Here is a 144,179-nt window from a genome sequence, read left to right on the forward strand (position 1 = left end):
GACCCTAATAATATCTGAGATAGACAAGGAAATTTGGATCAGACCCTAATAATATCAGAGATAGAAAAGGGGAGGGATCAGACCCTAATAACATCTGAGATAGACAAGGAAAGAGGGATCAGACCATAATAATATCTGAGATGGAAAAGGAAAGGGATCAGACTCTAATAATATATGAGATATAAAAGGAAAGAGGGATCAGACCCTTATAATATCTTAGATAGAAAAGGAAAGGGATCAGACCCTAATAATATCGGAGATAGAAAAGGTAGTAAGTATGTAGTATGAAAGTATAAAAGTATGTATGTATGTATGTATGTATGTATGAATGAATATATGAAAGAAATGTAGTAAGTAAAGTATTTAATATGTATCTTCGGATGCATATATGAAGGTAAGTGTATGTATTGTATGTTGCCTGATTAACTAGAACTCACTCAGCGTAGCTGACTTTTAGTATGCACGCAGGTGAATAGGTTGGGGCATCTCGCTTGAACGAAGACATATGGCATTGGACTGAAGACTCTGGCATCTTTAGAAGAATGTTATGATGCCATATATGGCTATGTTTATTTTAAAAGATAAATTTGAATGATGTTAAGACAACAGTTAAAATATTATGTAATATATGGTCGACTTATCATATTCCGTGAAAGGTTTTAATTCACTATGACATTTAGAACTGTGTTTATGAGTAAATCCAACACCAAAGTAGGGCACCCCGGGGCCTTACAAGTTGGTATTAGAGCATAAGTTCTAGAGGATTAAGCATCCTACATGCTTAGACACGAACAGAGAATGAGACTTAAGTAAGAAAAGAAAGAAGATGCCAGTTCAAGAAAGCCATGTGTCGCTCAAGCAAGCTTGAGAACAATAAAGTACATGATTAAGTTCATGTAAAGATTTAGAAATATATGTATATGTATGTTAATTGAAAGTGAAAGAATATATTATGTTAGCTTAATTGCCTAAGAAAGAATTTTGTATGCTATGTTAATTGCTAGGGATAAGAATGTATGTTATATGTATATTTACATGATTGTGTGAGAAGTAGAAACTAGCACAAGTGAAATCATGAAAGGAAGTATGTAGGACCTGAGGAGTAATGTAAAGAGTTAATTACACTTGGCCAATGTCATTAACTACTTACCTTACTGTGCTAAATAATTCCTAAAGTGATAACATTTGTGTTTCCTTAGAGATAAGATAGATGACTGCTACAAAAGGAACGAGCACGAGGAGGTCGTACTGGACACTGTGGTAAGACACGTGCCAACGAGACACCCTTTTTGAAGAAGATGTGAAAGAATGATATACGAAAGCAAGATGAATCCGACTCAAGAAAGTAATGAAGAAGGATCACGCTTGGAGCTTGTAGTAAAATACGCTAAGGGAGTTGCTCAATTATCACTGAAGCATCAAAGGCAGCCCAAACTGGGAAATCCAAGTGGAAGAACATGAGAGATGTTGAGATAAGCCAACTAGAATGATTAAAAAATGTAGTATGCCTGCAATAGTTAACTCCATAAGGGAACTTGCTGGGATCGTGAGTAACGAAGCGAATGATGATAAAAGCGGAGATGGTCGAGAAGTATGGGTGAATTTCGAGGCATCCTAATTGAAAGAATGAAAGGACGAGACTACATAGTATGGCAAATATGAAAGAATACACTATGAAGAAGGTAGTTGTGTACCTGAGACTATATGGAAGAGACCACTTGCGATACTTTCATTAAAGTATGAGAATGATAAAGAATTGTAAGGTAGAACTAGAGAAGACCATTCAAGAAGGCTAGCTACTAGCCATAAGTTTTAATCTATCTTTGATTTATCAATGACTTGATACGTGTTGTTTTATATTAAAGTTTAGTCTAGTGTGTGTCTTAATTAATTATGATATGAAATTGTCATGAATGGATTTTGGTAATGGTGATTATTTGTGTCATGATAGAGTGTCATCTAGGGCACTAGTGTTAAATAATATGAACCAATGAAAGACGATGAGACTTGCTGAATCAGAACAAGAAGCATTACATCGAGGCCTCATGGACAAGGTACCTTGAATAGCTAAAACCAATGAACATTACTCGGTGACTGCAAGGTCATGAGTAAGAAGGATAACCCAGAAAGCTAAATGGTCCAAGAAGGTGTGTGAATATAGGAAGCATTCCTTTTTCAAGGAATAAGTAGGTTTCGGGGACGAAACCTCTTTTAAGGAGGGTAGACTTGTAGCATCACAAAATTTCTAGAATAATATTTAAAATATTAATTACGTCGAAAGAATTAATTGAGTTAGTAGAATAGTAATAATAATAAAATAATAATAAAGATAAAAGATGGTAGGCCATAAAGATGGAATTAATTATGGACTAAAAAGGAAAGATGGGTCTAAGGTCTATGGGCTTAAGGGAGTATAAGTACCCCTTAAACCCTAATCCTTTCCATTTCCATCCATCTCTACACCATAGCCTACACCTTCAAAAACACACACTTAAGCCAAACACTCTAAAACAATAACCTGCTTATGTCCGAGATCCGATATCCAAAAACCGAGCCTAGATCTTGGTAGATTTTTAGCTATCCAAGCAAGAGCAAGTCCATAGCTATACGTTGAAGCTAATCGTAGCCAATAAAACGTAAAAAGGTATGTGCTTCACATTAAAGGTTGTGTTTTTAAGAACGGTTTGCCCTAAGGCTTGGTATTAAGGCAAATCGGGTATTTTTATACCATAAAAATAAAATTGATGTTAAAAGTGGACTTAATGAACCCGTGAGTAAGAACGGTTCATGAAGAAACCCTAGATCTAGCTTAAACGGGTTTGAAACCAATAACTGTGTAAACTTTATTGATAAGTAAGCTAGATCATGGGCTAGAATGGAAAGGAGTATGTTTAAAAGATAAAAGAACAAAAAAAAATGAGAATAGGTGTTATAATATGAAGTGAAAATGATAAATATGGTATTTAATACCCTACAGTGGGTATAATTGAATAGAATACTCCAGACTAAGAAATTAATTCAATTCAAATGGATTAACCCATTCGAATATAATACTTCAGACTTAGAAATTAATTTCATTCAAATGGAATACCCATTTGAATGGAATACCCCATTCGAATAGAATACTCCAGACTTAGAAATTAATTCCATTAAAATGGAATACCCCATTCGAATAGAATACTTCATACTTAGAAATTAATTCCATTCAAATGGAATATCCATACGAATGGAATACCCCATTCGTATAGAATACTTCTGACTTAGAAATTAATTCCATTCAAATGGAATACATATTCGAATAGAATGTCCATATGAATAGAATACTCCATTCAAATGGAATACCCATTCAAATGGAATACCAATTCGAATAGAATACTCCATACTTAGAAAAATGGAAAACCCATTCGAATGTAATGTCCATTAGAATAGAATACTCCATTCAAACGGAATACCCCATTCGAATAGAATACTCCAGACTTAGAAAAATGGAATACCAATTAGAATAGGATATTCATTAGAATAGAATACTCCATTCAAATGGAATACCCCATTCGAATAGAATACTCCAGACATAGAAACATGGAATACCCATTCGAATAGAATGTCCATTAGAATAGAATAATCCGGACTTAGAAGAATGGAATACTCATTCGAATAGAATATCAATTAGAATAGAATACTCCATTCAAGTGGAATACCCCATTCGAATAGAATACTCCGGACTTAGAAACATGGAATACCCATTCAAATCGAATGCCCATTAGAATAGAATAATACTTAAATGGAATACCCCATTCGAATAGAATACTCCAACTTAGAATAATGGAATACCCATTCGAATAGAATATCCATTAGAATAGAATACTCCATTCAAATGGAATACCCATTCGAATAGAATGCCCACTCGAATAGAATACTCCATTAGAATAGTATACTCCACTCAAATGGAATACCCCATTCGAATAGAATACTCCAGACTTAATAAAATGGAATACCCATTCGAATAGAATGTCCATTAGAATAGAATACTCCATTCAAATGGAATACCCATTCGAATAGAATACTCCATTAGGATAGAATACTCCATTCAAGTGGAATACCCCATTCGTATTGAATACTCCAGACTTATAAGTTTTAGGAGGAGACTTTAACGATGTCTAAAAGGTTAGTGATTGTTATCTGTAATTATCCTACAGTTAGCCTTGCTCAATTAAAGAAGGGGATTACTATAAACTCGGAAAGAAACAGGAGACAAGTGAGTTTCTAGCCCCATTTCCGTGTTTTGTTTTCGGGGCGGTGTGCATACTCAATATGGATAGTTAATACACTTACCTTAAGTGGTAAGTGTATGATATGTGAATGTTTATGAATGATCTATGTATGAAGTATATGATATGTGAATGTTTATGAATGATATATGTATGAAGTATATGATATGTGAATGTGTATGAATGATATATGTATGAAGGATATGATACGTGAATATGTATAAATGATATAAGAAGTATGTATGGAAGTATTCCATGAAAAGGGCATGTAAAGAGATGTATGTATGATTGAAGTGAAGGAAAGGGATCATACCCTAATAATATCTGAGATAGAGACGTAAGTAATCAGACCCTAATAATATCTGAGATAGAAAAGGAAAGAGGTATCGGACCCTAATAATATCTGAGATAGAAAAGGAGATGGATCAGACCCTAATAATATCTGAGATAGATAAGGAAAGAGAGATCAGACCCTAATAATATCTTAGATAGAAAAGGAGATGGATCAGACCCTAATAATATATGAGATAGGCAAGGAAAAAGGGATCAGACCCTAATTGTATTTGAGATAGAAAATGAAAGGGATCAGACCCTAATAATATCTGAGATAGACAAGGAAAGAGGGATCAGACCCTAATAATATATTAGATAAAAAAGGAAAGGGATCAGACCCTAATAATATATGAGATAGAAAAGGTAGTACGTATGTAGTATAAAAGTATAAAAGTATGTATGTATGTATGTATGTATGTATGTATGAAAGAAAGGTAGTAAGTAAAGTATTTAATATGCATCTTCGGATGCATATATGAAGGTAAGTGTATGTATTGTATGTTGCGTGATTAACTAGAACTCACTCAGCGTAGCTAACTTTTAGTATGCACGCATGTGAATAGGTTGAGGTATCTCGCTTGAACGAAGACGCATGGCATTGGACTGAAGACTCTGGCATCATTAGAAGATTGTTATGATGTCATATATGGCTATGTTTATTTTAAAAGATAAATTTGAATGATGTAAAGACAAGAGATAAAATGTTATGTAATATATGGTTGACTTATTATTTTTCACGAAAAGTTTTAATTCACTCTGATATTTAGAACTGTGTTTATGAGTAAATCCAACACCAAATTTGGGCACCGGGACCGGGGCCTTACACTAGCGGTTTCTACTTCAAAAGTTTCAGGCACACGACAACATTTCATTTTGGCTAACTTACTAAATGTCGTAGCTACAAAATCCTATTTGCACCTGAATCAAACAACACAAAAGCGGAAATACCGTTTACTAGAAATGTACCTGTCATAACATCAGGGATTTGTTTGGCCTGCTCTTGAGTCAGCATGTAGGCCTTGGTTCTTGGCCTCGACTGGGCGTCATCCTTCTTCCCGCTACCCCCAGCTTCACCATCAGTGAACTCTCTCTCCATATGGCTCGTCTTACCGCATTTGTAACACGCTGGCTTTGCATTGCATTCATTTGCATAGTTCCCCACTTTTCCACACTTGTAGCAAGCATTCGAACCAAGCTTGCACTCTCCACTATGACTCTTGCCACACTTGTAGCAAACGTCCGTACCCTTACTCCATGTCACACCCCAACCTACGGCGGAAATGTCGGGGCGTGAGCTGATTGTCACAGCTCTCAAGGTTACTATCATGCACATTATAAGTTTCAATATCTATTAAATAAATTTCAACGAAACAAAAATTCATACAATATCCAAACAAAACAACAGTACATCAACAATCAAAAGTCATAAATAATATTTTCTCGTTAATTTTCTCCTATCATAAAATCCTTAAGTGATCATGTACTTCAGTTACTTCACATCAAACGATAACCTGCATATACGTTGAAAATGGAATGGTTTTGTCAACACAAGGTTGTGTTAGCAACACACCAATTTAAATGTTCATATAGAAAATAAGTAATTGCAACAAGTCATATGAGGATAATAAATCAACAAATGAGCAAGTATAACTGAGATGTCGAGAAACACAAAGCTATAACGACTGGCTTATGATCATACTAGACTGAGATTATGTTGGACCTCTCCGAATGCGGAAACATATAATGCAAATAAGCACATAAACAAGTAAGGTATAAATTTTTTAACACATAAGACAATAGTTGCAGTTTTGAGTATAAGTATGTATGAGAAATATAATTTAGCATATGTCTCCAAAACGTGAAAAACAAGTAAATAGGGGAACGTGGTACTCACCTCGATGATTAATCAAGAGATAATGAATAGGTAAGAAGCGGTAAACGAAGCTCTTTGGGAATGATACTGACGAGAAGTCCTAAGTAACAATAATTGCGGGAAAATAAATATGGATTGCATACGAAGCTAAAATTAGATAGTTCGGAAATTAATGGTAGAGTGTGTTTTTGCGAGAGTTTATATATTACGTTAATTCGTTATTAGTTTTATTATCACTTTTATTTAACAAGGTTTATCATAATCAATATGATTTTAATTATATAAAATTATCATTATAAGTAGAATACTTGAATAATTAATATTTATAAAATAGTTTATATGAAGAGATTTATTTTCTTTTAAATTAAAAATGCATTTAATATATATATATATATATATATATTAATAAATATTTCTTTTATATTAATTTTTGTAAATAATAAATAATAGATAACAATATTTAAATAAATAAAATCGTTTATAAAATACTTCATCTTATAATCATATTTTGACATGTTAATTACGTGATAAATTTTAAATATATATATATTAAATTAAAACCCTTTTTAAACATTCAATACTAAACATTTAACAAATTTAATAACTATATATATGGCTTTAACCAAAGTTCGAAAAAGTGACAAGTTAATATGACGGTTTTTGTGAAAATATCCATTAGTTATAAGTTGTAATATTTACAATATAAATTAAACTATTAGTAATACACATGTTTTATTGAGTTTATTAAAAAATAAAAAATAAAGAAGCCAAAACGGGCTGGGAGGGATTCGAGCCCGCGCCTCCCAGCCACAACACCTTAATACGCACATATAACCAGCTGCGCTACCATGGCAGCTTGTAATAGCTTCAGAATATAAAGTTATAACAACAGACAGACAATGGAACCCATTTAGAACAAACCCTATAATCTCTAATTCATTAATAGGTTGAGTTTTGATTTAATCAACGTTAGGGTTACTGAGATGCGATCAAAAACGAACAACATGACATAATTAATTACCTCGTAGTATGCTTATACGATGGTCTAGTGGTTCGATAACCCGACGACAGAGAAGGTCCAAGAAGACGATACCAACAGCCATTAAAATTAAATTCACTTGGGGGGGGGGGGATATTGATGGCGATGGGTAGAGGATAGTTTATGTACGTTTAATTGATTTATGGTGTACATTATATGCTATATTGATAAACGGGTTTAGACGGCTTCGATAATATAGTAAATTGATATTGTTTTTGATCTTGTTTCTTAATTACATTAGTCTAAGAGGCCGCAAATGACAAGAATAACAATATCCACTGATCAATTCCAATTTTAAGATGAAAATTATGCTTCAAGTTACATAAACGGGTACGGGTTCAAGGTTACGTGTATATGGATTTGGGTTAAGGGTTATTGGATTATAATTATCAGATTTGCAAAATAGTCCTTGGAGATTAGGGTTGGGATCACTTTGAGGTTAAAGTTTGGTTTCGGGTTAAAAAAGTTATATTTCAAAGTAACTGTATATATATATTAATTAAATAGAATAAACAAATATTAATAAAATAATGTTAACTCGAATAACGCGATACTTTTATCGATAAAATTTCCCGAACATAAAACGAGTCGGGTAACAGTTTGTAAAATAATAGTTTAAAATCCGAGTTGTTACACTCCATCTGCTCTCACCACCGTGTATCTTACCACACGTCTTACATAACTTCTTCTCCCACACCCTCGGCTTCTTATCCTTAGGGTTCCACAACTGAGTATCGGGTTGTTTAGTAGGAACAACCCATTTCTTCTCCATCTTCTCTTCTACCACCACTTCATCCATAGACAAGTCGTCGTAAACCATCTCTGCAAGTTCAACAGCAGAGTCGAAAGTAGTAGGTTTACTTGTCTTGACCAATGTGTGGATGTTTTGTGGAAGTCCTCTTATGTAACACTTGATCCTTTTAGATTCAGTGTTATCCATGTCAGGCACCAACCTAGACATGCGTTTGAATTCAGTAGTGTACTCGCGGTGTGTCATCTTAGCAGCCTTCAGATTCAAAAACTTCGTCTCAGCCCTCTCAACCTCAGCATCAGCACAAAATCGCTTAACCACCAACTCCTTCAGGTCGTCCCACCTCATCGCCTTAATCTCTTCCCGAGTCTTCCTCTGTTCCACAGTCTCCCACCTGGTAATTGCCTCTTCACCAAACTATTGAGTGGTATAACCCACTGCTTGGTCGGGACGGCACTCGCTAATTCGGATAACCTTGTCCATTATGGTTATCAACTGGAGAGTATCGATTGCGTCTCCTAAACCAATCAGCTTTGGCGGGTCGCAACCTTTGAACGACATGTAGTTACGCCCACCCCGTCCTCTCTTCTTTTCATCAACCTTCACAGATCGAACTTCACTCAAGTCGCCTTCCACATTCTCATAAGCTTTCTTACCATCCTCCCCTGCCCTCTTAAAATTCTTGAATGGCTTTCAGCAGATTTGCCAGGATGTAATTCCTTCATTGCAGCAGCTACAGCTTGAGCAATGACGGATTGAACAACAGGATCCAGTTGATACCCTTCATTGTTGCTTGGTCCACGTAGAGTTTCACTCCTATCCACTCTTGTGTTAGTAACTGATTCTAAAGAAGGTTCCCGGGTAATGTGTGGTCTACCACAACGTCCTGTACGACCTCCTTGACCGACTACCTTTCTTGATCCAACCATTCTATAAGGAAACACAAACATCATCACTCAAGGAACTATTTAGTACAAGGATAGTAAAGCTAACAGGTAATAACAGTGGCCAGCTGTAATTAGCTGATCACGTTACTTTTCGTGTCCTATACACTTCCCTTCGTGAGTCTATTTGTACTAGTTCTACTTCTAAACAACATGCAATCATATATTCTTATCCCTAGCAATTAAGCTAACTTCCTTACACATTCTTACATAACACATGAAATTAGTCATACACTTTACCTTTACTTAGCTTGCTTGACCGACACATGACTTTCTTGAACTGGCATCTTCTTTCTTTTCTTACTTAAGTCCCATTTTCTGTTCGAGTCTAAGCATGTAGGATGCTTAATTCTCTCGATCTTATGCTCTGATACTAGCTTGTAAGGCCTCGTTCCCGGTGCCCTACTTTGGTGTTGGATTTACATATAAACAAAGTTCCAAATATCAAAGTTAGTAAAAACTTTCGTGGAATAATAAAACTTCAATCATTCGTTACAAAACATTCAACATGTCTTATAAACATAACATAAATTAGTTTATTAAAACATCATGACAAATATTCTCCGGATGCCAGTCCCTTATGATCATGCCATGTGTCTCCCTCTCAAGCCAACTGCTTCAATCAATTCACTTGCGTGCATACTAAAAGTCAGCTACGCTGAGTGAATTCTTAACCTGTTCATTCTTTCTTTCGTACATACATAAGTATATACCTTCATTCTTTCTTTCTTTCTTTCATACATTTATATTTAATCATACTTTACACACTTATACGTTTTAAAGAGCATTACGCCCTAATTCCTCTAGTATTATCAGGGCTCGGTCCCTTTCTTCTCGTGCATCCCTATCATACCTTTCTTCACACTTTCATACATACTCTTAATCATTTATATAACATACATATATAATTCATACATCATATATACAAAACTCACATTTCCTGGCGATACGTGCAATATCCGAAGATAATTCACGTACCGACAAGTTTTCATTCATATCCTCAATCACATAAATCACATAAGGCATACACTTACCACTTAAGGTAAGTGTATTAACTAATCACATAGAGTATGCACACAGTGCAGAAAACATAACAAGGGAATGGGCTAGAAACTCATATGTAAACGATTCCTCTATGAATTTACTACTATGCCCTTCTTGAGCTGTTCACGTGCAAACAGTGTATCAATTAACAAGCATCACTTAACTAGCCATATCAAATTTCTAAGTCATTTCCCGTTTTAAATGTTACCTTCCCTATTATTAATTACTTATCTTTAGTTCATTTATCATATAAGTCCATGTCTATTGTTTAAGTACGTATACGCTGTTTATCTTTCTTTTGTCTCGTTTGGCGTATAAGTTCCCTTGGCATATAAGTTCCCTTGGCGTATAAGTTGTCCTTAGCGTATAAGTTGTATCCATAGTATAAGTATCTATAACGTATAAGTTATACATATACGTTTATATACATACACGGTGCATTCATGCATATACTCTACATATATATATATGTATATGCTTATATACATACTCGATGCATGCATATACGAGCATACGTACTTACACGCTGCAACTTATACATATACGCCATACTTATGCGCTGCTATACTTATACGTTGCTTAAACTTATACGGCGTATAAGTGCAGTTCAGCTCCTTATTACGTGTTTTTAATGTTTTTCTTCAATTCTGGCGCCGTCAGCCACCGTTATTCACCACGGTTGGTCGGGGTTTGATCGTTTATGGTCTTGGTAGCTTTTGGGGTGTCCAGATCTGAGCTAAGGTGGTTCTTAAGCACGTTTTTGGTTGATTAAACACCCGAATAAATCTAGATCCAAACGGCTCATACGGTATCACGGGGTTGCGGTGTCGGGTTCTACTATGTTGGGTCAGCTGAGATAAATGATTTCTTACATTTGGTTGGTCTTGGATCGTTGAATATATTAGAGTAAAGAGTGTTTGGATTAAGTGTGTGTTTTTGATGGTGTAGGCTATGGTGTAAAATGGATGGAGATGGGAAGGATTACGGTTTAAGGGGTATTTATACTCCTTAAGCCCATGGACCATAGGCACATATTTTATTTTAATTCCATAATTAATTCCATCTATCCTTCTATCTTTATTATTATTATTATTATTATTATTATTATTATTATTCTACTAACTCAATTTAATTCTTCCAACGCAAATAATATATTAAATATTATTCTTAGAAATTTCGGGATGTTACAAGATTGGTATCAAAGTCATGACTATAAGATAGGTGGTTAGATGTAGCGACCCAGTATAGTTGTAATTTACTTTTAGAGCCCCAACTGCATGTATACCCTATGCGCCACGTACACACATTTTTTATTTTGTTCATATGCTTCAATTATATTCATAATATTTTGTAACGTCGCATGTACACATATCCGCACACAACTCTAAGGCTTATGCTTAATCGATTTTATAACCTTTTGGTTTTCAACGATTTTGTGTTGTTTAGTAAAGTAATTTTTGTCTTGATATTTCGATTTTTCGTTCACCTTAAAGATGGTTTTATGTGACAGGTATGTGATACCTCGAAGGTTTGGTGAGGGTGATGAAATCTATTAGGCCAAAACATACTACACCGAACGTCATACAAACCATCACTTTAAGCCGTTAACATAACCATTTTCCTTTGTGAATAGAAAATGGTTGCACTCTCACTCTTAAAAATTACATACAAGTCTTGGTGATTCATGAAACGTATGATTCCAAAAATGAAATGTTTATATTGTGGTGTTAATTGAAAACTCGAAAAGTCATGATAATACATGAACACTCGCTTTTTAAATCGATTGTTTTAATTTATATATTAAGTTTGTATTAGAATATGAAAATACATGGTGATTCATGAATATTCTAATTTCAATTTTAATATAGTATTCATGTGATTTCGATTGTTTTGACATTATTATATATTTTTTTATCTTGGTTGGTTAAAATATTCTATGTACTTTATACAATCTCCACTTGTTAACTCACTTTCATTTAATTTCTTGTGTCTAAACATGTCTGCTCATTTTCTCGTTGCCCTACAAGAAACTCGAATCGCAAGCTGATAGCCCAAATTACCAAACAACTGGGTGTTGAGTGGTAACCCATATTCACCAAAGCCTCAATGTTTATTCGAACTAGGTTTCGTACTCCAAAACCTGTAGCTTCATGACATTCACCAATGCCAAACCTCCTAGGTTTTACGGCTCGATCGGTGCCACTACTCTAATACAATGGCACAAAAGCAAGGAGAGTACCTCTGTCCATATAGAATGTCCCGAAGAGAAGAAGACACATTTTTTCTTCAAGCGTGTTTGGCAAAATAGCTTGGTGTGTTAAAGAGAATTTCGCTCGGCCTTGCCATAGGATGAGCTTAAAGAAATCATGACCAGATAGTTCTCTCATTATAACGAACTCATGTACCTCAAGCAAGAGAATGGTGCTAAGGTGGCATACACCGCTCGCTTCAACAAGCTTAGCATTCTTGTGTCGCATCTAGTCAAACCTCTTTCGTGTGAAATCAACAAGACATCAAGGGTCTTCCAAGACAAATTTAAGACTCAGTCCTGAGTAGTGCCCCCCCCCCCCCCAAAGCTCTTGGTGATGCCATTAACCTTGTTGCAACCCTATTAAATAGTCAAGGGCACCAAGAAGGTAACTGAGAAAATTAAGGCCGACACTTCCAAAGAGGTTAAGACCGAGACCTTATCCAAACCTAACCGCAACTTCAACTTTAAGAAGTGAAAGAAAAATCTTTCTTTAACCCAACAACACCCATCTCAACCTCAATACTACCAGCCCCAAGCTCCACCATCTAAGAAACCCTACATTGGCCCTCACCCCTACTACCAAACTTGTCGAAAGAAGCGTCCCACCAATCTACCATCTCATCAATGCACCCATTGTGGCCACTTAGGTCACCTCCTCATCACTTGTTTTGATCTCATTTGTGCTCAAATAAATCCCATAAATCTGTATCCATCAACCTTTTAACAAAAACCGTGGGATACCCAAGCTCAACCCGTAGCTCAAGTTTATCCTACCACCCGAGCATGTTTCAACTGTGGTGACCTCGTCCATTTCCCGCGTGTCCTAGACTCGCGTGTCAAGTGCAAGGTTTTGCATCAGATGTGTACCCTGATCAAGCTACTCCATCCATCCCAAATGCTTGTGGGAGGGCATATGTGATAAATGCAAATCAAGCTTAGCATAATAATGATGTGGTGAACGGTATGTTCCTTGTTAATAGCGTTTATGCATCCATTTTTTTCGATACCGGTGCCGATACAAGTTTCATAACTTTTAATTTCTAGTCAGGCTTTAGTTACCTCGGTTTAAACTTGTTAATTCTATTCCAGTTGAAGTCACAAGTGGTAAATCTGTTTAGATTAATTTGGTAATTCGCGGTTGCACTTTAAATTTAAATGAACATGACTTTTCTATTGATCGTGCAACTAGGTAGATTCGATATCATAGTAGGCATGGAATGGTTAGCCCAACACCATGCTGAGTTCATGTGTTTTGAGAAATATATTCGAATTCCGTTTGATCATAGGCATATTTTGCATATCTTTGGCGAAAATCTCTCCAAAGGGCTTAAGCTTATGACATGTACCCAAGCCCAAAAATATTTGTAAGAAGTATGTGGCTTACCTACCCAACGTCATGGAAAATAAACGGGAGGAAAACAAAATAAAAGGAATTCTGGTGATTCACGTTTATCCTGAAGTTTTTCCTTATAATGTTTATGGTTTGCCTCCTACTCGTGAAGTGGAGTTTTGACTTTAACTTGTGCTTGGTACAAATCTCATGTCTAAATCTCAGGTATTAGTAGGGTCTGGTCCCTTCTGTCTCAGATATTAGTAGGGTCTGGTCCCTTCTATCTCAAATATTATTACGGTCTGGTCCCTTACTTTTATATCTCAGATATTATTAGGGTCTGGTCCTTCTATCTCAGATATTGTTAGGGTCTGGTCCCTTCTATCTCAGATATTATTAGGGTTAGATCCCTACTTTCCGTTCCATACAACCATACATTTCATACTTGCATTATATATATATATATATATATATATATATATATATATATATATATATAAACATCTACATATATACTCCTAACCTTTTATACATATGTTCATCATTTCAATATCATTCATATATCTTTCATAAGACATTCATATAGCACACACTTACCACTTAAGGTAAGCGTATTAACTAACACATAGGAGTATGCATAAAGCCCCGAAAAACATAACAGAGAAAAGGGGCTAGAAACTCACCTGAGTCCTGCTTCTTTCGGAATTGATTGTAACACATTTCTTTAGTTGGGCACGGCTAACTATGTAATTGTAACATCCTACTTTCGGTAATAATAATAAAATAAATTTTGTTATTTTATAGTGGGTCGTTATCGGTTTAGATAAATAAAATACGAGTTGGGCTAGTGTTGGGTAAATGAATATGGGTTATGGACTTGGGTTAGGAAAGAAAGAAGGAAAAGACCATGGGCTTAAGCCCATGATCCATAAATATATAAACCATAATCACTCCTTAATCGTTCAATTTCACACATTTCATACACCACCAATACACACACTTAAGCTTCTCTCTAGTTCTCTCTTTTTTTCTCTAGCCGAACCAAGAAGGAAGAATCGATTCCGACCCGAGGTAATGATAGTATGATGTTGTTTTAGCTTAAACCCATTAGATATGGTCACGAAACGACGAGCTGACACCATTAAACCGTTTAAGTCACGAGATCCGGAGGGAATCGGGTATAAACCGAACCTAAGGAGTCAAAAACGGTGAAAAAAAGAGTCAAAACTCGTTTTTCAGGCGAATCCGCGGTTTTCCGGCCATGGCGGTGCTGGAAAAGTTAATACGAGGTTAGGGGTGTCAGGGAATGTTCTGACATTCCCTAACCTAATCCTAGTTCGCTATGGTAACTTAGCGAATTGAAAGGTGATTCGTTAGTTGAGAGCACAACGAACTAGCCCTAGTTCGCTGATGGGAATGTAACGAATTAAAGGTGATTCATTAACTGATTCGTTAAGGGAAAAGAGTAACGAATTACCCTTGATTCGTATAGCCAGTTCGTTAGAAGAAGATAACGAATTAGATGGAGCAATTCGTTCGCTATGGACTAATTCGTTATGAGTCCAGTTCGCTAAAAGATCTAATTCGTTATGAGAACTGGTTCGTTATAAGAGTTCAATTCGTCATAAGGTTCAACTCGTTAACCAGACCAAACGAATAAGGTCTGATTCGTTATAAAGTAACAAATGGGTTCATTCGTTATGAACCCCATTCGTTAAAGGACTGGGACGAATTAGAAGTTTAATAAAATGGCAGAATGGTCCCTGGACTTAGAAAGGAATGAATAAATTACAAATAAGCCCTTGAACTTTTAAGTTAGCAAATTTATAATGATTCAAAATTCTAATGGAAAATGTGTTAAGACGGTTAATGGAAATAAAATTTTTCCAAGCTGACCTGCCGCCCCTAAACCCCGCTGCCAGGGGCGCTGCCCCCGGACCCCCGTTCGTTGAGGGTAATAATTAAGACTAGGTAGACGATATAAGTAGGGATAGTTAATTGATACGTGTAGTTGTTATACAGTTAGTCGTGCACAGCTCAAGAAAGGAATTACCATAAACGGTGAACGTAACCGACTTCAGGTGAGTTTCTAGCCCCATTCCTTGTTATGTTTTCGGGACTGTGTGCATACTCGATGTGATTAGTCAATACACTTATCCTAAGTGATAAGTGTATGCCATATATGTATTACGTGAAATGTATGAATGATTTCTTGACGGTACATGAACGATCATCGGAATTGCATGTACTGCCAGGAAATGGTTGATGTTATATGTATGTTGTATGATGAAGAATGAATGATGTCTGTATGAAACTTACGATTATGTATATAGAAAAGTACGTTATAAAGGTATGGAAGAAAGGGTACCGGACCCTAATAATATCCGAGGATGAAGGGTACCAGACCCTAATAATATCCGAGGATGAAGGGTACCGGACCCTAATAATATCCTAGGATGAAGGCTACCGGACCCAAATAATATCCGAGGATGAAGGGTGACCGGACCCTAATAATATCCGAGGATGGAGGGTGCCGGACCCTAATAATATCCGAGGTATGTAGGGCGAATGCTCTTTATAATGTAAGGCTAGTTGTGAATGTATATGAAAGAACGATGGACAGGTTAAGTATGTAATGCGCACCTACGGGCACGTATATGTGTATGTAAAGTAAGTTATGTGATTAACTAGAACTCACTCAGCGTAACTGACTTTTAGTAGACACGCAGGCAAATAGGTTGAGGCAGTTCGCATGATTGAAGTCACATGGCATGGAATCGAAGATACTGGCATCTCGAAGAAATGTTATGATGTTTTAAAGACTATGTTTTATTTAATTGACTATGAATGTTTTATAAGACAAGATTTGAAGGTTATGTAACATATTATGGTTAAAGTTTTAATGTTCCGCAAATGTTTTAATTAACTCTGATTTAGAACTGTGTTTATGAGTAAATCCAACACCAAAGTAGGGCTACCGGTAACGGGGCCTTACAAGTTGGTATCAGAGCAAAGTTTGAGAGATTTAAGCATCCTATATGCTTAGACTCGAATAGAGAATGGGATTAAAGTAAGAAAAGAAAGAAGATGCCAATTCGAGAATGCCATGTGTCACTCAAGCAAGCTCAGTAACGGTAAAGAGTATGATTAAATACGTATGTTAATGTTAGCTTAACTGCTAAAGAAAGGATATGTGTATGTAGGGATAGGATTTCCTGATTGTTTGATTAATTAACTGTTTAAGAGTAGAACCAACACAAATAGACTCATGAAGGGAAGTGTATAGGACACGGAGAGTAACGTGATCAGCTAATCACAGCTGGCCACTGTTATTACCTGTTAGCTTTACTATCCTTGTACTAAATAGTTCCTTGAGTGATGACGTTTGTGTGTTCCTTCCAGAATACGATGGCTGGATCTAGGGCAGTTGATGGAGCAGGAGGCCACACTGGATGTCGTGGCAGGCCTCGCCGTGTCCAACAACCTTCAGTAGAAACTACTTCCCACACCGAGGAAGAAGGAAGCGCAGCTGGAGGAAACCTTAACAACAATGAAGGGGTTCAGCTAGATCCCTTATTCCAAGCAGCTATTGTCCAAGTAGTAGCCACTGCTGTGAAGAACCTGAATCCCGAGAGATCTGCTAGAAGCCGTGAAAGAACAGCTGAAGGAGTGGGAGGAGGTGGTAGGGAAGACGATGAAGGAGAAAGAGAGGCCTCGAGTGAGGTTAAGTCTGTGAAGGTCGATGACAGGAAAAGGGGCCGAGGTGGTTGCAACAATAAGTCCATTAAGGGTTGTGACCCGCCGAAGCTGACTGGTTTGGGAGACGCAATCGCTACCCTTCAATGGATAACCACCATGGATAAAATTATCCACATTAGCGAGTGTCGTCCCGATCAAGCTGTCGGTTATGCCACCCAATCGTTTGAAGATGAGGCGAAGTATTGGTGGGAATCGATTGAACAAAGAAAGAGCCGAGAGGAAATTAAGGCCATGAAGTGGGAGGATCTGAAGGAGTTAGTTATGAAGAAGTTCTGTGCTGACGCCGAAGTTGAGAGGGCGGAGATGAAGTTCCTGAACTTGAAAGCCGGGGCGATGACCCATCGTGAGTACACCACGGAGTTCAACAGAATGTCTAGGTTGGTACCCGATATGGTTAGCACTGAGGCTAAAAGAATCAAGTGTTATGTGAGGGGACTGCCACAAAAGGTTCGCATGCTAGTCAGGGCGAATAAACCTGCTACTTTTGACTCTGCTGTCGAACTCGCAGAGATGGTTTATGAGGATCTGGCTGCAGACAATGTTGTGGTGGGGGAAGAGAATAAGGATAAGAAATGGGTCGCTCCTGTCAAGCGACCGGGTACTCAGTTGTGGAACTCCAAGGACAAGAAGCAGATGGTGTGGGAGAGAAAGACGTGCAAGACGTGTGGGAAGGTGCACGGTGGAGAGTGCAAGTGGGGCACTGGTTCGGATGTGTGTCACAAATGTGAAAAGGCTCATAGTGGGGAGGGTAGACTTGGAACAAATTCCTGTTATAAGTGTGGGAAGGTGGGGCACTATGCTAATGAGTGTGATGTGAAACCCGCATGCTACAAGTGTGGTAAGACGGGTCATATGGCAAGGGAGTGTACTGATGGTGGAGCTGGAGGTAGTGGGAATAAGGATACCGATCAAGCTAGGCCAAGGACTAGAGCCTACATGCTGACCCAGGAGAAGGCTAAACAGATTCTGGATGTTGTGACTGGTACGTTTCTAGTAAACGGTTTTTCTACTTCAGTATTATTTGATTCGGTGCGAATAGAAGTTTCATAACTACACCGTTTAGTGAATTAGCTAAAATGAAATGTTGTCGAGTATCTGAAACTTTTATAGTAGAAACCACTAGTGACGCTTCTGTTAAAATAATGAAAATGGTTAAGGACTGCAAGATAGAGTTAGAGGGACACGAGTTCCCTGTTACCTTGTATGCTATGACCTTAGGAGGGTTTGATGTAGTTTTGGGAATGGATTGGTTGTCTGAGTACGAAGCTCAGATAATATGTAAGAGTAGGATAATAAGGTTAAAGTCTTTGGATGGTAGTGCGGTGACGGTTTATGGTGATAAGGAAAGTTCGGGGCTTAAAGTCATTTCGATGATAAAAGTCAAGGGATTGTTAAGACGAGGGTGCGGTGCCTACCTGGCGTATGCTGTCAACGCTGCGGCCGAGACAAAAGAAATGAAAGATGTTCCTATTGTGCGCGACTTCCCAGAAGTATTCCCAGAGGATCCTCCGGGGTTGCCACCGGAGCGAGAGATAGAATTCTAGATAGATTTAGTACCAGGAGCCCAGCCCGTCGCAAAAGCGCCTTACCGTCTAGCACCGTCCGAAATGAAAGAATTGATGTCCCAACTGCAAGAACTCCTCGACAAAGGTTTTATTAGACCAAGTGTTTCCCCGTGAGAGGCACCAGTGTTGTTCGTAAAGAAGAAGGATGGAAGTATGAGAATGTGCATAGATTATCACGAGTTGAATAAGCTTACGGTAAAGAATAGATATCCTTTGCCAAGGATTGATGATCTGTTTGACCAACTGCAAGGTTCAAGTTGGTTCTCACGAATAGATCTCAGATCAGGCTATCATCAGCTGAAGGTGAAGGAGGCAGACATCCCTAAGACAGCGTTCCGAACGCGGTATGGGAACTACGAGTTCCTCGTGATGTCATTCGGTCTAACAAATGCTCCTGCAGCATTTATGGACATTATGAATAGGGTGTGTCGGCCAATGTTGGATAAGTCAGTTATTGTCTTCATCGACGATATATTGATTTATTCAAGGAGCGAGTCTGATCATGCTGAGCATCTGAAGGAGGTATTGGAGACTCTGAAGAAAGGGAAGTTGTATGCTAAGTTTTTGAAATGCGCGTTCTGGTTGCGAGAAGTGTAATTTCTAGGTCACGTGATTAATCCTAAAGGGATTACCGTTGACCCAGCTAAGATTGAAGCGATAACAAATTGGAAGACTCCACAGAATCCGACTGATATACGAAGCTTCCTAAGGTTAGCTGGATACTATAGGAGATTCATCGAAGGTTTCTCCAAGATAGCTGCACCGTTGACCGGTATGACCCGAAAGTCGATAGTATTCATTTAGGGCAAGTTTCAAGAAGAGGCTTTTCAGGAGTTAAAGAAGAAACTCACGCAAGCTCCAATCCTTGCTTTACCCGATGGTGACGAGGATTTGGTTGTTTATATTGATGCTTCGCATCGTGGGTTAGGTTGCGTGTTGATGCAACGAGGAAAGGTGATAGCTTACGCGTCTAGACAGTTGAAAGTCCATGAGAGTACTTATCCGACGCATGATTTAGAGCTAGCAGCAGTAGTGCATGCCTTAAAGATATGGAGGCATTACCTGTATGGTACTAAGTGTACTATTTATACGGATCATAAAAGTTTAAAGTACTTCTTCGAGCAGAAAGAACTGAATATGAGACATAGGAGGTGGTTAGAATTGATAAAGGATTACGACTGTGACATTAAATACTATCCTGGTAAAGCTAATGTAGTCGCCGACGCGCTAAGTCGTAAGAACAAGGAAGTCATTGCAACAGTGAAGTCATACCAGTTGATTATGGATTCAAGTCTATTTGATGAAATCATCATTGCAACAGTGAAGTCATACCAGTTGTTATACAGTTAGTCGTGCACAGCTCAAGAAAGGAATTACCATAAACGGTGAACGTAACCGACTTCAGGTGAGTTTCTAGCCCCATTCCTTGTTATGTTTTCGGGACTGTGTGCATACTCGATGTGATTAGTCAATACACTTATCCTAAGTGATAAGTGTATGCCATATATGTATTACGTGAAATGTATGAATGATTTCTTGACGGTACATGAACGATCTTCGGAATTGCATGTACTGCCAGGAAATGGTTGATGTTATATGTATGTTGTATGATGAAGAATGAATGATGTCTGTATGAAACTTACGATTATGTATATAGAAAAGTACGTTATAAAGGTATGGAAGAAAGGGTACCGGACCCTAATAATATCCGAGGATGAAGGGTACCAGACCCTAATAATATCCGAGGATGAAGGGTACCAGACCCTAATAATATCCGAGGATGAAGGGTACCGGACCCAATAATATCCTAGGATGAAGGCTACCGGACCCAAATAATATCCGAGGATGAAGGGTGACCGGACCCTAATAATATCTGAGGATGGAGGGTGCCGGACCCTAATAATATCCGAGGTATGTAGGGCGAATGCTCTTTTTAACGTAAGGCTAGTTGTGAATGTATATGAAAGAACGATGGACAGGTTAAGTATGTAATGCGCACCTGCGGGCACGTATATGTGTATGTAAAGTAAGTTATGTGATTAACTAGAACTCACTCAGCGTAGCTGACTTTTAGTATGCACGATTGAAGACACATGGCATGGAATCGAAGATACTGGCATCTCGAAGAAATGTTATGATGTTTTAAAGACTATGTTTTATTTAATTGACTATGAATGTTTTATAAGACAAGATTTGAAGGTTATGTAACATATTATGGTTAAAGTTTTAATGTTCCGCGAATGTTTTAATTAACTCTGATTTAGAATTGTGTTTATGAGTAAATCCAGCACCAAAGTAGGGCTACCGGTAACGGGGCCTTACAATAATATTTATAAGTATCAATTAACTACCTCTAACTCTATCATCTAATCAAATCACCATTATAATCGAATCACAATTATAATCGAATCGCAATTCTAATTGAATGGCAGATTCTAATCGCATGACAGTTCTAATCGAATGACCATTCTAATCGAATGACACTTCTAATCGAATAACAGTTCTAATAGAATTACCATTTTAATCGAATGACAGTTTAATTGAATGACAAATTCTAATCGAATGGCATATTAATCGAATAGAATTCGATTCGATTATTTTGTCCATTCAATTCGATTACTTTGCCCACTCGATTCGATTACTTTGTTCATTCAATTTGATTACTTTCATTTGAATATGATTATATTCCAATCATTTTACATTCTTCTTTTCGATTTATTTTGCCCGTCTTGCATAATAAATGAGCCTTGGACTTTAACCATATTGTTTCTTTGCACTAACTTGGTTCAAACATTTCCCGGTTGTCTCGTTTCACTCGAAACATCTCCTTTACATTCAAGTTTACATTTTCATCACGCTCGTTGAGATGAATCAACGAGAAAACCCTATTATGATGTTGAATTGATGTTTAAATGTATCGGATTAGGGCCGGCACTATCGTGATCCAGAAAACACATTAGAAGGAGATGATAATCTAATTAAGGACGGGGGTTATGTTGGCGCTGGTAATAGCAATGTGCATACGAAAGTAATTATAATATGATGAACTGATTAGGTATATCCCGAAGATTCTATGGTTAGTTTGTTATATTAACTAATTCGTATCATAATGATCATCGTTTACTAATTAGTTCCATCGGTGAGGCCGATAATGGCAAGAGTAATACAACGCATGATTCAATTCCCTGATTGTGACGAGAATTGCGGTGCAAGATACGATCTGGGTAAACGGGTTCGTAAATCGGGTATGATATATGGGTTTGGGAGATGGGTAAACAGGTTAAATGGGATTAATATAATATATTAACATATTTGCATAATGGTCCTTGGTCTTTGGGCATGGGTACAAAATGGGGTTAAATTATGATTTAAGGTTAAAAATGCATATAAATGAAAGTTTATTTATATATATTTTGATATTAAATAAATATAATAAACATTAATAATAAAATAAAAATAATTCGATCGATCCGATATTTTCTTGATAAAATTTCCCGAACACCGTAACGGGTCGGGTAAATGATAATAATACTAATTTGAAAAAATCCAAGTTGTTACAGTTGGTAAGCAATAAAGTTGCAAATTGTGACTTAACTAATGTGATTATGATCAGATCAATCCAGATGATCTGGAGTAGATGGACTCGAAATGAAATATGCTTATGATTGTAAGAAAGATCAAAAAGTTTATGTGGAAGTGACTTACAAACCATGAGCAAGAGAATTGGGTTTGACAAGTTGAAGGTGAAATGTTACAATAGTGGTGATTTTAGGCATTTTTCTAAAGAATGTGATAAACCAAGGAAAGAGTATTCTCCAAACTTTATGACTCAAGATAAACCAAAGAATGTGGTTTTGGGTTATGGTACCCCAAGGAGAATAGTTTCGAGCTTACTGCCTATACAAATTCATTCTACGGGGGTTGCAATATCAATTTCAAGTTTAGCACAACGTGTTGTCATTCTTAAGGAAACCGACTTGTTTTCTGGCAGTGTAACAAGCAAACAACGGTCTCTACTTCAACCTTTGAAGCCCAATATGTGGCGGTATTCACATGTTTTATGGATCCAACAACATTTGCAAGATTACGGTTTGAAGTTTCTTACTACTCTCATCTTTATTGATAATTATGTTGCAAGCTATACTACCAAATACCCCGTACATCATTTTAAAACTAAAAACATTGAAATCCGATATCACTTTATACGGGATTTTTTTGAAAAGAAGTTGATTTCTTTAGAGTATTCATACTGATTTTTAAAAAGCTGACCTTTTTACGAAGGCTTTTGATAAAAACAAGTTTCATCTACTTGCTTGTTTTAAATGGTTTATAAACATTTTCACAAATTCAATCGCTTGGTTAATCAATTTTATTTCTTTATATAGTTTTTGTTCGTTTTTTTTCTTTGGGGGGGAATATATGAGAAAAAATACAAAAAGAGTGTGATTTTGCTTTGATATATTAAAATGCATAAACATTGAAAAGTATAAAAATTTGAAAAATTTGATCCAAACTTGTGAGAAGTGATGGTACATTGACATAACGTATCTAGCACATGGACACATTAGACTAAAAATTGTCGTAAGCTCAAATATATGATGTGTATGATAAGCTTGATAAATCATATAGGTGCAGATAATTTATAAACCTAAATGCTTGTCAAATCTAGTGGTACAACTTTTTGATGCATAGTTAATATATGTTTTTAAAGTTCCAAAAAGTTTAATGATTTATGTGTGTACATGTGTTCATTTCGCAAATAAATTCAGCTTATTTTTGTTTTCATTTTGCAAAGAAATTTAACTTTATTTTTTCTTTACTTTTATTCAAATCTTGTATTCTATTTGCATGATAATACTATCCGACCTGAGGTATGCTTTATTTTCTTTGGTGTTTTGTATAAATCCTTAGAATTTTTGCGCGATTATACACTTCAACTTATTTTTATCTTTTTATTTTGTTAAAATGGAACCTTATCTGTCAGGTCCCTCGATTTCAGCTGGATCTTACTTAATCATGTCATAACTCACATAGATTGATGTGTTAACAAGGGAGTTAATGACGGGTTGCTATATTTAGAAAGATATCCATTTGTTAAAGGCGGAATCAATAACAAACATACGGTTGCTTAATAAGTATTCAATGATAGATAACACAAACAAGATTCACTCAAAAGATTTCCATTTATATAATATCAATCATACATAGTGGATAATCGATTTAGGGTTTCTTGAAGGTTATCCGTACTAAGACAGCCGTCACACATAATATTCTCTCTTAATAAATGCCTTTTTCCGTGTGTTGTGTGTGTCTGTTCTTAGGCCTCTTTTCGGCGTGCCCTAAAACATTCTATTTATAGGCCTGCCAACCTAGGACAAATGTCATTCCTTCTAAAAACCCCAAACGTACATACATATTCAAATTACATAATCAGAAAATATTCTAAGTGTAAAACAAGTCTTCCGGGTAGTAAACTTCTCCGAGTAGACTATGTGCTCTGCCTGCCTTAGACTTGGTAACATAGAAGTGTGCTCGGGATCAGTTTCCGGGTAGACTTTACTTGAAGAGTATTTTACCAAGTAAAATACTCACCGGGTAGACTTCAGTCTTCTTGACTTTGCCAGACTTTGCCCGACAAACCCTTACAAGCAACCTTGTTCTTCGATGGTCCAATCAACTCCTTGCTATACATAACTTATTAGCAAAGTGTACTCGGGAGTACTGTTCCTTGCTTGAGTTGAACCTTGCCCCATGTTACTTAGAGATATTCCATTTATACATCAAGCTTTCTCGGACCATAATTATTAAAGAATACCTTGCCCGGTCTTCTAATAACTTGTCCTCATAGACTTGGTTAGCCAAAAGCTTACTCGGAAGAGAACCTTACTTGACTATGAAGAACAGACTTGCTTGATAAAGTGAACCTTGCTCGGATTTACATAAACTAGTGAACCTTGCCCGACAATGCACTAATTTGCAAACATTGCTCGGATATCCACTAAAGAAGACTACTTGAAGTAAACCTTGCCCGATAGACAAAATATCGTACCCGGCTAAGTAAAAGCTTGCTCGGAAGTCTAAGGTGTACCCAGATCCATACTTAGCGAATTATGAGGAGGTTGAGAATATTCCAATCTTCCATGTACTTCATTTTGGTCAAATCTTTAACTCAACAATCTCCCCCTTAGGTCAGTTTCTTGACCCAACAATCTCCCCCTAGATTGGAACACCTCAGCTGACCCAAAACATTTCTACAGTTACTCACACTTAGTCAAAATACACATCAAATCAAAAGTCAAATTACATATTCAAATAACATAAACAAATTACATATTCAAAAACAGTCCATAGACATTACATAAGAAAGCCTATTCTAGGAATTTTGTCTTTTCCATTCATTGTAGGCAGCTTGTCTTCTCATTGCTATTACAGATGCAGCTCTTTTCCTAAAGATATTGAGAATTTGGTAGTGAATGTGCCCTTCTGGAATCACCAAATCTCTTATATCCATCAAGTCTTCATTATGCAAGTAGGTCAAATCTGCATCTTTCTTGATTATGGCCAGAACTTTTCCATCAGAATTTTTCAGTACATAGTGACCGGCATTTTCTTTGTATTCTAGTTCAGCAATGATACCATTCCTTTGCACAGTGTAGTTGGGCCGTGTCATTCTTCTTTCAAGACTAATGCATGTGTTCATATTTGATAGGGGATTCCTATCTTTGACATTCATCACAAAGTCTCTTTCAGCAATGTCCATTCTCTTCAATTTTTCTGTCCTCTTTAACTTGTGAAGCTGAATCATTCTCCAGCTTCTCTTTTCTTTTAAGAATGGGAACCCTTTGTCAGCTTCTTCATACAAGAATTTTGACAGATCATTCATCTGTTTACCTGCCAATTTGTTTTTGTTCCGATAATCATACAATCTAAGAGTCACCATCCTTTTCAGTTGTTCTTCATTGTATTCACGGAAGTCACTCCTAACAATAATCTCTCTCAATTGTCTGCTTTCCATAATCACCTTCAATGACTCAGTAACAGAATCAAAGTACAGTTCTCTTGGTAGATCCACATCAGATTGTGGTCTGGTTCTTTGTTGTGCAGAACTGCTTGATTCACCTCTTCCTCCTTGACCTCTTCCACCTTGTGGAAATCTTCTTTAAATTGGAGGCCTGAAAGGAATAGACTTCTTTGGTTTCCCAGGCCTTAAGTTGAAAAACTTAATGTAGATGGCCTCTACCATTTCAGTTGGAAGATTGGTAAGTTCAACAACATCTACTCCATGTTCTTTAAGTTCTAGTAACATTTTTGTCATTCCAAGAGTTTTTTCCAACCCAGCAAGGACAAATCTTCCATCTGCATAGTATCTTGGGTTCTCACCTTCTCTTAAAGCTTTTTCCCATTCAGTCTTTTGAAGATAGAAAAGGTTTTTCATATCCTCCTTTTCCAAGACTTTAAATTCTGCTTCACTCATTCCTCTTTGATTGATCATTATGTTCCTCATAATGTTGATCATCTATTCATTCTCCTAAGGAACAAATGGTTCATCTTCAGGTTCAGGCTTTACTTCTTGAGGAGTAGGGGTTTCAACTGATCTGACTTGTTCTTTTGTCTTCACCCTCAAGGTTTGAATTCTTCTTTTCTTAGCATGAGGTTCATCAGTTTCTTCAGCCTGTTTGGTAGACCTTTCAGTTTGAGCTCTTTTCAGCTTTTCTTTTCTCTTCAATTTATTATACTGGTCTACCACTGATTCTCTTGACAGATGCTCAACAATTTTAGGCTTCATACCTCTCTCCAGCAGGTATCCACACATTCCTCCAAACTTTTTCTTCAAAGCTTCTGTCTTTTCAAGTTTCTCATTATCTTTTATACATTTTTCAATGACCTTTTCTCTCTCACTGTTGTATAAATCTTGAAGTTGGTCAAAGTTAAAATGAGACAGATCTTTTTCAGAATAGTTGTGCCTTCTGAGAAATCCCTGAATTTTTGACTCTCTCTGTTTTTCTCTTCCATCTTTTTCTTCAGGGCATCTCTCTCTTTATCAAGTCTTTTCTGCAATTGATCATCATCAAGATCAGCCAATGAGTCAAAACTTATTCCATATTTTCTCAATTTTACAACCAAAGGATGACTCTTCTTAGCCTCTCTCATACTCAACTCAATGTTTGCCCTCTGTTCATCAGTCATCACAATTTGTGGGGACACAACATTAGCAGCTTTGACAGTTTTTCCTTGATTATTCTTAGGGTCATCATCATTATCATCTGAATCCTCAGACTCATCCTCTCCTTCAGTTAAATCATTCACTACATCAATCTTTGGTTCGTCAGAAGGTGGATGATCTGGTTAACTTCTGTTTGGCACATCAGGGACACCTTGAACTCTTTCACCTGGTTGCAAGGTTTGTAGTGGGACAGCCCTTATAAGACTAGCTTCATCTTCTGGTGTTTCAACAAAATACTTGTTCTTATCATCCCACTTGCCCCTCTTAGCAGCTTTTTCATGCTCAGGCTGCTCATATGTCCTCTTTCTCCACATGTAGGTCTTGAAAAACCTATTGACTTTTTTAGCAAATTCTTCATGAAGTTTAGAAAGTCTTTCTCTTTTCTGGTTAAGTGTTTCATGAGGCTCAGGAACATTCACCCTTTCTGAACAGCTGTTAGTAGGATTCTTTTTCAGATCTTCTTTTACTTGCTCAGTCCATTTCTTGGCAGCCATTGAAGCAATTGACTCACCAATTTCTTCTTCGATAATCAGACCAGTAATCAGATTGGCTGGTTCACCAGTTTCTGATTGTTGACTTTCATATTGAAACTTGCTAACCACCATAGCCAATGATTTTTTAGCCTCCTCTTGCTCTCTCAACTTAATCAAGGCTTCAATTACTTCTTGATCAGCCACATCATCAGAAATTTCTTTTGCAAGTTTGGCTTGTTTGATCAAGATCTCCTGTTCTGCAATTTCTTCAGGAGTCATGGACTGGGCTAGAATTTCCCTATCCCTTGTTTCTCTTAAGATGTTCTCTTGTTCTCTCAGAGCATTAGCATCAGCAGTATCATCATCTGTAAACAACACATCTTTTTCTTGATATGCCTCAACAGGCTCTTCTACACTGATTTTTGCCTTACCTTTCTCAATCCTCCTCCTTACATCCTCTGACTGTACATAGTCATCAATCTCCTTTTCTAATGCTTCTAGCTCAGGATCATACTCTGCCCTCTTGGAGCTTTCTGGTTGTTCAGTTTGAGTGATGGGCTCCTCAACAACAGTATCTCCTTCATTTAACACTTCAGTTGTCTCAACTCCAATCATGTCAGTTAAAACATCAATTGCCATATCAGTTGCAGCTACATTCTCTACACTCTTTTCAACATTCTCCTTATCAATTCTTTCTTCATTGTTATTATAATCTTGTTCACCACCATCTGATATGTCACCATCATATTCATCATCATCAATCCTCCTCTCTTCACTACTTTCCTCTCCATCATCATAATCAATCATAATTAACTTCAAACTATCAGCAGTCTCCACAACTGTTGCAGTATCTTTAATATTCACACCTGAGACAGTTGGCATAGATTCATTCTCCCCCAGTTTTGGGGCAGCTGAGGTCTTCTCAAACTCTTGCACCAGGGCTTGAATTCCCAAGTCTGCTTGTACCAACTTCTCTAACAGCATCACATTTTCATTTGTCACCTCCACATTTCTTCTTCTCAACTCAGCATTCTCTAACATTAAGTCCAAATTTCTCTGGAACAGGTCTGTGTTAGTGAGTGGTGTTGTGGGTGGTGATGTAGAAAAAGGTTCAAACTCATATTGTTCTTTGGTGTGAGTTTGGAAAATGGATGGTGGTGGTGATTGTGTATGAGGTGGGCTAGAAATTAATGGATCAGAATTACTTGGGCTAAATTGTGGTGGTGTTTGTTTTGTTGGGGATGTATGTGTTGATACTTCTGGTTGGCTTATGGTTAGGGCTTGAGGTGGTGTGTGAGTGATTTGGTGTGGTGGATTTTGTGGTGGTGATGGAACAATGGGTTGGTCAATGTGTGGTGGGGACTGTGGTGGTGTTGGAATAGGTTGTTCTGTATGCTCAAGTTGTTCCCCCTGATCAGGTGCAACAATATCCATAGCTACCCCAGCTCCTCCATCATCTCCATTCACATCATGATCTTCGTCATCAGAGTCTCCATCATCACTCTCATCATCATCAACTCCTTCCTCCTCTGAGCTTAACTCATGCACTGGCATTATCTCCAAGTCATGGTTTAACAACCATGGCAGAATCTCAAAAGGAACTCCTGAGTCAAATCAATTGGCTACACCTAGATTTCTGATCCTTTTGTAAGTGTCCGGGTTCTGGAGTAGGTGGGTTATGCCAATAGTGGGTAGATCTTGCAATTCTTGATTAAAAATTATCTGTAGAAACCTTGGATACTGCAAAAATCTATCTACCTCAGCCTTCTTTAAATTTCCCACCATGCCTTCAAATATCATCTTTGAAAAGTTAAAAGGCAGATCATATACAATACCGATAGTGGCATTAGCTAGATCACGACTCATTAAAGTCCATGACCCCTTCCGTGGAGCAAACCCTTGTATCACATGGTGTATCAAAAATCTGTACAACATAGGGAACATTCCCTTTTGAAATTGCCCCTCATGTACTGTTCCCTGATATCCCATCGTCTATTCAAAAATTCTCATCAGGTGATCAGTATTAAAGTTTATATGGTTATGATCATCATCGCGTAACTGCAAGCAGCGTCTAATCATTCTTTCAGTGACTTGTATCTCTTGTCTTGCAACTGTTGCTTCAATTCTCCGACCATTAACATCATCAACTAGTCTTGCAGATCTCCAGAAATCCAATGAATGATTTCTGTAGATAACAGGACTTTCAGTGAAAGCAAAGCTGACATTTGATCGAGCCATCCAGGTTATCATTGGTGCCACTGGCTCGTTGTCAGGTGTGACTTGTAAAAGTACACACATATTGTGTTTCTTCTCAAAAGCATACTTAGGTTGAACTTCTTCTTCTTCTGCCATATCTGAACAATACAATCAAACATATTCAAAATGAAATTAGTCATAAAGTTCAGTTTTTTAGATAATTTCAATGTATAAAACTGAAGAAGAAAGTGAGAAATTTCATCAAGAACCTGTTCTTCGACAAATTTATAACCTAAACACAAAAACAGAGTATTAGTAATCAAATACATAATCAAAGCCCATAATAGTCTAATAGTGGTCGGAAAACATATTAATGTTGCTTACCGAGTCAAAATTAGAGGGCTGATACAAGTTAGGGTTTGGATTGAAGCAAAATGCGATAAGTCGGTTAGGTTTCTTTGCGAGTAAGCAGTTTGCAGTGGAAGGAGAGAGAGGGAAAAGTAATGTTGAAAATTTTGCCTAACTCCCTCTTATATACCTTTTGAAAGTGTGTTTTAAATGCTCTTTGTCTTTTTGTGAATTATTAGCTGTCATACATTAACATTATCCACTTGATATATTAAAAACAATATTTATCTTTTGAGTTAATAAACCTTACTTGAAAAATTTAATATATCCAAAGTCTACACGGTATACATCCACTTACAAAGCTTACCCGGTCAAACTTTGCTTGGAAAATTTTCATTTTTGAATATACAAGTTTGCCCAAATCCTTCTATTTATAAACCTTGCTCGATCAAGCTAATTAATTTAAAGTTAAGACATAATGAAGAAAGCTTACCCGAAATATTAGATTTCTTGAGAACTTAATCACAAGATAAATAATCAAGTATAAACATCAAATAAACATCCTTACTAGGAATCAATCAAGACACCCATATAGATTTCTCAATTTCAAATTAAAACTTATCTAGCATAAATCCTAATAAGAATCATATCAATTTTATTATACTAAATAACATATTCAATCAAGCATACTTGAAAACATAGTGTGCCGGAGCAACCATTCAAGAGTATAGTGTGCCCGAACACCTTTCTAATGCAATGTATACCAGAATAACCTTCATATAGTACAAAGTGTGCCCGGAAAAGGATTTCTAGCAGACAGTGTACTCGGAAAGTTAAGTTTTAAAATTACCAACTATATTGAGGGAACAAAAGTCTACCCGAAATATAAAGTGTGCCCGGAAAACAAAGTTTGCCCGAAAACACTTGTAATTTCAAAGAAATCATAAACACACATATCACAGAGCATGATCGGAATGAAATTAAAACACATAAACATTTAAGTGTGCTATAGTCTAAAATTTCAAAGAGCTTGCCCGAAAATCTTATGTTAGCACTAAGCTTGCTAGGATAAACACATTCAATCATCAGGTATGCCCTTACTCGAGAGAATTTCAACATGTCAAACCATACCCGAAAATGACAAACTTAAATAATAATATCTAAGTGTGCCTGGAAAGATTAACAAACCTTTCCTAACAGCATATTCACATAAATCACAAAGCTTACTCAGTGTACTAACTTAAGTTCACAAAGTTTGCTTGAACTCACAATCAGCATATAAAATGCAAAGCTTTCCCGAAACAAGAATATCTTGTTAAAAGCTAGCTATACCACATAATCATCTCAAGACTTCAAGCTTGCTCGGGAAATGAGTACAACAGTGTACTCTACCCTGAAAATGTAAACACTTCAAAGCATGCCCGAAAATCATAAACTTAGTCCAAAATGACTAAGCTTGCCCGGAAAGGTCATAAATCATTAAACCTTACCCGAAGTAACATATTCAAACATATTCATCTGTTTTGTGCCCGGAAAGGTCATAAAACATCAAACCTTACCCGAACTTACATATTCAGCCAATTAAAGGCAAAATGCAACACTTTTTGACTTAAACCACTTGTCAAAATATATTTTTCGTTAAAGATCATAGTTTAAGAGCAAATGGTGCATTTAGAGATCAAATTTCAGTTATATTTCTATTCAAAACAGTTTCTTCAATTTTCTGAAAATATCTCAAGAATGGGATCATATTGACTAAGTAGCTTTCTCAATACTTCATTCTCAGCATTATTATGACAACATAGATAGGTTAACTGTAGGTATAAACTTAGCATGAATTTCATTTCTTTGGTGATATGATTAAGGTTCAATTTAAGCATAATGCATTAATGGTCAACACTGTGCTCTGATGCCTCATATATCTTCTCAAAGCTTATTTGGCTTTCCCCAGATCATCCCAATTTGACTCCAACCTCCTATATTTGGTCAAAAATTGGTTTTGTATGACAGAACTTATTGGATCTTTTTGTATTTTTTTTTATTTTGAGATTCAAACATATATAGAGGTTGAACGTTGGACTTACTGTTAACAACATGCCTTTCATTCAAGATGAGACTGATTTTGTCAACATCTTTGTAGTTCTTAGTTGTAACCCTCTTTTTTGATAAAATATTTAAAACACTTATCAACTTTTGGTTGATTTATTCATACTTCCCCTTGTTTTTGATATTTTCTCAAATTTTCTTAAACTTTGTTCTTTGTCATATTTAAAGATGCTTCATTTTTGGTTGACCAAATAACAACAGGCTCGTGTATGACTGGGTAATCACTTTTCTGCCTATCATTCGGAGAGATTTATCTTGAGACATGCAAAGACAACTATGTATCTCCACATAAAGATTAGCATATTCATTATTTTTATATCACCTTAGATTTTACATCATCATGAGGAAGCAACCATACATGTTAATGACTATACTATGGTCCTTTTAGCCTATTAAATCCATATGATTGGCTAAGCACTCAATGTACTATCATTTCCCAAATAAACACAGTTTAATATTCAATCACCCCAATATCTCTTCATTGTCAGGTTAATGGTTATCATGCTTGACCAACAGTGGTTAACAGGACCAAACATACATGTGAATATATGTCCTTTCAAAGTCAGAGCTATTGACATAGTTTTAAGTGAAGGAATAAGAAACAAGTCATAATTGCCCCAAATGCATTCAGTTTTCAGGTCAATGGCTATCCTTTGAATCTGTAGAGATTTAAGGACCAAACATACACAAGTGCATGTCCTTCCAACTAGGAAAATGACATAATTTTCAGCAAAAACAACTTCTTGAGACTTCTCTTTAAAAATCCTTCTTTTAAGCTTCTTTTAAAGCTTGAACTGAATAATCTTATCATATCTCTTCACCATTAACAACATGCTCATGTTTTGATCAAAATAGAGTATTTATGTAAAATTCATTGGAAAATCTTCATTTCATCATTTAATTTTGACATAAAACACATTTTGACACAAACAGTTGTAACATATTCAAACCTTAATCAAACATGAAACATCAAGACAAGTAGACAGTACTAACAATCAAATTCTAACTTATCTTAATAACATCAAAAGATCAGATAAAGCACATATTCAAGCAATTAAGCAATGATATCAGATAAGCTTACATCAACAAGTAATTCATAACAAGAACACTTATCCCGACATCACAAATGCACATTAACTGATAAACATGCAAACATATAAATCCATTCAATCATGTCAAATTTTTCACACATAATCAGTCAAAGCACATAACAGTTAACATATTTAGTAGCATACTCAAGTAACATAATTAAGCAACATAATCAAGCATATTCACTAAACATTCAATATATGCAATCTCTAATAACATAATCAGTTAACACAGAGAGACACACAGCTAGGCACACATCCTTAATCAGATTTCATCAGAGTTGATCATTCCCAGGGCTTTCAGAAGAAAGTTAAACCTGGTTCTATCAAGTGGTTTGGTGCATAGGTCAGCCAAATTGTCACTTGTATCAACTCTTTGCATTTCAATCAAACCTTTTTCACTGCAATCTCTGATGAAGTGATGTCTGATTTCAATGTGCTTAGTTTTAGAATGTTGAACTGGATTCTTAACAGTAAAATATGCAGCAGTATTGTCAATAAGAATAGGGGTGTTCAGAAAATTCAAACCATAGTCCAGCAACTGATTTTAAATCCATAGAACTTGTGCACAGCAGGCAGATGCAGCAACATATTCAGCTTCAGCAGTAGAGATTGAGACTGTAGTCTGCTTTTTGCATTGCCATGACACTAGCCTTTCACCCAAAAATTGACATCCTCCTGACGTTGACTTTCTGCTCATGTTGCAGCCATCATAGTCACTTTCAGTGTAGGCAATTAGATCAAAAGATTGGTTCTTTGGGTACCAAATCCCTAAGTCTGGTCTTCCTTTCAAATATCTGAATATTCTTTTAACAGCATTCATGTGGGAGACTTTTGGACTTGATTGGAATCTTGCACACACACATACAGCAAACATGACATCTGGTCTTGTTGCATTCAGATACATCAAAGATCCAAGTTGGCTCTATATTCATGTTCATCTACAGGCTCCCCCTTTTCATCTGCAATCATCTTTTCTTTGGTGTCCATTGGAGTTGAAGCAGTCTTGTACTCATGACAATTGAACTTGTTCAAGATGTCCTGCACATATTTGTTTTGGTGAATGAAGATCCCTTCAGCTTTCTGTTGAACTTGCAATCCAAGAAAGAAGTTCATTTCTCCCATAGAACTCATGCTGTATTTGGACTTCATTACCCCTTCAAAATCCATGCACATTTGTTCATTTGTAGATCCAAAGATGATGTCATCCACATACACTTGTAACAGAAGCAAATCTAATCCCTTTCTTTTATAGAAGAGTGTCTTATCAATGGCTCCTCTTTTGAAACCATTTTCAAGAAGATGATTTGACATCTCATCATACCATGCTCTAGGGGCCTGATGAAATCCATTAAGGGCTTTGTTTAGCTTATACACCCTGTTTGGATACATCGGATCCTCAAAACCTGGAGGTTGAGCTACATACACCTCTTCATCAATCTTTCCATTAAGAAATGCAGACTTAACATCAAGCTGGAACACTCTAATGTTTTTTGAAGCAGCATATGCAAGAAAATCTTGATAGCTTCAAGTCTTGCAACAGGAGCAAAGACTTCCTCAACTTCTATTCCTTCTTCTTGAAGACATCCCAGTGCTACAAGTCTAGCTTTGTTCTTAATCACCAAACCCCTTTCATCCCCTTTGTTTCTAAAAACCCATTTGGTTCCTATTGCATATCTGTCGATTGGCCTATCAACAAGATCCCACACATGTAGGTTTCTGAACTGTGCCAGTTCCTCTTGCATTGCTTCTACCCAACTATTGTCTTTTAGTGCTTGAGCAATGTTCTTTAGCTCTATTTGGGATAGAAAGCAGGAGTAAAGACAGATGTTTGCAATTTCAGAATGACTTCTTGTAACTCTTTCATGCAAATCACCAATGATGTTTTCAGAAGGATGACTCTTTTCCAAAGAAGGAGTTTGTATAATCATATTTGTAGACAAATTTGTGTCAAGATTTGTTTCATTGAGCTCTGGTTCTTCAATGATCAAATCAGCTTCTACATCATGAAATTCTGGTGCTTCATCATTATGTTGTCCTGAAGTAGATGTACCATTGTTTTCTAAGTTCAATCTTTGAAATAGATCTTGAAATCTTACTGTAGATGCAGCTTCTTCTCCACTTGCTTGGTTGCTTATGTCACCCTTATTCTGAACTTGATCATTTTGTGCATCTTGATTGTCTTGATTGTTCTCAGTATGATCATGTTCAACATTGTGATTGTTTTCTTGATCAGGTTCACCAATATCACATGAGGAATTCTTCACAAAAGTATACTCCTTTTCTTTTCTAGCAACCTTTTTCCATAATTCTTCCAAGTCCAATGATTTCTTCTTTTTCTCTTCAATTTCACTGGTCTTGTAGAAAGATTCATCAAAGTCTTCAGGATAAATCTTGAAAGACCTTATTAACTTTTCATGATCAAACAGCCATGATGCACCATCAACTGTATTGAATTGATTCTCATTAAAGATAATATCAGATGATTTTATAACACTCAAGTGGTTTTTCACATAAACTCTGTAAGCCTTTGAGTGTGTAGAATATCCAACAAAGAAACAATCCAGGGACTTTGTTTGAAACTTGTTCAAATAGTCTCTTGTGTTCAGTAGAAAACATTTGCATCCAAAGGGCTTGAAAAACTTAATGTAAGGCTTTCTGTTGTGAAATATTTCATATGGAGTTTTGTTATGCCTTTTGTTGACAAGTACCCTGTTCTGAACATAGCAGACTGTATTTATGGCTTCAGCCTAAAAAGTGACAGGCAAATTTGCATCAGCTAACATGGTTCTTGCAGCTTCAATCAAGGTTCTATTTCTTCTTTCTGCTACACCATTTTGTTCAGGAGTTCTAGGAGCTGAGAATTGTTGTAGTATACCTTTTTCTGCACAGAATTCTTGCATAACTCCATTCTTGAACTCAGTGCCATTGTCACTTCTCATCATCTTGACTTTCTTATTCAACTTGTTCTCAATCATTGTTACACAGCATTTAATCAACTCTGCAGTCTCATCCTTGCTACTTAGGAAATAAACCCAAGTGTATCTTGAATAGTCATCAATGATCACAAGACAATATATTTTCTTCCCTATACTTGGTACACTTACAGGACCAAAAAGATCCATGTGAAGTAATTCAAGTACTTGATCAATTGAGTTGATGAGCTTTGGCTTATGAGTAGATTTGTGTTATTTTCCTTTTTGGCATGAACTACAGTGATCTTCCAATTTGAATTCTCTTGTGGGTAAGCCTATGACATGCTCACCTTTAACAAGTCTGTTCATGTTCTTCAAGTTCACATGACACGGTTTCCTATGCCACAATTTTGACTCATTTTCAGTGGCTTTGGAAACAAAACATGCACCTCCTCTTGAAATCGCTTCTTTCATATTCAATTCATACAAGTTACCATTTCTTGGTGCCATCATCATAATCATTTCAAGTGGAATCACAAACTCAGGTTTTAGAATGAAACAGTGTGAATCATCAAAACTGACTTTGTATCCCTTATCACACATTTGTGATATACTCAGCAGATTGTACTGAAGACCTTCAACATGAAATACATTATCAAATGAGACTTTCCCATTTGTTAAGATTCCTTTTCCAACAATCTTTCCACCATTCTCATCACTCCCAAAAGCTACTGGACCTTCATACTTTTCTTCATAATTGACAAGAGATCTCTTGTCACATGTCATGTGCCTAGAACATCCACTATCCATGTACCATATGTCATTCAGAGGAGTGGACTGTTCCTGCACATACAAAGAAAGTTTGATTAGTTGAGTGATGAAGTGCAAGCCTTATCAACTTGCAGCTCATCAGATTCAGTTTCAGACACAGCTTGGGAAGTGAGTGTAGTTGGTTCCGGATCTTCATCAGTGATTTCTAGATTGTCTGAATTGTCTGTTTCATAACCACACTCTCTTGGAGTTTTAACTAGTGATGTTGAGTTCTGGTACTCAGCTGAGTCAGTGTTACACTCTTTTATCACATAGTCCTTCTTTTCAGAGTAGTCTCTCACATCAGCAACTATCTCAACCTTAATCTCAGGCTTAGGTTTCCAAAGAAAACCTTGTGGTTCATATCCATACTTTAACAGAAACTTCTCATCACCAGTGAGTTCTGTTGATTTCTTCCTAGATACCACATGTCTTTTTGTATTCTCACTGCTTGATGATCTTTGAGAACTATCAGATTTGATAGACTGATTATCCCTTTTTGGGATTGTTCTCAATGGATGAGAGTCCTTCTTAATAGTTTTCACATGCTTCACTGGAGATTTATCCTTGTTAACAGGTTTGATCACATGCTTCTTGACTTTTAGTGAATGCCTTTGGCTCTCTTTTTCCAGAATTTCCTCTGCACAATCTTTTCCCATACCCAAATATTTTTCATACTTCATTTTATAGGCCACAAAGTCTTGTCCATATTTTGTTTCATCTGGGACATGAAAAGGCTTGAATTTAAGTCTTTCATTACAGGAGTCTGTATGATGACCATATTCATCACACTTCTTGCACCAAACCTTTCCTTTGAATACTTCATGTTCTTTTGGTTTCTTGAACCTTTCACTTGGTCTTGGTGAATCAACTCCAATTGTCTTTTTAGATTTTAAACTGTCAAAATCAATTGAGAAGGGAACAAATTCAGCTATCCTTATGTCACTTCTTTCCACTTTCCCTTTAACAAAAACAATTTCTCTTATACTTAAGGGTTCTTCCTCTATGCTTTCCCTTTGTCTTGATTTCCTCTTTTCATATTCCTCCATTGTTTCTACTTCTCCAATGTCAAAGTCTTCAACACTTGAGAAAATAGGGTAAACAGGAATAAAATTTTCACATGCAACTATTTCAATTTTTTATTCTGTTTAATTCTTTCCAATAGAGCTGTGCTTGGAGGTATCACTGCATTATAACTTGGTTTTGATCCTTCACAGATATCAAATGACACATGTCCTCTCTTGGTTATTTCATTTTGTTTCTTCATTCTTGATGTGACAGGTGGATACTTTGGAAGTTTGTCAATGGATTCTGGTTTCTTGAATCTTCTTCCTCTTTCAGCAGCTTTAATTTTCTCCTCAGTAATTTGATCACTTAAATCACTCAAGTCATCTTGATTCAAGTCAATTGACTCAAGGTCATCTTCAGAGACTTGAACTCCAGTTGACTTTTCTTCTTTCAGTTCTTTCTTCACAACAAACTCTCCTTCTTCACTCACCTCAACATTCTTATACAAATCCACAAGTTCTTCTTTATCTTGAAAGACATCTTTGAATTGTTGTAGATATGCATTTTTTTTCTCTTTATCAACTTTTGGCATAAAGTTGTTGTTGAATGGTGGTGGTACTTCTTTGTATTTGTCTTCTTTCTTGGCTTGATTCAGAATTCCACAGATGTTTCTAGTGGATACCAAGTTCTTCAAGAATTCATTTTCAGTTTGCAGTTTTGTGTTCAGTACCTTTTCTTCTATAATCATTTTCTTCAACCCATCAATCTCAATTGTAAATCTTTTCTGAGCTCTGTAACTGTTCATGCAGTCATCTTCCAAACTTTTAATCCTTTCTTCACTTATCGGTTCACTAGCTTCATATGCATTGATGATACTTTGTTTCTTAAAACACTCACTTTCCAGCTTGCCTACCTTCGTTTTCAAATCATTGATAAGTTCATTTAAATCAATAGTAGGAGCAGAGTGTACCTGAGAAGTTGATCCAGTTTCTTTCTCTATTATGGCCATGAATGCTACATTTTCCCTCTTGATATCATCTGCAATGTCTTCTTCATGATTGCTCCAATCAAATTTACCTTCATGTTGTGTAGTCACTACCACATTTCCTTGATTTCTTGGTTGATTTTGGTTGACTGGAACAGTTTTGTTTGGAACATTTTGAACTGCTTGAAGGTTTTGATTGTTGTTCATTTGAAAACCTTGATTCTGTTGCATACTTTGATTAAGATTATTCATTTGAGGCTGAAAGTTGTTGAAGTTGGGATTGTAGTTGTTGTTGGGATTGAAGTTGTTGTTGGGATTGAAGTTGTTGTTGAAGTTTTGGTTGTTATTTCTTTGCTGATTTTGCTGGTATTGCTGCTGACCTCTTGGTTGTTGATTCTGGAATTGATTCATCTGATAGTTCCTTGGCATGTTGCATTCTCTTGCAAAATGTCCTGGCTGTTGGCAATTGTAGCAGATTGCCTTTGACTTGTCAAATCTAGTCCTTTCATTAGGACCAGAAACCAGAGATCTACCAGTTCTATTATACAACCTCTTACTTCTCAATGCTAACATGGCGGCTTGCCACTTCAAATCCATGTCTTCCAAATCATCAGCATCTATCTGCTCAAGATCATCTTTCACTACACTTGTGTGGATTAAATTCTTTGCAACAAATGCATTATATGACTCAGTGAACATTGAAAGCAAAGCCAGTGTATCACTGCTTTGACCATGTCCACCACCAGTGTGAGGAACATTCCCACTTGCCATAGAGGCAGGATCAGTGTCATCAATCAGCTGCACATTGAATCTTTGCTGATTTCCTTGATTACTTGTGCTAACACCAACAAATGATTTTAGAGTATCAGAATTGAGGTCAACAGGTTCTTCAATGATAGGAATCTTCTGTTGATTCTTGGTAGTCAAATTACCCATAGGTGCAATCACTGCATTTGAAACATTGAAGCAGGGTCTTTCCTCCTTAATCATTTCATTTTCTATCATCTCTATTTCTGCAGCTTGAAGAAAACACACTACATCATCTACTTTTAGCTCATTGAAGTTGTGCTTTGTAAGAATGAACTTGCATGCAGTATACCATTCCTTTGGCATAGAGTTCAGCAGCTTGGTGTTGAGATCAAAATCAGTCATGACATAGTCTGTGGTTCTGAGCTCATTCACAATATCCCAGAAACCTCTCTAGAATTGATTTCAACCTTTCTCCTTTATACTTGAATCTTTCTAACTGTTGCTTCAATCTCTGCTTCTTGATGTTCTTGAGTTCAACATTTCCCTCAAACATTTCAAGTATTGCATCATACATTGCCTTGGCATTGGGATGATGTGCAACCTTGGTGAGTATTTCCCAAGACAGACCTAGCTTCAACATAGCTAAAGCCTTGTCATCAACCTTTCTCATTCTTTCTCTTACAGCAGCAGTTGCAGCTGCATTTGCACCTTCTCCAACTTCTCCTTGTGGACCATTCTTGATGGAGTTCCACATATCAACATCATTGTAGCAAACGGCTGCTTTAAACAAAACCTTCCATTTTGTGAAATTTTCCTGTCCATACAATCTAGGAATCCTGTTAGTAGACACCTCTTGTGCCTCGTAACCAGACATTTTTTTGAAAACAAAAGTAATTTCTTAATAAAAACAGAGTTTCAAAAATATTCAGATCTGAGACTCGATTGTTCAGATCTGAGGTGTCTGATTTGATAAGAACAAGATATAAATATAAAGATTAAAACTTTAAATTAAACAAGGAAGAGAAAACACCAAATGATTGTAGATCTGGAAGAAAAATGAAGAACAGAGCTGCTGACGTCACAAATCAATGGAACAGTGGTCTGCTTACGTCATTCTTCTTTAAATCTTCAATCAGCAACAATCTTTCTAAAATAGCAGTAATCAGCTCTGATACCACTTTGTCAGCTTATATTTTAGACTGATGCATCGAATTTATATGTGGGTGAAAAATATATTATTTTGGTCTCAACCAAGGGTGGATGGCTTGAAGACCAAGTCATGCTAGACTAGTATAAATAGATGTTTTTATTCATTTGTCTAGTATGAGTGACTGTATTGTGTATGTGTGAGATTTAGGTTTTTATCCCTTTGAGAGAGTCTCCGCCTCCAGGATGAGCTCTCCTAGTGGCGGCTGATATTTCTTAATCGATTTTATGTATGAATGTATGTATGTATGAGTGTTTCATCTTAATGAGAATCATTCGGCTAATATTTCATACTACCATTTCTATCTCTTGTGTTTTGATTACAATTGTTCATCCTACTTTACTGTTGATTGTTAATCAAATCAGGCTCTCTCTCAATACACCTCATCCGTCCAAACATCTTTCAAGAGTGAATACGAGTAAGATTCGATCCTAACCCTAGACCCGAGCTCCACACCGTTAATACCGACTATATTCACGCTTTCGCACCGAGGCTCGGTTATGTCAATTGGTATCAGAGCATGGGTTACCGAATCGTTCAGACTAACCGCTGAACAGATTCATTTCGCTCTTGAATCCACCATGGACGTTAAACGATGAAGTTCGTTGAAATTATTTTTGGGGGTTCTGAAATTATTTGATGATTTGGAGAAAAGTATATGGATTGATGTTTGGGTTGATGACTCGTTTGGAGATCCAACATCAATTTCATGTTTATTTGGTCAGAACGGTCCAGATCTGATGTAACAGTGTTATTTGGCTCGTTTTGGGGCAACACTGTTCATCTGATTATTTCTAGATCTGAAAAGGTTGATTATGATATGAAGATAGGTTTCTTTGATTTCGAGATGACTTCGATGGTGCTACAATGATTTATTTTAGATGCCGAAACTTGTTTTTGGATTTGAAAAATTAGGGTTTTGTGTGCTCGTGCTGCACAAATAGTAGATGTGAGTTGAAAAAATATTGCTGATGGTACAAACTAATAAGGAGAATGTACAAGTCAAGAATGAACAAGTACTAAAGGCAATTTCATCATTGTTTGTTGCAGCAGATGCAAAGAGAATATTCAAGCAGGTTCTGCAAGGGCAAATCAGTAACTGATTATGCAGAAATGAAGTTTTGGTGTCTCGAGCATACTATGAATAAATAAGATTGGACTCGAGTATGGAAAATGACTAAGTGTTGCTTCGAGCAAAGGAGGTGTTTTGCCCAAGCACATCTTTGTTTGGCTCAAGCACAGGTTATTTCGAGCACATTTTATATCGAGCACACTTTGTGAAACCCAGAGCATATCCTTTGTCTTCTCAAGAAAACTATCTTCTTTAAGTCTCGAGCACACTTTGTTATTTATTCGAGCAGACTTTTTTTTCGAGCATACTTTGTTTTGTCTTAAACAAATATGCTTGTGAAGAGAAAACTCAAGTTTGTGTCGAGCACACCCTTACTCCCGAGCATACTTTTGCTTCCGAGCATGTTTGGTGGAAAATGAAAAAGCACTAAGTAATCCGAGCACACTTTTGTTTCCGAGCACTAAGTAATCCGAGCACACTTGTGCTTCCGAGCACACTTTGTGCTAGTTGAAAATTAAAAAAAAATCACAAGTGTTTTGATTTCCGGGTACACTTTATGCTAGGAAAGTGCTTCCGGGTACACTTTGTGCTAGTGCTAAAATTGAAAAATCACAAGTGTTTTGCTTTCCGGGTACACTTTGTGCTAGGAAAGTTACTCCGAGTACACTTTGTGCTAGGAAAGTGCTCCCGGCACACTCTGTGCTAGGAAAATGCTCCCAAGCACACTTTGTGCTAGGAAACAGAGTTTGTGAAATATTTCAAAGTTTTGAAGAAACTTTTGAGATTTTTGATACCGTTGACCGTTTGACCAAGCTGTTCTCTACGGAAGATATATACCAGGGGTATTTTGGCAATTTTTCTCCAATCATCAACAAGCTTATGGAATTCAAACCTCATCCAATTTCACGACTTCATCAAAAGCTTTACAAGAACAAGTGTTGACCAAGCTTAAGGATTTAATCACTTTTAGTGTCAACCAACTTTTGAATATGTTTATCTGAGATTTTCACAATCTTGATGAGGATGATCAAGATTGTTTCACCCACACTTGATTTGAAGACACATTTATTAAAGACAATTGCAACGAAATTGGGGGAGTAAAAATCTTTGAATTTCATTGCAAATGGCATGCTTCAAATCAAGTAAAAGACTCGAGTTAAGGAAAAGTTGATCAAGATTAATAACCCAAGGTTTTTCAAAGATGTTTCATCGTTTGTCAGTTTTCAGATTTCCTAGTACGGATGAGAAGATAGAGTCATATCAAGCAAAAATGTTGAAAGGATGATCAGTAGAGTTCAACCTCCTATGAAATAGTCACTTGAACATTCAAGAACGGGTTATGGTTGAACTTGAATGCTATCTTAATTCAGGGAATGGTTTGAAGATAATTTACAGGGGAAGAAACAGATTTGAAGAATGGAAGTATTTGATGATCACAATGAGTTTATTTCTTTTTGTGATAACCTTGTTACTTGAAGTTGATCTATGAAGTTCAAAGCCTCGTTCATATGCCCATACAACTATATCCAAAAGTGGTATAAGAGTGATAATTCGAAATGAACAATGGGAGAAGCTTAACGTGAGTGAAGAATTTCAATGAAAGACAACGAGTTATGAGGTGATCATGGAAGAAATTCGATGGCATCGTTCTAAGGGGGAGATTGTTGGGACTTATATTTTAGACCGACGCATCGAATTTATATGTGGGTGAAAAATATATTATTTTGGTCTCAACCAAGAGTGGATGGCTTGAAGACCAAGTCATTCTAGACTAGTATAAATAGATGTTTTTATTCGTTTGTCTAGTATGAGTGACTGATTGTGTATGTGTGAGATTTAGGGTTTTATCCCTTTGAGAGAGTCTCCGCCTCCAGGATGAGCTCTCCTGGTGGCGGCTGATATTTCTTAATCGATTGTATGTATGAATGTATGTATGAGTGGTTCTTCTTTGTGAGAATCATTCGGCTAATATTATCATACTACCATTTCTATCTTTTGTGTTTTGATTACAATTTTTCATCCTACTTTATTGTTGATTGTTAATCAAATCAGGCTCTCTCCAATACACCTCATCCGTCCAGACATCTTTCAAGAGTGAATATGAGTGAGATTCGATCCTAACCCTAGGTCCGAGCTCCACACCGTTAATACCGACTATATTCACGCTTCCGCACCAGGGCTCGGTTCTGTCATTATCTACATGTAGTAATACCGATCTTAATGGAAAATTTCAACCTTTATTTTCCTCTAGTTTTTTTTGCATGGGGCACATCTAATCATATTAAATCTGTGGAAAATAATACATGTGACAATTCACAATATAGGATAAAATTGTGTCTGATAGGTGGGGTCTACATAAGATATGTGCTTAATTGAACCTTAAAAGTATTATAAGGCTACTGAAAGATTTGAGTAAAGTTTAAAGTGGGACATTATATCTTCAATCATCATTGGACTATGTGCATAATAATGTCGAAATCGAAGTGTAGCTTAGAACGTTACTAGTCAATATGATCTCATGTTGCGATATTTCCGGCAAAAATATGTACTGCTTATCGTTTTTTATTATTTTTTATTTTATTATTTAAAAATAAAAAATAAAGTAAAATTACAAAATGATTTTGGTGTGTTCTGATAAATTTTAGAAAAATGTTAAGATTTTAGGTATGTTTTAGCTTAAAAAAAATTTATATCGAAAATGATTTTATCTTCTGCTTTTATTTCGATTTCCAAGTTAAGCGAATTTAAATTGATAAAATCTTGGATTTACCATCTTGTTCAACATTTTTATCCATAATTTTAGGTTAGTTTTGTTGGTTTTACTTCAAAATTCTTGTTTTAAAGAGTAAATTATAAATTTTACATGGTCATTTGGGTCATTTCCATCAATTCGCTATTTTAAGTCTTCATTCGCTAGGAGTTTACAGCCAATGGAACCCATTCGCTAGATTTGTTAGTGAATGGTGTCTCCTTCATTGTGTATCTCATTCGCTGAGGTGTCATACGCTATATCTTTAATGAATGATGCCCATTCTTTAAATGTTGTAGCGAATGAATGGATATTCGTTAAGTACTTAACAAATGAGCCCATTTGTTGCATTGGGTTTTGTGCCTTATTTTATACGGTGTGTATTATACCTAGGGTTACCGAATGAGAATTCATCCGTTGACCATGGTGCACCTCAATATTCCCTCTCCTAAATGATACTCTGCTGAATTTTTTTCGGAGTATATTTGAGTGTTTGATTACCATTTTTCAATCTCAAGATCATTGTTAGGTAGTTCCTAAGATTCATGACTGTTTTATTGATTGTTTAGGGACTGATTTCAGACTATTTTGACATTTAACCCTCAACGAACCAAAACATAATCAATTGACAACTAAAGCTAAATTCATAACCGCTCAGCAAACACTGCATTCGAGTACTTAGAAACTACCAATCAATATACACAAGACCATTCCCCACGTGAGTATAACTTGGACCCGGGCCGTCGTGGAGGAGGAGGAGGAATGGCCAAGTGTGGTGTGGTGTGACCATCGACTGACCACATATGTAAGAATCTAGACAAACATATACGATAGCCTGAGTGCCCGCGACAACCTTTGTTTATAAAGTTTTAGGGATACTTGGTCCATGCAAACTATTAATGACTTGATTCAAAGACACGTAAAAGTTTAAGAGTATTCACCTTTGTTATGATCAGTGTGGCTCACTGATTTATGTTTTGTCCACGGTACCTTGAACCTGTAGTTATGAGAATAACTTGTATAAATATTTAGATCAAATGATCTAGCTTTAGACCTTTAGTCTAATTTGCATAGTCTTAAACCTTGATTAATCATTTGTTTGAATAAAACATTTAAACATTTCGTCTTCCTTTTATTTACTATTTATGTGTTATGTTTCTCCTTCACGAAGAAACATCTATTTATGTTTATTCTTCAAGAAGAAAAGTCAATTTAACCATAACCTTTGTACTTAAAACTTTATGCTTTCTTAGTTATGAAGAAACATTATTTTGACAATAATCTTTAATTATGAAAGCTAAAATATATATATAACATTTTCAAGATTTAGGTTATACCCCCGGGCCTCGACTATGGTCTAAACCATATATTGAAATAATTTAAGCGTAGCCCATACCTTAACACGGGTACTTGGAGTATAAACTTAAGATCGATTGGATAGCAGTTCTACTATTCGCCGACCGTCGGGGAAACAGGTCATCGGAACTTCAGGACTCGGCTCATTGGGACGCTTTTCGATGTAAAGCGTGTGTGTTTAAAGGTTTGTTTGGGATGCAGCTCCCCATTTGTAGGTGGAATTTGTGATCTGTCGCGTATTGCGACAGGATGAAAAACAGGTCGTCACGTCGCATAGCGCGACGTCTTTAAAGTTCACGACCTGCCACGTGGCTTGATGACTTGCCACGTGTTGACACGTGTCCCTCGGTTGCTTAAAGTGGTCTTCGCGTATCGCGATCGTCAGATGGATAGAGCCATCGCGTAGCTCGACACTGCCAAAATGTCAATTATTTTCAAGTATGTCGTGTATTGCGGCGAACTAGAGTTTCTCCCGTCACGGTGCGCGACAGACTTTTGGATTTTGATTTTCTCGTTTTTCGTGTTGGTTTTCGTCATAAGTATTAGGGGTGTTGGTTCCTAATTATTTTGAGAGCATCTTTGATCCTTCAATTTTTAAAATTTGACAAACTTTACTCAAAAGTTTTGTAGTGTTACAAAGTTTTAACTGTCGTAGATAGTTCCATTTACAATCAATAGAATCAACCAAAATTGTATAGTGTCTTCTCATCACTACGATTTTTTCCGGTTTATAAAGGGTTAGTGTTTCTTAATGTATCTCTTAAATTATCCGGCGTGAATCTTTTATTTTTAATTTAACATGTATTGATTAAAAATAATAATAAAAGGATTGAATAATGATAAGGATTGACAAATTTCATCATTTTCATAAACTAGTAATACTAAGCAACGTGGAGTGCTTAAATTGCCAACTAAATTCAATAAAATGATTAAATTTAATTGACCATCATTTATGAGTTTAACAACATACTTACGACACTTGTGTGGATATATTAAAAGCAAAGGATTTAAGCTATGTCTCATGAGGTTGTTAATTCGGTTTCTAAGCTTACCCGAGTATTACACTGTGTTCCCGAGTCTCTTTAAAGAGGGGAGGGGAAGGAAATGAGAAGAAAGTGTGAATTGTTCCAGAGATTTTTTAAGGTGTGAGCGGAGAGGAAGGGGGAGAAAATGCTAGAAAATTTAAATCAATATTCATCCTTCCAAATTGAAAAGATTAGTTGAGAAAATGTGTGTTTATAACATTAACTATCTATTAACTCCTAAATTTTCTTTACTTTCCTTTCACTTTCATTAAAACCGGGAACATGAAAAGAAGTGACACATTTTCCTTCCCCTCTCTTTCTTTTCTCTTTTAGTTCTCCTCCCTTTCATTTCTCACCATGTGCTATGTCAGAAAGTTTCACTCTTGTAGTGACACAACGACTGTCAAGTGACAACCGGCAATATGGTTTCCCGAGGAACACCCAAGCCAAACTCTAGAGCCAGCGTAGACCTTGTTAAGACAACATAGTCTGGATGAAGTAGGGCGACTTCAAATTGAAACGTACGATGGCTTAACAAACAAAAAAGTCATCGATAAAGAAGAATCTTTTTGAACGGTACTAAATACTGCAAATGATTAAGTTAACATCAAAAGCTAGAAAGATATAGCGTATGTTATTGTAATCCAATTTTAATACACCTCAATGTAATCAATGAAATAAATATCAATTTTTTTTAACTACAAATATTACGTGTACTCTACTTTATATCAATAAATCTAACTTACTCATTCGATCTGGTTTTAATACGAGATCTCTTCTAATATGTCTCTACCAGGTGATTTAACCTAACGTGACGTAACAAATATCATCTAATACCATAAGACCCTACGTAATGGATGAACTTTAACTCGCAAAAGTACTTTCATGCCATAGCCACATAGGCGTGTGAGCAATCACTAACATTTCACTAAAAAACACGTAATGATTTAACTGAAAAAAATGAATTATGATTTAATCATTTTTTAATATAAAAATATGAGTCGAGTATTTTTGATTGGTTGAAATTTAATATGACCCATTCGGCTATTCATCCCCCGACTCTTACCGCCCAGCAGGGGCAATGGCGCTTCCTTCCATAGACATCCTCATCTCCGAATAGTGTTTCACGCCCGGTTTAGATGATGTGGTCGTGGGTTAACGCCTACTTCCTTTAAAATAACTCGGGTCGGGTGTAATGTGATGAAAGAAACCCAACAAGAAGGTTGCTTCCTTTGCAGCCACATTTATGAAATGTTTTGTAATGGCGTAGGAGAGAGAATCATATCCACACACATCTTGTTCTGTTCTGTATTTGTATTTTGAAAAGTAAACAATGAAGTGAAGCAGCCGCACGCATGTCAATCATCAATCAGTCTCACCATCCAATCCTTTCTTCTCTTGCTGTTATTATTATTTATAAATTGGCCACAACCTGTTTGTTAAAATGCCTCAATCAAACCAACAATCTTTTCTTTCTTCTTCTTCTTCACTTTTATAAAAATAAATTTCTGCTGTATTTGAACCACCAATCACTTCAAACTCCATTCTTCTCTTCTTACCCATCAAGATTCAACCTAATTCTTTATTTATTTTAGTTGCATTTATTCTTTCTATTTCTGTTGTTGGTTTTCACCTACCTGCAACTTGGTGTTTGTTACTTCCATGATTTCTTTCTTGAGAATCTAATCTCATCTCATCCACTTGCCCACTGCTTTTGTTTGGTGTCAGATATTAGATCTGAATCTCTTTCTATTTCACACACCTCCATTGAAGAAGCAAAATCAAGATTTTATCCACTGAGATGAGGCCCATGGTCGGTTTTGGTGGGCTTCGTCATTAAAATGGAAAAAAAATAGAAAGCTTGAATCTTTATCATCAGAAAGAAAGTGAAGAATTTGTCTGTTTTTAGAAAGAAAATGCTTTTGATCTTTGTTACTTGCTTCTCATTCATCCTGTTTTTCAAATACTCTTTGCCCATAAAACCACTTCCACCATGGGCTTCTGAGATGAGATTACTGTCTTTCTATTTTTGGAAAGATTTCTCAGTCTTGTTCCCTTTTGCTAAAATCTTCAACAACACCCTCTTCAGTATCATGTCACCAAAGCCTGCTAAAAAGAATATTATTAATACTTATGCTCTTTCGACCTCGAAGAAGAATACCGAAAGTAGTACAGTAATTGAAGGGATGTCTGTGTTGGATTTGCCTAATCTGGCATTGGAATGCATTCTTGAAAAGCTTGAACCTTCTGGTCTTTGTAACATGGCTTGTGTCTGCACTTATTTAAAGGATATTTGTTTAAGTGATCATCTTTGGGAAAATCATATGAAGAAAAGATGGGGTGGGATTATTGGTCATGCTGCTTATCAAGAATGGCACTTATATGTTTCCACTAAAAAGGACTCAAATTACTTTCTTGATGGTGGTAAAAAAAGGGGTCTTTTAATGGGTTATTTGTGTAAACTCTGGCCTACTTATAATGATGATCATCATCATCATGATAATAAGAAGATGCAGATTTCATCTCAGCCATCCGTTGATTCGATTGTGTCTTGCTATAGAGCACTCGAGACTGGAAAGTTTTGGTTCCCGGCTCAGGTCTTCAACCGTGAGGTAAAACGGCAGTGTCTTGACTATTTTTCATAACGTTTAAACCTGTAAACAAATCGAACATTCGATGAAACGTTCGGTGGGAAGTTCGTTTGGTTAATAAACGAACTGACAAAGAAATTATTTTGTTTATTTAGATGAGTGCACAAAGATTAGCACATGTCCTGTTCGTTCGTTAGGTTCGTCTGTGTATTCATTTAATTTTTTTGGGCTCATTTCAATTTAGTGTAGTTTAGTGAAATTAGAATATCACACATAACACTCATTTTGTAAATGAACGAACAGGAACAAGAAAACCACGTTCGTTTAATTGTTCGTGCTCGATCATTTGTTCAGTTAAAGTTAAACGACGTTCGCTTTGTTTACAAGCCTTACAACACTTTCTTGATTTTTACAGAATGGGCATGTGGGATTTATGTTATCTTGTTATGATGCTGATCTTAGTTATGATTCACATACCGACACATTTCAGGCTAGGTAAAAATTTATGAAGATTCCAAAAGTTTTATACTTTAAGAAGTTTTGTGATCTTTAATGTTTTATTTGTGTCAATAGGTATCCGCCTCACGGGAGAAGGGCTGCAGCAATAGAAACAGGGGTGAGTTGGGATAGATTAAGGGGCCCACCTGTTGACACGGCACCTCATGATCTTCATGTTTCAGATTGTTTGAACGATTTACGCCCAAAAGATCACATTGAGATTCAATGGAGAAGAAACAAACAATTTCCATACGGTTTGTTCTTCTAACCAAGATTTGTTTTTTATAGTTCCCTTTCGAGATCTAGGGGGGGGGGGGGGGTAACGAGTTAAAAGTGCCTACGGTTGAAATGGGTCATCTTCTATTACCTCTCATAACAGGTTGGGTCAAGATGACCCGCAAACACCTTTTGTCCGTAATATCTTATAAATTACTTAACATCCAAAATTAAAAATGAAAATCCATAAATATGGTTTGGTTTGGGTTTTTTCAGCTGTAGTTCTTTATTGACATGCAAAACTGAACCGTATATTCAATTTTTAGAAAAACATAAAACCAAACTGACTCATGGATTTGGGGCCCATTTGGCCCGAATCGACCCATTCAAAAGTAAATTGGGTCCAAATTGCCAACACAACTCGATTTCTTATCGAGAATGATGACATCATCTAGCATAGTATGAAATCTTTTTTAATTTAATAAACGCAAAAACAAACGGCCTTTACAACATGACGCATTCATATGTTTAGTTGGCTGCAAGTAGTAACATAATTTAAGGGGCACACGGAATCCATTTCTTCTTGTCTTGCTCTAAAGTTATAACCAATAATTCAAACCACTTTACTTTTAAAAAGTTTTTCCTTTATCCTAGGATGGCCAACAATTCAAAAACTAACAGAAAGTAGCATGAAAATTGACAATTTGTTCTATAAAATAAGAAGCTTTTGTATAATTATCCTAAAAAAGATCTTTTAGTTTAATAATATTTTTAAATTTGTGTTCTTGCAGGTTGGTGGTATGGTGTTGTAGGCCACTTAGAAACATGTGATGGTAACAACAGTTACTGCCATTGCCATGAAAGTGGTAAGTTCTTAGCAATTATAATATACAGAAATATAGTTATAATAATTATTAATGGTGAAATCTGATCATATAAATGCGTATAAACATATGTGAGCCTAAGTGTTAGTATTAAATATATTTGTTTCTTTGATTGGCTTCAAGAAGGCCTGTATCTTTATTAGCATTTATAAATCTACAGCTGATGTCATCTTTCAAAAATGGTCCCGTAAGATGAGTTGTTATCAGTTTGTCATATTCATATTGAAACATTGCATCTTACCATGTTCCCTTCAAATCTATGATGTGAAACTATAATGATGATTCAACTTAAAGCTATAATTATGTTGTCGGTTTTATTTTCTTTAATATATCTGTCCGTGGAGCCGAGAAGCTGACATAAAATTCAGGACGATTGGCTGTGTGCTAACTGCTAACCCTTTGTATAAAGTTAACAAGTTTTATAAAATTTGCATGTTTAACCCGTTGGCTAATTTCAGTTGACCCAATTTGACCTGTTGAGTGTTGACTAATTTGCGGTGACCCATTGGCATTTAAGATTACCCAAATGAACTCATATACATGTTAGTTCTGCCCAAATTAACCCATTATCTGAACAATTAGCCATTAAAGCAAATATATTAGCTGGTGAAATTACTGGATACTTTTTTTCTAAAATGACCATTTCCAAGACTAACCCATTTCAGTCAAAAGTTATTTTGCCCCGAACCAAATTGACACTTTATAAAAAAATGACCCGTTTGACCCGAACCTGTTTTGGTCTGTTACCTGTTTGACTAAACATTGAAAAGTCTACTGTTTATTTTATTTTTTTCTAAATGACTAATTCAAGGGGGAGCCGATTACAGTCAAAACCAATTTTGACCCGAACTAAATTGACATTTTTTAAAAACGACCCGTTTGACCAAACATTGACAATTTATTATTGTGATTTCAAACCATAATAACTAATAGATCAATTCCAAAAATGTATCCAGACGCTTCCTTAAATATATATGTAGCAATGATAAAAATTTGTTACGTTAATTGTTTACCCAGTTTATTATTTTGGCTGATGCAATATTTCTATTTATATGTGTTAATAGATACTGTGGTGCTGGAGTTTAACCAATATACTCCTGGCTCAAGATGGAGACATAAAATAATCAACCGAAAATACCATCATGAGGAAGGAAACGAGGCCGATGGGTTTTATGGCGGCATCAGAAAATTATATCATAAAGATGAGATATCCACATGGCAACAATTTTGGCCTACCGAAATCTTGGAATAACAGAGGTCAATTCTATGATTATTGATATTTTACCACAATTATTATTAGAAGAAAGCAGAAAGAATCTTAGGTTCTCATTACACGATTTCCGGCCTGTATTGTAGGATTATATATATTATGTTAATGGCTAGTTGAAGATTAGAATGGCCATATATTGTTGTTATTATTCAATCATTCAAATATGAAAATATTTCATACAGATTCTCTTGTGTACTGATCTTCTTCTTGACTTTCAACATTGAATGAATGATAATATGATATTCTTTTTTCCACATTTCCAAAAATGTTACTACGCAACAGAACGACTAACGAGCGTGAATTTTTTTCACTTGACATGAAATTTGTGGGTTTTTTTTTTTTTTCAAACAAGCTGATCGAACCATTAAACAGTTTAGCTAAACGGATCATGTATCGGGCGAACAGATGTGTTTGCGGGTTGATTCTTTTATTTAAAAAAAAATATGTAAATATTTTATGGTGTAACATAAACTAATAGCGTTATTTTATACCAGAAGTTTTAAAAAGTGTTTTATGTCATAGATGATTAAACGAATTAATATAAAAAAAATAATAATCGTCATATTTTATAGTTTAAGTGTAATGGTTATATATACATCTGTATTTTTTTGGTTGTAGTTTGTAATTTTAGAGCATTGATATGCAAAAACAGTTAAAAATAAAATAAATTGGGTTAAGCGGGTGGCGTTCGTGTCAAACAGCAAATACGTGTGTTGTGTTCGGGTTTATGTGTCTAACAACGTTATCAGGTTTCGTGTCACATTCGACCCGTCAACCCACGTCCCGTCACACTCTCACAACAATCAATGTTTGTAATTAGGGTAATTCTGTTCATACTTAAGATAAAGTGTTTATAACTTTAGAAATTATGAATGACAAGAAATCTGTAATAATGATGTGGCGGGTTACATGGCGCTGATGTGTTGAGAATTAACTCGTCATCATAACCGAAAGAATCTCTGTATTGAATTCAAGTAAACTATAGCCATATTGGACTACCCTTAGCATAAACTTGAGGCAGCTTCGGGTCATGTTTTACAATACACATTTTGTGGTCTATCGGTTCCTTTTTCCGCATGTTCGTCTTAAATGAATGGCTCAAACGTTTGATGTAACTTACTTTCGTTATTGCCATCACGTCTCTCTGCTTGCTTTCACTGGTTTCCTTCTTTAGAGACGCATAGCGAAGCAAAACCGACTTAAGTTTCTTCATCTTTGATTCTTTACAGTTCGGTTCGGGCTTCACGGGCCCATTATGGCCTAGGCATAACCTTTTGATCAATGTTCGGGCTGTCGGGTCCGACCTTTTCTTGACCAAGGCTTGACTCCTGACACATTTTGAATACATGGAGCCTTTGCGGTCCCCCATCGCGGTCAAGGTTGGTTCCTTTTCTTCACCTTGGTCAAAGTCCTTGGTGCAGTTGACCCGACGGGAAATACTCCGGGCTCTAAACGGTGAGTATGAGCGTGACCGTCTATGAACACTCACCTGCCCTTCGGTTTCTTCACTCACCTTCTCCAATGCAATCATGAAAGGGTCAAAACCATCATTCCACTTGCATCGTGGTGAAAACGGGTTCCTGACCCGTGAACTAAATGTCCTCGGTGAGGTGGGGACTGAGCTTTGTAGCCGTGGAGGCGGTTTCAAAGGCAAAACTTGACCGTTAGAGAAGAGTTCATCCGCAAACGATATGGTTGAGAATGAGTTGGCTCGAGCTGGGAGCCTATACTTGTGGTCCCATCGGTCTGTCTTGAATTCAAACTGGAACCCATCATTGGTTTTATCGGGACCGGACTCATAGCCAAACAAGCCCGGGCCATTTTGGTGGCCTGGGCTCGACCGGGTGCTATTGAATTGAGCTGTTTCGGGATAACTTGGGCTTGTTGGTGCACTAAGGTAGAAGGAAGGAAATGAAGCACACTCCATTTGTGATTTCATTTGATAGTAAATGAAGAATGTGAATGAATTGAAATTAAGGATTTAATAATTTATGTAGTTAGTGGCTAATTAGAATCCTGAATTTAAGGTTGAAGAATTTCACATGTGTTGACCACTTTGGGTTATAAACTAATATTCAATCAGTGAAATGCTTGTAAATGTCCTTTATCACCAAATTGTAGGCAATAAAAACAAAAGAGGTATATGTTTGAAGGGTGATAAAGATATAATTATTTGAATATTTAAGTCATTTTGAATAATACACTTGTAACTCAGAGATTAGATATAATTATTTGAATTTTGAATAGTAATCTGGCTGTAGGATGACTAACGTAACTTCTTTATCAAATGAGTCGATGTGCATACGAAGTAAATGGGTTAACGTCAACATAGCTGGTTCAATGAACAAGTGGCATATTTAAGTTTCAGGGTACTTGTAAAAAGTTCTATTTGGATTTTAGAAAGTTTTATTTAAAACTTACAAAGTGTTGGAAATCTAATTTGTTTTTTAGTCTTTGCTTTGATGACTTGTACAGTTATAGAGAGTTTTGTTAAAACTTAAAATATGTTAGAAATCTAATTTGTTTTTTAAGTCTTTGCTTTGATGACTCGTCCAGTTATTTTCATCTTGTTCCTCCAATATAAAGTGAAATAAGTATGCTCAAATTTGTTAATTGAAAATGAGAGATAAGGAACAAAAACATATAATAAAAAACATCAATTAAAAAAAACTTTTGAGATAGTGCTACATGTAGTTAAAAATGTTAGTAAATCATCAGCTATTACTCGTAGTGAATTTACATTAAACAAGTCGAATAAAAACGTGATACGAGCATGTCATGATTTTTAGTGTCCCCAAGTTAGAGTCGATGACGTTAACACGCACGAGTAACTATGTGGGCAGTGTTAGCGTTTTTTTATTCAACCCAAAATTTTTCAACATGTCAACCCATCATCAAGACTTGATCAACACCTAATTTAATGAGACTACAATGGTTTGAGGAAAAACCATAGTCACATGGAACGCGGTACGTTCCGATACACGGTACGAAACGTGGTACGCGGTTCGTGCATTTCTAAAATGTGGTACGAGGAGGATAGGTTCATTCGGAACGCCAATTCGGTACGCGGTACGGTGCACCATATAGTCAGGTACGCCATACCATATACAAAACCGAATATTCATAATCATAAGTGTAATTTCATAATCATATTCATAACTAAAAAGTTATTAACGAAACAATAACATTCATAATCATAGATTCATAATTCTTTACCCAAAATTCATAATCAAAAGTTATGACTCAGAAGTCAGAAGTGATAACAGTAGCATTTTATAACCATAATTGCTAAATAGAAAATTCAAAAAACTAATCGATCTTTGGTCTTTAAAATATTTAACTATCCATATATATTAACAACACAATCTCATATTTTTGGAGATAATATTGAGTTAATGACAGTTAATAATTGAGAAAAATAAGAAGATCTAACTGTTTTTTTTTAATTCAAACTGTCTTTTGGAATTCCGGTACGTGAATTCTACTATCTGATACGCCGTTTTCTTCAATCGGGATCGCGATTTTGTAGGCAAAAGTTCAATTTTCAATCAAACAGGTACACTTCTATTTTCCGATCCGGATCGCGTGCCATTGGCGATCGGCACGCTTTTGTACCGCGATCCGGTACGAAACGCTCTGGTACGCGGATCGTGGGTGGTGTAGCGTTTCCTGTGACTATGGGAAAAACCATGGTAACCTGCATCATTTTGCCACCTTCAGTTATGGTATCTAGAAAACTATTAGGTTTGAGGAATGGTATAATTCCGGGAAGAATGTGAACTTAAGTAGATTAGGGATGTGGTTTTCATACACCACCCTCATGGTCCTATACGGCTTGTATATGGCTATACGAGTCGGATATGTCACACATAACTGACAAGTGTACGAAGAGGGCAACTTTTTGCAGCCTATACGACCCCGTAAAGCCCTATACGAGCCGTATAAGTCCTCAACTCTCGTATAAACTTGATGCAAACTGACACGACTGAGGGCCTATGCGACTCGTATAGACCTATACGAGCCATATAGACAAAAAGTGGTGTGAAGATCCAAGGTTATGTATGAAGATCTCATGTCATAGAGCGTCCACAACAACAAAACTTCACAAACATCATATTAGCTCAATATCAAATTTCAAACTTTTCTTGAAAACATAATTTTTTTCCACAACGACATCCATCCACAAACCTATTAAAAATATTAAAATAACATAATATATATACATATCTATACTATATATAATATAGGAGTTAGGGACCTCTTAAATTTTAAGAGGTCCAATCTATATTGCAACATGTACAAGTTTCAGATGCATAAAATTTAAATAAATAAGGGCATTTTTGACTTTACACCAATCACTAACCGTAACTTCTAATTGTGATTCTGTATTTACAATATATACCCCATAAAACTTACACTATATACCCTTAAACTTTTGTTAAGTTTTGTAATATCTAGAATTGTTTACACATACTACCCCTCATTTTTATAAAAAAAATGACAAACTTACATTTTTTTTTTTGCTTTCGTCTATATTTTTAAATATATAATGTTCTTAAAAAAACCGAACCAACCTTATGACATGTTTATATTTGTCGACGTTTCGATATAAAAAATTGCAAAACCGATTTGTAGATTATAATGTACAAGTCAATGAAGCATTAAAGTACAACTTAGTTATGCAACTAGAAACCTATAAAATGTTTATAAACACCCTTGTTTTATTTCACATTATCAGCTATGAAATTTCAAAACCAACCCACCCAAATATATAATTCAATTACAAAACCATTAGAATAAAATAAACTCAATCTACACATAAACTTCTATTTAGTTGTGGAATCACAAAATTATCCACGTATCAATATATACCAAAAATTTATTAATATCAAATGATCGACAATTTTTAAGTTAAAGAAAGGTTTATTATAGTTTCTACGAAGTTGAGGGCGATAACCTCAACTTTTATCCGACCGAGTTCCTAAACTAACTAAATGTTAGTGGTTTCCGCCTCATAAACTTCGATTGAAGATTGGATGTCCAATGATTACAACATTGTAAATTGTCGCCGCCATCGCATCGCGCGGATACACTACTAGTTATATATGTGTACGTGTGTTTATGAGAGAAGGGTCTCACCATGAGTCTGAATACAAACATGTCCTATGAACTTCTCCAACAAATTACACCCACACAAATAAGTTTGTGAATCCCATGTCTGTCTGATGTCATCTAAATTCGCTTTTAATTACATGTTAAGTTAATCAAGCTTGAAAAGTGTTTTTTTACATTTTATAAAAGAAATTAGATTTACACATAATTAAAGTTGCATATTCAATTATATATATATATATATATATATATATATATATTAATAATTTGAAAGTAAGAGGTCTCTCACATTTTGTTAATGTGCTACTAATAGCATGTTTTATGCATAGGGTACAAGTCTTATATACAACACAATTCATCCACGTTTGCGATGCGTGTCTATGCATTTCTTCCAAGTTTTTGACGTCTATTTACTTTATGATATTTGTTCTTATTCAATGTGACTTTCTCTCTTTAAGTCTGTCTTGTCTTCATCTCTCACATAGTCACATCTCTTTCTTTCTCTTAAAGCATCGTCTTCATCTCTCACCATTTTCATGATTTTAGCTTTAGGCCATGCATACTGGACGAGAAATGGAGGTGAATTGGAGCGATTTTTGTGGAGCACACCGCCCCTGGGCGAATTTGGGGCGAAATGGACGGGGGCTTGGGGTATTTGTCACTGGAGAGGAGATGATTTTATGTATTAATAAAAATGTTTATTTATTTTTCATAGTAAAAAAAAGATAGTGTAATAATATGATTTAATTTGCGATGAAACAAAAAAGATATTGTCTAACCCATTCAAGGAGACTTTTGTATGGACATGTGACCAAACAATTGTCCTTGGCAATGTTCATATCATTTAAGTTCACGTGATTTCATCATACCACGACCACAATAACGTTTTATAATGTTTGTTTATTAATTAAAAATGAGTATCACTATTACACTTGTTTGCTTGCAATGCATTTGTGGTGCAAAAATACATTTATCCTAATCACTTAATGAATCTATTGCAATTCTTATCAAATTCACAATATCTAGAACTATAAAACAACCAATGCCTCGAAACTTGAAGCACGATTAAGATCGACTTGGTAAGTAGCGAGCATAGATTAAAAGTTGATATTGAAACGTGTTAAAAGAAAGTTGAAGGATTAAGTGCAAATTTAGTTTGATTAATTAGTATTTTTAATGTTTAGAGTTATCTAGTTTGATTTAGTCAACGAAGATAGTGTTAGTATTAGATTATAACTCTAGAGAAGTATTAGATCGAGATGGAGGAAGAGCTTGTAGATGACATTGGAGCAATTTATATGGATCAAGACTGCAACTTGTAGCAATGTTTCTAGTTGTTTTGAATTGTTTAACGTTTTTGAGTGATACTTTTATTGTATTGTGACATGATGAAACATTAGTCTTTTTAATGTTATGGTTGTTTTCGGACTAGTTATCATGTTAAAGGTTTGAAACATTAATCTTTAATCATTAACCTGATCTTGAAGCAATGCTTTTCAAGTAATGAAAGTTAGTTGAACTAATTCGTTTCTTTTAAATCAAACTTTGATGAAACTAAGCATAGCTCCTTCCCAACAAGAATATATATATATATATATATATATATATGCTAAGTTATTTACCCGTGTAGCACACGGGTTAGAATAAGTAATTTTTTTTAAAAAATAATAACATAATGTGAAATACATAAAAAATATATATCACATATATAAAGATATGTTATACGGTAAAAAAATTATACATTACGCAGTTTGGAAATAAAAAGTTGTTAGAAAATTCATAAATCATAAATTATTTCTTTGTTACTTTTATATATCAAAACTTAGTTGTAAATGGTTATGTTTTTAAACAAACCGTGGACCAAAACTCATTCTAATCTTAAACTGTTTTGACATTAACAATGTTTGATACTTTAACCGGTTAAAGAAATTCACCCGTTTCGTATTGGTTACTTATAAAAATCTAATATTAATAACTAATGCAATATATTTTATATTTAACAAATTAACACATTTGTGATGGTATTAATTTTTTTTTTAAATTATGAAGGAATTATTAAAAATTGAAAATGAAATATTAAAAAGAAAAATGTATTTAATATGAGAGAGAGGTGGGAAAATTTTGTAAGGTTCAATATAGTGATGACATGTCGCATTTAGAATGCTTTATTTATTAAATAGTGTATATATATATATACATATATATATATAAGGTTAAGTTATAATAAGAAGATTAGTTTTCCTAAGAATGATAGAAAATAATCTTGTCAATTCATTTTAAAATTGAATGGTTGAGATTAGATTAGAGAGATCAGAAAATGTAAAACAAGGGTAATGGCATAATAGGGATAACACATTTGTTGACTTTCTCTCTCTACATGCAAAACACATGTCAAATACCCCATCATTTTAAAACGCTCATAACTTTTTTATACAACATTTTTTTTCAAAACAATTTCAACATAATAACGAATGTTTTTTAATCTTTTATATGAGTACCATATTGCTATATAAAAATAAAAAAAAAAATTGTGGGTTTTTTACAAAGTGTGTTTTACCAAAATTGTGTTTTACAAAATTGTGTTATACAAGTGTTTTTTTATTTTTCATAGTGTTTTTTGCATTGTGATTTTTACATTGTGTAATTTAATTGTGTTTTTCATTGTGTTTTTGTCATTATGTTTTTATTTTCGTAGTGTTATCCATTGTGTGTTATACATTGTGTCTTTTTCATTGTGTTTTTCGTAGTGTTTTATTTTCCGACGAAATTTCCCAAGACTTTTCCGGCAAGGTGGTGGCGGTGAGTGGCTGTGGGCGGTGGTTGTTGTAGGAGATAGGTGAAAATTTAAGTGGGTTTTAATTATGTGTGTTTTTGAAATTAAATTAAGTGTGTTTTTAATATTAAGGTATTAGAGAAAAATACAATCCTTCCTAGCCTTTTTAGGATAATTAAACTTCTTATTTGATCTTTTCTCTCTATATATATATTAAAAGAAAATTTGTCATTATCTCATAAAGGGTGTGTTTGGGATTCCTTATTTAAGTTGAAAAGGCTTTTTTGTGGTAAGTTGAAAAGGAGTTATGACTTTTTAAGAAGGAATTTTCAAAAAAGTGTTTGGATTAACTTAAAGCCAATAAGTTAATAAGTTACTTTTTTAAAAGTGTTTGGTTTAGCTTATTGATGTAAGGGTGTAATGGTTAAAGAGAGATGGGTGGAATGAAAGGGTGGAATGGAAATTCCAAACCTATAAGTTGATAAGTTACCAAATCTCAACTTATTGAAACCCCCCTTTTTAGCCTTTTTGATAAGGAGACAAGTTAAAGTCCTTATGTGTTCCCAAACACTTTATAAACATAAAAGGACTTATTAAACATTTATAAGTCATAAGAAGGGGAAAATAAGGAATCCCAAACACACCCAAAGTATTGTTCATCGGAGGAGCCAACTATTTTTAACATTGTCACACCCCCATCTAAGACCTAGGAGTGTGATCCAACATTTGGTACCATAATTGTAAATAAATCAGAGTTGCGTTAATTTGCGGAAGACTTATAAAAACTTTAAGGATCAAAAGTGTAACATTTATATATACATTCAAAAGACGGGATTATAAACACCCGTTTAAGTTAACAAAATATTTACTTGTTTATAATTACAAACCACCATGATATGTTAAGTTTACAAAAGAAATCCGAGCCATCATATATATATAAGTAGCACTTCGATACTTCAAGCGCTAAACTTGTTCACCTGCAAAATGTAAGAAAATACGTCAGCAACGAATGCTGGTGAACACGCTGACGCAAAATATTTTATTTTACTTTATTACCCCCGAGACTACGCCTGCCTCCGCCCGTAGTGGCTTAGGAATAACAAAGTTAAATAACACATTATAAATTCGAGCCTCTACTCTAGGTCACCTCAGCAAACACCGCAGCGTTCGACTTAGTTAAGTACCCGTAAATATACACAACGGTCGTACTCCCTGCAGGAGAGCATTCTACGACCAAGGGTGGTGCGATGTGCCCATTCATCGTGTAGTACCACCTATGTAAGGATCCAGACATACGTATACCACAGCTTGAAGGGTAGGTTTATACTCTTATCTATAACGGTTTTAGGAACACGTAGTTCCTTGTAAACAATTTCACATAACATGTTTGATTTATTTGAAAACAAGTTTATAAAATTTTGGGGACGTATTCACCTTTTTGTTTTAGGATTGGCTACTCACCGTCAAAGGGTCTTTCCTTTCTTTATCTCGCACCTATAGTACGAGTATAAGCATTTGTTAGTCGGGTACACGATCCGGCTTAAGACATTTAGTCTTATTTTATATCTCAACCTCGATGAACCTTTAGTTCATTTTCTTTTACTTGAAAACCTTTAGTTTAAAAGTAATTAACCTTTAGTTTATATAAAAACCCGACGTTTCTTCTTCTCCAAGAAACGTATTCATTTTCTTTTATTATTTAAGAATACTCATTATTCATTAAATAATATTTTTCATAACAAGGAACATACATATATACTTACACACATATATACATATCAATATTCATATCTTATCTTTTGTTCATTTCTTTGTTATGTTTTTTTTCTCTTTTATCGAGGTATCAAGTATAACCTCGACTTAAGGCTTAAACCTTTAATATAATATTATATTATATTTTGAATTTTCGTTACGCCTAACCTTATTGGCGTAATAGAAACCCTACAAAATCGAGCAGCACTCCGACGCCGCCTTACTTCTTGATATGCAAATCAACAAATGCCAAATATTCAACACTTGTTGGCACGTTTCTCGAGACTCATTGTCATGATAACAACGCCTTCTTGATTGAGTGTGGGAGGAGGGTGGTACGTACTTCAAGGAAACATCAACACGGAAATCAAGGATCGGGACACGTTTTACGAGGAAATATGGCACGCTTATTGAGGTATGGCTAGAGAGATGTTAGAGAGAAGTAAGAGCAAATTTGGTGTGCAGAAATGAGCTGCCTTTGGCCGCTATTTATAGGCAAAAATTTGGATCCCATCGCGGTACACGATGGTACCCTGGGCTGACCTATCGCGTACCGCGATACAGGTCAGCTGAGTCACTGCGTAGGTCTGCCACGTGGCGGCAGTGTTGCCACGTGGCAGCAGGTGATGCCACCGTGTGCCACGTGGCACACGTGTCACAACGTGTCAGACTCCCCATCGCGTATCGCGATGGGTTTCCTTTCTGATCCATCGCGTAGCGCGATGGGTCGAGAAATCAGATTTTTCAATTTTAACCCTCAATTTTGGAATTTGGCAATTTTAGTCCCTTAACTTTGGAAAGTTTATATTTTGAACTCGAAAATTTCACGATGTTACATCCTCCCCACCTTGAAACAAATCTCGTACTCGAGATTGCTTTACAAGAACAAATGGGGGTACTTCTTTTTCATTTCCGATTCGTGTTCCCAAGTATATTCGGGCCTCTACGCGAGTCCCATTTTACTTTCACAATTTTTAAAGTTCGTATTTTTAATTTCTTTGTTTTCGAATCTTCAATTTGAATTGGACGTTCTACAAATTTTAAGTTCTCATTTATTTCAACGTCTTTTAATGGCATAGCCAAAGATTCATCGGTCAAGCATTTACGTAGATTTGAAATATGGAATACATCATGTATCCCTTGCATATCCTCGGGCAGTCGCAAACGATATGCAACATTGCCGATTCGTTCAAGTACCTCGAAAGGTCCAACGAATCGAGGACTTAATTTTCCTTTCTTACCGAAGCGAACAACGCATTTCCAATACGAGACTTTCAATAATACTTTGTCACCAACTTGAAATTCTAACGGCTTACGACGGACATCGGCGTAACTCTTTTGGCGATCACGTGTCATCTTAAGTCGTTCTCGGATTTGGAGAATCTTGTCGGTGGTTTCTTGGACTATCTCGGGTCCAGATAATTGATTGTCTCCGGTTTCAGACCAACACACGGGCGTTCTACACTTACGACCATATAGCGCCTCGAATGGTGCGACTTGAATACTTGTGTGATAGCTATTATTGTACGAGAATTCCATTAGGGGTAAGTGGTCGTCCCAACTTCCACCTAAGTCGATCATACAAGCTCGGAGCATGTCTTCCAACGTTTGAATCGTCCTTTCGCTTTGCCCATCGGTTTGCGGATGATAGGCAGTGCTAAGGTTAAGTTTCGTACCAAGAGCTTGTTGGAAGCTTTTCCAAAAGTGAGACGTGAAACGATTTTCTCGATCAGAAATTATAGACAGTGGTACTCCATGCAAAGAAACGATGTTTTTCACATAAATACACGCTAATCTATCCATTGAATACGACTCATTGATGGGTATAAAGTGTGCGGACTTCGTTAAACGATCCACAATTACCCATATTGCATTGTGTTGTCGAGTCGTCTTCGGGAGTTTGGTAATGAAATCCATAGTAATTAACTCCCACTTTCATACGGGAAGTTTGGGTTGCTGAAGCAATCCCGAAGGCTTTTGGTGTTCAGCCTTGACTTTTAAACAAGTTAAACATTTCGCAACATGCGAAGCGACATCCCTTTTCATCCCATTCCACCAATAGTTCGCTTTGAGGTTATGGTACATTTTGTCGCTTCCGGGATGCATCATGTACTTAGATTTGTGAACTTCATTTAAAATCTTTTCACGCAAGTCCCCAATGATTGGTACCCAAATTCGGCTTCTCATTCTAAGGATACCATTGTCACCTTTGACTAATGAGTCAATAGTGTCATTACGTTTTTCATCGGAGATCTTGTTTTCATTGATCGCTTGAGTTTGAGCGGATTTGATTTGTTTGATAAGATCAATTTGGAGTTCTAGACGCAACGCTCGGACTCTTTTGGGTTTCTCATGTTCCTTGCGACTTAAGGCATCAGCCACAACGCTGGCTTTGCCTTCATGATAAACAATCTCTCAATCATAGTCATTGAGCGTTTCCATCCATCGCCGTTGGCGCATATTAAGCTCTTTTTGTTCGAAAATGTGTTTCAAGCTTTTATGATCAGTGTACACGGTAAATCTTACTCCATAGAGATAGTGCCTCCATATCTTAAGTGCAAATTTTATGGAGCCCAACTCTATATCATGAGTCGTATAATTCTTTTCGTGTACTTTAAGTTGACGAGAGGCGTAAGCGATTACTTTCTTGCGTTGCATTAGTAGGCATCCCAAACCCGAGTGAGATGCGTCACTAAAGCTACAAAATCTTCAGTACCTTCTGGCAAGGCCAGTATAGGTGCTTGGGTGAGCTTTTGTTTAAGTATATCGAACGCCTCTTGTTGCTTCGTTCTCCATTCATACTTGATGTTCTTACGAGTTAAGGAAGTTAGGGGAACGGCGATACGAGAGAAATTTTCAATGAACCTTCGGTAATAGCCGGCCAAACCTAAGAAACTTCAGATCTCGGTTGGCGACTTAGGGACATCCCACTTAGAGATAGCTTTAATCTTAGCGGGGTCCACTTGAATACCGTTAACGTTTATGATGTGACCAAGAAATTGCACCTTGTGCAACCAGAACTCGCATTTTGAGAACTTGGCGTACAACTTCTCGGTTCTAAAAATTTCAAGCAAAGTTCGGAGGTGGATTTCATGATCGGTCTTTGACTTAGAGTAAATAAGTATGTCGTCGATGAATACGATAACAAATTTGTCTAAGTATGGCTTACAAATACGATTCATCATATCCATGAACGCGGCTGGAGCATTAGTAAGTCCAAACGGCATGACCGTGAACTCATAATGCCCATACCTTGTTCGAAAAGCAGTCTTTGGAATATCTTCGGATTGAAATTTGAGTTGGTGATAGCCGGAACGAAGATCGATTTTAGAAAAGAAGCTAGCACCTTGAAGTTGGTCAAAAAGATCATCGATACGAGGAAGTGGATAACGTTTTTTGATGGTGACTTTGTTTAACGCGCGATAATCGATACACATACGCATGGAACCATCCTTTTTTTTTTGACGAAAAGAATTGGCGCTCCCCAAGGTGATGAACTCGGTCGAATGAAACCCTTTTCTAGTAGCTCATCGAGTTGTTTCTTTAATTCCTTCATTTTGGTTGGCGCTAAGCGATACGGAGCTTTGGCGATTGGGGCAGTACCTGGAATGAGATCGATCCTAAACTCTACTTCATGATCGGGAGGAATTCCGGGGAGTTCATCAGGAAAGACATCAGAAAAGTCAGAAAAGATAGGAACGTCTTTTGATTTCTTTTGGCTTTGACTCTTCAGTGACATAGGCCATGAATGCGAGGCATCCTTGATTTAAACATTTGTTAGCCCTAATCATAGAAATTATGCTAACTTGGCCAGTGTCCTTGTCCCTTTCAATTCGAATTGTTCGTTTATCGGGGGCTTGAAGTTCAACGGTTTTGCTATTGCAGATGATACGGGCATGGTTATCGGATAACCAATCCATACCAAGTACAATATCAAAACCAGCCAGACTCATGGGCAACAAACAAATAGGCAGAATGTAACCAGCTAGAAGGAGTTTTCCGTTTTCAAGGGCTTCGGAGATCTTAACGATTTTGCCAATAGCAGTCTCGACGCTTAGAGTTTTATCTAATTTTGTTAATGGTTCGTTTAATAGACTACAAAAACTATAATCTATAAAACTCAAATTGGCACCCGAATCAAATAAAACTCTAGCATAGGTGTCGTTGACTAGAAACATACCGGTAATGGTTTCCGGCATGTCAGCGGCTTTCTTTGTGTCGAGTACGAAGACTCGAGCATATCCTTTCTTGTCCTTGCCACTTCCACCCGCACCACCAGCAGCAGGTTTGTTCTTCGGGCACTCGAAACTCAAATGGCCCATCTCCTTGCAGTTGTAACATGTAATTTTCTTTTTCCAACAATCAGCAGCCGCATGACCCGTACGGTTGCATGATTCACATACTTTAGGAGGTGGGGCGAAGTTGCATCTACCCTTATGATACCTCCTACAAGTCTTGCTAGGCGTAGCATTTGAATTAAATCGGTTTTGATTCACGCCTTTGCCTTTGAAGTTGGCACCTCCTCCAGTTCTCCCTTGTGCGGTGGTTGTTGTCATCGTTTTATCTTTCCTCCTTGTTGCGGACCATGCCGACCATCAAATAACCAGCTAACTCCATCGCGGAGTCGGCGGTTTGAGGTAAATGAGACCTCACCATGTCGCGGATTTCCCGCGACAATCCCCAAATATACCTGGTGACTTTGTTGGACTCAAGGTTAACCAGCTGGGGAACTAACCGACAATACTCAAGGAATTTAGTATTGTACTCACGAAGATTTGTCCCTACGACCTTATGATTTAGAAATTTCGTTTGAATTTGGTCGGTTTCATGCATAGGACAAAACTTTCCCATCAACAATGCTTTAAACTCTTCCCAGCTTAAACCATACATCATCTCTCTCCCTTGCTCATCAATAGAGCATTCCACCACTCAAGCGCCTCTCCCTTAAACATTAAGGCGGAGTACTAAATCTTCTCTTCATCGGTACACTTACTAGTAATCACTATTGTCTCCATCTCCTCAAGCCACCTCACGGTTGAAATGGCTCCTTTGTCACCATGGAACTCTTTCGGTCCATAGTATTTGAAGTCCTTAAATGAACACCCACTAATCTTGAGTTTCTTGAACTCACGTCTAACTCCACCATCGGCGTTAGACTCATGCACACTCTCCTCGATATGAGACGGGTTTGGACGAGATTTTTCAGATTTTCGAGAGGGATGAACGGAAGGATTAACAGATTTGGAATGTTTGGATTGTCTAGATTGAGATCTAAACTCGGATTCTTCCCTAACAGTTTTCTTAATCATCATTTGAATTTTATTCATGTATTTTTCGGGAATTTCTTCCTCTCGTTCATCCTCGGGGTTTTTCCCCTTGTCTTTTATTTCTTTCTCTTTACGAGCATTCTCGTTATTGCTTTGTTCAGACATTTTTCTTTTTCTTTTTCAACTAAGTCTGAAAATTTTAACAATATTTCTTTTATTAAACACTTATTTTATTACACACATATATATATATATATATATCACAAGATATATATATATATATTTTATATTACACATACGTATATATATATCGTTCCAACGATATATATATATATATATATATATATATATATATTGATCACCCTATCATTACATAAGAACGTTTCATACGTTCTTTTATTCATCACATAACACAGATAATTTACATTATACACATAACTTCACATGACCACCATCTTCAGTCCTTCATGAACTTCTTCACAACCTTCGTTAGTTGTTGCACTTACGAAGGAGTGTTTCTCCCACCTTCTTCTTCTTCTTTCCTTCCTCGTCCACCTCCTTCCTCCAATCGTCGATTTCGTGTAGAGCACGATCCAAATGTTCTTCATAAGACTGCGGGACTACGTTGAGGTATCCATACTGTGGAGGTGGGTCGCGGTAACCCAATGTCACCATTTCATAGTGATTCCTTGGTTCTGGATATGGAACGTAAGTCTTGTCGGATGCAAGGTAGAGATAGGTATTGGCAGCTCGGTTCTGCTCTCGAATTTCATCAGCTTGTTCTTCAATTGATGGAATCCTTCCTTGAAATGGTGGGAAACTTGACGAAACTTGGCTCTTGAGTTTCTCAAGGTATTGAACATAAGGATCAACAGAACCATAGCTTGGGTTTTGGGAAGTGAGTGATCCCTCCATGGATGTTGATATCTCATTGGGGTTATCGGGATGCTCTTCTTCCGGGTTGGATTCCTCAGATTCTTCCTCAGGGTCCTCCTCTTCTTCAGGATCCTCCTCTTCTTCAGGATCCTCCTCTTCTTCGGGTTCCTCTTCTTCTGGTTCATCTTCTTCCATGGGTTGTGTAGTCTCAATGTTTATTGGGGACATCTGAAAACTCTCGAAAGGCATCATTATCCTCATCTTGGGTTTGTGGGACAGCCCTTCATTATTGTTTGATTGAGAGCTGACTTCATTAAAAGTAGAGCTTCCAGTATACCATCGGCATGGATCGGAGTGACATTTCATCCAGTCGGAAGATGGGGATCTTGGTTCTTCCTTGATAGGTATGCTGGAAAGGAAAGCATATGACGGATGAGTATTTGGTAAGTATCCAGTCGGGTAGTATTGCGGTATCTCTGAGGGTTGGTAAGTGGGAATCTCCATTGGGTGATACTTCGGTACTTCGGAAGGACTATACATCGGTATGGTTGGTGGATGATAGCTTGAATGCCTTGGTGGTTCCATTTGTTGTTTTGAGGGACTATCAGGAACGTCTATTGGGTAGTGTTTGCTTCTAGGGTAATACACGGGTTTGGTCAGGTCATGTTCCACATCTTGGTCAAAGTATGCTTCATAATACCCACCACTCATGTTGTCCTCGGGGTAAGGTTCGGCAATTTGGGCCTCTTTTGCCTTGCGCACAAAGTCTTCTATATCAGCTTTGAATGACATATAATATTATGGGTGGTTTAAAATGTAAAGAGGGAAAGAAAGGTTACCAGCCTATCTTATCCCTAAAACACATAATCAATTATCTCCTATACTTGGATCGAAGCTTGGGTATTGTTTTATGATACCCAATTCGCTAAGTTCGATGGCTTTGAAACCAGCCTGTCACACCCCCATCTAAGTCCAAGGAGTGTGATCCAACAGTTGATATCATAATTGTAAATAAATCATAGTTGCGTTAATTTGCGGAAGACTTATAAAAACTTTAAGGATCAAAAGTGTAACATTTATATATACATTCAAAAGACGGGATTATAAACACCCGTTTAAGTTAACAAAATATTTACTTGTTTATAATTACAAACCACCATAATATGTTAAGTTTACAAAAGAAATCCGAGCCATCGGATATATATAAGTAGCACTTCAAAACTCCAAGCACTAAACTTGTTCACCTGCAAAATGTAAGAAAATACGTCAGCAACGAATGCTGGTGAACACGCTGACGCAAAATATTTTCTTTTACTTTATTACCCCTCGAGGCTACGCCTGCCTCGGCCCATCGTGGCTTAGGAATAACAAAGTTAAATAACACATAATAAATTCGAGCCTCTACTCTAGGTCACCTCAGCAAACACCGCAGCGTTCGACTTAGTTAAGTACCCGTAAATATACACAACGGTCGTACTCCCTGCAGGAGAGCATCCTACGACCAAGGGTGGTGCGATGTGCCCATTCATCACGTAGTACCACCTATGTAAGGATCCAGACATACGTATACGACAACCTGAGGGCTAGGTTTATACTCTTATCTATAACGGTTTTAGGAACACGTAGTTCCTTGTAAACAATTTCACATAACATGTTTGATTTATTTGAAAACAAGTCTATAAAAGTTTGGGGATGTATTCACCTTTTTGCTTTAGGATCGGCTTCACTCACCATCCAAGGGTCTTTCCCTTCTTTATCTCGCACCTATAGTACGAGTATAAACATTTGTTAGTCGGATACACGATCCGACTTACGAGCTTTAGTGTTATTTTATATCTCAACCTCGATGAACCTTTAGTTCATTTTCTTTTACTTGAAAACCTTTATTTTAAAAGTAATTATAAACCTTTAGTTTATATAAAAACTCGACGTTTCTTCTTCTCCAAGAAACGTATTCATTTTCTTTTATTATTTAAGAATACTCATTATTCATTAAATAATATTTTCATAACAAAGAACATACATATATACTTACACACATATATACGTATCAATATTCAATATCTTAATCTTTGTTCATTTCTTTGTTATGTTTTCTTTTCTCTTTTATTGAGGTATCGAGTATAACCTCGACTTAAGGCTTAAGCCTTTAATATACTATTATATTATATTTTGAATTGTCGTTACGCCTAACCTTATTGGCGTAATAGAAACCCTACGAAATCTAGCAGCACTCCGACGCCGCTTTACTTCTTGATATGCAAATCAACGAATTCCAAATCTTCAACACTCGTTGGCACGTTTCTCGAGACTCATCGTCATGATAACAACGCCTTCTTGATTGAGTGTGGGTGGAGGGCGGTACGTACTTCGAGGAAACATCGACATGGAAATCGAGGATCGGGACACGTTTTATGAGGAAATATGGCACGCTTATTGAGGTATGGCTAGAGAGATGTTAGAGATAAGTAAGAGCAAATTTGGTGTGCAGAAATGAGCTGCCCTTGGCCACTATTTAAAGGCAAAAATTTGGACCCCATCGCGGTATGCGATGGGTCCCTAGGCTGACCTATCGCATACCGCGATATAGGTCAGCTGAGTCACTACGTAGGTCTGCCACGTGGCGACACGTGGCAGCCATTGCGCCACGTGGCGACACGTGGCGGCAGTGTTGCCACGTGGCAGCAGGTGATGCCACCGTGTGCCACATGGCACACGTGTCAGACTCCCCATCGCGTATCACGATAGGTTTCCTTTCTGATCCATCGCATAGCGCGATGGGTCGAGAAATCAGATTTTTCAATTTTAACCCAAAAGTTTGGAATTTGGCAATTTAGTCCCTTAACTTTGGAAAGTTTATATTTTGAACTCGAAATTTTCACGATGTTACAAACACGTTGCAAGAGGATACTAATTTCAACGATGGTAGTTGCTATCTCACAACTATTGACAGCTCAAATGCTACAGTAACATATTTTATTTTTTCAGCTTTGTCATCGTTCTTCGCAGCCATTGTTACGTTACTCTTCTACTAATTCCATGTATTTTCAAGGTTCGTTTTCATCCAATTAATTAGGTTTTCTATTTGATTTGGACTCGTCATTTCTATTGTTAAAAGCTTTGGATTTGATTTGATTGGATTCGTTGCTTTCAAGTTTAATGTGCAATAGATGCTTATATGATTAGCTGGTTCATGTGCTTGCTCTGCTTTCATTCTGTGTCCTTCATTAGGGCTTTTATTTGGTCCATCTATTTGATTAGGGCTTCAATTTGTATATGTGGGTTTGAACTCGAACTTCGTTTGTTAGTATACTGTGACATTTGTCAATTTCAGGTCTCGATTGTATTCGTATTTGTATTGTTTTATGTTGTAAACCGACCCGTTTTGTAAGCCGAAACTCATGATATATAAAATATTATATTTTTATGTTACCAAATCATTTCCATTTGTTTAATTTGAAAAACCCCTTTTATGGATTCAAAAACGACTTTAAAAGGTCAAAATACATCATAAATGAACTTCCAGACGCTTAACGAACCACACTAGACGAGCTGGACCAGCCCCTCTTGAACACGCCGCGCCGCGCCGCCAGGGCAAGGGAGGCGGTCGCGTGGCGCCTAGGGTGATTAGAACATATTTACAGATTTTCTTGTTGTTTTGTGCTTTGCTTGTTTGTTTAACCAATCTATTTTCATGCAAACATAAAAGAGAACCTTGCAAAGAATCCTTGACCCTTACCCTATATATACACACCGATCTCCTTCACTTTACACTTGCTCTCACTCCAAATTCTCTCTCAATTCTCCATAGATTCAAGGTTGTTATTTATGTGTTCTTGAAGGTTTGACTTCCAAAAGTCAAACTGAGTTTAATCTTTCATTCTAATTAGCTTATGTAGTCTTATTAATACTTGTTTATGGTGGCACAACATATATATATATATAATATAATACCTCTTGTTACCTTTGGTAGTTACTTCTCTGATTCCGGTCGGTGAGGTTTTGGATCTTGTAAGGCAAGGCTTCATGGAGGACTTCGTGTCCTTGATATATATATACTTATATAACTTGTTTATACATATTATTTATGCTTAACTTCTGCTCATTTTAGTTTATTTACAAGTTTCATGGTTATGAGTTCTAAGAGTCTATGCTTCGGTTTAACCGTAAATAGCTCTAGACTGTAAACTGAACTTTTGTTAAAGACTTTGTTGTTAACTTTTTGGTTGTAAAACTTAAGTATAATTTTCATTTGTACATTATTATACAAGTTCTTGGCTATTTGGGCATGTGGAGACCATCAAGGAACGTATTGTAGATGGAAACCGAACCAATCCAATTTTAACTCGCTTAAGACACACAAGTGTGTTTTTAGCTATCAAGACTTGTATATTTCTTTAAAAATAGTTTACAAACTGATTTTAATTATTTTCTTAAGTACTTGGAATTGTTGGGTCCAACTTGATCTCATAACATAGTTTGGACCGACAAAACCAAACACTCGTTTAACGTGCGTTGTTAGTTCTATTTAACATTTTCAAAAGGTCATTTTGAGTTTTATTTTTATTTTTTTTAGAGAGGATGAAATGACTAATTACCCTTATGTGTAAAGTATATGATCAAAGTTGTTAACTGGGAAAATCTAATCTCGTTATTGAAATGGGAAAATCATCCAAGAATATTTGAACATAAAGGATGTTTGTTGACATTTAAGAATATTTGTACATAAAGGATGTTTGTTGACATTTACTTTTGTAAAGGATAGCAAACCTTTAACTCGTAAAGTGTCGGTATCTAAAATGGAAAATCTTGATGATACTTGTTCTTCTAGACTTTTTCCGTCCACCGACTGACCAAGGAAGGCAAGCCGTTATTGTGTCGTCTATGGATGATGAAAGGAAAGAAAAACGTGTTGGTTTCATCAAAATGCCTTCACATTCAATCATCGATCCACAACTATAACTACAACTACAAATCAGTTCCCAAACCCAAAGATCTCCTCCTCTTCAAATACAAGCGAAAACAAAACAAACTACATATATATCCAAGCATCCATCCTTATGCTATGTTAGGTTAGGTATGAATGACGCCGACCTACTACTTTCTCTCTTTAATTTATTATTATACCTAACTTACATATTATTATTATTATTATTATTATTATTATTATTATTATTATTATTATTATACAGGCACAGCTGACTCCTCATTTGTGAAAATCAGTTTTCTATCAGGTGTTAGAATTTCAGGGACTGATTTGGTTAATTCCAAAGTTTTAGGGACTTAATGTGTATATTTCATATTGTTTGTTAATGACAGTTAGGGCTTGTTATATAAAAGTTCTAATCGTTCAGATTTGTATCCATTCACTTTTCAATTTTCTGTTAATCAATAAAAACTCCTTTCATCTTTAATTCTTTAAATTCATAATCTTGTTCTTGATTGTATGTTCTTGGTACCTGCTTGAATTGGTATCAAAGCATAGGAGATTGCTCAATCAGTTTTATCCGACGGACTGGATATTGATACACGATTCGCGAAGAAATACAATCAAAGATTGAATATGGGAACAACTGCTCCTCTACCCATAGAGAATTACACACTGATTCCCCTTCAATGTCCGATTATTACTCCATCAAACTACACAATATGGGCTATGAAATTGAAGGCGATCCTCAATGTTCATGGTCTCTGGGAAGTGATTGAACCGACTGAAGGAGCGGTTTTAGACGTCAAGAAGAATAGTGTGGCAATTGCATACCTTTTTCAAGCCATGCCGGAATCAATGGTTCTTCAAGTGGCGAATCTGACAACGGCGAGTCAAATCTGGAGTACTCATTGGGGCTGATAGAGTCAAGAAAGCTCGACTCGCAACCCTAAAGAATGAATTCCAGGCTATGACGATGAAAGACAGGGATAGCATAGATGAGTTTGTGGGGAAGATAACCGCAATTTCATCTAGGGCTTGTGATTTGGGGGAACCATACGAAGAGAAGGTATTGGTTCAGAAATTACTCAATTCCGTTCCTGAAAGATTCATCCAAATTGTGGCTTCAATTGAACAATTTGTGGATCTTGATACAATGTTGTTTCAAGAATCAATTGGTCGCTTAAAGACTTTTGAGGAAAGAACCGATTTAAAGAAGAGACAGTCATCTGCAAGTTTTTCTGCAAGTTCTTCTAATGTGAAGGAAGATCAATTGTTGCTGACCTATTCTAAATAGCAAGATAGAAAGAAGGAGTTAAAGAGTAAGAACAATAATTGGGGAAGGGTGATCAAAGTATGAAGTCTAATTTAAAAAGGAAGGAAGAGAAATCCAAGACTCAGAAATTTGGTAGTCGAAAGAGAATTGACAAATCCAAAGTAAAATGTTTCAAGTGTGACAATCTTGGACACTATGCAAGTGATTGTACTGGTGTGCAACCAATCAAGAGGCAAATTTAACTCAGGATCAAGAGACTCAAAAGCAAGAGAATGAAGGACCAGCCCTGTTGATGGTGAAGTTGGTTCAAATTGAAGACAAAAAGGAAATTGTCTTTCTGAATGAAAAACAGGTGGTACCTTCAAGATATGAGTCAAGAGATGATGCAGAAACTGAGTGGTATCTTGATAATGGGGCTTCCAACCATATGACTGGTAGTATTTCTATGTTTTCATATCTTGATAAAAATGTAAGTGGAAATGTAAAGTTTGAAGATGGTTCTTGTGTTAAGATAGAAAGGAGAACTCACAGATGTGTATTAAATACCACATTTGAGAAGCATTATATTAAGTCTTGATCAAGCAACTGAAGGGGGTTGTGAGATTAGAATGAAGGATGATTTTCTATGGATCTATGAGGGTAGTGTTAAGCTGCTTATGAATGTCCCAAGATCCTCAAACAGGTTATACAAAATAAACTTGAGAATAGGTTCACCTAGGTGTTTACTTGGAAGACTGGACAGTTCACCATGGTTGTGGCATGGGAGACTGGGCCATGTCAATTTTGAATCGTTGAGGGTAATGACAAGTAAACAGATGGTGAAAGGAGTGCCCCTAATCAAACATCTAGCACAAGTGTGTGAGGCTTGTTTGGCTGGAAAGCATGCAAGGAAAGTATTCCCAGTTCGGTCTCAGTACATATCAGAGGTACCTATGAAGCTTATATCTGTTGATTTGTGTGGTCCCATAATGCCAACAACTCAAGCATGTTATAAGTACTTTATGTTGTTACTTGATGATTGTACTAGATCCATGCGGGTTTACATGCTTAAGAGAAAGGATCAGGCATTTGATACTCTTAAGAAGTTTAAGGCCCAAGTTGAAAATGAATATGGTTTTAAGATCAAACAGGTGAGATCTGATCATGGGGGGGGGGGGATTTACTTCCTATGAGTTTAATGAATTTTGTGCCAAAGAAGGTGTTTTAAGGCAGTTGACAGCACCTTATTCTCCTCAACAAAATGGAGCTGTAGAGAGGAGAAATAGGTCAATTCTTAATATGACCGGAAGTATTTTAAAGGCAATGAATATGCCACAGGATTTTTGGGCTGAAGAGGTAAGACATTCAGTCTATGTAGTTAACAGATTGCATACCTGTACTCCCTATGAAGCTTTAAAGAGAAGAAAAACAAATCTGCAACATATAATAATTTTTGGTTGTGTTGGTCATGTAAAAGTCAATCAGCCTGGATTAAAGAAATTGGATTACAGAAGTAGTCCAATGGTTTATCTAGGTGTAGAGGTTGGTTCAAAAGCTAACAGAATGTATGATGTTGAAAGGAATAAGATTGTGGTTAGTAGAGATGTTTATTTTGAAGAAACAAGAAAATGAGATTGGTCAAAGTATTTGCAGGGTGTTAGTACTAGTTATCCATGTTGGGTAGAGTTCTATGTGCCTACTGAGTTTGGTCAAATAGTAAGTCCTGATCAGGAGGGAGAAGGAAATGGTGCTAATGATCAGGAAGATTCAGGTCAAATACAACAACATGCTCGGAATAGTTTGGAGTTGATTCCAGATCATATGAATGAAGAGGGTCAATCTTCAATCGTCAATGATTCTGAACCTGTGGTAAGGAGATCAAGCAGAGTTCACACTTTGCCATCAAAACTTAATGATTATGATTTGAGTGGTGGAATGAACTTGGCTGGTAGAGTTGAAGAAAGTAACACAATTGAGTTGTTACTAGCTCAGTAAGGAAAGCCAATTTCCTTTAAGAAAGCTGTTAAAGAAAAGGTTTTGAGGGAGGCTATGAATGAGTAGATTCTAGCTATCATTAAAAACAAGACCTGGGTATCGATTGATCCTCCACTCAAGTGTAATCCCATAGGGTTAAAATGGGTATACAAGTTGAAAAGAGATGAAACTGGTAAAGTGACTAAACATAAAGCTAGACTTGTTGCAAAAGGATATGTGCAAAAGGTAGGGGTTGATTTTGAGGAGGCTTTTGCTCTGGTGGCCTGAATAGAAACAATTAGATTGATTCTAGCCATGTCAGCTAAGATGGGATGGAAAGTGTTTCATATGGATGTTAAATCAGCTTTCTTACATGGGGAGCTAAGGAAAAATGTCTATGTAAAGCAGCCTGAGGGATATGAGCAAAAGGGAGCCGAGGTCAAGGTGTACAAATTGTCAAAAGCTCTTTATGGGCTGAGGCAGACACCTAAAGCATGGAATCTCAGGTTAGACACTATATTAAAGGAATTAGGCATTAAAAGGTGTCAACATGAGCAAGCGGTATATGTAAAATCCAAGGAAAATTCACTTCTGATTATAGGGGTGTATGTGGATGACTTGCTTGTGACTGGAAGTGATCAGTTAGAGATTGAAAGTTTTAAAAGCCAAATGAAGTCTAGGTTTGAGATGACAGATTTGGGTCTTTTATGCTATTATCTGGGAATAGAAGTGGCTCAAAGTAAAGATGGAATCTTGATTAAACAATTTGCTTATGCTAAAAAGATAGTGCAAATGGCTGGATTAGAAGAATGTAATGAGTGCAAAGTACCAATGGAGCCCGGATTAAAGTTGTATAAGACAGAAGGAGGTGAAGACATTAATCCAACAGATTATAGAAAATTGGTGGGCTCGTTAAGATACCTAACACAGACAAGACTAGACATATGCTATGCAGTAAGATATCTTAGCAGATTTATGCAAGTTCCTAAAGAAGCTCATTTAAAAGTTGTGAAGCATTTGATAAGGTATATTAAAGGTACATTGCATTATGGCATAAGGTACAATAGAATTGAAGGTGGAAGTCTGATTGGATATAGTGATAGTAATCACTTGTCAGATAGTGATGATGGTAAAAGTACTTCAGGAAATGTTTTTTACTACAATGGTTCAATCATTTCATGGCATTCACAAAAGCAACAAACAGTGGCCTTATCTTCTTGTGAGGCTGAATTTATGGCTGCGTTTCAGCTGCATGTTAAGCTATCTGGTTGCAGGGTCTGCTAGAAGAAATTAGTGGCAAAAGACAAGAAACTGTGGCATTGTTAGTGGATAACAAATCTGCAATAGCCTTAATGAAAATCCAGTTTTTCATGGCAGAAGTAAACACATAAACACGAGGTATCATTTCATTAGAGAGAACATTGAGAATGGTCAAATTAAAGTTGACTTTGTATGTGGAAATTTACAGAAGGCTGATGTGCTAACTAAAGCATTGCCTAGAGTAAAGTTCTTGGAAATAAGGTATTTGTTAGGTGTAGAGAATCTGCAGGGAAAGATTTGGAATTAAGGGGGAGTATGTTAGAAGTTCAGGGATTGATTTGGTTAATTCCAAAGTTTTAGGGACTTAATGTGTATATGTATATTGTTTGTTAATGACAGTTAGGGCTTGTTATATAAAAGTCCTAATCGTTCATATATGTGTTCATTCACTTTTCAATTTTCTGTTAATCAATAAAAACTCCTTTCATCTCTAATTCTTTCAATTCATAATCTTGTTCTTGATTGTATGTTCTTGGTACCTGCTTGATCAGGTACGTCCCAGTTGAATTTTGGAATGACATTGCTATTTACGGGATATTTCAGAGTTTTTATCTTAGGAATTAGCTTTTCAGCAATGTCGAGTTTGGAGGAGCCTCTTGGTATTGACAAGTTAGTAAGCCTACGTACCATTTATCTTTTTAATAGATTCTCTTCCAACGGCTGCAGTACCAGTGGAGGGGACTCTAGAATTGACGGAATTACTTCCACCTCATCAAATGATGACGAGTATGCATCTTTGCAGTTAGCAGGCCTCTAAACTAATTGAACGAATACGAATGGAGCATGTTCGTGCTTGTTCATTTAACTTTAACCGAACAGCCGAAAGGTTCGAACACGAACACGATCATTTGTTTTCGATGATCATTCGTGTTCGTTCATTTGTAATCTGCCTGAAAATTCTAAATGAGTATATTAAGAAATTTAAAAATGAACTAACGAACAAAAGTTAACGTAAACGAGCGGACATAAACGAATTTAGATGAACGAACAAGAAATGTGTTCATGTTCATTCATTTACTAAATGAACCACAAGTCTGTTCATGTTTGTCCGTTTATTGATAAGAGAACATTAACAAGTTTGTCAAGTCGGGTTTTGCAACAAACATTTTGACAATTTTGTTAATAGTTAATGTATTGATTCATTACATATGATTACAAAAGCTATAGTTAATGTATTAATTACCTTAAATATGATTAAAAACTATGTAGTTAGCACTAATAATCCATGTTTTCTATATAAAACTATTTGAGGCTCCATGTTTACAAACTGTAGTTAGTTTATTGCATTAGTTCATCAAATTTTTGTGTTATAAAGAAACAGCTGTTCATGAAACACTAATGCACAAGTGCTTGAAGCACATTTGCACAAGTGATTTAAGTAGAGGTGAGCATAAAACTGAATTAACCGAACCGAAACCGAATAACCGAAAAAACCGAACTGAAAAAAACCGAACCGAAGCATTAACCGACGGTTAATTGTTTAGTTTTTCAAAAAACCGATTTTTGGGTTTAGGTTAGGTTATCCATTTTAAAAAAAATCGAAAAAAACCAATTAATCGAATCTATGTTTTCTACATGTTTTTTATGATGTTATGACCAGAAACAAAACACCACAAGAATTTACCATTGACGGTGATGAAGATTATAAACATCATCAAGATTGTGTATAAAATTTGAAGATGAATAAGACAATGAATGAAGATTCGGGAAACCTTTAGTTTTTTTTTTATTAAAAACGTTGCTGAATTTTAAACTATACTACTCAAACAACTTTGTATTTGTTTGGTTCTAAATAACGCGTGCCTATTTTTGTATTTTAAATTCAATATGTATGAGGTACTCTATTTTTTTGAATTCTTTTTTTTTTGTAATGTCTACACACAATAAAAAAACCGAAAATAATCTAAACCGAAACCGAAAATAATCGAATAACCGAATAATCGAAAACCGATTGGTTGGTATTCTAAAATAACCGATAGCTTAGGTTTAGGTTTGGGTTTTACCCAATAACCGAACCGAACCAAACCTCACCCCTAAATTTAAGCATGGTTAAATAAATATAAATTTAAAGTTACATTATGACCCCGTTAAGTTTAAGTACACTTACGTGTTGTATCATGTACTTCTCACTTTATTTTTCCTTTTCTTTTCGTTGCCCAACCACCTTTTGACTCATGCCCCTCACTCACAATTTTTCTCTTATAACTTTTAGAATATGAAATTTTACATAATTCCGAATATAGCTTTATAACACTTGGTTTTAAATTGCGTAATGCGCTCGAATGCGTTTGATCCCAAAATCTGATGCGTGATGCGAGCGCATCACGTATATGATGCGTTCTTTATTAGAAATATCCTAAAAGTTTATTATACCTAATATTTTAACTTTTAAATCCGAAACAAAGTTTAAAATATAAATAAAGACAAGAAGAACAAATGAAAGAAGGAAAATATATAAAATACAAAGGGTCAGTTGCAAATATGAGATTTATTAGGGAGAGTTTTTAGGATTGGAAGAATATATTAGGGTTTTTGACTTTTTATAACCGCCGTCACCATTCACCAACCTGCAAACATTTTCCATGACTCTCCAACGGGTTCTCATCATCTCTAGGTAAGTAAAATCTTCCATAATATAAAGATCTATCTGACTCAGATTAATAGTCTATGTTTGTAACTTCTTGCTTATTATGCATCCTTTAGTATGTAATTCTTATTTTTTTTATAAAGCTGGCTGATGCAAGGGAGGTTATTGAAGCATTAAATAACTTGAAGCTGCTGTTGCATAGGAAATAGCTGTTTTTGCATCTGTTATCGGGCTGCTGTTCATGCTGCTACAAAGCTCAATATCCGTGTTCGTGGGTATTTTCTTTATTCTATATAATTGGTTATTTTTTATTAACGTTTAACACCAACCAAACTACGTCTGGATAATGGGTAAGCGAGCAACAAGCTGCACCGCTATCCCCTTTTAGATCGCAAAGCCTATTCTACTAAATATAAATCCTTGGTTCCTCGGGCTCTGCGAGTCACTGTGGACCTCCTTCTGCACCCGTTCCAAGAAGCGAGCCGCCTCGGGAGCTAGAGATCCAAATGTGTCGAAGGCAAATGGAATGAACACGTGCTGATTCTCCAAACACGCTACCTCATGCTTAGCAACCTTCCTAGATTCCGCCCTCAAAACCGCCTGTCTCGGAACGAAACCACTGTCTCTCAGCCCCACCAATGGGGACACCCCGGTGAGGTCGACACATATGGTCAATCTCTTCCAAACATTTTAGTATCCATCCAAGTAAGCTACTTTCTCCATTAATCTACTATATCATCACTTACTTTGCTGGTTGCACGAATCAGATCATTCAGTTCATCATAGATAGATTTTAACAAACAGAGGTCATTTCAATACATAAATCATTCTAAGTAGAGAATCATGAGAACCGCATAAACATTTCTACATAAGCTAGTTATGCGGATGGATCTCTACTTATAATTGGTTATGTATTATACAACTTTCTCTCAATATGTATGGATGATCTAGAGCTGCCAAAACGGATCGTGATGTGTTAAACGGGCCGAACACGACACGGTCTGTTTAACACGACTGGTGAACCTGAACACAACACGTTTAACTTGTCGTTTTCTCAAACACGGGAACACGACCCGTTGAACACGATTACTGAACCCGGACACGATGCGTTTAACTTGTCATCTTCTGACTAGTGAACCCGAAAACGACATGTTACTTGTCTTTTTCTCAAACAGTAACATGGACATGTTTAATAAGCGGGTTACACGACACAATCGTTTTAACACGACAACCAACGGTTAGACGTGTCGTGTTAAATAAGACAAGGCACATTTAACACGATTCACTAAACACAAATATTTAGTAAGGCATAATTATCATGATACAATAAAAATTACCCAAACTTACAATTTATGTTCAGTTATTGAGGTAACCGTCGGAGAGGGCCCACCATTGCGTCTTCTTCGTCGTCCGTCTGCACAAACTGATCAAGCTGGACCATACTCCACATCGCTTGAGTCTGTTGCCGCTGAAATCCGTCTGCGCCACGTCCGCCTGGACCTCAGAATGTGGCACGCGTTGTGGGTGCTTGTATCCCTCTCTACTTTCCCACTCTGTCACAACCAGACCACAACCACCACCATGCCTTGTTGTTGTCACCCACTAGCGGCATCACCACCACCGGTTTTTGTGGGATCTGGCAATTTTTCTATGGTAAAATCTGTGTTGGTGGTGAAATCTGTCAGATGGGGGTTAGAATTATTCCACCTCTGTGATTTATCGTTGGTAAATTTGAAAATTAGGGAAACGGCCTTTCTTGATAACCTATTTTCAAACCATCAGTGCTCGACAGTCTTTCAGTCAATCGCCAATTTCGTTTCCGATCCATTATTCATCAAAATATTCAATTTCTGTGTCCACATTTCTTTATTTTATCTTTGTTTTTATCAATTTGTTACTTTGTTCTTAAGTTTTAAAGATTTCGCTACAAACTGAGGCGATGAAGATAGAAACATTTCTCGAATCTGATTGTAAAGCACTTGGAATTTGATCTTTGGTGAGTTATATCATCCAATTTTCTTTTTACCAACTGTAATCTGATGACCGAATTTGTGCGTGTCTGAGCCTCTTGAATTGGATGTTTGTTTATAGTTAATCGAGGATTAAATCTTGATGGAAATGATTTAGGGGTTGTGATGATAAAACATAAATTCCTTTTTGAATGCGTATGCACATTTTGACTTTGAGCAAAACCTATGCACATTTTGACTTTTTTTTGGTCAAACTCGAAGCTTCAACGGTATTTTATTTTCTTTATTGAGATTCAATGTATTTTGTTTTCAAGTTTAAAGGGTGTTTTAGTTAAAGGGTGGAAGTTACCTTTACGCCCACACACGCGTCATGACTTTACTGAGTTTGTGGACGATGCTAGTGTAAAGGACAAAACCGAGGCGAAAATCCAAAATCTAAATAAAGGATAGAAAGTGAGTCATTTCTGGAAAGGACTCAGTTCATTATTCGGGATATTCAAAAGGACAAAATTGTAATTTAGTATTGTAAATATTATGCGCATACTTGTTGACAGATGGGAATCAGCACAGTGGATTCTTCAATTGCGGGTCTAGGAGGGTGCCGATATGCCAAAGGGGCTTCAGGAAATGTTGCTACTGAGGATGTGGTTTACATGCGTGAGGGTCTTGGTATCCAAACCAATGTAGATCTTGGAAAGCTCTTGCAAACTGGTGACTTCATCTGTAAGCATCTAAACCGTCCATCTGGGTCAAAATCCGCCATTGCCTTTATATAGCCATGTTATAAGAAATCGAGACTAATATGATAATCACATCTTAAAGGAGTGTTATTGGTGTTATGCCATAGTTAAAAACAAAAATGGTTTAAATATACTCTTGTACTGGTGATGAGCAACTTGCTTAATTTACTCCTTGGGTTGTTAGCATTCATGTAGCATTGATCTTCTTGCATTATTAATTTATTATAATACAAAGAGAGGCATGCTAAATTTTAATTAGCAGTTTATATTTTTGTTAAAAGAGAAAACAATGTATCTTGTCCCCTTATGCATGTGTAATGAATTTGATCTGCGTTCCAAAACCAGAATACATTAGTGAATTTGTTTATGGTAACCTTACCAAAATGATCATAGTTGTGCTAAAAAAAATAAGTGTATATATATCCAGTTTTAAAACTTCATATTAAGTTGCAAAACCTTTTATACAAACCTATCACCTAAGGCCACCCGGGGCACCGCGTGAGGAAGGCCCATCACGCTTGATGGCTTCACCCCACACCGCCGCCGGTGGTTTATCATGCAAGTGATGGGTGGGTTGAGTGATGGCAATCACGCAAGTTATGGTTGTTTTTCAAGAAAAATGACCGTTGGGGGAAGGAGCCACACCACCATCACACACCACACCGCCACCCCTAGTAAAAATCCATCACATGTGATGGATTTGGGGTTGGTGATGTGGCACCATTTGATTGAGTGGGGTGTGATGAGAAATTTCATCACATCCACCACCCCTCCCCCCCCTAAGATAATGATTTTAACATCTAAACCTTGATTTGCGGAATTCAGCAGGAGGACACATTAAAATTACTCATTAACAAACAAAAGAATCTACCTTAAAATACTCGTTTTGTGACTGGGTAGTGTTTGAACTTTGAAGATAAATGACTAAACCTAACAAAAATAACTAGTTTTCTTGTTTTTGATGTCTTTGGGAATTCTTGAACTTCTCATGTGTCGATTGATCTTCTTGGTGTGTGAGAGAGAAAGAGAGAGAGAAGGGCTTAATACGGAATTGTATTGTACAATTAAGCTATATTTATCTTACGCTACATAAAACTTGAAATCAAACATTTTAAGTTCTATTTGGTTCATGCAACTTTTTTTATCCATTTTAGTTGATATAATATGTCTCTCTAGCTCAAATGAAACAAACAAAAGTACCAATGACCTTGTTCTTGTAGGGTCTAGCTGACATCAGTATGAGCGTAGCGCGAAACCAGGCCCAGGACGAGTGAAACGCGTTAACAGGCCCAGCTGCGCAAGTAATGGAAGACATTTTTTTTTCTTAATGTACATTTAAGAAAATTATTTTTGTGCTACCCCTAAATTATGTTCTAGTAGATTTCAGTAACTGAATAGAGACTTTTGGTTTCTCTTTTTAAATCAATATATGAAGTTATGGTTTATGTCACATATAGGTGGCAATGTGAGTGGGTTGGGTTGGGTTGGGTTGGGTTGGATTTGAGTGATGACTCAGGATAGGTATGGGTCAGGATGAGTATGACCATATGAGATCAGGATGAATTTTTAAAATAGAGGGTTATGATAGATATAGGTCAAGATGGGTGAAGCTAACCCATCTTGACCCAAGTTAAGTTTGACATACAAAAGGTTTTAAAAACCCTTCAAAAAAATATTCATAAAAAACTATTAAAAAAATAATAACTCAAAATATAAATAAAAAATGCAAAATGTAAAATAACTAAAATGTTTCTCCCATCATCCTCGTTCATTAAAAAAAAAAACCGTTTTGTACCGGTTCAGGTTCAAGTTTTTCGGGTTTTTTTCGGTTCGGTTTTGTTTTTTTCATTTCGGCCGGTTTCGGTATTTGCTCGGTTTCAACGATTTCGGCTTCGATTTCTCAGTTTTTTCGCTTTCAGTGTTGTTTTGTTTTAGTCAGGTTTTTCGGTTTCATTTAGTTTTTCTTTTGTTTCGTTTCGATTCATTTTGTTTTATTTTAGTCGGTTACGTTTCAGTTTTTGTTTCGTTTTGGTAAGCTTTTTGATTGCATTTCGCTTTTCTTTGTTTCGTTTTGGTCAGTTTTTCGGTGTCATATCGGTTTTTTGTATCGTTTTGGTCGTTCTTCTATTTCGGTTGAGTTTCATTTCAGTTTTTTTGTTTCGTTTTGGTCTGTTCGGTGTTTTTGATTCGTTTGATCCGGTTTTAAATTGCATTTTGTTTTTTTATGTTACCTTTTGGTCAGTTTTTCAGTTTCAATTCAGTTTTTGGTTTCGTTTCGGTCGTTTTTCTATTTCAATTCAGTTTCGTTTCGCTCGTTTTTCTATTTCAGTTCAGTTTCGTTTTGGTTTTTTTGTTTCGTTTTGGTTGGTTCAGTGTTTTTGTATTGTTTTGGTCAGCTTTTCAGTTGCATTTCATTTTTTTTTGTTTCGTTTTGGTCATTTTCTATCCCAATTCAGTTTCGTTTTGGTTTTTTTTGTTTCGTTTTGGTCGTTTTTCTATTTCAGTTCAGTTTCGTTTCGGTTTTTTTGTTTCGTTTTGGTTGATTCGGTGTTTTTGTTTTGTTTTGGTCAACTTTTCATTTCCATTTCGCTTTTTTTTTGGTTTCGTTTTGGTCAACTTTTCGGTTTCATATCGGTTTTTTTGTTCCGTTTTGTTCGTTTTTCTATTTCGATTCAATTTTGTTTCGGTTCGGTCGATTCGGTGTTTTTGTTTAGTTTTGGTTAGCTTTTCGGTTGTATTTCGCTTTTTTGTTTCGTTTTGGTCAGTTTTTCGGTTTCATTCCGGTTTTTTGTGTTTCGTTTTAGTCATTTTTCTATTTCGGTTCAGTTATTTTGTTTCGTTTTAGTCAGCTCGGGGTTTTTGTTTCGTTTTGATCGATTTTTGGGTTTGAATTAGATAAATTTTGGATAACTTGGATATTTTGTTTTGACCAATTCTAATCTATAAATGAAACTCACTTGTATATTTCCAACCCATCTTGACCCACTTGAATAATTATTATGATCCATCTTAACCCATTTTACTTTTAAAGTTTATCTATCTTGACCCAAGACAATTTATTTAGGTTGGGTTTACCACCCTTAATCTCACACATTAGAAAGAGAGGAAAACCAGAGAAATCTTGTTAACAAGTTTCATAGACTTTAAAGATGAACAATCTCATCCTTCCACCATCACAAATTTCAACTTTTTCTACCATTCCTAAATATATAGCTTACATGGGTGATACTCCGGGTGCGTGGACATCTTAGACTATACACATGTGGTTCGTTTCGGTTGTTGTACACCGTAGGAGTCCAACTTAGAGAAGGCACGAAATTTGTTATAAGAGACCCTTGTTGAACACAAATCCTTAATCATTACTAAAGATTAATTCATTCTTTACACCTGAAAACTCAAATTTGTTGAAGACTGCGGTTAGATTTGTATAAATTTTATACTTTTGTTTTACGCGGTGTTTCAAAAAACCGGTTCACAAACCGGATTTCGCACAGTAGGCCGGTATTTCGAGTTCAGTATGTTTCACCGGGTTTGCTAGAATATCATACCTGCGGTTTTGTTGTCTAAACTACCGTTTTATCCGACAAACCGGTTTTAAGTCCGACAAAATTTTTGATTTTTGCGGCTCATATTTTTTCAAAATTACTTTTAACCCAACAATTAATATTTAAACGTGTAAACTTTATGACCATTTTTTTAAAATTGAGTGTTTTTTCATTATATTTTAATATGAATTAAATTTTGAATTATTTTTTGTATGGAATCATTTACTTTTAGGTTATTTTTGGACTGAAGTTAATTTATAGAAAATTATAAGGTAAATTATTCAACTGGTTGAATCTCCCGATATAACCCGGTTCAACTGGTTGTACCATTTTTTAGCCTAATCCGGTACAAGTAAAATACCGTTTTTTAAAACATACTTTTACGTTTATCATTTGGTTTTGTACTCGCGTATGTATTTATCTTGTATAATATGAGTACCTTTATTTAATTTTAAAAGTGATCCGTATTCCTACAATAATTAGTACGGACTACTAGTTCATGAGTTTAATTATGTGCTCACAGGAAGAAAACATTATGAGAAGATGCAAATTAAAAGATAACATGCTAAAGATGCTAAGTCTCCATATCGTAATGTATCTACCTAAATGCTAAATGATTAGATGTTCAAAGAATGATATGTGTTGGGTTTCATAGGCCTTTTGGTGTAGGCCCGGTTTATTATATGAAGTCAAAGAGGAGACAGATGTAAGCGGTCATGTCCAAGCCCAGCCCAGTTTAGAAATCGTGTTTAATAAATTATAAACCATAGTTCAGTCTCTATATAAACCACATTATGTACTTGTAATTATTTGTCACGGTGTTGTTAAACGTACCCCCTCTACACCATTTTTACCAAATGTACACCTCTTTAAACTTAATAAACCAATTACTGTTAGCTCTAAACATTATGTATGTATATATTAACTCCCTACAACATTTTTGTATAACATTTTTTTCATTTACAAATCTTAACAACAAATATCAACTTAAAAACAAGGGATGTTGGTTTTTAATACTCATAACTTTCACCCGTTGGATGATAACACTCCCAACTTTCGATTTGTTACCCACCACTCCCAACTTTCACCCTATTTTCTTGTACCACTCCCCGTCAAACGAAACACTAACCTCATTAGTGTTTTGGACAACAAATGTCATTAAAATTAGTTGAATGGGTGAAAATGAAATTTATTTTGTTTAACATCAAAATTTGCCTTCACTCCACACTAACCAAATCAAGCACCACCACTCCACCAGACTCAAGTATGCTAGCTCAGCCGCTCCTCCAGCAACTCCGACACTGTCTCCCTCATCAGAATCAATAGTTCCTTCATCACCCTTCGACTACTGAAGACGAAACCGAAGAGTCACCACTAGAAGAAACCAAACCAGATCTGGGAACAGAAAAAACTCACCGAAGACGTGTGGATCTGGCAACGGAAGCCCTATAGGATCTGAATCAAAACCCGAAAACCCATATGTAGAATTTGAGCCTCCGACCGACGGCGTAAAAGCTCTCGCTCTGCCTTTTATCATTTTTGTTACTGATAATCGAAGTGTCTTTTAAACCCTTGTCTTGATTCCGGTGGTGATCTTTGTTCTTGGTCGATGAGTTCTTTCCCCACCAAGCAGCCATGTTTAACAACAGTAGAAAAAGAAATGAAAATTGAGATTATCATGACCTGAATTAGAAGAGTAGCCGAAGGATGATGAGGAAGCTGTTGATCCTGGTGTGGGAGACAGCGGAGGAGGAGTAGCTGTCAAAGGTGAATTGGAAGCAGGAGGTGGAGTGGCGGTGCTGGATCTAGTGTGTGGTGGAGGCAAATTGGGTTATATGTTAAAGAATATAAATTTCTTTTTCAACCCATAAACTAATTTGAATGACGTTTGTTGTCCAAAACACTAACGAGGTTAGTGTTTCATTAGACGTGGAGTTGTACAAGAAAATAGGGTGAAAGTTGGGAGTGGTGGGTAACAAATCGAAAGTTGGGAGTGTTATCATCCAACGAGTGAAAGTTGAGAATATTAAAAATCAATATCCCTAAAAACAATTACATTATTGTTATTAATTTATTTTTATTAGTATTATAAGATTGTAAATATTTATAATCTTTTTTTTAGTTTTAGTAGTATCAATATATAAACATATATATGGATGAGCTTGGTACCGTACCGGTACCAAAAATACCAATCCCGAAAATAACAAATTCTTAGTATCGGTATTGAAAGTAAAAATTTAGGAAATACCGATACCGTATCGATTTGGTACCTTACCGGTACCGAATTTGTTCATCCCTACACACACACACACACACACATATATATATGTGTGTGTGTGTGTGTGTTGTTTCATAAATATAATTATGCATCGACACTGATAATAATAAATAGTATTATTATGATCAAAGACAATAAACACAAAAAGAGGAAAAAAAATAAAAAAAACATTATAGTTTTTAATTTAATATTTTAAATTAAGACCATAAAATGTAAAAAAAATGTTACAGAGGAGTAATATCGAGGAGTAATATCTTAAATAAAATTCTTAAAGGAAATAAAAGTTTATGGAAAAAAATATACTTTTTAATTTAATATTTTAAAGGAAGACCATAATTGTTACAGGGGAATAATATGCCAAATAATATTTTTAAAGGAAATGAAAGTTCAGGAGAGAGGGTATGACATGTAGATGAGAGGGTACATTTAGTTTATCCCTAAAAAAATATCTAGTTGCCACCCGTGTACTCGTTAAAAAATCATCGTGTTCGTTTATTGCTTTCGTGTGTCGTGTTCGGTTCGTGTGTGCGTTTAATCCTAACAAGTGGTATCAAGAGCTTAGGCTTGTTACACACGAAAAACACGTTGAAGCAGTTCCGCTTGTCTTCGTCGCACCAGAAGTCGGAGCTAGGGTTCCGTTGGTTTTCTGCTTGTGGCCGTCACAGTTGGTTAGGGATTGTTCCCAACCACCGACGTTCTTTTTGTGGAGGTTCTGTTTGAAAGCATGTCCACCGCATCATCACCATTATACCCGCACCAGCATCATTGTTAAGAAACGCCGTGAACCGGGTTTCAAGTTCAAGTTGAAGTGGAAGATAGTGTGTTCGATTAAAGTCGTCAAATTGAAGGAAAGGAGGTCTAAATTTTAAAGTAGGAAGAAGACAAATCAAAGGACTTTCAATTCACCCTTGGGGCCCGTGAACTTGTAGCCAAGAAAAAAATCGTGGTTTATTTGTTGGGAGTTTTTTAATTTCTTTGACAAGTTTGATCAAGAGTAAAGTTCCTATGGAGATTTTTATTTTTTTTCTTTGGACCAACTTTTGAGTAATTTGGATCAAGAAATAGGGCAGTAGCCCATTCTCTTCTATTCAATGTAATTGGGTTGTTGGCAAGGATCTTTTTTTAGGTTATTGGTTGGGGCCGTTGCCTAGTTCAATAACGAGTCAATCGAGAGCCTATCTTGCAAAGTACAAGCCATTGAATAAAGATCCTCTTTTCATTGAAGAATCGTTGTCAATCAGAAGCGTTAAAGAAACAGTTAACCAGTGCCAACCGTGTTAGTCAGGTTTTATTGTTTCAGTTTAAATTTTCAGTTTCTGATTTATAGTTCGTTATTCCGCCGCGTTTAAATAGGTTGATTGTTTAACAGAGTTCAGTAGAACAACCGTTAAGTTCAGGCCCGTGCCGTTGTTGTGTTTGTCTCTGTTTTAATCCAGGCTTTCATTTAGTCATTGTCATGGCAGAAGACGGAAATGTTTCGATACAGAAGTTTGATGGATAAAATTTTGGTTGGTGGAAAATGCAGATAGAAGCGTTACTTTGTCAGAAAGACTTGGATGTAGTGCTTGAGGATGAAAAACCAGAGAAGTTGTTAGAAGCAGGTTAAAGAAATTAGACAAGAAAGCTAGGGCTTGTATAACTTTGTCGTTGTCGGAAGATGTGGCGTTTAACATCATGAAAGAAACCACGGCACATGGTATGATGGATGCACTATCCAATATGTATGAGAAGCCTTCGGCAGTGAATAGGGTCTAGCTTATCCGAGAGTTAGGGACAACCAGAATGAAAGAGGGTTGGTCAGTTACAACACATATCAATAATCTTAATTCGATCATGTCCCGCTTAGTGTTAGTCGACATTAAGTTTGATGATGAAAATTACTTTTGATGGGATTCGGGATTTAATTCTTGGAGAAGATTCAAGACGCAGAAGTTCATGTGAATCATCAGGCAATATGTTAGTTACGGAAGGCAGAGGTAGGGGAAAATAACTAGGCGGTGGGAGCAGGAAGAGGAGTCAGTCTAGGACTCGTAAAGATATTGAATGCTGGGGTTGTAAAGAGAAGGGACACTTCAGGTGTCAGTGTCCGAATGGCAAGAAAGAGGTGAACGTTACAGAAGACGACATAGATGACGGGCCAGTAGTGATGAGGCTTTGGCTTGTAGTGTTGAGAGTAACATTATTGATTAGGCGATGGATTTTGGTGCATTGTTTCATGCCACTCACTGTAATGAAACGATGAAGAATCTAAAGTTTGGGGATTTTGGAACGGTTCGACTTGTGAATGATGATATTTTAGTGGTTACGGGAATGAATGATGTTGATTTGATAACTTCAGTCAGTATTTCTTGGACTTTGAAAGATGTGAGGGTTATTCCAAGTTTGAAGAAACGTCTGATTTCAGTTGGGCAGTTGGATGATGAAGGGCACGATGTTACGTTCGGGAATGGCCAGTGGAAAGTAGTCAAAGGGAATCTCGTGGTTGCTCGTGGCAAGAAAATAGGTTCGTTGTTTATGGTGGATATGTCACCAAAAGGAGTGGATCCAGTTTTGGTGAAAGACAAAGTCCGGTTCACATAATCTCGTGGGCATAAGAATGTTGGTTTTGCAAGTAACAAACCCAGAGCCAAAGTGAAGATTCAGGATGAACTAGCTAGGAAGGTTAAATCGTCAGAGGACATCATGACAGTGGGAGCACATGTCGTGCTTTAGTTATAGTTCCAGGTCTACAGTGAATTAAGAAAATCAGTATTCTAACTGTAAAAGTCTCCCAAGTGAATTACTTGCTGAATATGGTGAGTTGATGGTTGGTTAATTTGTTTATATTTAAGTTCATTTATTTGCTAGTTTTAACTGTTTATTATGTGAACTTTGGTACTTAATACGCGCGTATTGTATTTCAGGTCACAGCTATTTTAAGTAGCTAATTTGGACCTATTGAAACACGGGATGAAGACGCGGGATGCCCAGCACGTATTACAATGCATGATTTTACTTTTCAGCTGATAAGGACACCCATTGCGCTACGCGATGGGATAGTTGAGGACCCATCGCGTATCGCGATGGGATTAAATATTATTATTTCAGCTGCCAAGGTCCATCACGATACGCGATGGGCACCAGAATACCCCATCGCGTACCGCGATGGGTGGGAAAAACAGGGAAGTTAGGGTTTTAGTTAAAATACGTTTTTGACGAACCAAATCGTATCTAACTGATTCCATGCAGTTTCCAGAGCAAGAGAAGGCAAATCCATCATACCAGTTCATACCGAGATGACATGCATGTTCCTTATCATCATAATTGAAGATTTCATGATGTCGAGGTTCAGCTAAATCCTTCAAATCATACATGGGATGTAAAGTTTGTATCATTTTCAGCTTTCTTATGTACTAAGTACGAATACTTTGTGACTATTGTTGATTAATCTATAAGTATTAATGTTTAGTATTGTTGTGCATTCAGTCGGTTTAGGTTTGCGTTGATTAGAATGATTAGTTTGTCAATTGCTATAATAATTGCTCATAGGATTGTTTTGACTAGTTGAATTCAATGAAGTATACAATTGACGTTAGTTAAGTCACACTGGTAGGGACTGTTTGATAACCAGTGGCGTGTGTTAGCGATTGTTGATGCCTAAGGTTTAGCTTGTTAGTCAGTCCGTGTTAATAAGTAATAGTTAATCTGTTAGGGTGCATGAGATAACTGTTTGTGTGCATACTTGAACCCTGGGTTTGATTTGCTTTTGTCAATTGCTTGAATTTGTTAGTTTCTTGTTTAATCATTAAAACCAAACTTATTTGCTTGTGTGATCAGCACTACAATCTGTTACTTCTTAAGTTTATAAATCTGTTGCACATTACATTGACCACATACTCCTCGTGGTTTGACACCCTACTTTCCCTAGCTTGCTTAGGTGAGTAGGAACTAATATTAATTGTTTTTTACTAGATAGCGACAGTCTAGCATCAAAATGACGCCATTGTCAGGGAGTTAATGCTCTTCGTTTTTTTCGTGTTATTTGATTTTCTTATTTACTTTAGTTTCAAGTTTAGTTTTATTTTTTTAGCATTTAGGTTAAATTTTATTTTTCCATTTAACGCAGGGTGTGTTGTTTGTGCATGTAACATGTTTATGCACAGCCGCCACTCGGGCAGACAGTCACCACTTATTTTCGAGCCCAAAATTGAGAGATTAGTCCAGCATAACCGAGCTCAGATTAAAGGCCAGAAATGGAAGGTCAAACTCAGAACCAGAACCAAAACCAAGACCCAAACCTACTACCAGAAAATAATGTTTTCAACCCAGCTAATGACTTTCAACTCGTAAATGATCAAATCCCACCGATAAATTCCAACCAACAAGCAAACCTAAACCACTCAGCTCGCTTATCTAGAAACCAAAACTAAAACCAAAAATTTGATCAGGCCGGACCATTAGTCCCATATAATACCTCTAGACAAAAAGTTCGGATTAATCATGATGTGGATTATGTCAGTATCCATATAGAGGATGAAGAAGATGGGGAAGGGAATGATGCGGGTCATGGTGTTGAAGGTAATAACGAGGCAAACTGGCGAGTAAGAGAAAATGATGGGTTTGAGCCAATAATGGAGGGTAATGAAAATTGGGATGAAGTGGTGGAAGAACCGGTGAATCAGAGTCAGGATGAGCTCATTAACAGAAAAAAGATGGAGAAATGGTATTTGGCGAAACAGGGTTAACAAAGCAGAAAGGGTTAATAGAGGCCAGAGAATTCAGGTTAACAGAGGTGGTTTGGTGATGTGTAGTAAAACACACTTACTTTTCTTATGATTTTATCATGATTTTTATGCTTAATTGCTTATTTTATGAAAGTATTGGGGGTTAAGTGCAATAATTTACAAAGTTTAAATGTTAATTGTAGGTTTATGAAAGATGGTGAAAAAAGAGTTAAGTTGGAAGACTTTAGGGGCCTTTTTGGTCAAGTTTCAAAGCTACAACTCAAGGCCCGACCCAAGCCCACAAGTTAGAAGCCTTAAATGATATTATATTAAGTTAATTAACTTAGTTTTCAGCCATTATTCAGCCCTAAATCCCGAATTAAAAAAGAACCCTAACTCCTACAAGGTTGCGATCGGCAGCATCATAGGAAGAGAAAAAAAGAACTTGTGGCGGCTGTGGTGGCTGTTGTGACGGATGGAGAGGAAGAAGAACACCAAGGAGAGTCTTGTGCAGCTGCTAGGCATCAAATACATCCATAAACTCAGCTCAATAAACCCTAAGTAATCATTCATAAACTTTGTTTTTTGTTCAAGAACCCTAACTAGTTGAATTGATATTTTTCTTTGGATTGTTTTGCAAGTAATTGATTGTTTAACTTTGATTTAGTTATTCTTGGATCTTGAATGAGTTTGATTATGTTTATGTTGATGTTTATGATGTTTTACTTGAATGTTAATGGCTGTCCAAACTTAATGAGTAGCTAATCTTGTTTGTTCTACCTAGGTTTGATGAATATTGTTAGGTTTTGACTAGTAATATGGATTGTTAATGATCATGGCTTAAATTGTTAATGTAAAGTTTGATTTAATAGTAAATTAGATTGTGTTTAGTGGCTGTGTTTTGTTTGGTTATACCTAATAACCTCGTGCTTTAATTAATTGAATCAGTTTTGATTAGTTGTTGCATGTTTAAGGCTCTTTACTTTGTGTTTAGGGTTTATTTGCGGGAAGTACAACCGTAGAGATAAGTGGGTAAATTAATTAGATAAAATCAGTTGTGAAACACCTTCTTAGAGACCGAGAGGTGATAAGAAGTAAACTCGTCTCATTACTTTTACTTGTTAGAATTAAGATCGCGCGAGAGCGGGTTTTGTTCTTGTCTGGTTTGGGTGTTTGAGTGATTAGTTGGTCTAGTTTAAGTTAAGTTGAATTGTTCCTCTATCCTTGGTTGCGTAGTATTCGTTTCCATTAGGCTAGTGTGTCGATGAGACCGAGAGGTGAGTCGGCATTAGAACACGTTAATAATTTGTTTTCCCAGTTTGTTCATAAAATCAACTAAGATAAGTTAGAGTTTGTTAGTGAGACCGAGAGGTGATCTGACCTTCTTGAGCGAACCTTAGTTGTGTCATCCTTTAGAACTGGTGTCGTGAGAGTTTTCAATCCATTGTCTTGTCATCTCCTTCAATATGACTATTACCTAGGTAGACTTTTTATCACTGCAGTCAAAGTTTCCGAAGTTTTGTTAAAAGTTTTCATTTAGTTAAGTTAAGTAGTTAAATCAAATCTAAAAAAAATATCAATTAAATATTTTGGTGAGTCTTGGTTAGAGTTTAGTGATTATAAACGTTTTCATGTGTCTTCGAGTTCGATATCTGGACTTTCCTCATCTGTGCTATACGCGACCGGTACACTTGCCGTTTGTGTGAACTAGGATAGATTGTTTGGTTTTTAAAGCTTAGTTGCGACTTGTGTTTTATTTATATATATATTTTCGCACATCATTTGGTTAATCCAGCGGGGTAAAGGAGAAATTATATAGCCCCAATTAGAGGGTGTTAACAGTCGGTTCAGACCGACTATTTCAGATGGAGCATCCCCGATTGTCCCATAGGTGCGAGTGCCGGGACAACAGACGTTTAAGTCCCGACCGTCTTACATTAACGCCATGCCACATTTTCACAAGATGGATTCTGAGGAACCGTCTTCACACTTGTCCGATATTTCGGCTATTTGCGGGTCGATTGGTGATGGTACGTTATTCGAGTTCTCATTGAAAGATAAAGCAAAACACTAGTTTAACTCACTACTGATGCACAATATTGGTAATTGGGGCGAGATTCACAGGTGTTCTTAATGAGTATTATTCACAGTCTAAGACAAAAGAGGCCCGAATTGAGATTCGCCATTTTACACAGTTACCGGGCGAACTATTTCATGAGGCACTCGCCAGATTTAAGGATGCGATTAGAAAATGCCCACACCATCAGATTGAATTGTGGGAATTGGTGAATTGTTTTGTTGACGGGTTGACTTACGAGGATAGAAAACATTTGAAGACTTCATGTAATGTTTATCTATTAAACCAACCCGAGGAAGATGACTGGGATTTTCTGGAGTTTATGTGTGAAGACTCTAAGTCAGAGGCAGTGTCACACCCCGACCTACGGCAGAACATGCCGGGGCGCGACATTGATTGTATCATAGCTCAGAAGACACTAAGTAAAATACACGGGTAAATGTCATAAGACTCGGGTAAATGTCGAGAAGACATACTGCAGGGTAAAAGGTGTAAAATTCATAAGACTCGGGTAAATGTCGCAAGTATAGAAATTGACGAAATATAGTAATCGTGCATTGAGATTGGAATTGTGTTTGAGGTTGAGAATTTCATTACTTAAGGTAAGTTGTGATTATACAAGTCGTGTCATTTTTTAATATTATGAAAACATATCTTAAAATGTAATGGATTCATCTGTTGGTTAGGGCTTCATGAACCACCATGGGTCCTTCCAACAAAATGAAAAACTTTGAAATCTTAAATAAAATCATTTAAAATCGAATTGAGGGGGTGTTGAGGTTGACGGTTGAAGTAATTCGGGAATCACCCAGTATTTACATACTTCATCCATCCGTTCAACAAAACATAATACGGGAAAACCGAGTTTAGCCACGAATCAACGTGAATTCAGTTATAAATTTAAGAGTGTGATCGTCACATGACCACATTTGATACAATGAGGGTAGTAGATTCGGTTTCATTTGGTGTGATATGCTTTGGATTAATAAGTTTCACACCCTTACCGAACACTCCAGGAAGGCAAACCGGGTCTCGCGGTTGATTGAGATTTATGCGCATTGCACTTCCTTAGGCTCGTAAGCCTTGGTGTCAAGGGTTAGGTAAACAAGTGCGTCCCTCTTACAGTTTACTACATATCCGTCACACGAATCTTCCACAAGGAGAGGGGAGTGAAAAGGCGGGATTTCTTAAGGAATTTCCCATTTTAAAAAAAAAATCCTCCTAAAGTTTTGAAAACAATTTTGAGAGTTAGGCATAGCCTTGGATTAAGTGTGTGCTTTTGTGTACAATTGTATATGATGAACAATATAAATATGCTAAGCTATGTACAAAAATTTAACAAGTAGGGTGCACGTATAGGAACCCTAAGCATGCTACTAGGTCGTTACGTCTAACCACCTATCTTATAGCCTTCGGCTCTGATACCAATCTGTCACACCCCGACCTACGGCGGAACATGCAGGGGCGCGACATTGATTGTATCATAGCTCAGAAGACACTAAGTAAAATACACGTGTCAATATCTAAATTATTCATTCATATATCAAAGTTCAAAAGCACAATCATTGTCTCAAAAATACCGTTACAAATAAATAATTAAAAGCATAAATATCTTAAAACAAATGTGTTCTTCATTCATCAAAGCAACCTAAGATCTCATCTAACTTCCAATACTTGGTTCATCCGATAAAGCAACCTGCATCATGCGTGAAAATATATATTTTTGTCAACATAAAGATGAGCAAGTAAACCACAGTTTTGGAGTATATATAATAATAAAAGAACAATTCCATGCAATAATCGTAAATTACCACAACTAGTAAACAATAGATAAAAGTTGTCTTTTCAACCGAATTGCATTGATACCGTTTACTTCGACGGCGTATGATCATACTAATGAGGATAAGGATGAGGATGAGGTACCAACCAACATAAAATAAACACATAGTCACATTCACACATAACAACTAATCGAACAATTATAATTATGCGTATAACGGAATTGAAGCGAAAACAATAAGTTGGTTTTGAACGCATAATGCCCCCAAAATTTTTAAAGCGGTAAAACGGGAAATGTGCATTTACTTACCTTATAAAGTAGGATAAACGAGGACGGGATAATAAAAGAAAAAGCTAGGATGAAAACGGTCAAGCTCCTCGAGATTTGCCGACAATTAATCCTAGTTGTTAACAATAAAGTGAGTTAAATATAAATGACAGAAAATAATAAGACGGATCTTGGGTATCGATGAGCTTATTAATATTATTGTTATTTTATTATGGTGGTTGTGATTATTATCATTAACGTGATTATCATTATTGTTGTTGTTGTTATTATTATTATTATTACTATTTTATGTTTGCTTTCTTTACATTAATAAAATAGATATTTAATACATTAATATCTACATAAAGTTATAAAAACTAAGACAAAAATGAGTCTTTATAATGAACAAAAATTTGGCTTATTAAGCGAGTTATCATTACATATATATATTCATGCATATATAAAAGATTTTATGAAGAAAACGACAAGTCTAGAGGTTCGGTATATTAAATTTACGTTTATTAACTGTTATAACATGTATTAATATATAAGAAATTGATTAAAAGTCTAAAAAAAACTTAAATAGCAAAAACCGGGTCCAGGGGGGCTCGAACCCGCGCCTGGACCGGTTCCAGGGTGTTAACAGCTCATGCACCAACCATTGGGCTGGTGTGTTGATTTGTTATAAATATCAGTTTCAAATTCTAAGGGTTAAAATTGAAAATTTAATTAACGAACCGTGAACAGTGATAACGAACTGTGAACAGTAGTACCGAATCACAACTTAACGAAGTTAAGACTGATCAGGTAACAAATCAGAAATGATTTTAACGAATTGGTTCACGGATTAATTAACGAAAAAAAATGGTTTACTTTAACGAATCACTAAGTGTATGCTTAGCGAATTAAGTAGCGAATTAGCAACAGTAGATGACGAAACAACCTATAGCGAATTAGGTAGTTACAACAGTTGTAACAAACCTCTGACAACAAATGCCACGTGACAAAAGTTGTTATAAAACAGTTGCCGAGGTAAGACACGTGTCACACGAACTTGTTGACACGAATTAGAATACTTAGCGAATTGGTTCACGAATTAGACTGATAATCTTAACGAATTAACTAATGTTATTAACGAATTAGCCAATATGTTAACGAATTATGTTGAAAGCTTAATGAATTAGGCTGAAAAATTAACGAACCATTTGAATCTTAAAATCTTCAAACCTTCAACCTCAAATTTTCCAGATTTCTGGAAAACTTATGAACACAAACCCAGAAGCCAAATATGGATTACTCACACTATACTTAACCAAATTACTCAAACAACCTACCAAAATACTCTTAATCACATCGCGAATCCACTCGCGTCATCTTGCAACTCAATTAACACTCAACTCGTATCCGATTTAACCAAAACCAAACAATTGTTTTTCGGCTTAACCAGATCCAATCCAATAACCACACTAATCCAAGCCAAATCTCAATCCCAGTTCACTACAAATTCTCAATACCTTAACACACTCAAACCAATCCAACAATCCATTAATTATCCAATTAATACTCAATTTGATCCAAATTCAAATTGAACAGAAACTTAATATAAACACTATCGATTATCACTCTACTAAACCAATTAACATCCAAATCAAGCGTAAACGAGCACCGAAAGCTCTGATACCACTTGTATGTTCTCGTTAAACCAACACACAGATCTTCAGATCTGATCTATGTATAATTAACCTAATACGAAGGATCTAGTTTATAATTACTCTTGATTATATGTTGTATATATGATATATTAGATGTATGTATGTATGTGTATAATATTAATATGTTGATTGTAGCTTGAGAGTGAATCTGGATAGCAGTTCGTTAACATAACTCAAAACTTAAATAAAACAGTGGACATAAGCCACTATATATAGAAGATGGATCTAGTTCGTTACACATTCCGTAACGAACTAGCATCCACTTCGTTACATACACTTAAATCAAATAACCTTAACGAATCACCCCCTGACTCGTTAAACATCCTTAACGAATCAGGAGAGATATTAACTTAGATCTAGTTCGTTAAACATCCTTGACGAACTAGACTATTACTTTAGCGAACTACAATAATAACTTATTATTTTATTACATAAATAAAACGATAAATACATAATCGATAAATACAAAAACTCGAGACGTAAAACCGTGCACTAACACAATTGTATATGATGAACAAGATAAATATGCTAAGCTATGTACAAAAATTTAACAAGTAGGGTGCACGAATAGGGACCCTAAGCATGCTACTAGGTCGTTACGTCTAACCACCTATCTTATAGCCTTCGGCTCTAATAACAATCTGTCACACCCCGACCTACGGCGGAACACGCCGGGGTGCGACATTGTTTGCATCATAGCTCAGAAGACACTAAGTTAAATACACGAGTCAATATCTAAATTATTCATTCATATATCAAAGTTCAAAAGCACAATCATTGTCTCAAAAATACCGTTACAAATAAATAATTAAAAGCATAAATATCTTAAAACAAAAGTGTTATTCATTCATCAAAGCAACCTAAGGTCTCATCTAACTTCCAATACTTGGTTCATCCGATAAAGCTACTTGCATCATGCGTGAAAATATATATTTTTGTCAATATAAAGATGAGCAAGTAAACCACAGTTTTGGAGTATATGTAATAATAAAAGAACAATTCCATCCAATAATTGTAAATTACCACAACTAGTAAACAATAGATAAAAGTTGTCTTTTCAACCGAATCACATTGATACCGTTTACTTCGACGGCGTATGATCACACTAATGAGGATAAGGATGAGGATGAGGTACCAACCAACATAAAATAAACACATAGTCACATTCTGTCACACCCCCATCTTAGGCCTAGGAGTGTGATCCAATAGTTGGTACCACAAGTGTAAATAAATTAGAGTTGCAATTAATTAGCGGAAGACTTGTAAAACTTGTGGATTTAATATATAAATATTTACAATACAAAAGTCTGAATTATAAAAGATTTCCCGAACTAGTTCAAAAGATTTCTTGTTTTACATTTACAAAACCACCACCATTATATATTAAAGTTTTAACAAAAGATCCGAGCCATTGGATTTAAACATAGCACTTCGACACATCCAAGCGCTAATCTTGTTCACCTGCAAAATGTAAGAAAATACGTCAGCAACGAATGCTGGTGAACACGCTGACGCAAAAATAATTTCTTTTACTCTATTACCTCTCGAGACTACGCCTGCCTCGGTCCATCGTGGCTTAGGAATAACAAAGTTAGATAACACATTATAAATTCGAGCCTCTACTCTAGGTCACCTCAGCAAACACCGCAACGTTCGACTTAGTTAAGTACCCGTAAGTATACACAACGGTCGTACTCCCTGCAGGAGAGCGTCCTACGACCAAGGGTGGTGCGACGTGCCCATTCATCGCGTAGTACCACCTATGTAAGGGTCCAGACATACGTATACCACAGCCTGAGGGCTAGGTTCATACCCTTATTTATAACGGTTTTAGGAACACATAGTTCCTTGTAAACAATTTCATATAACAAGTTTGACTCATTTGAAAATAAGTTTTAAAGTTTGGGGCGTATTCACCTTTTCGCTTTAGGATCGGCTTCACTCACTGTCCAAGGGTCTTTCCCCTCTTTATCTCGCACCTATAGTACGAGTATAAACATTTGTTAGTCTGATACACGATCCGGCTTAAGACCTTTAGTCTTGTTTTATACCTCGATGAACCTTTAGTTCATATATCTCTTTTACTTGAAAACCTTTAGTTTAAAAGTAAATTGTATACCTTTAGTTTATATAGAAACCCGACGTTTCTTCTTCTCTAAGAAACGCAATCTTTTCTTTTATTATTTAAGAATACTCTTATTACTTAAATAATAATTTCATAACAAAGAATATATATATACTTGCACACAAATATATATTTTATCTATCATAACTTTTCTTTACTCTTTTCTTTGTTATGTTTGTATTTCTTTTATCGAGGCATTGAGTATAACATCGACTTAAGGCTTAAGCCTTTAATATAATATTATATTGAATTGTCGTTACGCCTAACCTTATTGGCGTAATGGAAACCCTACGAAATCGAGCATCACTCCGACGCCGCTTTTACTTCTTGATATGCAAATCAACGAACGCCAAGTCTTCAACACTTGTTGGAACGTTTCTCGAGACTCATCGTCATGATAATAATGCCTTCTTGATTAAGTGTGGGTGGAGGGTGGCACGTACTTCGAGGAAACATCGGTTCACAAATGAGGGATCGTGGCACGCTTATCGAGGTAAAACGAAGGTATGGTTTATATTATCTAGAGAGAGAGAGAGTAGAGAGAAGTGAGAGCTGTGTTTTGGGATGGATTGAATGAGACCCCATGGCTGCTATTTATAGACGAAAAATTGGCTCCCATCGCGTACCGCGAAGGGTCCCTCGACTGACCTATCGCGTACCGCGATATAGGTCTGTCGAGTCACAGGGTAGGTCTGCCACGTGGCGACACGTGGCTACCTTTGCTATCACACAAGATCGGAGCATGTTTTTCAACGTTTGAATAGTCCTTTCACTTTGCCCATCGGTTTGCGGATGATAAGCAGTACTAAGGTTAAGTTTCGTACCAAGAGCTTGTTGGAAGCTTTTCCAAAAGTGAGACGTGAAATGACTGTCTCGATCAGAGATTATAGACAACGGTACTCCATGTAAAGCAACGATTTTGTTCACATAAATACGCGCTAGTGTATCCATTGAATATGATTCATTTATTGGTATAAAGTGTTTAGACTTCGTTAAACGATACACAATTACCCAAATTGCATTGTGCTGTCGAGTCGTCTTCGGGAGTTTGGTAATGAAATCGATAGTTATTAATTCCCACTTCCATACGGGAAGTTCGGGTTGCTGAAGCAATCCCGAAGGCCTTTGATGTTCAGCCTTGACTTTTAAACACGTTAAACATTTCGCAACATGCGAAGCGACATCCCTTTTCATCCCATTCCACCAATAGTTCGCTTTGAGGTTATGGTACATTTTGCCGCTTCCGGGATGCATCATATATTTAGATTTGTGAGCTTCATTCAAAATTTTCTCACGCAAGTCCCCAACGATTAGTACCCAAATTCTATTACTGAGTCTAAGGATACCATCGTCACCCTTGACTAATGAGTCAATGGTGCCGTTACATTTTTCGTCGGAGGTTTGGTTTCCATTGATCGCTTGAGTTTGAGAGGATTTGATTTGTTCGATAAGATCAATTTGAAGTTCTAGACGTAACGCTCGGACTCTTTTGGGTTTCTCGTGTTCTTTGCGACTTAGGGCATCAGCCATAACGTTGGCTTTGCCTTCATGGTAAACAATCTCGCAATCATAGTCATTGAGCGTTTCCATCCATCGCCGTTGGCGCATGTTGAGCTCTTTTTGATCGAAAATATGTTTTAAGCTTTTATGATTGGTGTACACGGTAAATCTTACTCCATAGAGATCGTGCCTCCATATCTTAAGTGCAAAGATTATGGCGCCTAACTCTAGATCGTGAGTCGTGTAATTCTTTTCGTGTACTTTTAATTGACGAGAGGCGTAAGCGATCACTTTCTTTCGTTGCATTAGTACGCATCCCAAACCCGAATGGGACGCATCGCTATAAACAACAAAATCCTCAGTACCTTCTGGCAAAGCCAAGGTAAGTGCTTGGGTAAGTTTTTGTTTGAGTATATCGAACGACTCTTGTTGCTTCGTTCCCCATTCATACTTGATATTCTTGCGAGTTAAAGAAAATAGGGGAACGGCGATACGAGAGAAATTTTCAATGAACCTACGGTAATAGCCGGCAAAACCTAAGAAACTTCGAATCTCGGTTGGCGACCTTGGGATCTCCCACTTAGAGATAGCTTCAATCTTAGCGGGGTCCACTTGAATACCATTGACGTTAATGATATGACCAAGAAATTGCACCTCGTGCAACCAGAACTCGCATTTCGAGAACTTGGCATACAACTTCTTGGTCCTAAGGATCTTATGCAACGTTCGAAGATGTACTTCATGATCGGCCTTTGACTTTGAATAAATAAGTATGTCGTCGATGAATACGATAACAAATTTATCCAAGTAAGGCTTGCAAATTCGATTCATCATGTCCATGAACGCAGCTGGAGCATTAGTAAGTCCAAATGGCATGACCGTGAACTCATAATGTCCATACCTTATTCGAAAAGCAGTCTTTGGAATGTCTTCGGTTTGGACTTTGAGTAGGTGATAGCCGGAACGAAGATCAATTGTTGAAAAGAAGCTAGCACCATGAAGTTGGTCAAAAAGATCATCGATTCGAGGGAGTGGATATCGGTTTTTGATTGTGACTTTGTTCAACGCACGATAATCGATACACATTCGCATGGAACCATCCTTCTTCTTGACGAATAGAATTGGCGCTCCCCAAGGCGACGAACTCGGTCGAATGAAGCCTTTCTCCAGAAGCTCATCGAGTTGTTTCTTCAACTCCTTCTTCTCAGTTGGCGCTAAGCGATACGAAGCTTTGGCGATCGGAGTAGTACCGGGAATGAGATCAATCCTAAAATCTACTTCACGATCGGGAGGGATTCCGGGAAGTTCATCAGGAAAGACATCAGAAAAGTCAGAAACGATAGGAACATCTTTTATTTCTTTTGGCTTGTACTCTTCAGTGACGTAGGCCATGAATGCGAGGCATCCTTGATTCAAACATTTGTTAGCTCTAATCATAGAAATTATGCTAACTTGGCTAACGTCTTTTTCCCCTTCAATTCGAATCGTTCGTTTATTAGGGGCTTGAAGTTCAACAGTTTTGCTATTGCAGATGATATGGGCAGGGTTATCGGATAACCAATCCATACCAACTACAATATCAAAACCAGCCAGACTCATGGGTAATAAACAGATAGGCAGAATATAACCAGCTAAAAGTATTTTTCTCGTTTTCAAGGGATTCGGAGATCTTAACGATTTCGCCACTAGCAGTCTCGACGCTTAGAGTTTTATCTAATTTTGTTAATGGTTCGTTTAATAGACTACAAAAACTATAATCTATAAAACTTAGATTGGCACCCGAATCAAATAAAACTCTAGCATAGGTGTCGTTGACTAGAAACGTACCGGTAATGGTTTCCGGCATGTCAGCGGCTTTCTTTGTGTCGAGTATGAAAACTAGAGCGTTTCCTTTCTTGTCTTTGCCACTTCCACCCGCACCACCAGCAGCGGGTTTGTTCTTTGGGCACCTAAAACTCAAATGGCCCATCTCCTTGCAATTATAACAAGTCATCTTCTTCTTCCAGCAGTCAGCAGCCGCATGACCCGTGCGATTGCATGACTCGCACACTTTAGGAGGCGGGGCGAATTTGCACCGACCCTTGTGGTACCTCCTACATGTCTTGCATGGCATAGAGTTAATTCGGTTTACGCCCTTGCCTCTGAAGTTAGAACCTCCTCCAGTCCTTCCTTGAGCAGCTGTTGTTGTCACCATCTTGTCCTCTTCTTTGTTACAGACCATGCCGCCCATCAAGTAACCGGCTAACTCCATTGCAGAGTCAGCGGTTTGTGGCAAGTGTGATCTCACCATGTCGCGGATTTCCCGCGGCAATCCCCATATGTATCTTGTGACTTTTCTGGACTCAGGGTTAACCAGCTGGGAACTAGACGACAATACTCAAGGAATTTAGTATTGTACTCACGAAGATTTGTCCCCACGACCTTATGATTGAGAAATTTCATTTGGATTTGGTCGGTCTCGTGCATGGGACAAAACTTTCCCATCACCATGGCCTTAAACTCATCCCATGTCAGGCCATACATCACGTCTCTTCCCTTACTCATCAACAACGCATTCCACCACTCGTGTGCTTCTCCTTTAAACATCAGGGCGGAATATTGGATCTTCTCCTCCTCGGAACACTTGCTTGTTATAACAATTGTTTCCATTTCCTCAAGCCATCTCACGGTTGTGATGGCTCCTTTATCACCATGGAACTCTTTCGGTCCATAGTATTTGAAATCTTTAAACGAACACCCACTGATTTTGAGTTTCTTGAACTCACGCCTAACTCCACCATCGGCGTTAGACTCATGCACACTTTCCTCTACTCGAGACGGTTTCGGACGAGATTTTTTGGATTTTCGAGAGGGATGAACGGAAGGATTAACAGATCGAGAATGTCTAGATTGAGATCTAAACTCGGATTCTTCCCTAACAGCTTTCTTAATCATCATTTGAATTTTATTCATGTATTTTTCAGAAATTTCTTCCTCTCGCTCGTTCTCATTCTCGGGGTTTTCCCCTTGTCTTTTATTTCTTTCTCTTTACGAGCATTCTCGTTGTTGCTTTGTTCAGACATTTTCTTTTTCTTTTTCAATTAAGTCTGAAATTTTAACAACATTTCTTTTATTAAACATACATTTATTACACATAATATATATATCACAAGATATATATATATATATATATTTATTTTGTATTACACATAAGTATATATATCGTTCCAACGATATATATAGTTCGCCTTATTATTACATATGAACGTTTCATACGTTCTTTTATTCATTTCATAACAAAGATAATCTACATTATACACATAACTTCACATGGCCACCATCTTTAGTTCTTCATGAATTTCTTCACAACCTTTGTTAGTTTGTTGCACTTACGAAGGAGTGTTTCTCCCACCTCCTTTTCTTTTCTTCTTCGTCCACCTTCTTCCTCCAATCGTCGGTTTCGTGTAAGGCACGATCCAAATGCTCTTCATACGATTGTAGGACTACGTTGGGGTATCCATACTGTGGAGGTGGGTCGCGGTAACCCAGTGTCACCATCTCGTAGTGATTCCTCGGTTCTGGATACGGAACATAATCCATGTCGGATGAAAGGTAGAGGTAAGCCTTAGCAGCCTGGTTCTGTTCTCAGATTTCATCGGCTTGCTCTTGGATTGATGGAATCTTTCCTTGGAATGGTGGGAAGCTTGACGAAGCTTGATTCCTAAGTTTCTCGAGATATTGAACATATGGATCAACGGAACCATTGCTTGGGTTTTGGGAAGTTAGTGATCCTTCCATTGAGCTTGACATCTTGTTGGGATTTTCAGGATGCTCTTCTTCCGGTTCTTCCTTAGGTTCCTCCTCTTCTTCAGGATCCTCCTCTTCATCGGGTTCTTCTTCTTCTGGTTCATCTTCTTCTGGTTCATCTTCCTCCATGGGTTGTGTAGTCTCATCGTTTATTGTGGACATCTGGAAACTCTTAGAAGGCATCATTATCCTCATTTTTGGTTTGCGGGACGACCCTTCATTATTGTTTGGTTGAGAGCTGACTTCATTAAAAGTAGAGCTTCCGGTATACCATCGGCATGGATCAGAGTGACATTTCATCCAATCAGAGGATGGGGATCTTGGTTCTTCCTTGATGGGTATGTTAGAAAGGAAGGCATAGGACGGGTGAGGATTTGGTAAGTATCCGGTTTGATAGTATTGTGGCACCTCCGAGGGTTGGTAAGTGGGAATCTCCGTTGGATGGTACGTCGGTACTTCAGATGGATTGTACATTGGTATTGTTGGTGGATGGTAGTTTGAATGCCTTGGTGGCTCAATCCTTGGTTTTGGTGGACTTTTGGGAACATCTATTAGGTAGTGTTTGCTTCCAAGGTAATACACTGGTTTAGTCAAGTCATGTTCCACATCTTGGTCAAAGTATGCTTCATAGTATCCATCACTCATGTTGTTTTTGGGGTAGGGTTCGGCGATTCCGGCTTCCTTGGCCTTGCGCGCATAACTCTCCATATGAGCTTTGAATGACATCTAACATTATGGGTGGTTTAGAGTGTAGAGTGGGAAAGAAAGGTTACCAGCCTATCTTATCCCTAAAACACATAAACAATTATTTCCTATACTTGGATCAAAGCTTGGGTATTGTTTTATGATACCCAATTCACTAAGATCGATGTCTCTGATACCAACCTGTCACACCCCCATCTTAGGCTTAGGAGTGTGATCCAATAGTTGGTACCACAAGTGTAAATAAATCAAAGTTGCAATTAATTAGCGGAAGACTTGTAAAACTTGTGGATTTAATATATAAATATTTACAATACAAAAGTCGGGAATATAAAAGATTTCCCGAACTAGTTCAAAAGATTTCTTTTTTTGCATTTACAAAACCACCACCATTATATATTACAGTTTTAACAAAATATCCGAGCCATCGGATTTAAACATAGCACTTCGACACATCCAAGCGCTAATCTTGTTCACCTGCAAAATGTAAGAAAATACGTCAGCAACGAATGCTGGTGAACACGTTGACGCAAAAATAATTTCTTTTACTTTATTACCCCTCGAGACTACGCCTGCCTCGGCCCATCGTGGCTTAGGAATAACAAAGTTAGATAACACATTATAAATTCGAGCCTCTACTCTAGGTCACCTCAGCAAACACCGCAGCGTTCGACTTAGTTAAGTACCCGTAAGTATACACAACGGTTGTACTCCCTGCAGGAGAGCGTCCTACGACCAAGGGTGGTGCGACGTGCCCATTCATCGCGTAGTACCACCTATGTAAGGGTCCAGACATACGTATACCACAACCTGAGGGCTAGGTTCATACCCTTATTTATAACGGTTTTAGAAACACATAGTTCCTTGTAAACAATTTCATATAACAAGTTTGACTCATTTGAAAATAAGTTTAAAATTTGGGGGCGTATTCACTTTTTCGATTTTGGATCGGCTTCACTCACCGTCCAAGGGTCTTTCTCTTCTTTATCTCGCACCTGTAGTACGAGTATAAAAATTTTTTAGTCGGATACACGATCCGGCTTAATACCTTTAGTCTTGTTTTATACCTCGATGAACCTTTAGTTCATATATCTCTTTTACTTGAAAACCTTTAGTTTAAAAGTAAATTATAAACCTTTAGTTTATATAGAAACCCGATGTTTCTTCTTCTCTAAGAAACGGAATCTTCTCTTTTATTATTTAAGAATACTCTTATTACTTAAATAATAATTTCATAACAAAGAATATATATATACTTGCACACAAATATATATTTTATTTATCATAACTTTTCTTTACTCTTTTCTTTGTTATGTTTGTATTTCTTTTATCGAGGCATCGAGTATAACCTCGACTTAAGGCTTAAGCCTTTAATATAATATTATATTGACTTGTCGTTACGCCTAACCTTATTGGCCTAATGGAAACCCTACGAAATCGAGCAGCACTCCGACGCCGCTTTTACTTCTTGATATGCAAATCAACGAACGCCAATTCTTCAACACTTGTTGGCACGTTTCTCGAGACTCATCGTCATGATAACAATGCCTTCTTGATTAAGTGTGGGTGGAGGGTGGCACGTACTTCGAGGAAATGTCGGTTCACAAACGAGGGATCGTGGCACGCTTATCGAGGTAAAACGAAGGTATGGTTTATATTATCTAAAGAGAGAGTAGAGAGAAGTGAGAGTTGTGTTTTGGGATGGATTGAATGAGACCCCATGGCTGCTATTTATAGACGAAAAATTGGCTCCCATCGCGGTATGCGATGGGTCCCTGGACTGACCTATCGCGTACCACGATATAGGACTGTCGAGTCACAGGGTAGGTCTGCCACGTGGTGACACGTGGAAGTCGTTGCGCCACGTGGCGACACATGGAGACACGTGTCAGCAGTGTTGCCACGTGGTGACACGTGGCAGCAGGTGATGCCACCGTGTGCTTCCCATTTGCATAGGGATAAGATCGATGGAGAATTTTTGTCCATTAAGAGTAATCGTGCAATTTCGAATGACGGAGTCAATAGTGATCGAACTACCGTTTGCTATCTCTACCGTGAAGGGCTTAGATAATTTACTACGGGGCACATCAAGTATGTATTCAAAATCAAAGGTAATAAAGCTTCTATCGGCTCCCGAATCAAATAGTACCGAAGCATGGCTCTTATTAACTAGGAACATACCGTTCACCACGTCATTCGAGTTTCAGGCTTGATGAGCATTGATGGTGAAAGCTTGGCCTTGAGTTCCTTGAGGTGCTTGGATTTGAGAAGTTAAAGCTTGAGAGGTTGATGCTTGATAGGCTTGTATGAACATGGGTTGAGCTTGAAAAGTTGGAGGAGCCATGAGTTGGGGTACTTGGGGTTGATAAGTTTGCACTTGATAGGCTTGGGAGGTGTAGTAAGGTTGTGGTGTAACATAGGCTTGGTGAACTTGGACGAGTCGAGGACACACGTTCCGGAGATGATTTGAGTCACCGCAATTGTAGATAGCTCTAACGAAATTAATGATTGGAGCACGAGGGATGGCTCAGTTGGGTTGGTTTGATGGTGCGAACCGCGGTGGAGCGGCTTGCACACGAGGTGCTTCTCGACAATATTGGGTGAGGTGGTCGAATCGGTGGCAATTGGTGCACACCCGACAAGTGGCTTGGGCCGAGTGGTGGCGTTGGCAAGTGTTGCAATATGGGTGTGGGCCGGTGTAGGACTTTTTGGTTGGAGGGGCTTGTTGGGCTAAGACATAATTTTGGGAGTTGGGTTTTCTCTTGTTATTGCGGTAGTGGGAGGAGTTGTTGTGATTGTTATTCTTGGAAGATTCAGGCTTAGATTCCTTAGTGGGCTTAGGTGTGGGCTTATCATTGGGCTTCTTAGGATTCTTCCGCGTCAAGTTCCCGGCCTTAATGTGGTTCTCGGTGAGGGTATCGGCTAGAGTGTTGGCATCATGGAGGGTTTGAGGGTCACGACTTAGAACGGAATCTTGGATTTGCATAAGCAAACCCGAGATGTACTTGTCGATTGCACGTTCAAGGGGAGTGACCATGTAGGGGATAAGAAGGCTCAGTTCATGGAAACGATCGTTGTAGATGGTGTCATTACCACTTTCTTGTTTCAAATTCCAAAACTCCTCTTCCAACTTCCGAAGCTCATGTTTCGGGCAAAACTTCTTGAGCATGAGTTTCTTGAGGTCATCCCATGGCAAGGCCATGGCAACCTCAGCACCAAGCGTGCGCTTCTCACCGTTCCACTAATTGAGGGCATTCTTCTTGAGTACTCTAGAGGCGTAACTGGTTTCTTGTCCTCGGGACATTCACAATGGAGGAACACGCTCTCCATTTCTTTGAACTATTGGAGGAGAATGGTAGCAACGTCGATACCGAAGTATTCGGGCGGGTTACCACTCTTGAATTGCTTGAGGGAGCAAACAATTTAGTTCGGAGTTGTGGATGATGTAGAAGCATTCACATTTTGCAATTGAGAGATGATCCTTGGGAGGGCTACCACGATGCCCTTAGCAATGCGGGACGACATGCTGCGGGCAGAGTTGCTGGTGCAACGGTTATGGTTGATGAGGCGAGAAGACATACTGCAGGGTAAAAGGTGTAAAATTCATAAGATTTGGGTAAATGTTGCAAGTATAGAAATTCACGAAATACAGTAATCGTGCATTGAGATTGGGATTGTGTATGAGGTTGAGAATTTCATTACTTAAGGTAAGTTGTGAGTATACAAGTCTTGTCATTTTTTAATATTATGAAAACATTTCTTAAAATGTAATGGATTCATTTGTTGGTTAGGGCTTCATGAACCACCATGGGTCCTTCCAACAAAATGAAAAATTTTGAATTCTTAAATAAAATCATTTAAAATCGAATTGAGGGGGTGTTGAGGTTGACGGTTGAAGTAATTCCGGAATCACCCAGTATTTACATACTTCATCCATCCGTTCGACAAAACAAAATACGGGAAAAACCGAGTTTAGCCACGAATCAACGTGAATTCGGTTATAAATTTAAGAGTGTGATCGTCACATGACCACATTTGATACAATGAGGGTAGTAGATTCGGTTTCGTTTGGTGTGATATGATTTGGATTGGTAAGTTTCACACCCTTACCGAACACTCCAGGAAGGCAAACCGGGTCTCGCGGTTGATTGAGATTTATGCGCATTGCACTTCCTTAGGCTCGTAAGCCTTGGTGTCAAGGGTTCGGTAAACAAGTGCGTCCCTCTTACAGTTTACTACATATCCGTCACATGAATCTTCCTCAATGAGAGGGGAGTGAAAAGGCGGGATTTCTGAAGGAATTTCCATTTTAAAAAAAATAATCCAAAAGTTTTGAATACAATTTTGAGAGTGAGGCATAGCCTCGGATTAAGTGTGTGCTTTTGTGTACAATTTGTTTGTTCTCGTTAAACCAACACACAGATCTTCAAATCTGATCTATGTATAATTAAGAAGATGGATCTAGTTCGTTACACATTCCGTAACGAACTATCATCCACTTCGTTACATACACTTAAATCAAATAACCTTAACGAATCACCCCCTGATTCGTTAAACATCCTTAACGAATCAGGAGAGATATTAACTTAGATCTAGTTCGTTAAACATCCTTAACGAACTAGACTGTTACTTTAGCGAACTACATTAATAACTTAATAATTTATTACATAAATAAAACGATAAATACATAATCAATAAATACAAAGACTTGAGACGCAAAACCGTGAACTAATAGACACCCCCTCGTCTTGAGCTCTTTGTCCTTTCTTTACTTGAAACGCCTAGACTGCCAATCTCTGCAGCTATGAATCCCATTCTCATAACATACACGCACAACGCGTTGGAATTGCATAGCCAGATCATAGTCTTCATTGCGCTCGAACAAAATCTTATTCTTGTGTAGCACGTCGTTGTCGGTCTCGGTTAAATTAACAAGCCACATTGGATCACTGATTTTGATCAGCTCGGTCTTCAAACCTTTGCCCAGGACAATGACGGCCTCGCCAGTTCGGTTATCATAATACCGGTTGAAAGACAGGTGCATTTGTTGATTCAAAGTATTTACCGGTACCTGCTTCAAAGTCTTTGGCGGCTTAACCTTGAGGATCAACTTTCTCCAACCCGTCCTTGGATCAATTTCATTTATACATTTTCGGGTTGGAATCTGAGGCTTGAGGAACTTGAAACCAGAATTGACCTCAAATAGCAATTGTTGATGAAACCAATATGCTATTCGATCACCCCCTCGGTTGATAAATGGACGACACGCGAGGGTACGAACATCCCATCACGGCAAAGTGAGAACATCCATTATCTTTTCATAATATTGAACCCCCTTTTCCCATTTAACAATACATACTTTAGGATCAGAATCAAATAACCAAGAAATGATATAACCTTGAACCTTTGACACGTTCTTGAATGATGTCACTTGGTTGGCTTTGGAACTAGCAGCAGCTTCATCCTTCTACTCTTGATCTACATATCTGTATGCCTCAATAATCTTACGGGTTCTCTTGCTTCGATATCCAAACCATCTTGCAATATCAGCATCAGTCGAGTTTTCAATCGAGTTGAATCTCGTATCAACCAACTTCTTACCCTTGGATAGCTTCTCCAGATTATCCTCAGCTGCTTTAAACATTTGCTCATTAAATACTGGAGCACCTTGATCAACGTTGGTGTATTGAAACAAGTCAGGATACTCCTCAGCTGTGACGTCTTCAACCTCGACCTCTTCATCTTTATAAATAAAATCCGTATTCATTTGAATAGTCGGATCATTCAAAATATCCTCATCGTTCATCACTTCTACATCAGGCTCCGTCTCTAACACGGTCAACTCATCGTCATTCAAACCAAACAGTAGTGAAATATGCTCTCGTGTTAGAGATTTTTGCACAAACTGCCCCTCTTCGATCTCATCCCTATTCACCACATTCCTGACCACCCGCGATCCATCCACAAAGATAACTGTATCGCCTTCAATCATCTCAATCGGTTAATCAGCAGCCGTATCATGATAAACAATGATCTGCTTATCCGAATCACCAGCTCCACTTGTGCCTGCACCAGAGGAAGAACCGTGAGATTGTTTCTGCTCATTTCCTCCAGCACCTGAAGCATCAGGGTCCTCCTCATCATTATTCTTAAACTTTTTCAAAACATCATCTTTACACGTGAGTTGCAGAATGAGATCCTCTTTTTCTTTCATCTTCACCCCCTGAGACGTAACAATCTCACGAAGGGCTTTCGTTTCCTTCTAACAAAAGGAGACGTAGCTCATTAGTTTCTTCTGATTTTCCATGAGGTTTTCTTGATTCAGACGATCAACAGACATTTGATTTTCATACAAATAAAGAAGACTTGACAACATATTTGTCTGCTGAGTTGGAGACATTGCATGAAAGGAAGCAGGAATAGGTTGCATAAGACCATGTGGTCGACTCAATCTCAAGAACGATATATCCATTGGTGTTGGATGCAACATCATCGGCGTTGGAGAAACCACCGAAGTTGCATTAGAAGGCATTGGCATTATAGATAGGACAAAATGTGGAATCATGCCAAGCCTTGGATCTGAAGTGAGCGTAGTCGTCAAAGTAAGCTCCGGAGTGCTAGTTGTATGCGGCACCGCTAGGCGTAGAGGAGTGGACGACCTTGGAGGTTAAACTCCAAACGAGACGCCAACACCAGCGGACACTCGACGCTTAGCTGACCTCTCAGTGGCAAACTCTTTGCCTTTTCTCTTTCGTTGAGCTGCAATTGTAGCAGCTAGCGCAGCTTCAACAGCAGCTTGTTTTTCAAGTATAGCTGCAACAACATCACCACCATTACCACCATCACCTTCATCATCACCATCATCACCACCATCGTTCCCACCTGGTCCCTCCTCACGCTCAGAATCCGAATTGTTATGGATCCAGCGATCATTGTCAGGACAATCATAATCAGGGTTTACAATATGACCAATCAAACGTTTGGTCCTAGGTCTCTCCTTTCGATAGATCTTAATTCTTCGCACCGTGTCAACTGTCATTTGATGTAATTCCAACACGTCATCTACCGATGTTTGATCGATGACTAAATTTGGAATCAAGTCTTGAATAATTAACTATAGAAAGCGTGGATACATCAAGAATTTCTTCTTCTAAACCGTTTATAGACACTGTTCTTTAAGATGGTAGAAGATCATCTCTGAGAAATTAAATTGCTTATTAAAAACAAGTGCCACAAAAGCTGACTGCAACATGACACGACATTCATCAAACCCGCCTTTACGTCCTCCCAAGCAATGGATTAACACATGTAGGAGATACTTATAAGTAGGACACAACCCATTCTTGTTGTACATAGATTCTCCGATGTCACCACCATAAAATACACGACGAAACAGTCCTTTGATCAGCTCTTTATCAAATTCACATGGATAATCATCAGTATCACCAAAACGAAGAACTCGTCGAATCACACTAATATCAACAGTAATAGGCGTTTGGTTGATTGTAGCAGTGATATGGTTCTCAACGTCAATGTATCTTGCTGTACTCCAGAATTGACGAACAATACTGAGACGGACTTCAGGATCAGCAGTGATAGAGTAGTAAATACGCGAACGATGGAGAAACTCTAATAATCCTCCAAAGAGATTTTCATCTACAAAATTTGTACCAACGAAGGCACAAATATTGTGTTTCTTGTCCAATGGAAATAACGGTGTAACTTATTGCTGTTGTTGTTGCTGTTGTTGTTGATCAGTAACCGGTGGATCTTGGTCCATTTGATCAGCCATAATACTGAATAAATACTGTCAAGAATAAGTAATCATCAACATTATAATATGAATTGTATATATTTAAATAATTTAAGCTATAATAAATATATGTCATTCGTTAAAGAATCAGTCTGATTCGCTACAAAATTTATAACGAATCATCTGATTCGCTATCAAGTAAATTATTGGCGAATCAGAAGTAGCGAATTACTATTGAAAGATGACGAATTAAAAACTAGTTCGTTATAATTTAACAACTAATTCATTATAATTTAACGAATGCACATCTGATTAGTTAATAAAATGATTCGCTATTCTAGTTCTTGTGTTTTACTTAACGAATTGGACACGTATGAGTTCCAATTCGCTAAGTATAACGAATGGCCAAAAATGGCTTAATCTTTGACTTCTCTGGTCAAGGTCAAAATTAACCAAGAACACCAAAAGTCAAATGTACAACTCTGAAATCGATTACCCCATAATCTTGGAGGAGTAGCCGAACAAATGACCATAAAGGTCTCGGAAACCCATTGTGATTCAAAAGTACCGATTTGAGGTTCCAAAACATGGAATAAGTTAATTAAGTTAGGGTTTGAACGAAGCATCAAAACCCGATAATTACCAGATAATAATTAACCCATCAAACAGTAATTAAAACATGATCAAAGATCACCATGGATCTCGGAAACCGATTCCGATGATAATGGTAACAGATTTATGGTCCATTACAGCTTATAAATTAAAGTTCAAAGAAACCTCAAACACCCGATAACAAAACCTCATAATTAACCAATCAGATCGTCATTATTTTTGATGAAAATCACGAAGATATGATCGGGTATACCTTAGTAACTCAAAAATATGATCAGAAATTGATTTAGTGAAGGTCGAAATTTCTGAGAAAAAATGGCCAGAGTAACAGTATAAAGTGAAGAAGAAGAGTGAATAGTGAAGTGAACCGCCTTCACAGTTCCCTATATAGTCTGACATTACACGTTTCCCAATGTAACGAATCAGATGATTTGTTTGAAATTTAATTAATGAATCATCTGATTAGTTAGATTCATTTAACACCTGTTATAACGAATCAGATTTTATTTTTGTCTACTTCGTTAACATATGCATAACGAATTGAACTCATTCGTTACAAGTGCGGAAGCGAATTAAGTTAACGAACTAAGATGTAGTTCGTTAAATGACCTAAATCGTTATTCATATTTAATGAATCGCACATAAAATAAAAATTTTTAAATGAAAAATTAAATGAATGAATTTAAATAAATAAATAATTTAATAAAGAATTCATTAAATAACCCTTTTAATTAAAAGGATTACCGAGATCCCATACCTCAATAATCAAATACCTTAAACTGTTTCACGTTTTGAAAACACTAAACTTAAATAAAATGTAAAAATAAAACGCAAAATCTTTTTGTATTTTGATCTTTTTGAGTTAAAATATTTACACAAGAAATATCAAAAACTAAAACGTAGAACAGAAAATGTTTTTGTGTTTTGTATGTTTTATCAAAAACAGTACATATTTTTGGATTTTTGTTGAGTTTGAGCAGAGAATCCTATTGACTGAATTGCCCTTCTATCACAGTTGTATATTTCAGCGATATTATGACTGGCGTTAAGTCAGTCAATGATATTGTTGTCCACTTAAATCTTATAACAAGCTTTCAAGCATTTTTTGTGATATGATTAATGGTTCAATTAGCGCACAGAATATCAGAAACTATCAGCCTCTTATCTCAGTTCAAGCTTAATTTGATTTTTTCCTAATCACCCCAAGTTGACTTTAAACCATTATAGTGTTGATCAAAACTTTTAGAATTTAGAATTTTTTAGCAATGCATCAAGTTTCCTTTACTGTGAGTGAGTATGAACGAGTCCATCTGTTGGCTTACATATATTGTATCCCCTGGGGTCCGTTTCTTATTGTTAATGAGACGCACGCAAGGGAGGAATAATTGTATGACTAACAACGGATTTTGATCAAGTCAGTAATTTGGATTGTACGAAGTACAACAATGATCAAGTTTAATGACTTTGGGTTTGCTCTAAAAGCGAGTGAAATATTCATGCATATGAATACCCAGATGATTAAGCCGCATAAAGACTCACAGTGTCCAGATTCCTAACGCTTGTTATTTGCTTTATTTTATTTTTGGGTGATCAACAACTATAAGACTTGAGTATGACCGGTTATTAAATTTCTGCCATCTTCACCGAGATTTTTGCTAGATACTAACACATCTTTCAATTTGGCTTTTCTTTATGTTTATATCACATACTTTACTCTAACAACTTGTTTAAGACCTATCAATGCACCAATGCAGTTAAGCACTCAGTCTTTTAAGCTTATTTCTTACTGGATTTGGAGTCAATCGATCAATGTACTATCATTTTCTCTTTTTTGCTTCAAAAACTCAAAATTTTGATGAGCATAAAACAAAATAAAATTTAATCGCCCCAGTTACTTCAAGTCTATAAATTAATGGCTATCCTGTCAATCTACACGTAGATAACAGGACCAAAACATGCAAGCATGCTCCACATACTTAAATAACTGACATAGTTTTCAGCGAGAAAATAAAATAGAAAGTCTAACGAACACCTCCAAATACTTTCCATGATCAGGTAAATGGCTATCCTGAATATTTACAATAAATTATCAGGACCAAACATATACAAGTATATATCATTCAAAATAGAAGTAATTGACATAATTTTCAGCGAACGTAAGCAAAAATATTTTTGGTTTTTCTCTTTACATACATAAAAACACAATCTTTTTGTCTTTTTCGGATTTTTCTTTACAAAGGAGAAATTCACAATCTTTTTGACTTTTTCAAAATTTTCTTATATATAAAAAAAATAAAAATTTCACAATCTTTTTGATTTTTCAAGTTTTTAATATGTTTTTGGATTTTTCAAATTTTGAAACTTAAAGACATGAAAACACACTAGTTTTTGAAGTTTTTAAAATTTTAATATTTTTAGATTTTATCTAGACAAACGAAAAGCACATTCTTTTTGTATTTTCTATTTCCCCCTTAAAAGCCAAAATCAAAATGAAATTTAAAAAAAAAATAAAAATAAACTCAAAATGAAGATAGTTAATCTAATTTTAGGATATCAGCAAGGGTTTTTAGGCCATTTAAACCAAGCAAAAAATGAAAACGTGTTTTATCAAATGCTTTGGTAAATAAGTCAGCTTTCTGGAAATCTGTATGTACTTTCTCAAGGTCAATTAATTTCTTTTCACAACAATCCCGTATATAATGATATCGAATTTCGATATGTTTCGTTTTAGAGTGTTGTACGGGATTTTTGGTGATGCTAATGGCAGTAGAATTATCAATCAAAATGGGAGTAGTAAGAAACTTCAAACCGTAGTCCCGAAGATGTTGTTGTATCCACAAAACCTGGGAACAGCAACACGAGGCTGCTACATATTCAGCTTCGGCGGATGAAGTGGAGACCGTTGTCTGCTTCTTACACTCCCAGAAACAAGTCGGCTTCCTAAGAATTGACATCCCGCTGTGGTATACTTGAAATTAATCTTGCATCCTCCATAATCTGAGTCGGAATAGGCGGTAAGATCAAAAGTATCATCTTTGGGGTACCATAATCCGGTGTCAGGGTTGCCCCTTAGATATTGAAGAATATGCTTGACCGCTGCCAGGTGAGTCACTCGAGGACTAGCTTGGTACCTAGCACATAAACAAATAGCAAACATTATGTCAGGTCGAGAAGTAGTAAGATACATCGAAGAACCAATCATAGCTCGATATAGGGTAGGATCGACAACATCCTCCAATTCATCCGGTGATAATTTGTGACTCACGGGGATAGGAGTAGAAGGGATTTTTCCGGCAGTAATCTTGAATCGGCTCAAGACGTCGTTCACATATTTTTTTCTGGTGAATAAAGATTCCTTTCGCAGACTGATGAACCTGCAACCCTAAAAAGAAATTCATCTCTCCCATCGAACTCATCTCGAACTTGGTTTGCATTGATTTCTCGAACTCCTTACACAACGCATCGTTTGTTGACCCAAAGATTATATCATCTACATAAATCTGGACGAGGAGAAGATCATCACCAATATTTTTATAATACAAAGTGCAGTCAACAGTCCCACGTTTGAAACCATTATCCGTCAGATGGTCAGCGAGCGTGCCATACCAAGCTCCCGGGGCTTGATGTAGACCATATAGTGCCTTGTTTAATCGGTAAACTCGGTCAGGATAATCAGGATCTTCAAAACCCGAAGGCTGTAAAACAAACACTTCCTCATGAAGTTCACCATTGAGAAAAGCACTTTTGACATCCATTTGGTAGATTTTTTATGTTCTTATGAGCTGCATAGGCTAGAAAGATTCGTATTGACTCCAGTCTTGCAACATGAGCATATACTTCGGTGTAGTCAATACCCTCTTGCTGATGAAAACCTTGAACCACTAAACGTGCCTTGTTTCTCACGATCACCCCACGATCGTCTTTCTTACACTTATAAACCCACTTAGTCGGAATCGCCTTCTTGACTCTAGCAGTTTTGTAGATAAGATCCGAAATACCCAAACGTGCAAGTTGCTGTAATTCTTCTTACATGGCTTCTACCCAAGAAGAATCTGTAAGTGCCATACGAGGAGTCGTTGGCTCAACTTGGGATAGAAACAAGTAAATTTAGCAAGATTAACAATCCCAAACGAGTGTAAGTCTGCATAAGCACACAATACGTTATTTTCACTTGATGAAGCAACTTGATGACGTGTTTGAACTCCCACATCAAGTTCTTCAATAATGTTTTCTTTCGGGTGATAATTATGAATTCTAAGAGTGGGATTTTCAGGAACATCAACTGTTTCAAATAAATTAGTGTAATGTTCACCCAGGTCGTGAGATGAAACATCACTATCAAGTTCGATAACTTGATCAACAACTGGAGTGTCATCTGATGAAGTAGATGCATTATCAAAGATAACTGGAGAATCATTATCAGGATCTTCAGTTGGAGCATCAGTTGGAACTTCAACATCATTAGAACTTGAAAATCTTGGAATCACCAGTTATTCTTCAAAATAAGCACGGACTAAATCTTCATCTGGTTGATCAGTTGTTGGAGTGAATGAATTAAATAAACCATCATAGTCAAACATCCAGTCGGGACCTTTCCCTTGAGAAGGAGTTGGGTACTTTTGACATCCCCCATCATACCATTCCTCAACACAACCAGACGTGAAGTTAAATACTTGTTTCTTAGGAGAACCATATCCCAAGAAATGCCCTTCAATGGCTTTTTCATCAAACTTTCCCACATCCTTATTCAACATCGTACAAGGACACCCAAACGGTTCCAAGTACTTTAAATTAGGTTTACGAATATTCAACAGCTCATAACTTGTCTTTTTGAGTCTCTTAACAGTTAGAACTCGATTGAGTGTATAGCAAGCCGTATTCACCGCCTCATTCCAAAAATGGATAGGAAGCTTTGAATTAGCAAGCATAGTTCTAGCAGCCTCAATCAACGTTCTATTCTTTCGTTCAGCAACACCGTTTTGTTGTGGTACGTATGGAGCACTATATTCTCGATGAATTCCCTTTTGTAAACAAAAGAAATTCAATACAATATTCTTAAATTCAGTACCATTATAACTTCGAATTCTCCTCACTTTCTGTTTATATAGTGATTCCATCTTAGTGATTAAATTTTGAACGAGAACGGGTGTTTGATCTTTCGAAATCATAAAAAAGACCCATGAGTATCGTGAATAATCATCAGTAACTACCAGGCAATACCAATCTCCAGAAATACTCGCACGATTTACTAGACCGAAAAGATCCATATGAAGTCACTCAAGAGGAGTATCAATGGAATTTAATAACTTAGAAGGATGCATCTTTTTCTTCTGTTTGCCCTTTTTGCAAGCAATACAATGATCGGATAACTTAAAGTTCTTTAGGGACACACCTTCAACTAGGTCATTTTCCATTAGATAGTTCATCATACGAACATGAATGTGACCCATTCTACTATGCCATAGAATAGAATCTTTCTCGGTTTCTTTCGAGACAAAACATGTTTCGATTGATGTGGATACTTTAGAACTCATATTTAAGACATAAATATCATTTGATCGGGGTGATCTCATGAAAACCATGTCCTCGGGAATCACATGCCCCGGTTTCAAAATCAGACACTCTTTATCTGTAAATACTGTAATGTATTGCTTGTCACAGATTTGCGATACTCTCAATAAAGTATGGTCTACCTTGTCACAATAGTTAACCTTCTCAAAAGTAATATGCCCATTCGAAACATCACCTTCCTGTGTAATCATACCCCCAGAATTCCCTGCAAACGCCATATTACCCCCTTGAATATTTCTTACATTTGTTAAGAGGTCGAAATTTCCAGTAATATGACGAGAACATCCACTATCCATAATCCAGTATTCACCAGAAATGGTCTTGGATGTACCCTACACATAAACAAAAGTGATTAGTTCAAAAAGTCAGCCCAGGCCTCACTCTTGGGCACCTTTTGGTTTTCTTGAGAACCGTTAAACTTAGTTGAATTCAACTGTTGTTCAGCAACTTGAGAATAAGTTACAGGCTTCTTAGACTTTCATCTTAGATAAGCAGCTTGAACTACATTTGAGTTCACATTTTTGCATAACGGTTCAGTTGGAACAAACTTTGGTTTAACCGAACCATGAGTTTCATTCACATGAACAACTTTTCGAGGATTCACGTTTGAGAACATGATGTGAGTATCATCATCATATGACACGGGTCGTTTTAGAATCTCTGTTATCAAAGGTACCGGTTTTGATTGATCTTTGATAAATGGGTGAAGATTCTGAAAACTCTTCTGACCACAATTTCTCACCACATGTCCTTGTTGACCGCAAAGGAAACAGCTTTGCATGTCCACATGTTTGTGTTGAGAATTTGCAGTAACATATAATACAGAAGGTTGATGATTACTCCCGTTCTTTGTAAAACTCTTAGCTAAATCATGAGATAACCCAAATTTTTTTTTTAAATAAAAATCAAAGTTAGAGCAATTTTAGAAACTTTTCAAAGTATCTGTTCCAGTTGACTTTACAAATTGAAATTTCTTTGCATGTATAAAACTTGCTTGGCTTTAGTCAAAGGATCAGATGAAACTGATGTTTTAGCTTGAGCATACCGACCTTCAAGATCTTGAATCTTGGAAGTTTCATTGTGAAATACACTCTCAATAAGTTCCGGTTTAATGATACTTATTGGAATGTCTTTCTCAGTGAACATAATTTCTACCCCTATAATTTAAACACACGACCAGTAGATGGCTTGGAAACAGTTGGATTTATGAAACGCAACAATTCCTCATCAAAAATTTTGGGTTTTTCTGGTTTCTTAGCCCTAACTTGTTTGACATTAAGATGAGTATTTTGTTTCCCCTGAGTTATGTGCGAACCATACACAGCCTCCTCAAATTCATGAGGTTCACACAGTATGTGATTAGAACTTGGAATGTTTTTGTTCTTGTGTATGATTTCAGGTTCGAAGACATCCTCAATGATAACTTTGTCAACATTTTCAACAAATACTTTGTTGCTTTGAACATGAGGTTACTTAATTGAAGATTGGGCTTTAACAGTTTCAGGTTTAACTGGTTTTGCTTTTTCAGGAATCACAGATTCTTTAACAATCACATCCTCTTCATTTCTAGCAAAAGGATTTGGTTTGTAATCATTTTGAAAAGGTGGTGGAATCTCAACAAAACCTATTCCTTTCTTTGAATATTTTTTCTTACCAGATTCTTCAATTATTTCATTTAGCAAAAAGGAAGAGTTTCTGAATTTGCCAAATTTGTTCTTTAAATCAAGAACCTCATTTTCAAGCTCGGTTCCTTTGATCTATGTTTCAAAATTTCTTGAAACTTTTGATCATTGATAGTCATTTTAACCGATAACTCAGCCTAAGATCTTGATTACTTATAGTTAAGGCCTCAATTTTCTCTCTTGAATTCATTTGAGAGGTCAAGGATTGAAGTTTTAAGGCATCTATCTTAGGCTTATAGTTAAGTATCTTTTAACGAAACAATCTCTTTTAGCAAATTATCATTTTAAAGTTTTAAGGCATCTATCTTAGGCTTATTGGTTTCACAATCAGCACATGATAACTTAGAAGTAGAAGTACTAACCTCATTTTGCTTAGCCATGTAAGAAGACGTGGTTGGACTGATTTTTGCCATACACGCAAAAGTAGTTGGAAGCTTTTCACTTGAATCATCTTAATCAGACTCAGTATCAACATCCGAAGATAGTTCACTTCTGCTTGCGTCTTGAAAATTCTCAGGATATCCAAACATTGCCAGATTTGCTTGATTGTTACCACATAGCAACCTTTGTGACCAGTCATCTCCATCTACGTTGGACAACATTGGTTGAGATATGGAAGACGACGGTTTAACTCTAGAAGAATTTCCCGTATCACTTCCACTTTTACCAGATGAATTCTGATCTTGTTTTCTGGGACCAGTGTACTCCTTCTTTGGCTTATCACATTCTTTTGCAAAATGCCCAAACTCTTGACAATTGTAGCACTTGACCTTTAATTTATCAAACCCCAATTTCTTGTTCAAAGACTGAAGATCTTTACCCGTTCTCTGCATAAACTTTTTCACTTTCGTGACTATCATAGCCATGTTCCAATTTAAGTCAATCAGTTCTAAATCATCAGGATCAATCTAATCATAATCTTCATCAGTCAGGTCGCTCGTTGCAATCTTACTACTAACCAAATTCTCATATGAAGTCATGAAGGCAGACAAGAACGCAAAGTTTTGTCCGGCCTCCCTCATGTTTACATTTGTTTGAGACGAGAATTGATTTATGGGTGATGAAGATCCAGATCCTCCAGATGAACCAGAAACACCAAAGAATCCAGTATTTCCAGCTGTGTAAAACTAAGCACGTGGATCGCAATACATAGTTGTTGCATTTTCACTTGCATTTTGTGTGAGAAATGCAGTGTTAGGTGAAATAGTTGAACTTAATGGCATACTTCCACCATAAAATGCAGGATCTTGACTATCTTTTGAAGAATTTTGACATTTAAGATCGTATTCTCTTGCCTCAATATTTTGCATAAATTCCGATGCCATCAAATCTTCATTGTTAAAATAATTATTCTCTTTCAGAACCATCAAGAAAGTCGAGTAAGAACTCGGTAGTGCACTTTTAATGGGATCAATTTTATCAATCTCAAAAGTTTCCAATCTCATCTTGTCCATCTCAGCTATGAAATGATTAAATCTTGTTGTCATTTCTTCAACAGTCTCACCCTTAAGTAGGTAAAAGTTTCTGAATTGAAACTTGAGCATAACCTTTTTGCTTTCAGCGGTGTTACCCATACTTCTCATACGAATATGTTGGAATAATGAGACACAAATCTTTATACTCCCTACTTGGTGAAAGATGTTTTCAGGTAAAGCCATAGTAAGAGTAGAATAAGCCTTTGTTTTAATTTCCAATGCTTTCTTCTCTTCAACCGAATATTGTGAGATAGCTTTAGGTGTAAAACCAATAGTCTCATCCCCAATTATTGGAACGGTGTAAACCTTATCCAAGCAATAAGAACAATCAGGGTGAACTGACCCTAGATGAGCACGGAAACGAGGTTCCCATTTAGCAAAATCGCTAAATTTCATCATACGTGGACATTTTAATTGTGAACCGATCTCGGTATCCAGTTGTAACATTTGTTGTATTAACATATTTTGGGAAGCTAGTGCATGCATACCAGCCATATTTGCTAAATGACAAAGTTTTCAAATTCTAGGGGTTAAAATTGAAAATTTAATTAACGAACTGTGAACAGTGATAACGAACTGTGAACAGTAGTAACGAATCATAACTTAACGAAGTTAAGACTCATCAGGTAACAAATCAGAAATGATTTTAATGAATTGGTTCACGAATTAATTAACGAAACAGAATGGTTTCCTTTAACGAATCACTAAGTGTATGCTTAGCAAATTAAGTAGCGAATTAGCAACAGTAGATGACGAATCAACCTATAGCGAATTAGGTAGTTACAACGGTTATAGCAAACCTCTGACAAAAAATGTCACGTGGCAAAAGTTGTTATAAAACAGTTACCAAGGTAAGACACGTGTCACACGAACTTGTTGACACGAATTAGAATACTTAGCGAATTGGTTCACGAATCAGACTGATAATCTTAACGAATTAACTAATGTTATAAACTAATTAGCCAATATGTTAACGAATTATGTTGAAAGGTTAATGAATTAGACTGAAAAATTAACGAACCATTTGAATCTTCAAATCTTCAAACCTTCAACCTCAAATTTTCCAGATTTCTGGAAAACTTATGAACACAAACCCAGAAGCCAAATCTGGATTACTCACACTATACTTAACCAAATTACTCAAACAACCTACCAAAATACTCGTAATCACATCGCGAATCCACTCGCATCGTCTTGCAACTCAATTAACACTCAACTCGTGTCCGATTTAACCAAAACCAAACCCTTGTTTTTCGGCTTAACAAGATCCAATCCAATAACCACACTAATCCAAACCAAATCTTAAACACAGTTCACTACAAATTCTCAATACCTTAACACACTCAAATGCAATCCAAACAATCCATTAATTATCCAATTAATACTCAATTTGATCCAAATTCAAATTGAACATAAACTTAATATAAACAATATCGATTATCACTCTACTAAACCAATTAACATCCAAATCAAGCGAAAACGAGAACCGAAAGCTCTGATACCACTTGTTTGTTCTCGTTAAACCAACACGCAGATCTTCATATCTGATCTATGTATAATTAACCTAATACGAAGGATCTAGTTCATAATTACTCTTGATTTTATGTTGTATATATGATATATTAGATGTATGTATATATGTGTATAATAATAATATGTTGATTGAAGCTTGAGAGTGAATCTGGACATCAATTCGTTAATATAACTTAAAACTTAAATTAAACAATGGACATAAGCCACTATATATAGAAGATGGATCTAGTTCGTTACACCTTCCGTAACGAACTAGCATCCACTTCGTTACATACACTTAAATCAAATAACCTTAACGAATCACCCCCTGATTCGTTAAACATCCTTAACGAATCAGGAGAGATATTAACTTAGATCTAGTTCGTTAAACATCCTTAATGAACTAGACTACTACTTTAGCGAACTACATTAATAACTTAATAATTTATTACATAAATAAAACGATAAATAAAAATTTAGCTTATTAAGCGAGTTATCATTACATATATATATTCATACATATATAAAAGATTTTATGAAGAAAACGACAAGTCTAGAGGTTCGGTATATTAAATTTACGTTTATTAACTGTTATAACATGTATTAATATATAAGAAATTGATTAATAGTCTAAAAAAAAATTAAATAGCAAAAACCGGGTCCAGGGGGCTCGAACCCGCGCCTGGACCGGTTCCAGGGTGTTAACAGCTCACGCACTAACCATTGGGTTGGTGTGTTGATTTGTTATAGATATCAGTTTGTTTATATAAAACCAGTTAACCAGAAAACCCACATTCAACTAACAAACCCTATAATTTAAAATGTCCAAATCGTTCATAGATTGATTAAACTGAGTCGGGGTTAATGTTTGTTGGGCAAAAATGATTTGAATGCACCTTATAATTACCTTGTATGTTACTGAATTGAGGGGGAACCAGGAGTAGATGGTCGCGGCCATAGTTTGAACACAATCAGGTCTTGGAGTCTTGTATACTGAAATTTGCTTAGGGTTTTAGGTCGAAATGCAGTAAGGATGGTGTGGTGAGATTTAATTGAATTATAAACGAGTTTATATAGTGTTTTAAGATTGATTTGGTCCGCGATTCGTTATTAATGAATTAGCTGCCAATGGTAACTGTTTTCCATGATTGGAGTGTCGGTGTGATGCGTATAAGGTAGGCTAATGATATGGTAACACCAATTACGCAATTTTGTCCATAAATTATGGTCCAATATAGGGGGTGTTGCGTTGGCAGTGGGAGAGGAAGAAGAATGAAGAAAGGAAATTGAATAATATTTTCAATCAGGTCCTTGATCTATGGTTGATGGTTCAAAAGCGAATTAAAGTTAGTTGGGGGTTGTTTCTTGTACAATCTTAAAGTTATAATAAAATAAGTTAATAAATAAATAAAATACTAAACAAATGCGGGATTTATTGATAAAATACCCGAACCCGAACCCGGGTCGGGTAATGATTACAAAACCGAAAGAAAACATAAAACCCGAAATGTTACAGGCAGCAGCAGAAAGACGAAAACACCAGACTACTTCCAGATCACTAAAGTCGGTCACGAGTGAGTCTGAACGAATATCTGAATTGGAGCGTGAACTGGTTGGGTACATAAAAGGGAAAATGAAAGTGGTCGGTAAATTCGGGTTAAATTCTTGTATGTGAGGAATGCGGTGAGCTCGGGCACAAGGCAGAAAATTGCCCCGAGTTTTATGATGATGATGATGATGATGATGATGATGAGCCTGAGGAGGTTAATTATGCTTACGGGGATTCCAAGGGCCAAGAGTTTAATTCAAACACTTATCACAATGGTCAAATCACCCGAACTTTCGATACGGGAATGCTGCTACTTAGTCAAACCCGAACTTTCAGGGATCGAACTAGAACAGACAGAAAGGAAATTACCGCCAAGGCGGTTATCAGCATCAGTGTTCGTATAATCAGAATTGGGGGTATAACAAAGACGGTAACTGGGGTGGTAATTCATCGGATAATCAGAATCATGACCAACAGAAGGGGTAATCGGGAAATTCAGACGAGTCGGTGCACTCGAAGTTGGATGTGTTGCTGAAGATCGTTACAGATAATCAGGTTGACACAAATATTGGTCAGCTCGCAGTAGATACGGCAAAGTTGCAGAAAGTGCTGGTCAACTCCCGAGGGATACTACAGTCAACCCGAACCACTACTACTCGAGTTCGAAGAAGCACGTTAACCAGGTAAGTATTTTAAGAAATGGAAAAACAAATATGATAATAAAGTTGGGGTTCCACCACCATTGGTTGAGGGGATGGTGGAAGAAAGTTATGAAACAATCGTCAGTGATGACGAGCCGGAACCGGTTAATTTAAATGATCTAACAAAAGTGAAAATAATCTTAATAAACCGGTCCCGAGAGATGACACCAACAATCCTAAGGACAAGGGGAAGGTGAAAACCGTCCCCTATCCCTATGGATTGTTGGCGCCATCTAAGGCGAAGATGGCATCCAAAAGGGGCCCACAACTAGAAGAATTGTGCGAAACGTTTAAAAAAGTTAAAATTAATATTCCCCTTCTAGATTCCATAAAGCAGATTTCCGCCTATGCGAAGTATTTGAAAGAGTTTTACACACAAAAGAGGAGTCATAAGATTCCTAAACAAATTGATTTTACCGATAATATGAGTGCCATCCTTTCGGGTGCTCTTTCACCCAAGCTACAAAATCCGGGAACGCCCATTATACTCATTCAAGAGGGTGATTTTAAAATGATATGGGCGCTTCTAGACCTTAGAGCTAGCATTAGCATTCTCCCGGGAATTCTATACGATCAGTATGATTTCGGTCCACTTCGGGTAACCACCACCACGGTTGTGTTAGCTGATCAAACACCGAAACTCCCAGGGGGATATTGTGACACTCGTCAATTTCAGGTTAACTCCGTTAACTTAAACTCCGTCAATTCAAACATAAGATCACTAAAACTATAACGCACATCTCATTACATTTAAACTATTGAATATCATGTATTAAGTGTTTTATGATTGATATTGCCTAGAGGAGGATTGATTATGTGTGAGTGTTTGATATTGATAGTCATATGTGATTTTGTACGGTGAAAGATTGATGAATCATTGATTGTTTGTAAACCCTAGAGGGTTATTACTGATTTTGGTGATTAATTACGTTCTCTACATGTTTGGAGTTATGTCGTATGCATAGGATGCATGTTAGATGATTGTTTATGCTTGCTGAGTTTTGACAGCAGTAATTGTTAAACTTGAATGATGTGTAACTTGTTGAATATAAAAGCAAACTGAGCTAATTATGAGTCTACAAGGTATTACTCTGAGTCTAGTTTTCAGAAAGTCCAACCACGCCTAATTTGGAGGTGTTTTGATTAGTCAAATGATTTAAATGTGATTAAAGGTCAAAACTGGCACTGGACAGATTGTAAGTTATGTTTAGACAACTGTGACGAATTGTTAATTTGGAAATTGGTTGAAGTTGTTAAAACTACAGGGTGCTATGTTGAGTCTAGTTTCTATAAAGTCCAAGTTTGTAATTTTTGGACGAGTAAAAGTTAATCTTTTTGATTTTACAAAACTGAAGTGCAAATCTGAATTGTGAGACCTGCTGTTAGGTTGTTTTGTAAATATCATAACCCATGAACTACAAGACCAAATGGGTTGGTTCCACTTCTGGAAGTTAACTTGTTGAGTTAAGAACCCAACCCAATTGGTCTTGCATTGATTAGATTTTTCATTTAACGGGAATTTCAAATAACATTCTGTTGCGCATGAATTTGACTGTTATGAGTTTGCTATAATGTTTTGATCATTGTGAGAAATCTATGTGGAATAAAAATATAATAAAATATTTTCTGGAAACCTAATTCATGTATGCTTTTGTGACGATTTTTGGTGAATTAATTGAGATGCTATGATCTGTTGAATAGAGTAATCTTTCAAGTAGAATTCTGTCTTGATAAAACTAGCTGCTGAGTTTTGTGAAAATACATGAAACGTGCTTGTTACTAGATAATTGTCGTGTTTTGACCAAATTGCCCTTGCGGGGAAATAATTACTGGTAATGTACATTATTAACACTTGACACGTAAATAGTTGTTCACACACGTAACGTATCACAAATGTGCTTGTTAAGTCACACACGATTCACAAACGAACACGAAACGTATTTTGTGCATAGGTATTATGTGCCGAGTCTAGAGACTCGATAATAGTTCCGACTCTTAGAAAATCTCCTTGTTGTTATAGAACGCTAGTGAGTGTTTTCTATGACGCGCATCACTTGGGTGACTTGTTTTTGGGAATTCTTCGCAAACAGTGAGTTTCACTTACCCCTTTTAAACTCTTTAAACGCTTTTCACATGGGGGAGATAACATACTCCGAAAACGCTTTTAGATTTTGTTAGTAGATTATATATCACTTGTAAAGGCTAAGTGGCAAACGAAACAATTGAAGTCCTACACATCGAACCATTTAATATTGGATAATAGCGAGTCACTGTTGAGTAGTACTACTGGGTTTGACAAACCCCACCCAACGCTAAGCTCGACTGGAGGTCGAGTGGGTGTAATTTTGGCTAACACATTACCATGGTCGGGATAGACCTGGTGGAAAGGCACATGATAAACAGTCAGCTTCGGGGTCGAACACTTAGTAATACTTGTTGTATAGGCTAGCTACCTATCGATATATAATTGATTTAACACTATCTGGTAACGCAAAACGCTAAACGCAAAACGCTGAACGCAAAACGCTAAACGCTTTATTTTATATAAACTTGTGAACTCACCAACCTCGTGTTGACACTTTTAGTATGTTATTCTTAGGTAGCCGAGGCGGGCGCGCGACATAGGACCATGCATTACTCTGAATGTTTATGTTTATGCAAAACTGTTTTTAAAATGTTATGTGGGTTTTTAAGTCGTCCTGCGTGACGCAACACTTGGTTTATGGTTTTACGCATCCGCACTTATTTTCACTTAAATGTTTTTATGGTTTGATTATAACTAATGATTCCGATCCTGTTAGTTCACACCCTCTGAAGGTAAAACTCCGTTAGTGGATTTGAGGGTGTGACAGATTGGTATCAAAGCCATTGGTTATAGCGAACTCGAAATTGCATGCATACTAGACTATAACCGCGACGACCCATTAGTTATAATGATACGCACTGCATATGTTTGTGTAGTCTTTGTTATCTTATCTCTTTACCTCTTTCACTCATACGCGCGCATACACGGCTTACCTGTAGGGATGTCGACGCCATCATCATCATCATCCGATCAGATGACTCATGCTCATGGGAAGGAACCGCAGTTACCTACCTCATCGCCACCCCGAGTAGTCCCGGAGCTAGAAGCCCCTGCACCGAAGAGGTATCGCTTATCCGGAGGCATGTACGAAGACGAAGTTAGCTGGGATTGGTACCCGAATATGATTAGGCGTATGGTCTATCGCGAACAAGTTCCCCCACTACCTCACCCGAGTCGTCCTGCTTACCCCAACACCCTACCACCCATAACCGAAACTGTAGAGCGTGTGCTCGCAGCTGTTGTTTCTTGTTTGGAGCGTGACGTTGGTTATATGCGCTATACGAGAGCGAACGTTTCAGGACTGTTAAAGGATGGAACCGAAACTAAAGAGGAAATTTCCCGCCTGACAGCGGCGATGAAGGAAATGCAAGAGGCTAGTAATCAACAGATGAAGATTATGAGAAAAATGCAAGCCGAGATGATAGACTTGCAAGAGCAACTCCAAGTGGCAAGGACCCGAACCGAGATAGCTTTAGAGCGTTGCGACGTCTTACAAATGCAAGTTGCTCAGAACGCAGCCGAACCTGAGGCAGAGCCTGAAGAGGAACCCGAAGAGGAGCCTGAGGAGGATCCCGAGGAAGATCCCGAGGAGGAACCCGAAGAGGAACCGGAGGAAGAACCGGCTGAGGAGGAGGCACACTCAGAGGTGTCCTTAGACGATGACATCTAAGGATGATAACACCTAGATGGAGGGGTTGTCTCCATCCAAACTATTATTTCCTATGATTTTAAGGATTGATTTTAAATACTTTGTAGCGAATACAATGGTTTTAATCATGAATTATTATTTGGATTAATATATGGTTGAGACGTGATGTTTGTTCCTTTCATCTCTTCCTTACCTATCTTTTAATTACATGTATGGTGTGTTGCATATGAAACTGAAAATTCATGTCTGACATTCTATGCTGTGATTCTAGGAGATGGCTGGAAGAAACGCTGGACACGGTCGAGGTAACATCAACTTGACTGTAGCAGAACTTCAAACCCTACTGAACGACCACGCGGCGGCCGCTCTAGCCGCACATGTCCAGAATCAAGCTGGAGGTCTGACTAGAACGTGTACATTCAAGAACTACCTGGATTGCAAACCCAGTTCGTTTAAGGGCACTGAGGGAGCTATAGGCTTCCTGCGTTGGGCTGAGAAGGCCGAATCAGCATTTGAGATGTGTAATTGTCCACCAGCCAGTTGGGTCAAATTCGATGCTGGAACACTGGAAGATTCTGCTCTCACTTGGTGGAATTCAAATGTGCAAATTCTGGGATTAACATTGGCAAACGCTATGAACTGGGAGGAGTTCAAAAATATGATGCGTGAAGAGTATTGTCCTCGAGAGGAGATTGCAAAGTTGGAATCAGAGTTTAGGTCATTGAAGATGGTGGGTTTCGAAATTGAAGCCTACACCACCCGTTCTCACGAGTTAGCTGTGATGTGTCCACGGATGGTAGACCCGCCGAGTAAGAGGATTGAGATGTATATTGATGGGTTAGCACCGCAAATTCAGGGCATGGTGACGTCTTCCAGACCCGCTACGATTCAACAAGCGATCCGATTAGCTCACAAACTGACGGATCAAGCAGTGACCCAAGGTGCGTTGCCACATAGTGGTTCAACCACTAAAGCCCGTGACAACCCAAGCACTGACAACAGCAACAACAACCCGAGTAATGGAAAGAGAAAGTTCGACAACGTCAGGTCCTTATCCTCAAACCCCCCACAGCAACAACACTACCGTAAGCCCGAACTCACCCGGAGCTTCAACCATCAGGGTCCCAACAATAACAACAATGGTAGCGGGCAGGGTTCGAGCGGCTATGCTGGGAAACACCCAAAATGTAACCGGTGCAACTATCATCATGCTAGCCCGTGTGACCGTGTCAAGTGTCTGAGATGCGGAAAAATGGGTCATCAGGCCAAGGAATGTAGGGGAGACCTAGCGGTAAAGGGTGCTCCTAAACCACCTACGACAACCAAGGGATGTTTTGAGTGTGGTCAAGAGGGTCATTTCAGGAAGGATTGCCCCAAACTAAAGCAGAACGAGAATAATGGAAGCAGCAGCGGTAGCAGAAGCAATGGTAAAGGAAGAGCTTTCGTCATTGGGTCGGGTCAAGCCCGCAACGATCTGTATGTGGTGACTGGTAAGTTTCATGTGAACGACTGTTTTGCTTTTGTATTGTTTGACACTGGAGCTGATAGGAGTTTTGTGTCGAAAGCCTTTAGTAAACTCTTAGACTTAACTCCAACCCCGTTAGATGCTAAGTTTCCTATTGAATTAGCTGAAGGAAAGTCTATAGAAACGACTCATGTACTTGCGGGATGTAAGTTGAAACTGTCAAGTCATATTTTTGATATCGACCTTATACCTTTTACGCTTGGTAGCTTCGATGTCGTTGTCGGCATGGACTGGTTATCCGAGAACCAAGCAGAGATTATATGTCACGACAAGATAGTCCACATCACTACCCCTTCTGGCGAGACCATTTCGATTCAGGGCGAGAAAAGCGGCATGACCACCAGCGTCATCACCCTCATGAAGGCGCAGAATTACCTACGAAAGGGTCATCCGGCAATTTTAGCGCATATTGTCGAGAAACCCACGGAGGAGAAGCGAATCGAAGATATACCGATGGTGCGAGATTTTCCGGAAGTTTTCCCGGAGGATTTGCCCGGACTCCCTCCTATTCGACAAGTCGAATTCCAAATCGAATTAACCCCCGGTGCAGCGCCCATAGCACGAGCCCCGTATCAGCTCGCACCGGCGGAGCTTCAGGAGTTATCCGACCTAGCTCATCGCCATGGGGAGCCCCTGTCTTATTTGTTCGAAAGAAGGACGGGACTTTTCGCATGTGTATCGATTACCGGGAGTTGAACAAGGTGACGATCAAGAACCGTTATCCCTTACCCCGAATTGACGATCTGTTTGACCAACTTCAAGGATCGAGTTACTACTCGAAGATCGATCTGAGATCTGGTTACCATCAGTTAAGAGTGCGCGAAGAAGATATTTCAAAGACGGCTTTCAGAACTCGGTATGGTCACTACGAGTTTTCGGTTATGCCTTTTGGCTTAACCAACGCACCAGCCGTATTTATGGATCTCATGAATCGAGTATGCAAGGCGTACCTCGACAAGTTTGTGATTGTTTTTATTGATGATATTCTCGTCTACTCCAAGGACGAGGCTGACCACGATGAACACTTGAGGTTAATTCTAGAATTGCTGAAGAAGGAACAACTATACGCTAAACTCTCGAAATGCGAATTTTGGCTTCGTGAGGTTCACTTTTTAGGACATGTGATTAACGAGAATGGTATCCATGTCGATACCGGTAAGGTAGAGGCCATCAAAAACTGGGAAGCACCTAAGACCCCGACTGAGGTGCGGCAATTCCTAGGACTGGCCGGCTACTACCGGCGTTTTATCGAGGGATTTTCAAAGATTGCTCAACCCCTCACCGCCTTGACTCACAAGGGAACTAAGTACAATTGGGGTGACGCGCAAGAATCCGCTTTTCAACTGTTGAAAACTAAACTCTGTAGCGCCCCTCTTTTAGCCCTTCCCGAGGGAACAGAAAATTTTGAGGTGCATTGTGACGCATCGATACAAGGCCTCGGTTGCGTGTTGATGCAACTCGAGAAGGTTATAGCCTATGCCTCTCGACAACTACGGATTCACGAGAAGAACTACACGACCCATGACTTGGAACTTGGAGCTGTGGTGTTTGCTCTTAAGATATGGATGCATTACTTGTACAGTACCAAGTTTACCATTTACACCGACCACAAGAGTCTCTAACATATCTACGATCAGAAGGAGCTGAACATGTGACAGCGTCGTTGGGTCGAGCTGCTTAAGGATTATGATTGTGCCATAAAGTACCACCCTGGCAAGGCCGATGTAGTGGCCGACGCTCTCAGCAGAAAAGAAAACGATAAACTCAGGCGAGTGCGAGCATTGCAACATACGATTCATGCCAACTTACCCGATCAGATTCGAGATGCGCAACTCGAAGCCTTGAAAGATGATAATCTTCCATCAGAACTCTTGCGGGGCATGAACAAGCAACTCGAAACCAAATCGGACGGGGTCCGATACTTTGAAAACCGGATTTGGATTCCACGATACGGAGAGTTGAGAACTCTAGAGATGGACGAAGCACACAAGTCCAGATATTCTATCCACCCTGGCTCAGATAAAATGTACCATGACTTAAAGGCACTCTACTGGTGGCCAAACATGAAAGCCGACATTGCCACCTACGTGAGCAAATGCTTGACTTGTGCAAGAGTCAAAATAGAATATCAGAAACTATCTGGCCTGCTATAGCAACCGGAACTCCCAATGTGGAAATGGGAACACATTTCAATGGATTTCATCACGGGATTACCCAAAACACCGACGGGATGCGATACCATCTGGATGATCGTTGACCGATTGACTAAGTCTGCACACTTCTTAGCGATTAAGGAATCAGACAAAATGGAAAGATTGACTCGCGTCTACATGAAGGAAGTAGTGTCTAGACACGGAGTGCCTGTCTCAATCATTTCTGATCGAGATTCTCGTTTCACTTCGCACTTTTGGAAGTCACTACAGAGTGCACTAGGCACACGCCTTGATATGAGTACAGCATACCATCCTCAGACGGATGGTCAAAGTGAACGAACCATTTAGACCTTGGAGGACATGTGCGTGCATGCGTGTTGGATTTCAGAAAAAGTTGGGTACCCCACTTACCTTTGGTAGAATTTTGGTATAATAACAGCTACCACGCAAGTATTAAAGCAGCGCCGTTTGAAGCGCTGTACGGACGGAAGTGTCGATCACCTCTCTGCTGGGCAGAGGTGGGTGACAGCCAAATCACTGGTCCAGAATTGGTATTCGAAACCTCTGAAAAGATTGTTCAAATCCGGAACCGCATGGCAGCAGCACGAGATCGCCAAAAGAGTTACGCCGACAAGCGCCGAAAACCTCTCGAATTTCAAGTGAACGACCAAGTATTACTCAAAGTCTCACCTTGGAAAGGTTGGTTTCGCTTTGGGAAGCGAAACAAACTCAATCCACGATACGTTGGTCCTTACAGAATTACTGAGCGCATTGGTCCAGTGGCGTACCGACTGGACTTGCCAACAGAACTCAGTGGCGTACACAATGTATTCCACGTACCCAATTTGAAGAAATGCCTTTCCGATGAAACCCAAGCAGTTCCTTTGGACGAATTGCAAGTTGATGAACAACTACGCTTCATTGAAGAACCAGTCGAAGTTTTGGATTGGGAAACCAAAACACTCAAGCATAGCAAGATTGCAATCGTTAAGGTTCGTTGGAACTCGAGACGTGGACCGGAGTTCACGTGGGAACGCGAGGATCAAATGATGAAAAAGTATCCTCACCTTTTTGAAGGGCTGGCCAAACACAGAAAACCGCGAAACCCGACAAACCGTAAGAAATCACCGGAGGTTTGAATTAAATTTCGGTACGAAATGTTATCTACTAGGGGATGATATGACAAACTGAAAATTTTCTTACTTTTTCAGACACTCATCGCGACTTGACTCAAATTTTCGGGACGAAAATTCTTTAACATGGGAATGATGTGACACTCGTCAATTTCAGGTTAACTCCGTTAACTTAAACTCCGTCAATTCAAACATAAGATCACTAAAACTATAACGCACATCTCATTACATTTAAACTAAGGGTTTAAATGACGCTTGACAATTACTACATGTGTAGTCTTTCGGGAATTGCACCGAAACGCAAACGAGTTGACGCTAACCATTGGTGAATAAACGAAAAACGTCAAAACAATAATTATGTGATAATTATGTGTTAGACATATGTGTTACTTGATTATATTATGTGTGATGCTAAACAAGAAACAAGAACTAGGTTAATTAAGTTAGAAAAGTAACATTTGAAAGTTGAGGGACTTAATTGTAACATATTGTTATTAAATAATATTAATATAAACCCTAACTTCCTCTTCCCCCTCCCTAAACCCGACGGCTCTCTCTCTCCCTCTCCTTGCGATCGGCAGCCCCTCACCACCACCATACCACCCTTGTTTGATCTTGGTTTTCACAATTGAAGCATCCTACACTCGTTTCTAAGCACCTCTCACGTGTCTCTTGGCTATTCCTGCGTTTTTAAGGTATAAAATATGAAACCCTAACTATTGAATATCATGTATTAAGTGTTTTATGATTGATATTGGCTAGAGGATGATTGATTATGTGTGAGTGTTTGATATTGATAGTCATATGTGATTTTGAACGGTGAAAGATTGATGAATCATTGATTTTTTGTAAACCCTAGAGGGTTATTACTGATTTTGGTGATTAATTACGTTCTCTACATGTTTGGAGTTATGTCGTATGTATAGGATGCATGTTAGATGATTGTTTATGCTTGCTGAGTTTTGACAGCAGTGATTGTTAAACTTGAATGATGTGTAACTTGTTGAATATAAAAGCAAACTGAGCTAGTTATGAGTCTACAAGGTATTACTCTGAGTCTAGTTTTCAGAAAGTCCAACCACGCCTAATTTGGAGGTGTTTTGGTTAGTCAAATGATTTAAATGTGATTAAAGATCAAAACTGGTACTGGACAGATTGTAAGTTATGTTTAGACAACTGTAACGAATTGTTAATGTGGAAATTGGTTGAAGTTGTTAACACTACAGGGTGCTATGTTGAGTCTTGTTTCTATAAAGTCCAATTTTGTAATTTTTGGACGAGTAAAAGTTAATCTTTATGATTTTACAAAACTGAAGTGCAAATCTGAATTGTGAGACCTGCTGTTAGGTTGTTTTGTAAATATCATAACCCATGAACTACAAGACCAAATGGGTTGGATCAACTTCTGGAAGTTAACTTGTTGAGTTAAGAACCCAACCCAATTGTTCTTGCATTGATTAGATTTTTCATTTAACGGGAATTTTAAATAAAATTCTGTTGCGCATGAATTTGACTGTTATGAGTTTGCTGTAATGTTATGATCATTGTGAGAAATCTATGTGGAATAAAAATATAATAAAATATGTTATGGAAACCTAATTCATGTATGCTTTTGTGACGATTTTTGGTGAATTAATTGAGATGCTATGATCTGTTGAATAGAGTAATCTTTCAAGTAGAATTCTGTCTTGATAAAACTAGCTGCTGAGTTTTGTGAAAATACATGAAACGTGCTTGTTACTAGATAATTGTCGTGTGTTGACCAAATTGCCCTTGCGGGGAAATAATTACTGGTAATGTACAATATTAACACTTGACACGTAAATAGTTGTTCACACACGTAACGTATCACAAATGTGTTTGTTAAGTCACACACGATTCACAAACGAACACGAAACGTATTTTGTGCATAGGTATTATGTGCCGAGTCTAGAGACTCGATAATAGTTCTGACTCTTAGAAAATCTCCTTGTTGCTATAGAACGCTAGTGAGAGTTTTCTGTGACGCGCATCACTTGGGGGACTTGTTTTTGGAATTCTTCGCAAACAGTGAGTTTCACTTACCCCTTTTAAACTCTTTAAACGCTTTTCACATGGGGGAGATAACATACTCCGAAAACGCTTTTAGATTTTGTTAGTAGATTATATATCACTTGTAAAGGCTAAGTGGCAAACAAAACAATTGAAGTCCTACACATCGAACCGTTTAATATTGGATAATAGCGAGTCACTGTTGAGTAGTACTACTGGGTTTGACAAACCCCACCCAACGCTAAGCTCGACTGGAGGTCGAGTGGGTGTAATTTTGGCTAACACATTACCATGGTCGGGATAGACCTGGTGGAAAGGCACATAATAAACAGTCAGCTTCGGTGTCGAACACTTAGTAATACTTGTTGTATAGGCTAGCTACCTATCGATATATAATTGATTTAACACTATCTGGTAACGCAAAACGCTAAACGCAAAACGCTGAACGCAAAACGCTAAACGCTTTATTTTATATAAACTTGTGAACTCACCAACCTCGTGTTGACACTTTTAGTATGTTATTCTCAGGTAGCCGAGGCGGACGCGCGGTATAGGACCATGCATTACTCTGAACGTTTATGTTTATGCAAAACTGTTTTTAAACTGTTATGTGGGTTTTTAAGTCGTCCTGCGTGACGCAACACTTGGTTTATGGTTTTACGCTTCCGCACTTATTTTCACTTAAATGTTTTTATGGTTTGATTATAACTAATGATTCCGATCCTGTTAGTTCACACCCTCTGACGGTAAAACTCCGTTAGTGGATTTGAGGGTGTGACAGATATTAACTGATGTTATCGTCAAGGTGGAAGACTTTTACTCTATGGTTGACTTTTTGGTCCTCGATTATATTTAGGGTGAAAGGACCAAACAACCCACAGTTATCCTCGGTAGGCCATTTTTGGCCACCGCAAATGCCAACATTAATTGTAGAAATGAACTGTTGACATGGCATTTGGTAACCATAAGTTGAGAATTAATGTTTTCACACATGTGAATAATTCTCCGATCGATGACGAGTGCTTCATGGCCGATGTCATTGACGAGTTCATCCCGCTATAAAACTCTGTCATCAGAACGTATGGCACAATAGCGACATGTTTTTTGTTTGACAGATTACAGGTGGAAACATATAAGTTACTGGAAAAGGAAGAGAGACAGTTGGAGGTTGCAGCAGTGCAAGGAGACCGTCCACCATGGTCAGTTCAGGTGGAATCACTACCCAAGAAAATAGATATTGGGTTGAAGCTGTCACTGCAAGAGGCATGAAAAGTCAAGCAGGAGGAGCTCCCAAAGCATTTAAAATATGTTTTCCTTGGTTAGAATGAAACTTTACCTATTATAATAGCTTCTAATTTATCTTTTGCACAGGAAAGTGCTTTGTTGTCGGTGTTGATTGCAAATAAAGAGGAAATCAGGTGGACGATATAAGATTTGAAAGGGATCAGTCCCTCAATTGTGATACATAAAATTTTAACAGATCTGGATGTCAAACCCGCACACGATGTTCAGCGGAGGTTGAACCCGAACATGCGGGAGGTAGTGAAGAAAGAAGTGCTAAAGTGGCTAGATGCTGGGATTAGTTTTGCCATCTCTGACAACACGTGGGTGAACCCAACTCAGACAGTACCAAAAAAAGCGCGCTTCCAAGTCGTCAAGGACGACTCAGGTAACGAGGTAGCCACCCTGCCGGTAACCGGGTGGCGTATTTGTATTGACTCTCGAAAACTGAACACGACTACATCGAAAGATCACTCACCGCTTTCGTTTTATCGATCAGATTGTTGAAAAGCTATCTGGTTAAAAATTTTACTAATTTTTAGATGGGTATTTCTGGTATAACGAGATAGCTTTTCATCCTGAAGAACAGGAGAAGACTATGTTTACGTGCCCGTATGGCACATTTGCATTTAGGCGAATGCCACTCAGGATATGTAACGCCCCCACCACCTTCCAAAGGTGCATGATGAATATTTTTTCCGATATGGTGGGGGAGTCTTTAGAAATTTTCATGGATGGCTTTTTGATTTTTGGCACATCTTTTGAAGCATGTTTAAATCAACTCGAAAGAGTATTGAAAAGATGTGTTGAAAAGAACTTGGTTGTTAGTTGGGAGAAGAGCCATTTTATGGTCCAATAGGGTATTGTTTTGGGCCATTTCGTGTCGATTAGTGGGATTGAGGTGGACCGATCTAAAGTTCAAGTTATATCCACTCTACCTTATCCCACGAATGTCAAAGACATTAAATCATGTTTGGGGCATGGCGAGTTTTATAGACAATTCATTAAAGGTTTTAGTGATATCACAAAACCATTATGTAATTTATTGCAAAACGATGCCCCATTTGACTTTAATGATGAATATGCTAAAGCCTTTGATATTCTGAAATTGAAATTGGTTGAAGCCCTGATCTTGCAATCACCTGACTGGAATTTACCTTTTGAAATAATGTGTGATGCAAGTGATTATGAGATCAGGGCTGTTTTGGGTCAACGGGTTGAAAAGAAACCCATTGCCATATACTATGCAAGTAAAACCATCTCAGATGCTCAATTGAATTACACAAGAACCGAGAAGGAGTTACTAGCAGTAGTATATGCCCTTGATAAATTCTGGTCTTACATTTGGGGTAGTAAAGTAATTATTTATTCTAAACACTCTGCAGTCAGGTACCTTACAGATAAGAAAGATGTAAAACCGAGGCTTATCATATAGGTTTTGCTACTTCAGGAATTTGATCTAGAGATTCGGGACGAGAATGGAAGTGAAAATGTTGTTGCAAATTATTTGTCCCGAATTATGGTGGAAGATGGAGACAAACACATGCCCATTAATGAGTCTTTCCAGGATGAACACATTTTGGCAGTTTCACAAAACCCCTGGTTTGCTCATATTGTTAACTTTAAAGTTGCAGGTGATATACCGGAGCATTGGCCAAGGAGAAGGAAGAAACACCTGATGTCACAAGCTAAACAGTACATTTGGGATGACCCAGACATCAAAATTGGTGTAGATCAGATGATCAGAGAATGCATACCCGAGGAGCATGTCAGATCAGTGTTGGAACATGCGCATTCCTCCGCGTGTGGGGATCACTTTAGTGGCTAGAAAACTGCTAGAAAAGTCCTTACGAGTGGCTTCTTTTGGCTATCATTGTTTAAGGATGCTCACGAGTTCGCGACACACTATTTAAAGTGAAAACAACTCTGGAACATTTCTAAGAGGGATGGGATGCCCTTGTGTAACACCTCGGCTAAAGCGGAATACGCCCGAGTGTGACGTACAGATTGCCCAAAACACATGTGACACCATTAAGTGACAATATTATCATTAATTAGTTTAAACATCAAATACACAAGTTTGTAACAAGAAATACAAGGAAAATACAAGAACAATTAACAACTTATCCATTTATTAATATAACCTATGTTATAGTGTCTTCTCAGTTTCATCATCTAATAATTGTACATGTAACATATATATATATATATATATATATAAAATAAAGTCAACTAAATGAATAGTTGGTGAGTTCACACAAGTTTTGATATACGTACATAAAAGTCATATAATTCCATGAACAAGTGTAAATGAGCAAGTGATGTCCTTTCCAACTGGGATTGTGCACCAGCGTACTCAGATAAGCGCAAGTAAGGTCCTTTCCAGTTTGGATTGTGCACCAATGTACTCGGATAATGAGGCCATTTTCCACTCATAACAAATGTATTGGGCGCAAAGGGGGGCGTATGATCATACTATCTTGAAGTATCCATGAGCAAGTAATTTGTAGCAAGTAACAAGTAAACACACAAGTCAATGTAGCGAATTGTAGTTTGTAAATAATGAATAAACGAAATTGAATAGTTGATAGGATATATATATGCTACCCCCAAAATAGTTAAAAAGGGTAAAAAGGGGGTGTGAGAAACTCACCTTTGATATTGGAGACAACTTGAAATAATAACCGAAAGCAAGTTAACAAACGAAGCAATTGAATCTCACGAAACTATAAATAATAACGAAGATACAAAAATCAAGGACTAGCTACCGGAATTATAAAGTTAATTAACTTATGGTAAATGAGGACTTGGGGATTTTTAACGATTTTAATAAAAATAAAGTGTATATAAATCATTTGATGTTTATTAGTTGAAGAATGATTTGGAGACAAATAATTAAAACTTATTAATATAAGATTAAATAATAATATTAATAACAATTTATGATTAAACATTTGTTTCCAAGTAACATAATTAATTAATTAACTTAAATGTTTTGCATGAATTCTCTTAAAGAAAATTATAAATAGTAGTTATGTTGAAATAAAATAAACAATAACTAATTTACACAATTATTAATTCAAAGATATGAAGTATGTTATATCTATTGTAAAATATTTTAAATAAAAGAAATGTTTATAAATAATCTTATTTATAAGAGAGTTTATAAGTTATGATGATCAACGAATCATAAGATTTAGATAAATATATATTCATGTTTGTTCTTAAGAAATAACTAGGCTTGATCCAAGATTTAGAAAAATCAAAGTGTTCATCTTGGATATCCATGATCATAATGATTCTTAAAACCAAGATATAATATTTTTATGATAAAAGTAGCATGATCATGAAGAACAACTTATGAACAAGTTTGAACATTCAAGATAAAATCAAAACAAAAGCTATAAAATGCTTGAAATGGCAACAACTTACTTGTTAGTGCTCTTAAACTTAAGAAAAGAATGGATTGAGGTGTGAAAATAATGGATGATTTGTCCTCCTTTTATATTGA

At 37.1% G+C, this 144,179-nt stretch overlaps 1 protein-coding gene across 1 annotated transcript; it reads left to right on the top strand.

Annotated features, from left to right (window-relative positions):
- Window positions 1-48,811: 48,811 nt before the first annotated feature.
- LOC143630369 (F-box protein At2g32560-like) lies at window positions 48,812-53,182 on the top strand. The gene is made up of 5 exons (XM_077099407.1): window positions 48,812-50,081; window positions 50,476-50,555; window positions 50,634-50,812; window positions 51,566-51,640; window positions 52,723-53,182. Exons 1-5 carry the CDS (start codon window positions 49,386-49,388, stop codon window positions 52,908-52,910), a joined length of 1,218 nt encoding a protein of 405 aa, XP_076955522.1. The 5' UTR covers window positions 48,812-49,385; the 3' UTR covers window positions 52,911-53,182.
- The last annotated feature ends 90,997 nt before the right edge of the window (window positions 53,183-144,179 follow it).

Source organism: Bidens hawaiensis, unplaced genomic scaffold (genome assembly GCF_021521415.1).
Source record: "Bidens hawaiensis isolate Kalapana, Puna unplaced genomic scaffold, B.hawaiensis_p1.1 tig00005649_1, whole genome shotgun sequence".
In the NCBI taxonomy this organism is placed as follows: Eukaryota; Viridiplantae; Streptophyta; class Magnoliopsida; order Asterales; family Asteraceae; genus Bidens; species Bidens hawaiensis.

What these genes read in the sequence shown, in the direction of transcription:
- LOC143630369 (XM_077099407.1), top strand. Translation starts at nt 49,386, where the DNA reads ATGCTTTTGATCTTTGTTACTTGCTTCTCATTCATCCTGTTTTTCAAA. An exon ending in ACCGACACATTTCAGGCTAG is followed by an intron (nt 50,556 to 50,633) that starts GTAAAAATTTAT and finishes TTGTGTCAATAG; the next exon opens with GTATCCGCCTCACGGGAGAA. An exon ending in AAACAAACAATTTCCATACG is followed by an intron (nt 50,813 to 51,565) that starts GTTTGTTCTTCT and finishes GTGTTCTTGCAG; the next exon opens with GTTGGTGGTATGGTGTTGTA.